General features: G+C 41.7%; 6 protein-coding genes across 14 annotated transcripts in view; 3 read left to right on the top strand and 3 right to left on the bottom strand.

Moving 5' to 3' along the window:
- Positions 1-16613: 16613 nt before the first annotated feature.
- On the bottom strand, positions 16614-27098 carry LOC130867038 (protein-lysine methyltransferase METTL21E). 3 transcript variants are annotated; one of them, XM_057758769.1, is made up of 5 exons: positions 27015-27077; positions 26195-26266; positions 21760-21926; positions 20584-20701; positions 16614-17752 (listed from the first exon to the last, which is right to left on the bottom strand). In XM_057758769.1, exons 3-5 carry the CDS (start codon positions 21880-21882, stop codon positions 17349-17351), a joined length of 645 nt encoding a protein of 214 aa, XP_057614752.1. In that variant the 5' UTR covers positions 21883-21926; positions 26195-26266; positions 27015-27077; the 3' UTR covers positions 16614-17348. The 3 variants fall into 3 exon arrangements, with proteins under 3 accessions (XP_057614752.1, XP_057614750.1, XP_057614753.1); XM_057758767.1 differs by lacking the exon at positions 26195-26266 and having other exon boundaries at positions 27015-27098; XM_057758770.1 differs by lacking the exons at positions 26195-26266; positions 27015-27077 and having other exon boundaries at positions 21717-21875.
- A 2427-nt stretch (positions 27099-29525) lies between these two features.
- On the bottom strand, positions 29526-57250 carry Ercc5 (ERCC excision repair 5, endonuclease). Of its 2 annotated transcripts, XM_057758386.1 has the most exons (16): positions 56974-57074; positions 56610-56831; positions 54244-54419; positions 52753-52868; positions 52161-52244; positions 49937-49997; positions 48520-48663; positions 46114-46321; positions 41916-43058; positions 38586-38830; positions 37916-38035; positions 37571-37784; positions 36188-36332; positions 32979-33181; positions 32162-32244; positions 29526-30126 (listed from the first exon to the last, which is right to left on the bottom strand). In XM_057758386.1, the coding sequence occupies exons 2-16, from the start codon at positions 56623-56625 to the stop codon at positions 29575-29577; spliced, it is 3510 nt and encodes a 1169-aa protein (XP_057614369.1). In that variant the 5' UTR covers positions 56626-56831; positions 56974-57074; the 3' UTR covers positions 29526-29574. The 2 variants fall into 2 exon arrangements, with proteins under 2 accessions (XP_057614369.1, XP_057614368.1); XM_057758385.1 differs by lacking the exon at positions 56610-56831 and having other exon boundaries at positions 56961-57250.
- Positions 57251-60694: 3444 nt separating this feature from the next.
- Positions 60695-86477, bottom strand: Bivm (basic, immunoglobulin-like variable motif containing). 6 transcript variants are annotated; one of them, XM_057758391.1, is made up of 10 exons: positions 86340-86477; positions 79912-80506; positions 75823-75949; positions 74142-74237; positions 73655-73759; positions 73367-73461; positions 67765-67897; positions 66068-66154; positions 64010-64106; positions 60695-62565 (listed from the first exon to the last, which is right to left on the bottom strand). In XM_057758391.1, the coding sequence occupies exons 2-10, from the start codon at positions 80381-80383 to the stop codon at positions 62272-62274; spliced, it is 1506 nt and encodes a 501-aa protein (XP_057614374.1). In that variant the 5' UTR covers positions 80384-80506; positions 86340-86477; the 3' UTR covers positions 60695-62271. The 6 variants fall into 6 exon arrangements, with proteins under 6 accessions (XP_057614374.1, XP_057614373.1, XP_057614372.1 ...); XM_057758390.1 differs by having other exon boundaries at positions 86279-86477; XM_057758389.1 differs by lacking the exon at positions 86340-86477 and adding an exon at positions 85800-86089.
- Positions 86249-99136, top strand: Poglut2 (protein O-glucosyltransferase 2). The gene is made up of 10 exons (XM_057758387.1): positions 86249-87191; positions 88479-88684; positions 91517-91722; positions 91899-91976; positions 93785-93957; positions 94079-94316; positions 94654-94863; positions 95452-95541; positions 97493-97600; positions 98277-99136. The coding sequence occupies exons 1-10, from the start codon at positions 87010-87012 to the stop codon at positions 98292-98294; spliced, it is 1509 nt and encodes a 502-aa protein (XP_057614370.1). The 5' UTR covers positions 86249-87009; the 3' UTR covers positions 98295-99136.
- A 3647-nt stretch (positions 99137-102783) lies between these two features.
- Tex30 (testis expressed 30) lies at positions 102784-112815 on the top strand. Its single transcript, XM_057758587.1, has 6 exons — positions 102784-102890; positions 107022-107095; positions 107499-107729; positions 110745-110796; positions 111406-111611; positions 112384-112815. The coding sequence occupies exons 2-6, from the start codon at positions 107081-107083 to the stop codon at positions 112555-112557; spliced, it is 678 nt and encodes a 225-aa protein (XP_057614570.1). The 5' UTR covers positions 102784-102890; positions 107022-107080; the 3' UTR covers positions 112558-112815.
- A 7997-nt stretch (positions 112816-120812) lies between these two features.
- Ccdc168 (coiled-coil domain containing 168) overlaps positions 120813-143150 on the top strand; it is a 23256-nt gene continuing 918 nt past the window's right edge. The window contains exons 1-5 of the mRNA XM_057758301.1: positions 120813-121043; positions 121346-121382; positions 121866-121908; positions 126611-143028; positions 143146-143150. The exon at positions 143146-143150 is cut by the window's right edge and continues 918 nt beyond it. Of these exons, the coding sequence (XP_057614284.1) occupies positions 120813-121043; positions 121346-121382; positions 121866-121908; positions 126611-143028; positions 143146-143150 (16734 nt within the window). The remainder of the gene's footprint in view (positions 121044-121345; positions 121383-121865; positions 121909-126610; positions 143029-143145) is intronic.

Below are 143150 nucleotides of genomic sequence, written 5' to 3' on the forward strand. Positions count from 1 at the left end.
CCCCAATCATCAGATTATCCTGTCCATTATCCCTGACAACACTTTTCTCAGTCTGAAGCCTTAAAGATGCTATTTCCTCAATACCCCCCAGAAACTCGTTTCCAAGATCTTCTTGTCCTCACTTGGACAGACCCTGATACTCACTAATCCTGACAACTGATCCAGACTGTCTTTCCCCAGGGATTCAGAAACAACCCCCATTGTTTTGGCCAGGCACTCGCTATAGACCTGGCCTTCCTTCCCCCATGTTCACCCCTGCCATAGCAAATATGGCACTGGGCACTGTCTCACTCCTCGGTTTCCTTGTGTCTTAGATAGGGTTTTCATTGCTGTGAAGAGACACCATGACCATAGCAACTCTTATAGAGTAAACATTTCATTGCAATGGCTTACTTACAGTTTCAGAGGTTCAGTCCATTATGATCATGAAGGGGAGCGTGGCAGCGTGCAGACAGATATGGTGCTGGGTCTGAGAGTCCTTACATCTTAACTCAGAGGCAACAGGAAGTCAACTGACTATCACACCAGAAAAGCCTGAGAAATAGAAACCTCAAAGCCCACCCCCACAGTGACACGCTTCCTTCAATAAGACCACACCTACTCCAGCAAGGCCACACCTCCAACAAAAGCCACTCCCTTTGGGGAATATTTTCTTTCAAACCACCACACCTTGACTCCAGGGTTTACCGGATCTCAACTTCCAAAGGTCAACTCTGCTCACCCCTAAATCACCTATCTTGTATTCTCTCACACCCCAGTCCGTAAACATTGCACTTTAGAACACCTTGCTTATCTCCATTCCTTATCTCCAAACAAAATCTGAACTGCTTTCCTTTTGGGGATGGCCAATTTCCTCCACTCCTGGGTCCCTACTACTGTAGTAACCACCTATGTTAAGGTGCTTCTAGATGTCCCCATGAGCTTGTTCCTCCTAGTGACAAACAATTCTTTAAATAAACAAGAATTAAAAAAAAAAAAACTTTCATTTTAGCGCTGGCCCTCTGACTCCCAGATCTACGCAGACCTTTCTGTCTTTACATTTCCAAAAGATAAGGTTGTGTCCTTGGGGTCCTGGAACACTTTCTAGAACTGACCTTTGACCCTGTTACTTACCTCTCCAAACTCTGGACAACATTATCCACTGCTGGCCTCCCTGTCAATATACTCTTGTAGCAGCCTTTCTGAGCATCTCTAAATCTAACAAATTAACTCTAGGATCCCCTCGCTCAATATCAATCCATCCCCACGACTATCTCTCTCAACTCCTAACTTAAAGAAGACTCCAATCCCTTCTACCATCTTGGATTCTATCCTCCAAACTTCTCTTATCAAAAAATTCATCACTCACATTTCCTACCTGGCTTCCTTACCCAAACACTACCAATCAACAGGCAGAATTAATAGCCCTCTCCAGAGTATGCCAAGTCACCAAAGATACTTCATTAATTATGTATACAGGGTCCAAATACGCTTCCCATATCTTCCTAACACTCTCAGCCATCGGGAAAGAACAAGGCTATCTAAACACAAAAGGCAACTCAGTTACTTCATATATCCACAACCTCCTCCAAGCCTCCCTTTTATCCTTTCAAAGCAACTTGGTTCATTGTAAGACACATCAGACTGACCCCTCCACTGTCAGTAAAGACAATAATTGCACCAAGCTACTTTTTCAGCCCTGACGACTCATCCCACTTCCTTCTAGGCTACCCTACTACATAACCAAAATAACAACATAATTCAGCCTCCTTCAATACAGGGCATTATTTGTGACTTACATCAAATATTTCACTCTAACACTAAATCCCTTCTAGTCTTTCTCCAAATGCACCTGACTCTCATTTGCTCAGATAAGACCTATCTACAGAACCTAACTCAAACCTACAATGTATGCCAGTGATCTAACTCCACGTCCACTGTAAGATCCCCTACCTTTTCCACTCACCAAGTTATAAAGGTCTGAGATTGTAAGCATCTAAGAAAATGTTTTAAGGTATTTAAATGCAAGTTGTAAGGTATATAAATTCAAGTTATTAAGGTCTAAGGAAGTAAAAGGTCTGAGAAAACAAATGCAATTTTTAAAGTAGTTTAAGGTCTGAGGATATGAAAGTTTAAGTAAGTTGTGAGAGTTCAAGAAGGTGATTTATAGGTCACCTTCTTAAAGAAGTGATTTATGATCTATAAAAAGTTATTTCAGATTTCTTCCCTCTCTCTATGCTCTTGCTTGGATTCCCAAACTTTTATTATGGCTCAAAGACATAAATCTACTGCCCCTTTCACAATACGGATTTCAGTACAGATTACAAACAATGGTATTGCTAATATATCTAGTACAATTTTTATCTCTTTTAATGAACTTTTAAAAAATCTTATAAGCTTCAGAAAACTTACTTAAATTCAAATGGACTTCAGATAAGTACTCCTGTCAACCAAGAGCGTATGTTTCCCCACCTGTCTGTTCCTGAGGTTGGGATCTCTGCCTCTTTCCTTGGTCCTCTCCCCCTTTCCTTGGTCCTTGGTCTACCCTCCCACAACTACCAAGACCATAGACCTACAAGTTTCAAACATACATTGTGAACTATTTGTTTAACTATATAAGGATATGTTGTGCGTGTTTAATTATCTAAAGATGGACTGTTGTTTTGCCTTGCCTGCCTAAGGCACCTGATAGGTCCAATCAAAAGATGAACAGCCAATAACAAGGGAGGAGGTACAGGTGAGACTTCTGAGCAGGAAAGTGGGTATAAGGAGGAATTTAGGCTTGGAAAAGGGGAAAAAGATGCCTGGGAGACACTGAAGAGCAGACAGATAGACATGAAGAAAGCAGGAAAGTAGGAGATACGAAATTCAAGGTAAAACACCACAAGGCAAAATATAGATGACTAGAAACAGGTTAAATTAAGTTAAAAAGAAATAGTGGGACAAGCCTAAGATAAGGCCAAGCATACATAATTAATAATAAGTCTCTGCGTGTTTATTTGGGAGATAGTTGGGAGCACAGGCAAAGAAAACTCCAACTACGGTTCAGTTCACATCCTATAGAAACGAGGTGAACCTGTCAGACAAATCATCTGCGCTCTGCATTCACTGAATCCTTCATCATTATAACCTGTAGATGAAAATGACTGGAGTGGCCATCGGCTAGTGAAGGGCTAAATGAAATACCATATGTCTCTACATGCACAATGGAATACTATTTGACTATTGCAAAAAAAAATGGAATCCTGTTATTTACAATAGATGAATGAAAATAAAGATCATTATGTTAAGAGGAACAAACCAGGCTCAGAATGCATGTAGCTCATGATTTCATTCATATGTTGACATATATGACAGTTACTCTCATAGAAGTTGAGAGTAGAATGGAGATTAGAATGGAGATTTCCACCGGCTAGAGACAGTAGGAAGGAGGTAGGAGGGACAGAGACAGTGGATCAAAAGGTACTATCAAAAAAAAAAAAAAGGTTCTATCAAGTTAGACAGGAGCAAGAAGTACTGGGCTCTGCCACAGGAGTGCCTAGAATGTTGACGATGCCCTGAACATTGCAGAAAGCTAAGGAAGAAAGGATTTGGAATACGTTCACCACAGATAAATCAATGATGCTTGAGAGTGTAGGCATGTCTAACATGATGTCTCATCTGAGCATGATACAATGTTTACATGTATTTAACCTACCACAGTATCCTCTTCGTATGTATAATGCTTATGATTTTATATACCAATATAAAATATTAACTTAAATTTTGAAATTCATTATAAGAGCAAGAAGACGAATCATTATATAAAGTCCTTGAACCTGAGTTTCCATTTCCAGCACCCAAGAAACCCGGGAGAGTCGGTGCATGCCCCTAACTGCAGTGCTGAGAAGGCAGAGACTGGTGAGTCCTGGTGCTCACTAGCTGGCCAGTCTAGTAGTGATATCAGGTGCTAGGTTTAGTGAGAGACGCCTTTCCAAAATATCAGGTGGAAGACATTCAGAAAAATACTCAAAATCAACCTCTAGCCTCCACGTATATGCACAGACAAGCACACACCACACACACACACACATACACACACACAAGGCACAGTGTAGAAGAGAGGGAGGGCAATATCACACTAACTGATAAATATTTGAGCGATACAGCAAGAAGAAAATGAAATTTGGGCAAGCCTGAAAACTATTTGCTGAACTTCCCACATCTCTGCTACCACCAGCACAGCTGCCGCTTTACACACAAGGTTCTGGTCTCTTGGTGCCATCTTGTGGCAATAGTCAGAACTGCAGCTCAACCTCAGTTCCTAATCATATTCTTTCAGGGTTTCTCTGTGGTTTTGGAGCCTGTCCTGAACTAGCTCTTGTAGACCAGGCTGGTCTCGAACTCACAGAGATCCGCCTGCCTCTGCCTCCCAAGTGCTGGGATTAAAGGCGTGCGCCACCTCCACCCGGCTCAAGCCTATTTTTAAAGTATATTTAACTGAATTCAATTATTTTCTATTTGTTTTATAAATAATAAAATTGTTCCTTGTTTTATTATAACTTAAAATAGACTGGCTGAACCAGGTCATAATCCTATGAGTGAAATTTCTTCTTAGTCATACTAGATTTACAGAAAAGATGTTTGGGTGGAAGCCTCACCCCAGCCCCGGTACCCATATATCTAAGGAATCTGGAATGCTCAGGTGGAAATTCCATCCCCAAATCCCTCCTCTGGGAGTTGCCTTTGTCCAGACTTTGACCCCTCCCCAGAGATGCTCAAGACCTTTCCCACAGGGTATTTAAAATGCCCCCCAGTGAACAAACGCATGGTTTTCTGGTCTTCCTTTCCTGTCTCCTCTCTGCGGAACTGGAAAGTCATCCGGGGAGCGTTGGGAACCATTAAACCTGAACTGAGGTCAAGGTAAGAGCCAGTGGCTGGCTGTTTTGCTTTTTGGATCTTCAGATTGAACCCCACTTTCTGACCCTGAGTTTTTATTAATCGTGCTTCAAAAATCCTTTTCTCTGCTCTAAGTAGCCAGTACATGACTTGGTATCACTCAGGAGACAGCAGAAGACAAAGGAATGCTGGTCTTCTGCCCCCTTCTAGACCTCTTTTTTTCGTTGAATCTGACATTAGCGCTTCTGGGCAGACTGAAAACAGAGGACTCAGAAAGGGAGTGGGTATTTGATTAACAAACTCTTAAGTGAGATGACGTCACAACAGCAGCCAGAATCTTTCTGTCTACCTGAGAAGCCTGAAACTAAAGAAAGGCTATTCATGGTCATTGTTGCACCGTTTAGGAACCACCCTTGATCTGTGCTTTGTAGCATTCCTTTGGGAGAAGAGAAGCTAAAAATAATTCAGCCTTGTGAATTGGCATAAAAGAAGTAAGTCGGGGAGGAGGGTAGTCACTTGGTCAGAATGTCTGGAAAGACTGTTTATATATTCTCAATAGCAAATGGATTAAAGACATCAACATGAAGCCAGCCATACTGAGCCTCATAGAGAAGAAAGCGGGAAGTACACTTGAACACAATGGCACAGGAGACCACTTTCTAAATAGAACCCCAGTAGCACAGACACTGTGCGTGTGCAGAGCTTCCACCCAGCTCTGCACATGACCTGTTTACATGCACTCAGGCCCAGCAGTTATGAGTGAATGTCAGCCCAGGAACCTAGCTCTATTGCTGTTGTTTGTAAGATCGATTGCATAAACCTTCATGAAGCCGATTTGGGATCTGTCATTGCCACCAGTTTGGTTACCAAGCTATAAGAGAATTAGGTTTATTATGTGCCTGAGTTCAATTCATCTAAGTGTGAGGGGTGGGGGCTGGGGGAGGAGAGGAAGCTCTTTAGGTGAGACTCCTATCCATAGTGACCACTAGACAATCGCCTCTTCTTGGACAGTCCTCACCATCTGGACAATCTCGGAAAAAAGCTGTCCCTCTCTCTTGATAAGTTTAGTATTCTGGTTCAGCACAAGATATTTCTGGCATGAGGACCAGCCTTCAGCAGCTCAGGGATTGAGGAGGATCCACAGAGTCAGTGAACTCAACACTCGGCTTTTAATCTGAGGGAGTAAAACTTTATTCTCTGTGGACAATGCAGGGGGAAAACCTTAACTCTCTGGGGCTAGCAAAAAAATGAAAACACAGACATATGCAGACAACACAGATACACACACCTCCAACGTGTCAGGATCTTACCTAGGTGCTAATGAATGCCAAGCCTTCAGCTGGTCAGAGAAAATGAAGATACAGAACAGGTGAACCACTGGACAGACAAACAGACACACAAGGACTTTTCTGAGGGCCAGAGCTTAGTTCTTCATTTTATTATTCATTTTGTTGCTTTTTCTACTCTGTTCTTTTTCTGTACTGTGCTTTTACCCTGATGTTCCCCTTTTGTCTCTCTTGATGACTTTCTTCTTTTTCCCCTACAACTTATATACCCAGCAAAATCTTTCAAGGGGCTGGAGAGATGGCTCAGTGGTTAAGAGCATTGCCTGCTCTTCCAAAGGTCCTGAGTTCAGTTCCCAGCAACCACATGGTGGCTCACAACCATCTGTAATGAGGTCTGGTGCCCTCTTCTGGCCTGCAGACATACACACAGACAGAATATTGTATACATAATAAAAAAATAAATATTTAAAAAAAAAAATTACAATGTGGTTGTTTTCTGTTTTTAAGTGAATTATTACAAGGAATACAATAAAAGACAACATATTTGCCATATCTTTTACATGATTAAACATTTTACATATTACAGGTGAAAAATAAGTTGCAAGGCTTTGAGTAATTTCAGCAGTTATAAAAGTGAAGCATTGGGGCCGGGCGGTGGTGGCGCACGCCTTTAATCCCAGCACTTGGGAGGCAGAGGCAGGCGGATCTCTGTGAGTTCGAGGCCAGCCTGGTCTACAAAAGCTAGTTCCAGGACAGGCTCCAAAACCACAGAGAAACCCTGTCTCGAAAAACCAAAAAAAAAAAAAAAAAAAAAAAAAAGTGAAGCATTGGATGCTGAGCTTGCCACACAAAAAAAGTGAGTTTAGAGAGCACAAGAATTCCATGGAAACCCCACTGGTTGTAACTTCTGTGATGGGAGCCATATACATTTTTATGACCTAATATCCAATTCCAAGTGACGAATAGCAGTCAGAATTGTAGAAAGAGTGGCCCATGATTGCTTTAGTGCTGATAAACTCCCTTATTCTGGTACATTTGAAGAGGGCAGTGGTGTGAGTCATTGGGCAGAGGATACAGTTTGTGTTTAACACATTACATTCTAATTTCTATTGATTAGACTGATTAATATTTCAATGCTGGGGAAAGTAAATGTTTGTTTTCCTTCCTCCAAAAACAATTTCTTAGTATTGACTGAGCTTCAAGGACCTTGCATCCGACAATGTGGCTAAGGTTGGTTTCAATCCCGTTGAAATCTTTCATGTGGAAAATTATCTACTTAGCAATTACATACGAAGAGAAAACATGGAATTCATAAGTGGATCAGTAAATCACCAGCCAAGTAGAGTGCAGCAAAAACAAGAGGAAGATCTGTGCATGAATAATTATGTACGCCAAGGCAGTATTTTCTTGAAAATGGTCAATTAGGAGAATCTTATGGGGAGCTTAAAAAACAAAAACAAGCATAAATGAGTAAAAGTAGAAACAAAAACAATTTTCTACTAAAATGTACCTATTTTAATAACCCCTTTGTTTCAAGTTCCATAGGACAGCCCAGATACAGGACTGTTTCTTCTGTGTTGGACATGAACATTATCATCTTGAAGAACAGCTGTGAGGAACTTTGTGAGACCTTAACAAGATCAGGACTGCTAACATTGTCTGGGAAGAGGTGAAACAGAAGCAGTAGACTCATGATTAGACCCTCATGAGATCCTTATGAAAGCCCTCCCCTCCCCGAGTTTATATAAGAGGTGAACAATTGCCTGGGATGGGATTCCTCAGTTCTAGAGTTTACTGTGGGTGGGATTTTGCCATGGTATCACTGCCTGTAGGACTTCCTGCTGGTAGAGAGATTTAAAATGTTCTAGGAACTTAGAACTTTTCGTGACAATAAGACTCATCTCTTCCTGGCAGCACCAATCTACTTCAAGAGGATGATGGGCATCAAAGAGGCTCCTTCTGGAGTTTGTTACCCATTTGGGAGAGAGAAAAAAAAAACTGCTCTTGCCTGAACTACTTGATGGTATGCTGTATAAGCTGAACGTGCAGGACCCACAAAAAGAGAACTGCTAATGTTGCCTAAAGAAGGGGAGACAATCTTTAAGGGCTCCTACTTCATAAAAGTCTACCAGACATTCTGTAGTACACACACAAAAAAGTGACTGACAAACTGCCAATATAGCTGGAACTGTCTTTAAATTTTCCTGCTTCATAAAAAAGTCTTCTTGGTACTATGGACCTGTAGGCTAAAAATGGATGCCCCAATATTACAGAAGAACTTTGGGTGACTGTCCAAGCAGCAAGATGCCTCTGCCAACTCTAGAGTTTTAAAAGTTGCTTACAATGCACTTTCTATTTACTTAGGTAATATTATATTCTTCTGGAGTCTTTTATGGAGTTAAAAATAAATAGTTATAGTTTCCCTTAATTACAATAAAAAATAAAATAGATATAAATATTAAAACTGTAATTCTTGCTTAATGCCTTTTTAAAATATAATTTTACTATGTTAAAGTTAAAACCTTCCCTTTTATTCGGACAGAAAAGGGGAAATAGTGTGAAAAGGCTTTCTGTATATACGATGCTTTTATTGGTTAATGAATTAAGCTCCTTTGGTCTACAGCAGGGCAAAATAGAAAAAGGCGGGAATTCCAAGCAGATAGAGGACAGAAGGCAGAGTCAGGGAGATGCCATGTACCCACTGAAGGTGAAAGACACCCGCCTTCCAGAACCTTTCCAGCAAACCACAAGCCTCGTGGTAAAATACAAAATAATAAAAATGGGTTAATTTAAGATGTACGAGCTAGCTAAGAATACGCTTAAGCTGTTGGCCAAACAATATGCAATTAATATAGTTTCTATGTAATTATTTCAGGTCTGGGCAGCCAGAAAACAAATGAACAGCCTCCGCCAACAAGAGACTATTAAGTACAAGGACAAAAAGGTCAGCCTATGTGATGCGCAACTTGGAAAAGGTGGAATCTCAGGCATTAATTACTCAGGGGTGCAGGAAGGCCTTCGGGTAACAGTATTCATTCTCCTCTGAAATCACTCAGTCCGTGCATCCTGGGGAGAAGGTTCAGCTTCAGAGGGAGCCGACTTGTGAGTACAGGACTGAGCAGAGTGGCGACTTGGAAGCACATCCACATCTATCTCTTTACCAAAATACCAGTCTCTAGTGCTTCCTGCTTCCCGTTAATGTGAGATGTGCGAGGACAGTCGGGCTCAGAGTAAGCTCCGGGGCTGGCAGAATCAGCTGCGCCTATGAACTTAGCGCATGCGCACACACACAGACACAGATTCATGCAGCCAAATACCTGTGTGTGGTTCAAAGAACTGGATCCCAGCCTTTATTTTCTCTTTTCTTAAAGCATCTATTTCATAGTATATGCATGGCCATATGAAGAGGAGTAGAATTTAAACAATCCCTAATTAAAGATTACACTATTATCAGACAGTATAGTCATCAAAGGTATCAACAGTAAAAGTATCAAATTATACTGTTAGGTTTTAACTCTTTATTGGAATGTATCTACATAACAGTTTTCATAATTTAACTCATTTAAATAATGGCTTTTTTTCATTGGTTTATTTGGAAGAAAAGTTTATTCTGAAGCTCACTGGGGTCCTCACCATGGCAAGTGTATGCAATTCTAACTCAGTTTATCTTCAGTGCTATCTTTGGGGGCATAGTATCCAAATTCTTTTTTTTTTTTAGATTTATTTATTTATTATGTATTCAGTGTTCAGCCTGCATGTATCTCTGCCGGCCAGAAGAGGGCACCAAGTCTCATTACAGATGGTTGTGAGCCACCACGTGGTTGCTGGGAATTGAACTCAGGACCTTTGGAAGAGCAGGCAAAGCTCTTAACCACTGAGCCATTTCTCCAGCCCCCTCCAAATTCTTTATTTTCAAATAATCAAAAGAAGCCAAAAAAAAAGTAAATAAAAACAAGAATGCTCTAAAGATATGCATTATCCACATCCAAGCTGAAAGCTCTCCAGATATTGGCTTTAACCTCTTACATTTTTCAAACTCCATAAGCAGTTCTTGCTTAGTAGAAACAATAGTCCATTGGCTTCAAGTTCTGCTGGTCAACTTAAAAACCGATCAGTAGCAGGCACAATAAGAATATTGTCAGAAATATTAGGTTCCCCCTACCTTATCTTGATGTCCAGGGCAGTCATTAGTAGTTTTGAAAAAAAAAAAAATCACCTTTAATCAATTCTAGAACATTCTGTAGCTATGTGGCCTGGCTACTGCTCTGCAGACATTGGCACCATCCCCTGAACCTGCATCTCACAGGACAGCTTCTCTGATATCATGGAAGTCCACTGCTGCGTCAGTGGGTAGCTGTCACCTGTCAGAGGGTTTCATGCAGCAAGGGAGGCTGACTGAGCAATGTCACCTTCCAGAAGCAAGGTGGCTGATAGCGGGGGGGGGGGGGGGGACCATTTCATTGCAACAGGTTCCTGTCAGCTCTGCAGAGTGTCTCTGTCCTTGTCCTTGACTGCCTAAATGGCAGGAAACACTTACTGGAAGGTGGATTCCAAGAGTTGCTGTCCTCACCTCACCCCCCACAGCTCTCTTCTGCTTTGTTGATACAGTAAGTGTCCCTGCCTCGTAACCAGGCAACAAACCCCAGCGTCATGCACTGAGCCTGGTCACTAACATATCAGATGATGTTTTAAAGTTCAGCCCTGCCCCACTGGCCTTCTCTGATGAAAAGCCACCTGAGGTCACAGTACACTTCGTCCTCATCACTTTTCCCCAGCCATCTCCCAACTTCAGCTCATTCTCAGAGTGTTCTTTTCTTTCTTTGAATGGCTTCATTAAGATGATCGTATGTCTTTGAACTGATTATTCCAACGTCTGCCTAGTATGCCTTGCAAACAGAAATGTATTCTCTTCTTAGACCCTTTGTTAAGTCTATATACCTATGTCATATGCATGCTGTTATAAATGGAGGTTCATCTTCCCAGGTATGTCTCAAGGGTACCCCATTTATGCTCAGTTTTTCTCAGGAGACAAACACAATACTCTTCATTTAACTGGTAGTCCACTAATACGAAGACAATTCAAATTCAGATTTCTTTGCCGAGCTCAAGAAAGGAGCATAGGCTATAGGACTGTAGAAGTCAGAATTGCCATCCCAGTGTCCACATCTGTGTCACCCTGGGCAAGATACCCAGGTCCAGTGGGTCTCAATGTCTTTCCTTGTAGACCAGATACATGCCTTGATGGGTCTTGGGAAAGACACTATGTGAGTTGTCTCTACCCAGACCCTAAATCAGTGAGTATTCCATTGATGAGTTATCTCTCAGTACAAGTTAGCAGAAGTGGCAATTCTCCCAGCGTGTAATTCAAGCAGGTCTCTCCCCTCTGCTTCAACAACACAGCACAAGGGCTGGAGAGATGGCTCAACGGTTAAGAGCATTGTCTGCTCTTCCAGAGGTCCTGAGTTCAATTCCCAGCAGCCACATGGTGGCTCACAACCATCTGTAATGAGGTCTGGTGCCCTCTTCTGGCCTGAAGACATAAACACAGACAGAATATTGTATATTAAATAAATAAATAAATATTTAAAAAAAAAAAAAACCAGCACATACTGCTCCTGTGCCGGGATCTGTCCTTTCTCCCTTATGCCCTCGTCCTCCAGCTCTGGCTGCTGGGTCACCTTCCCTGTTTCCTAGCCATGGATGTCATTCCATTTTGCTGCTACCAGGGCATTGCCCACCCCTTTGCTTTTACTTCTCCCTCTCCCCTGCCACTAACATCTCTGCCTCAGCCCACTGGCACCAATCTAAGAGTCTCCAGGGAACCAGCCCTGTCCGCTTTAATACCTGCTGTGTCTGCAGCCTCAGATTGGCATATGGTGAGTTTTTATTAAGCAGTGATTTAGTAGTAAAGAGATGAGTGGACGAATGAGCAGCAACCATGAGACAGCTAGTTTCTAAGGACTAAAAACCAATCCACAAGAAAATGGGGCTTAGTTACATTTATTATTTGGCATTCTTGTAATCACCTTTAAGTCTCCTTAAATTGCTTATTTTAAATAATGAAGCCAGTTTCTAGAAGTTCTTAGCCTTGGCTTTTTTATCCCAAAGATATTGTCTGGAATTTTTCCTCAACTCTTCTCTCCAAAGTATAGCTTTAAATCATGTCTGACACCCGGCTTAACCTTAAATCAACTGGCTATTAGTCGCTTAGATACTAAGGGGGTCTTTGGTTGAAAAAATGCTAATAATTTACTGGTAGTAAAGTATACTTTTACCCTAAACAGAAGGTGGGTAGAAGTATTACTCAGGGATTTTAACCTAAGAATTTCTTGCATTTGTATAGCTTGTCCTTTGAGGCATTGATGACGGTTTGTGAAAAAGAAACAACTTTTACCATTATAATTTATACTCTATCAACAAAGGAAACACAGACATAAGAAACACAAAATAAACACAGCCCTCGGTAAGAAACCAAATTAAATCACAACACGCTAAAAAAATAAAATAAAAAAGCATGAAGGTAAGAAGCTGACTTGTAATTTAAACGAAAGGGGGAAAAAAGAAAGAAAAATTCAAGGTCTGAACCACAAGGTCTAAGAGCGGACAACGGCATGACTTTCAAGAAGCATTCATCTTGTGCTTGTGATAGAGCATCTGGCTATAAAGTTTTAATTGCGCATTTTAATCTTCGTCTGCTTATATTGTTTTGAGTATCCAAGCAATATTTTAGTACTTATTGGAGGGTATTCAGTGTCTAATATGTTTCTAATTTTGCTCTCATCATATTCACCCTGGACATCTGTTTCCATTCTCAATGAACCTTTAAAATTCCTTGATGAACAGTGTAATTGTGAAGCTTGATTGGATTTCTTAGGAAGACAGCTGCCTTAGAAACAAAGCAATTGAGAAGATTGAGGCGGGGGTGAGGTGGGAATCCTTACCTTTGAGTGTACCCAATAAAAACAGTGCTTGTGACAGAGGCCACAGGTGAGTTTAATAGGATAAGCAATCGATGGCAGGTGGCGGTGATCTGAACACTACACAGCCACACACCATCTAAGTAAATAGTAAAATGCAGTCCAGGGACCCTTAAAGATGAAGTTCATACCATCCCAGAATTAATCAATCTTCAGGCCATCAAATACACCCTTGTCCACCAGTGCTACCGTACAATTGTACAGAACACGCTTTGCTTTTGTGTAGGACTTGAAAATAGAGTAAATGTCGTCACCAGGCTGCAGGTAGTATGGAAGACTTAATTCAGAGTACAAACTTAGATGCCAAACCTGGGAATGGAGCTCACATGTGAACAACTTCCAAGCTTTGCAAAGAATGTGTGTAAAACTGAGGTCACACATGTGTATACACCTTTCATGTTTATCAATGTGTCATTTTAAGCTGTAGAAGAACATTACTTGCAGATCAGTCTGTCATCTCGGAAGCAATAATTATTCTGCAATTATTTAAATTAAAATATTGACAGCACTCTATTCGATTAGAAATTCAATGAGTTACTCAAAAAAAATTATATCATTAAAAACATAGTCTCAGGAGATGACTCAGCAGTTAAGAGCACGGCTGTTCTTCCAGAGGTCCTAAGTTCAATTCCCAGCAACCACATGGTGGCTCACAACCATCTTTTTTTTTTTTTTTTTTTTTTTTTTGGTTTTTCGAGACAGGGTTTCTCTGTAGTTTTGGAGCCTGTCCTGGACCTAGCTCTTGTAGACCAGGCTGGTCTCGAACTCACAGAGATCCACCTGCCTCTGCCTCCCAAGGGCTGGGATTAAAGGCATGCGCCACCACCGCCCGGCTCACAACCATCTTTAAATGAGATCTGGTGCCCTCTTCTGGCCAGCAGGCATACATAAAAGCAGAACACTGCACACATAATAAATAAACAAATCTTAATAAAAAAAAAACATAATCTCAGTGGTCTCAAATGTCACAACGTGAGTTGTTCAGACTTAAGTTGACAAATGAATCCCTACACATTTTTAAAAGGATAATTGTGAGATAGAAAAGGTCTCAGCAAATTGCATATTTTGAAAATGAATTACTGTAAAACTGAACCTAGAAAAGCATAGAGAAGCTGCAAGGAAACAAAAACAGAAAGAAAAGCAGGATGGCCAGGCAAACACAGAGTGAAGGAGCAGGGCAGAAGGTGAAGCAGGACAGAGGCAGCACATGAGAGGTTGGGGCTAGAATTCTCAAGTGAAGGCTGTAAAATTAATGGAGCAAGACAATGGGTATGGCTACATTTTAAAAAGAGTAACTTGAAGGAACTAAATGTTTGGTTTGGTCCCAACAGTCTTTGATAGGATACTTTATCTTCCCTATTTCAAAATTACTTCCCAACGATATTCAGACACTTTTGTTAACAAGAGTGAAGGTGGGTTATTTTTCCCCCAACTTACCACCGCAAGATTTTTGCTGCCAGACCTGTGATAGTCACACCTTTAGTTTCCTCTGAGACAACTTTTAGAAATTAGCAAGTCCATATCTTCTAATAGAAGACTGTGCCATTAAACTCCTATTTTTCAGGGTCCACTTATACGGCTACAACTGAGGAAGGGGGCATAGGCTCCAAAAAATTCTGAAAATGTCTGTCTGCCCCCTAATATGGGTGAACCCCAGGGCTCAGCCCTTTATCCCCTCTTGCTCCGCGAAGGAGTGTCATAAGCCTTCTCTGAACCGAAAACTACGTCCATATACCACACCTCACAGGGGTATTTCAGAGTCAGCCCTGGCTTTCTTGCTTACATTCCACATCCCACCTGGTAGAACACTCTGCTGCCTCTGGCTTCAGAGTACAGCTAGAACAGCTGATCTCGCCTCCCCCGTGTAGATTTCTTGCTGTCCTCTGCCTGGATGGCTGCCACAGCTCCCAGCTGGTCTCTTGACTTTGAGATCCTACTCTCAGAACAGCAGGACAAGAATACAGACCATAATATTATTCTGCTCCTTTACTTAGTATAATCCAAGGGCTCTCTATTTCAGCAGAAAAAAAAAAACCAGAATTCTCTGAGGAGCCTGAAATGATGTAGCAAACACAGTAACGAACTTCTCAGATAAGTTCAGAATGACTTTATCACCATGCAGCTATAAATCCTGCAAGTAGATAGATCACAACCATCACTATCCTTAAAAGTCTTCCAGGATGGATACAGGAACGTATAAAGACCCAAGTGCCTTACTCCCATCAGAAATACCCTGACACAGGCTACTCCACGTCTAGCATTGAGTGGGTCAATTCTCCATCACAACCATACAGCTTAATCACTGACCATATAGACTAACCAGTGGCTGCACAGCCTAACTAATAACTACCCATCACGTTCTCTCTCAGAGCCTGTATCTGGAGATCCTAGCCCATTGCACAGGACCTCCATAACCTACTTCCTGCCTTGTCTCCAACTTCAGACCTCACCAGTCTCTCTGTCTGTCCCTCTACACACCACTTTGATGGTTCTTCAAGTACATAGGCAGGCCTCTGCCTGGAGGACCTACGTGACTGTTCCTCCTGCCTCGGGTACCCTTCCAGGAATGTACAGTTGTATGTACCTTCCGCCACAGCCTTCTGTGATGTCTCCTCCCATGGGTAGAAAGTCTAGAGACAGTGTTAGGTTTCATTTTAAAATATATTTGCTATTCTTTGAGAATCTATTCCTTTTGAAGAACTGACCTTGGTTGTTTGACAGTTACTTTTTTACTGGAATTATCAACGCAGATTCTGTGCTCAGACAGACCTGGGTTTGACTGTTTCTATTATTTCACTCCACAGCTGTGTAACCTGGGTCTCTGCTCTTATCTGTGAAGTGAGAATAATGACATCGCTGCCCAGTGTAGGCTGAACACTAAACAAATAGGGAAAGGACGAATGGAAGACTGTTGAGATGTGGTCCTAAGAAACCCATGCACCCTTGTACCTGCATCCTCACTTACAATGCAGGCCCAGGAGACAATCGTAGAGATATCTGACCATGCCAGTGTCCAGCCAAGAAGAAAGCGCTGATTCTGGAGAAGCACACGACAGTCTAGCTGAGGATACTGCAGTGTGTTACCAGCAACACAGTCCAGACAGTCACATGGCAAAAAGGCCTAATTCTTTACTCCTTCCACACTGACTTTAAGGGGTTTCTCTGCAGATGTGGTGCCTGTCCTGAAACTCGCTGTTGTAGACCAGGCTGGCCTCGAACTCACAAAAGTCCACCTGCCTCTGCCTCCCGAGTGCTGGGATTAAAGGCGTGCGCCACCACCGCCCGACCTGACTTTACTTTAAACCTTATTCTAATCTCTAAGGCCCACGTGAAAACCTCTTGAGAAGATTTCAAATATCTATGTAAATCTGTTTAAACCGTGACTACTTATTTGAGATTAGGAGCCTAAATCTTTTGATGTACTTCCAACCCAAAGTTCTTATAATTATTTCCATTTCTGTGAAAAGAAAATGAATTTTACTTAGCTTACAAAAACAAACAATAATCTCAGACATTCTTATGTTCTTCCAGTCATATTTTTTATCTGTTAGAGGGAAATGTTACACATGCTTGGTTGATTCAATAGTTACATTAGAGGTCCAAACATCCAAGGGACATGACAGTCCCCCTCTAAACTGGCACTGGTGGGAAGCACAGACATCTAGCACTGACCGCTCTTTTATCATACATATATCATATATATCATATATATATATATATCATATATCTGCTCTTTTAAATTTACATGCACATCGCACTATGTCAGTTTCTTGATGTCTAAAAATATAATCATTTACGCCTATATTTAAAAGGATTAACGTCATGGATGGGTATGGGGTACATACCTGGAATGCTAGCTCTCAGGAGGCTGCAAGTTCAAGGCCAATCTAAGATACATTTCAAAAAGAAATAAAGTCATCACATTCAGTTAGAGACATCATTATTGAAAATCGCTGTTTTGCAATGAGGACACTTTTACTGAAAGTTTGTTACCATGTAATTAGAGTACTGAGGAGATAGACTTGGGAACAAATTGTCTTAGTCCTATAGATACACCTACTGTGTGTGTGTGTGTGTGTGTATAAAATTCCTTGCCTATAATAAGGCAAGTTTAGACTTAACTTGTATTCTTATAGTGGTGTGTGTGCGCGTGTGTGTTTTCTTTAAAGCAAGGATCTACTAGAAACCACCTTGGCATACCCATGCCCTAATTCACAGACCGTACGCACTATGCACTCCTCCGATTCTTCTTCATAGCTTTGTACAACTTAATATTCAGGCTAGGGAAACTGGAGAGTTCCTCGAGGTCGAACAGTTCCTTAAATCTATCTACAAATCTATTTTCCTTCTCCAGCCTGAATCTCATGGCCCAGAGGATGATGGTGCTTTCTCTGCAGAGATGATCAAAGGTCAGGAGAAGCTCCTCCAGGAAAGGATGGGCGTAGACAACATCTGCTGCCAGGATGTAGTCAAAGTTAGTGGCAGACCTGGGGAAGTCCCTGTCTAATGCCACTCCCCAGGACAGCTCCTTAACCTGGGGCGAATGCTTGCATTTCATTTTGGTGTTTCTGGAGATATTATATTGCAGGTTTCCAAGTAATTCGGGTAAGTCTGTAGCAGTCACTCGAGCGCCTATGAAGAAAGGAAGGTAGGAAAAGTGAGCCTCCTGGAATAAGACCAGTCAGGTTTCAACCAGCATGCACTGAGATTCTTCACAACAGCCAGACTCAAAGAAAAGAAGGGGCAGCACATAAGGGCTTTTCAGAATAGACGCTAATACACTTCTCTGCCCCTCTTTTTAAAAAAAGAACAAAACAGAATCTTGTGGGATTTCTATATCTTGCTGACCCCCTGGGTTTTTTGTTTAGCGCATCATTGTTGTTCTCCGTTTGGGAGAAAAATGGCAACAAGAAAAGAGTGCGTCATTGCAATGATCCAAGGTCAGTGACAAAGGCTAAACAGGGACTGGAGAGATGACTCAGAGGTTAAGAGCACTGGCTGCTCTTCCAGAGGTCCTGAGTTCAATTCCCAGCAACCACCGGTGGCTCTCAACCATCTGTAATGAGATCTGGCGCCCTCTTCTGGTGTGTGGGAAGCAGAATGTTGTACACATAATAAATAAAAAAAACAAAAAACGTTTTAAAAAAATAAATAAAATAAAATAAATAAAAAGAGCCCACAAGCCTCTGCATGCTTTAAAGGAATAAAATTATTATTTTTAATAATGAATTAAATTGGTGAATAACATAGATTAGCAACAAACTTAAAACCATGTTAACTAGTTTGTTATCAACTTGACACAGATGATTCCATCAAACTACCCTGCCAAGTCTGTGGGAACATTTTCTTGATTAATGATTGATGTAGGAGAGTCCAGTTCCCTGCAGATTGAGCAAGGTGGCACTTAGTTGTATAAGAAAGCAGGTGGAGCAAGCCACGATAACCAAGCCAATAGGCAGTACTCCTTCGTGGTCTCTGCATCATATCCTGATCCAGTTTCCTGCCTGGAGTTCCTGCCTTTACTTCCCTCAGTGATAAAATGTGACCTGAGAGTTGAAGATGAAATAAACCCTTTCTTCCCCACCTTGTTTCTGGTCCTGGTGTTTATCATTGTAACAGAAACCTAACTAGTACAAGAACCACAAAGAAGCTCCTAGTATTCATCAGTGTGATCTGGATAAGCAAATCTAGGTGGAGAAATGACCCAGGACTTACAGGCAGATCACCCACTAATAAACATCATTGAAATATGATACTGGATGGCATATAAAGAACTATAGTTACTATAGAAGTCAATGCATGAAGAGAGGTGTACATGAACAAAGTGGAATATTCCAATATCCTTTGTCTCTAGATACAATGGTATTCTACTGATGTGGGATTCTCCTTTGTATGCTGTCAACACCATTGGTTAATTAATAAAGAAACTGCTTTGGACCTATAGTAGGACAGAACTTAGCTAGGTGGAAAAACTAAACTGAATGCTGGGAGAAGAGGCAGAATCAGAGAGAAGCCATGTAGCCCCGCTGGAGGCAGACGCCAGAACTGTAGCTGGTAAGCCACAGCTGTTGTAATATGAGCGGCGGGGCTGCGTCTCCGGCACCCGGCCGCCCGCATGGCTAGCTTATGCCCCAAAATAATTACATGGAAACTGTATTCTTTTAAACCCTGCCTGGCCCATTAGTTCCAGCCTCTTATTGGCTAGCTCTTACATATTGATCTAACCCATTTCTAATATTCTGTGCAGTATCACGAGCTGGCTTACCAGGAAAGATCTTAACCTGCATCTGTCTGGAGTGGGAGAATCATGGCGACTCCTTGACTCGGCTTCTTTCTCCCAGCATTCTGTCTGTTTACTCCACCCACCTAAGGGCTGGCCTATAAATGGGCCAAGGCAGTTTCTTTATTAAATGAAAGTAACTCCTCCATCACACAGCCACATGACAATAAACAGATTAATAGAAATGGGTTAAATTAATATGTAAGAGTTAGCCAATAAGAAGTTAGAGCTAATGCGCCAAGCAGTGATTTAATTAATACAGTTTCTGTGTGATTACTTTGGGGCTAAGCAGTCGGGAACCAACAAGCGGCCCTCCCTCTAACAACATTCTATTAGCCATCCTTCCATCAAGGGTTGGCTGAAGCACAGGATCTATCCTGTGCAGAAAGTAGAAGAATGTACTGTCACCTCTTTAAATGTGTAAGACACCTGAAGGGAGGGGCCTGCATCATGGTATTAAGAAATGACCTGATTCTTCCAACCCTAAAAAAAAAGTTGATTTGAATTTTCATTTTTCTCCAACCCTCTAATAAACATAATCATTAAGGGTCAAAAAGAAAAATTCTGAGTGTTTTATGTAGGACCAAATGAGAATGGAAATGAAAAAAAAACAACAACAACAACAAATCTAAGGACAAACCCCTAAAAATCAAAGCTGAGGTGTGAGTTTCAGGTGCATGTCCAAAAAAGAATAGGGCTCCCAAACCCCTGAAAGGAATCTAGCAGGATGACTAATTCCACCTCTTACCTAGGCTTGTAAGCCCTCATTCCACATGAAGATTTAAAACTACTTACAAGGAAAATTCTGGAAAGAAACCAGCAAAAGGATGGTAAAGTAGTAGATTTTCTTGCTGAAGTCTGTTTCAAACAATTAAGGAGGGGCTGGAGAAATGGCTCAGAAGTTAAGAACACTGGCTACTCCTCCAGAGGATCTGAGTTGAATTCCCAACAACCATATGGAGGTTCACAACCATAAATAGTGGTATCTGATGCCCTCTTCTGGCATAAAGTCAAAATGCAGATAGAGCACGCATATCCATAAAATAAATAAATGAATCTTTAAAAAATATAATTAAGGAGTTTCACATAAGCCCAGATCATAATACACTAGAAAGCAAAAATAACTAGTATTTGGTCATTAATTTTCTGACCAACTCCAGTCAATAAAGAAATATCTACTTACCAAGTAAACTTGCCACAATGGAGACAAGACCTGTCCCAGCTCCAATTTCAATCACATTTTTATCAACCATGTTATATTGCTTGGCATGTGTTTCCAGGAAATAGCAGAGAACAAGGGCCTATGTAAATTGAGAGGAAAGGATGTTTGAAGTAGTTTTAGTAAAATTAAACTCTATTAGGTAAATGTGCCACAGATATTATGATCTGCTCATGTGTACATCTGGGTATGAATAAATTTGTGGATGTTAACATACACCATTCCAGAAAATTTTTATCCTCCAATAAGTCCAACATTTTGGCCAGCTAGAAAAAGTCCTTGTTGAAAATAAAAATGGAAATGAGTGAAAACAAGTGTGGTTGTTTAAATTTGACCTTCTTCGAACTTCTTTTTCTTTTTTCTAGACAGGGTTTCTCTGTGTACCAGCCCTAGCTGTCCTGGAACTCACTCTGTAGATCAGGCTGGCCTCAAACTCACAGAGATCCACCTGCCTCTGCCTCTGCCTCCTAAGTGCTGGGATTAAAGGCGTGCGCCACTGTCGCCCAACTGTCTTCTAAGTTCTAACAACACCAGATGATTCCAATTAATGTGTGAAGGTGGGGAGGGGAGTAGCAGTGATTGGCTGCCCTTCATGAGATGACTGGTAAAGGAGAGGGGGCCTATGAGAGTGCCTCGTTGTGAGTCTCAAATAGACATCCTTTAATCTTGCTTTACTGAAAACAGAGGCAATAAATAAGAAATGAAAGCATTTGCTCTTTTCATCTCTCATGGCATAAAAGCTAAAGGCATCCACATCTTTTTTTTTTTTTTTTTTTGGTTTTTCGAGACAGGGTTTCTCTGTGGCTTTGGAGCCTGTCCTGGAACTAGCTCTGTAGACCAGGCTGGTCTCGAACTCACAGAGATCCACCTCCCTCTGCCTCCCGAGTGCTGGGATTAAAGGCGTGCGCCACCACCGCCCGGCTAAGGCATCCACATCTTTATTGAGCCTACAAATGTCAAGAAAGTCAGAAACAAATTTAACTGTGGAAGCAATTTCCCATTACATGATGTCTAAATTTTGGTGTTGTGTGAGATCACAAAATAGAATCTTGCAACCTGTTTCCTTCTAACAAGTAAAATAAAATAATGGATAGAACCTGGAAAGCAACTGGGGTGCAGCAAACTCTTAAGAAATGATACCGAGGGCCAGACAACAGCACCGTAACAATCTTTGGCTTCCGTAATCCGAATCTCATGACCAGCGAAGTGAAAGCCTTCCCAAGAAACAGTCGTTATCTGAGTTGGAATAAAACTCCTTGCCATGATCTCTGCAACCACCTGCCTGTCATCTTCACCTTCTCTGATCTCTGAAAGGAAAGAACAAAACCAAACCAAAAAAAGGGCAGTGTTTTTAATCTTGCTAAATGAAATAAGCCAGACCCACAAGTAAATATCACATGCTTTTCTTCACACAAGAATCTAGATTTAAGATTTAATCAAGATTTTCCTAGATTTTTCAATATGAATGCAAAAGGGGGACTGTATATAAGGAGGACAGAATAATGGAAGAGGAAAAGAAGAATGGAAGGCAAATATTTTGTTGTATTATATATGTGGAGCCTAGATTTTAAAGTATAGATGGGAGACTACTTGGGGACATGAAAGGAAAGATGTGCAGAGCAGGGAGCCAAGGAAAGGTGGGGTGGGTGGGGATGAGTAGAACACTGTGCAGGCATGAGAACATCATAAAGGAAGCCATTATTTTGCATGTTTACAGAAAATAATAGAGTATTTTTAAGTGCTGCAAAAAGAAAACTCTGATGGAAATACAGCTCTTCTCAGTTCAAGGTATTGTTGAATATTCACTGACTTTAGATGCAATAAACTAGCAAACTATTTAAAAAAAATACTCCATGGGGACAAGAAGGCTCAATGTGTAAAGGACTTGCTGCCAAATTGAGGACCCGAGTTCAGTCTCTAGAACCCATGAGGTAGAAGGAAAGAGCTGGCTCCGTGTTGTCCTCTGACCTTTACACGTTCACACTTAGACTGTGGCATACCCTTAACACTCCTACCCTCAACTTAAGAAATATAAGAACAAAAATATTTCATAATTTAACATAATTCCTCATATGCCAGGCTCTCACAATCTCTTTGATGTTTACTGAAGTTGATACCACCACCATCTATTTCTGCAACACTAAATAAAGCACAAAATAATTGGTGATAGCCGGGCGATGGTGGCGCACGCCTTTAATCCCAGCACTCGGGAGGCAGAGGCAGGCGGATCTCTGTGAGTTCGAGACCAGCCTGGTCTACAGAGCTAGTTCCAGGACAGGCTCCAAAGCCACAGAGAAACCCTGTCTCGAAAAACCAAAAACCAAAAAAAAAAAAAAAATTGGTGATAGTTTTCAAAAACACATGTTAAACTGGATTAAGATAAACATTGGTGAAAATATACGATCTTGAGTCTATAGCAATTTCCCAGGTGACAGCAAATGTAACTCTGACTTTTCACCTTTTCTTTCTGAATAAACAGAGATCATTTCTTTTTGAAAGTGGCAACTTTACTTCCATAAGGAAATGAAATTTCAACAACACATATGAATCTTCTATTATAAACACTTCAAAGAGAGTTTATAACAAACAACTATAATAACTACTGATTTCTTAAAGACCCTAAAAGAACACAGTTCTATCCATCACACAAGGCAAATTAAAATACAGGTAGGGGAGATACAAGAGTGGAGAAAGTGCCACTACAAAAGCCATGGAAGCTCAGGCATGGTGGCCCACCTGCAACCTCAGTGTTCAAGAATCAGGAACAGTCAGCTCAGGCCACACTGGCTAACTGGAGTAGCAAAGTCATTTAAAAAGTAAGGAAGAAAGTGTTTTGCAATTACTTTGTTATCCTGTGATTATCTATTTTAAAGCTCTTTCATATAAAATAGTCATTGGTGCCATTTTGCAGCTATTAATATTTGCTGACAGGGATTTAAAATATACCAGTTGCTCTTGTTCTCCTGAGAACAAAAGGGATTTCAAGTGTGAGGTGAAAGCCAAGTTTTGCCACATTCCAATGGGGCTTTTCTTGAGAAGAATTCAGCAGTGAATCATCTCTGTTGCTAGACTGCCGCCTTCAGAAGAAAGGGTCATCTAAACAACGACTGTCACTTCCCAACTGCTCAGACCCGAATAATCACACAGAAACTATATTAATTACAACACTGCTTGGCCAAAAGCTTAGGTGTATTCCTGACCAACTCTTATATCTTAACCCATTTCTATTATTTTGTATTGTCACAAGTCTGTGGCCTAGGAGTAAGGTTGTGGGGCATCTGTGTCCTTTGGCAGCTACACAGCATCTCTTTGACTCCGCCTACTCTCTCTAAATATATATCCCTTCCAGCCTGGCTATATTATGCCCTGCCATAGGCCAAAGCAGCTTTATTCATTAACAAATAAAAGCAACACATATACAGAAGAATATACCACATCAGGGGCAGAGAACAGAAACAGAAGAGAGAGAGAGAGAGAGAGAGAGAGAGAGAGAGAGAGAGAGAGAGAGAGAGAGAGAGAGAGAGAGAGAAACTGACTTTAATAGCTATGACAAGTGAATTAATGCTTCCATTTGAGGGCTGTCATGAGCACCTGTCAGCAAAATGTAAAGTACAAACCACCTCACTAAGTGAAGGAAAATGTCATTCAACTCAATCTCTATTCAAAGAAGAATGCCACGTGTTAAAGGTATTTTGAGATTAGTAAATTGTCACACACTAGCATAAAAGATATAATTCTGCTGCTTTGACAGCTCAAAATCTTAGAGGTTATTTTTGCCGTTATTGTTGTTTTCTGAAACTGACTTCTGAGAATATTTCACAAATATTCCCATCCAGTCTGTTGGTCTGCATAGTTTCAATCAAATAGTCCAAATGATACTATATTTTGTATTTTTACAGAAGAAAAAAAATCTTTTCTTATTGAGATTGGTCAAAGTACAAGCGAAAAACAAAGAGTGGAAATTGCACTGAGAAATTGATACTTGGATCAAAAAGGGAAAGGTATTAAATAAACACCAATGAAATTTGATAATTATTACAAAAGAGGCATCTCTGAAGTGTACTGATGTACCCCGGTGGGTTGGCTGAATCAAGAGAAGCAACCTAAAGGAAGTGACATTTGCAATCAGAGAATTCTTGCACAAGATTGGCCTGAGGACTAAGGTTGAGATCAGGCTTGGGTGCAGGGCTGCAGTCTAGGGCAATATATTTGCTATACAGCTTCGGAGTTAAACAAATGCAATATATCTTTGCATCATTAAACAAATATTCCACAGCATAAACCAATATAACACATCTTTAATATTCTCCAATACCCTTGTGTCAAATAAAAAGCGCGTAAAATTTACCAATACAATCTACCTCAGATGTCTCCAAAACTTGGTTTTGGATGTCTCTATTCAATGCCAATTACTGTCCCCAAGGGGTGACAAACACCACCTCAAAAGTGCAGGCTCCTTAGTTGGGTTCTCTACTATGACTGCTGCCTTCATCCCGACTCTTACTGCCATCTCTAACAGTCAACTTTGCTCGTGGAATCCTGGATCAGCCCACTTGAGGCTTTCTTTGATCTATAACGTAGTTGACGTAGTTGACAGATCTTCCTACCCTCTCTCCATCTCCCTCTAATCTCAGAAAGCTTTCCCTATTTCTGTTCCTTCCCTCATCCCCCACCACAACCATTTATCTCCAATAAATACAAATCAACAGGTCTGGGAATCATGTGCACTGGGATCATGAAGCATTCACTGGGCAGCGATGTGTAGTCTGCTCCACAGCTGAAGATTCTCAGGAGCTGCCATCTTACAAAATTCTGCTGCATGAAGTAGTAGCTCTGGGGACTGTGGCATGGGGCAGGCAACATGATGTATTTAGAATAATTAGGGTAAATGAAGCTTTAGAGTTAATTACAGTGTAGCCCTAGACATATACAGGAATGAACTTTTAGCTCTCATACTAGTTCTAGTTTCAATCTGTGTATAAATAAGTGATATCTTATAATTCTCAGATCTTCCTGCAAGTACTGAAAGATGAGCACTTAACTATGGTCTTAGTCCATCTTCTCCAAGCCCGCGGTACTAAGTATAAAAGAACAGGACAGATAAACATCCTTCAGTACTTGAGAACCCAATGTTCCTCTACCTGGTGGAAACTTTGCCAACAAAACGTCTTCTTCTTGGCTACAGCAGCACACAGTTCTTCTTAGTATTCTAAATCCAAATAGACTTTTCCATTTTTGTTTAGCTACACAGATGAATACAGGGTATGTCTGCTCCTAGTGTAAAATATTTTAGCACCCTGCCTCAAACTCATGTTGAACTACTTCCGCCTCAGTTGTAATTTGCCAAACCATCATGTGCAGTTTTAAAATAAAGAATTGTTACTAATGGCTATGAAAATGACAAAATTCTATTCATAAAACAGAGAAATTACCTCTGCATTCAAATTGTATAAAGGGATGGATTCTCTATGAGATTACAACCTGCACCTTTAGGTTTGAGAAGCATTGGCATTTAAGCTAGGGAGGCTGCCAGCTCTACTTGCACTCAGCTCTGTCTGCCTGCAGCTATGCTTACCTACGTAGAAGTCAACTGTTAAACCTGGCGTGTCCCAAAGAAAGAAGCAGGTCTATGGTTGTTTGAAAACATCTACAGTGTGTATAGATAAAAGATAAAAAATATAGACAGAAAGAAAATGGAAAACAATTTGATCTGGGTTAAAACTACTTTACAAAAACATGGCAATTTTTCTAGTCTATATAAGAATTAGAACTTTATCCCAATGAAAGATCATTATATTTAGGAACCTAAACAAAGTCATACATCATATGCAAGACTGTAAAAATGGTAGACCAGTTTCAAATATTCAAATTTAAATTCTTACGTCTAGAAGCCAAATTACATTATGTACTTTTGCCTATGATCAATAGTCAAAAAGATGATAAATACATGTTGGAGATACTTTGTAGCCTTAAATTCAACTTTCATGCAAACATCACTAAAATTTTACTTTTTATATAGAACTATTTTGCTCTCTCTCAAACTTTTTAAAAATAACCACAGCAACGTGTTTGGTGACTAGCATCTGATTTTAAATGCCAGTTTTTACAGATCAAAGAAAAACTATAAAATCTCTTTTTGTCTTATACAGATTAAATTATTATTGCCAGTCAAAATTATGCCTACTATATCAGGAGCACTAGTGCTTAGCAGTATTTATCGAACCTTATTGGGGGTACTTTAGGTTAGTAAACACAAGCCAAGATATAATATACAATTAATAAACCCTAGTTCCTGTTACGGTATTAATGAAGACTGAAAAAGTAAGGTTATAGATTCTATTAATGGTTTTTCAACACAGAATTGGTCAAATTAAAAGAAGAAACAAAATATTTACCTTTTTCAGTTTCTGGCTCCATCAGCTGCTAAATTAATGAATAGTGATATGTTGATGTTTTCTTGATCATTTGTTGAACAATAAGCACATAATTCACTAAAATATCAAATTCATGATCAATTCAAAATGGATTCAACATGTGTAGTAAGTGTACATATCTCAGTTTAACTCCTGATGTAGCTGAGAAAATTATAGTAAAATATCATATATTAAAGCATGATTTAAGGAAAGTCATGAATTATAATAGTAAAATTTCATTATTACAGCATGCTTTAAGGAGGTCATGAATTATAGTAAAATATCATATATTACAGCATGATTTTTAGTAAAATATCATATTACAGCATGACTTAAGGAAGGTCATAGATACTACATAGTACTCATCAGAATCATGGTCAAAAACTAAAACCTATTTGAGAGCCTGGTGGTGGTGGTGCACACCTTTAATCCCAGCACTCAGGAGGCAGAGGCAGGTGGATCTCGGTGAGTATGAAGCTAGCGTGAACCACCAGGTGGTGTTTATGTGTCCACATCACCCCAGCAAAGGCTTACAACAAGCTCAAGCATGATATGCTATTCACTTAGAGCAGGTAACTGTAATAGGCTTAAATGAACTGTTAGTCTCTGAAAACAATTAGCTGAGTCTACTTCTCAATTTAATTAATGTCTCATGACAAATAATCCCAGTATTTCCATCCTTCTTCCAAAGTTCCCATGTACTTTTCGCAGTGACCATCTTTTTCTTTGTTGCATGCCCCTGCAAGTTAGAAGCCAAATTACTTCCCTACTGTTAATAGACAATAAACATGAATGTTAAATAAAATCAAGATCACACAGCTAAAAGAATAGCAAGACTTCCCACCTCCACCAAGTTTTCCATTTCTCTCATTAAAGGAAACAGTCTTTATTATACCTGTCTGCCTAGAGTGAGTACTTAGTCAATGTTAAGGCTGGACATACCTAAGTGTCAGCCGAGTTTACAGAAGGTGAAATAGAACCATCCACAACTTGTGATTTGCAGCTGAAGCCTCTGAAAATGTCCCAGGCTGTCCCCAGAGCTCGTGGTTCGCTACTGTATACCCTGGCAACAAGACCGAGCTGAAGGGATTAGGGCCCAACAGCTGCAGCTTCTGTGCCTCTGGTTGCACAACAGTGACGTTGCAAAGCCCAGAAAGCAAAGGCTGAAGGACACCTGGGAATACAGCAAGAGATCGTGAATACACACATCTTCAGTGATGATGTAGGCTACGCAAGCAGAAGCAAACTAAGCTTTCAATTCAGCTGCCAAGAGTTATTCTAAGACTCTGTGGCTGCGATGTCCTATAAAACAGAGACCATGCAGTTTTTAAGTCACCTATCTGAGTGTGAACACAGATTTTAGAATCCAACAACAGCATCAGCATGGGTGTAGCATTGTTCTGTACCCAAGAATCAGGAGACCAGCATTCTTTCTCACCGAGGCTGAATAAGCAGGCTGGGATATGGTTCTCTGAGCATCTCTACGTCAGCACAGAGGCTTATACCTCGGGGCTCATATAAATTTCCATTCACTTTCTTCTTGCAGGAGGAATCAAAGCCAAGCAAGACTGCACACTCAGAAATGTGAGTACAACTTCTAAGAAATACTTTTAGACTGTGATGTACACAGAGCCGAACTCAGGTCAGTATACGGGATAGGTCTAGGCATCCCAAAGCCCAGTTTTCATTATTCATGTTAATAACCACTAATGACTTGGGGCCATTTACTTCTTACAGGCGGATCTCTGTGAGTTCGAGACCAGCCTGGTCTACAAGAGCTAGTTCCAGGACAGGCTCCAAAACCACAGAGAAACCCTGTCTCGAAAAACCAAAAAAAAAAAAAATAATAATAATAATAATAATAAAACAAGCATGAATAATGACTTAATAAATAAGAATTATTTACCTCTTTCTGAGAGTTATTTGAAAGATCATGAAGTCCCCAGTGCTAAGATTCACAAGATCCAAAATCCACAATCAATTATATTAACCAACATGACAATAATCATTGATTACACTGAAGAGTACGTGGAGACTGATGCCTTCAGCTATGTCTTTATGTCTTTCTGTAAAGAATCTGTCTCTAATAGGAAAGCATGTGTTAAACCCATGCCCAGGCACACACACACGGGATGTACACACGGTATACACAACCACACACGGATGCTCGTGTTTGAACATTTGGCCCACAGCTGTTTGAGGAAGCTGTGAAACATTTAAGAGATGGGTCTCCATTGGAAGAAGTAAGGTCTAGTCACAGGTACAGTAACATGTCGATCCCTATAGCGGTGAACCAGATGAACTGGTCTGGCCACCACTATAACTGTACGCTACAGATTGACCAAAACATACCATGTTTCCATGTTGTTTGTGGATACTAATGTAGACACTAACACAGACATTTTCATGTAAAATTTTTCTGTTCTTTAGTTTTTTAAATAAACTTTAGAAACCAAACTATAAAATAAAAACCACACATTCAAAATGGAGATTGTACAAATAGATTTAATCGTATGCTCTCAACACATAATCATTGCGAACATCATCCTTCCAAACTGCTGGCTTTTTTTAAATTAGACTTTCCTTTCCTTCTCCTTAGCTTCCTTTTTTTCTTCCCAAATACAGGTCTAGCAGTCACCAGGACTGCCTTGACTTCGTCCCCATCGTCCTCACTGGAGCTGCTGGTAGACACAGCAGACACATCCCTTCCGTGAGCATCTCTCGAGTGGCGGACTTTTGGTGACTCCGCTGTTGTTCTTTGCTGGACGCACATCTCCGATGAACTTTCTGCATCCTCACCTGAATCCCCAGGGGACTCTGAGAGGTAGGGGTCCCCCAGAAACCCACCACTTCCTGAAGACCTCCTTCTTTTGGGGTCTGATGTTTCTCTTGGGCTCGTCAGGCTTCTTTTGGGGGTTTTTCCTTTTGCCTTATCCAGGGTGTCAATCTCTTTCTCCAGCTCGCCAGCTGCCTCTTCCCTTCCTTTCCTCAACATACATGTCACAGCTCTGTTTAGCCTCTGGCTTTTTATGTGTTTGGCATCTTGCTTTTCCTGTTGAGCTAATCTAAAAAAGGAATCAATTCGTAGCTGGGTCTAAAATAAAATAAAATGATAAAGCAGATTAGTGAGTAGTTTCTAGACCAAAGCAATAAATCCAACTCTGATCACTCAGATGGGATTACTAGTTCTAAGAATTCGATTCATGGCCTGCCAGTCTACCTCTGTGGGGTTTTGGGGGTTTTGTTTTGCTTTGTTTTATAACAACTGTATCCTCTTCTCTGGCAGCAACAGAATTCAGAGTCAATATCTAACTTATTCAATGCTTTTCTCTTAAGAACATTAGCATCATATAGTACCTTCAAGGGACAAATTAGGTACCATCAAAAGCCACAGGAAACAAAAATCCACTGTTAAGAAGGTATTCTTTTTCTCTTTTTTTTTGTTTTTTGTTTTTTGTTTTTTTGTTTTTCTGAGACAGGGCTTCTCCAGCTCTGGCTGTCCTGGAACTCGCTTTGTAGATAAAAGCTGGCCTCAAACTCACAGAGATCCACCTGCTTCTGCCTAGTGCTGGGATTAAAGGCGTGCACCACCACACCAGGCTGAAAAGATACTCTTAAATCTAGTGTGTGTGTGTATAACAGCATTATTCATAATTATCCAAAAAACTAAAATTCCCCCAAAAAAACAGCCAATATGAACTCCTTCGTGGAAAATACGCTGATCTCCCAAAACTGTAAAAAGCAATGCAATCCACAGAAGATGGTGTATGCTGATGAGACAGGAGGAAGGAGAGACCCATTCTATCCAGAGGCATTATGTGGAAGAGCAGATTAACATGAGAAACAAGCGAAAAATAAACCCATGTCAACAACTATTAGGAGAGAGGTAGCAGTTTTAACTTACTATTTTACTTTCTAATTTTAGGGAGAAAAAAAATGAATAATGGAAAGGGAAAATATATTACAATGGCATGTGTCTGAAATTACGGAATAACCAGTCAATAGCAAATATTCTCATTCTTTTTTTTTGTTTTGTTTTGTTTTTGTTTTTGTTTTTGTTTTTTTTGGTTTTTCAAGACAGGGTTTCTCTGTGGTTTTGGAGCCTGTCCTGGAACTAGCTCTGTAGACCAGGCTGGTCTCGAACTCACAGAGATCCGCCTGCCTCTGCCTCCCGAGTGCTGGGATTAAAGGTGTGCGCCACCACCACCTGGCAAATATTCTCATTCTTAATGAGCTTCTATCTCTGGTAGGTAAAAGCCATCAGGTGAACAAGAGGGAACCCCTGGGAATATTCTTAAGATCAGTTGTATTGGATGTTTTTTCCCTAAATTACCCAAACTTAATGGGAATTGATTTTGCTATCCTAAAAACTGTAATTTCATTCCTAGTTACATGTATGTTTTCTGAGTGGCTTCTGAGATGAAGGAAGGCTTACCCGATGTGAGCAAGACACACAGGTAAGAAAGTCATAGACACCCATTTTGAAGAACTGAAGGCCACCGAAAAGGGTATTTTTCCTCCTACAAAACCTCTCTTGCAGAAATGCTAATAGAAAGACCAGACCCTAAGTTGTAACTTGAAATGTTAGTGTTTGAAGAAAATTGAATGATTAGAATTGTTTTGGAGTGACTACTTTCTGGGCTTTTAAAAACTGAACACAGGGGCTGGAGAGATGGCTCAGAGCTTAAGAGCATTGCCTGCTCTTCCAGAGGTCCTGAGTTCAATTCCCAGCAACTGCATGGTGGCTTACAACCATCTGTAATGAGGTCTGGTGCCCTCTTCTGGCCTTCAGGCATACATGCAGACAGAATATTGTATAAATAAATATTTTTAAAAAAAAAAACACTGAACACAGCTCCAGACAAGTAATATATTTCATTTCAAGCATCTTAATATGAAACCATTTATTAGACTATAATTTTTTCAAAGTCAGCATAAATAGGACAGTGCAGCGCTAACAGTGATATTAAAAAATGGATCCAGGGCCCAATTTTCTTTCTGTTTCAGTCTACTCTTTAAGGCGTCACCATTCCAAAACTTGCCCTGAAATAAGAGTTAACTGGACATTAACAGCAACCACCCTACTAACTGCAGTCCTCACTCAGGACGTAAAGAAAATCCACAGTTACCTGCTGGACATTCAGTTGCTTGAGTACTGGAAAAAGGGATTCATCGGTCTTCGTCCTGTTCCAGCCAAAATATCTCTGACAAAATGTGCTGGTAGTTAAGATTTATAGATGTTTTTTTCTTTTTAATAAGACTTAGCAGATAATAAACAAAAAGATCCAAGAGTCAACCATTGATGCCATTCTCTGTATCCCCGGGGACAACCATATTTATAAAGATTGAAGTGGTCAGATAAGAGGGCTGGCAAAATAAGCCACTCTGACAAGATCATCTTGCAGCATGTTCTGGTCAATCTCCTATGGCAGAAGACACTTGAAGATTTAACTAGGACATCACAGACTCCTCACTACAGAGCATGGCTAACCTAGAATAAATGCAAGGAGAATAATAAATCTTACATATTTGTTTAAGAAAGGAAGTTGTACCGGGGTTAAATCTATCATCAGTGTTGAAACCACCATCTAAATTATTATTTAAATGTACAGAATTGCAAAGCCAGTAATCTTCCATATTTTTTCGGAATACTTAATTGTAAACATGTGGTCATGTCGTGCAAGCTGTAGCTACTTGTTTCAAATTAAGATTCTTACTGAAGGGCAATTGCCTCATATGCAAGAAGCCCTGAGCTCATTCCCCAGAATCGAAAAAAAAAAAACAAAAAAACACAAAAAACATCTGGGTAAAACTCAAGAGGGAAAGAACGAATAGGGCCTCAGATAAATGGAACACTGGAGAAAAAACAAAGCTAGGTTCCTGTCCCTTACACTTAAAACCCAGCAAACCTTTGGCTTAATATTCCCATAACTGTTAAGAAAGGATATTCTCTAATCTTGTCCACGTCAGGCTTGCCCCACAGAAACGACCCCCTGGAGTCATCCACCACAGGCTTGAGGTAAGCATCGGCGACTGCAGGGTTGGGGAAGCCAGGTGTCAGCTGCAACTTCCGCAACTTCTTCTTCACTTTCGTGTCGTGGGGATTGGCTGCAACCTTCTTGCTGTTCTGAGCTTCATGCCACCACTCTCTGTACGAGAACGGAAGCAATTACTTACGAGGCAGGGAGCCAGAACAGTTGCCACGCTGGAGAGAAAGAGCTAAATGTAAAGTTCTGAAATATAATTCCAAGTGCTAACTCTAGCACAAGTGTATGTGGTATAGAAAAGAATACTAAGTTACATGCTACATAGCTCAGACCACGTTAAGTATTTCACGTGTCATGTCCGTCCCTGACCTCTCTGAAGAGGAAATGACTCACACAGAAGCATCTTGCCTCAAGACTTCGCGACTGGGGCTGATCTGTCAGATGACAAACTCCCAGAGCTCCACTCCAACCACAGTAGCACAAGGCTACAGATCTCCACGCCTCTCGCCAGTGAAACGGGTGGTCTAGTGGATCCAAGACAGTCAAGAACGCAATGGCTGTTTTAGCGCAGATACCAACCCACACAGAGTAGGATAAGACAGACAGGGGGTTTATGTGCAGAAAGAGGGTAGGTTTTATAAATAGTAGCAAGAACTATTGTTCTCCGGTGTACTGGGCAATGCTCTAAGCAAAAATAGCCTGTTTGTTTAGATTTTTTAGATTAAGTGTATTTTAAAATTTTTCCATCTTAATGTTAATTTACTATGACAAGTTAAAGGAGAGTCACTTTTTGGGGTTTGGGTTTTTTTTTTTTTTGTTTTTTGTTTTGTTTTGTTTTAACACTCCTATCAAGAAGTGAGGTTAGTCCCACGGCTATGACTTTAGATAATGATCAGGAAGTGATAGCCACGGAGCCTGAGACAAGCCTGTCCACTTCCTATCTCTACAGCCAGCACACCTTGAGGAGCCTGTACTCAGGCAGAGGTCCAGATGGAGAGGATCAAAGGCATGTCAGCATTCTGTCTGTCTCTCACTGCCTGGAATGTGAAACATTCAGCCGGTCCTTGAGCTGCTCCAAGACAGGGAGGGAACAGGAACAAAAGACCCTGAGCAAGCTTCAGAGTCAGGAACAAAGCCTCCGCGCTGCTGGTAGAGGCTTCCGAGGTCTGAGGTAGGTAACTACAGTGTGCCAACAGAGAACTGGTAGAAAACACTATGGAAGTTAAAACAAGCTCTTCGCCTACCCAATCATTCAGTTACACTTCTTCCGTATTATTAGTACCAGGAACTGGGTTCTAGCCTGCAGTGGCTCAGTGAGCGACTTGGGGTGCCATCTAGAGTTCAGGAGCCCTAACAGCAGTCTCCATCAATAACAAAATGCTTTCTTTTATTCTGAAGACTTTTTTTTTTGAGTACACATAGTCAACAAAGAGCAGATATCAGCACCTAGAATTACAACCTTCCGAAACCCAGATGCTTAGACTGTTCATTGATATCTCTCAACATCAATGTTCTAAATTCCCCCAAGAACAAGACAAAGACTAGCAGGACAGATGCAAGAGCAGGGTCCAGTTATCTGCTGCATCCAAGAAACACCCCTTAACATCAAGGATAGACACAGCGTAAAGGAATGGAAAAAGATATTCCAAGCAAATGGGCCTATAGAGGAAGCTACTGTAGCCATTTTATCTGACAAAATGGCCTTTAAGTTCAAACTAACAAGTAAAAGTACAATCACAGCCAGGACAATATGTTTCCAATAGAGCCTAGCAACTCTTCCACAGCAGGCCTTGAGTCCTGCAAAACGGCTGAAGTGGATCAAAATTCTTAACATCTGTAACCTAAACACAAGGGCCCCCTTTGTAAAAGAAACACTACTATAGTTTAAATCACACATAGACCCTCACACACTGATAGTTGGAGATTTCCATACCCAACTCTCACTAAAGGACAAGTCATCTGGACATAAACTAAACAGAGAAATGCTGGTGATAACTGACTTATAAACCAAATGGATCTAACAAATATTTACCGAATATTTTACCCAAACATAAAAGAATACTTCTTCCAGCAGCTCATGGAACTTTCTCCAAAGTTGACCACATACTAGGACACAAAGCAAGTTTCAACAAATATAAACAACAACAGCAACAAATAATACCCTGCATCCTATCTGATCATCAAGGATTAAAAGTAGATTATCAATAACAGAAACAACACAAAGCTTACTAACTCCGGGAAACTGAATAATTCACTGATAAATGAGGAACAGGTCAAAACAGTAATAAAGAAAGAAATTAAAGACTTTCCAGTTGAATGAAAATGAATACACTATAGACCCAAACTTATGGGGTAAAATTAAGGCAGTTCTAAGAGACAAGTTCACAGGACTAAGTGCCTACGTAAAAAAGACTGATATACCTTTATTCAAACTTAAAAAAAAAAAAAAAGACAGAACGATCTAAAAGTAACAAAACTAGACATGAAAAGGGGAACATAACAAGAGACACTAAGGAAATCCAAATATACTTTTAAAAGATTGGAAAATCTAAAAGAAATGGATAGTTTTCTTGATACATACAACTCTCAACCAAAACAATGGCCCAAGGCCAGCTGGTTTTAGTACAGAATTCTACCTGACTTTCAAAGACAATTTGACACCTCAAATTAAATCCACACAATAGACACAGGAAGGAACATCAACTCATTTTGTGAGGCCACAGTTACCACGATCCCCAAATCACATAAAAACTCAACAAAGAACATGAATTACAAAACAATTTTCTTTGTGAAGACAGACACAAAAATTCTCAACAAAATATTTGCCAACCAAATCCAAGAACACATCAAAAAGATCATCCACCATGATCAGGTACACTTCATCCCAGAGATGCAGGGATGATTCAACATACTAAAACTCAATAAATGTAATCCACCATATAAACAAATGAAAGGAAAAAATATGATCATTTTATCAGAAGCAGAAAAAAAAAACTTTGACAAAATTCAACACCCCTTCACGATAAAAGCCCTGGAGGATACAAGGGACATACCTAAACATAATGAAGGACACAAGGGACATACCTAAACAGTTTTAAAAAATCCATTTGTTAATCTGAGTATTTATATAAATAACCTTAATTAAAGACATGAAAAAAAAAACCTTACGAGAATTTTAAGAGCGGGTCCAGGCCGCGTCCAGGGAATTCATTGAGAATCTCCATGGCTGTTACACAGCCAACAGTCGGGATCCCTTCGGTATAATCGCTGCCCAGTAGATAAGCCAAGTTAATTAATTTGCTCCGGTCCAGTCCTGTGTGAATAGCAACAAACAGATTTAATAACTTCATAAAAGGTATATAACATAAATATTTTATTATATAAACTGTATATGATAAACCAATATCCAAAGACACAATTTTATTTAAAAAGAGTTCCCGTCGTTAAATATCATTATATTGAGATTTTCAAGTTTCAACCATTCTCGTTTTAAGTTCTCTATGTATGCTCACCTCTACGTTAGCTGTCTGACCTGCTCCCTCCGACCGCAGGCACACGCATTCCACTAACAACTGCCTCTAGTGAGCCTCTCGGAATGAACCATCCCCACCTCTGACCACAGGCACACGCACTCCACTAACAACTGCCTCTAGTGAGCCTCTCGGAATGAACTTATCCCAACTCCACTCTCTTCGCCTGCTCATTCTACCACCAGCCCAGAAACGGGAAACTAGAAGCCCTCTTCCCATATCCCTCATCCAAGACACAAACACTGTTTTCTCTGCTACACCAGACACTACGAGGCTTCAGTCTCTTCTCACTGATGTAACTATTAATATCACCCTCTTCCCCCATTCCCACTGGCCTCCTTACTTCCCTAGAATGGGTATATAAGCAATTTTCTACCTCAGAGCCTTGAAAATCTTTGAGTCCCTCTGACATGATCTTTGTTGACTATTTTCTCAAGGAGCCTGCTCTAGGCTGTCATAGACAAAGCCTTTCCTGAGGACACTTCTGTGGGAACATCATGCACTCTTCTCCTACAGCTGTTCCTCGTTCTTCTTCTGTTTTGACCCTATGTGCACACCAAACATCACATTGTGATTTGTAAACATGGCCAGCATCTTTACCTTCCACTAGATTGTTTCATTCGCTGCTGTTTTCCCTACAGTCAAGGATGACTGGCATATGAGAGTCAGTGTGCATTTCCCAGCTGAACGGATGGATGGATGGATGGATGGATGGATGGATGGATGGATGGATGGATGGATGGATGGATGGATTGATGGTGTGCTCAACATCAGAAGCAGCAGCCGTTCCATTCCCTACCCTATGAGAGCATCTCTGGTTCCCTGTAAGGGAACTCAACTAACCTTGTAGGCGACTTAACTACAAGAAAGACACTAGAATTTTAGCTTCTTAAATCCAAGTTTTGAAATCCTATAATTTCACATTTCCATTCATGCATCAAATTAGTTCCTTCAGAAGAAAAAAACCATGTGAAGCAAATCAGGATGGTGAACTGTGGGAGGTTACCACATTGAATCTTACCTAACTGGTTGTGAAAGTCCACGTACTGGTAGTACTCTACAAACTTGTTTTTGTTAAAGAAATTCTTATAGACATGCCGGGCCCCAAACAGCCAGATATCACTATCATCAGTGATGGTCCCAGAAGTCTGATCAGTGAGGTCAAGAATGGCACACTGCGCCTCTGCCTCCATGGGAGCCTGGATGTAGGGGATGCCAAACAGGCGCAGGAGTTCCTGTAGTAAGAGAAACCACCCATAGGGAAATGCACTGGTGACCTTGAGCACAAGGGGTGTGAGGCTATCACACAGCCCTTCCCACAGAAGGACAAGTCACAGAAGCCCAACCTGGAGTCACACTCACTCACCTGACTTTCCAGAAACATCTGGCCCGTTACCGAGGCAGCGATCCGTTCTTGCTGCTGTTTTTGAGCATTCAGTGAATTCTGCTCTGCCAAGAGGTTGCTCTCCAGGATGTCCAGTTCCTCCTATAAAAAAATGCTCCCATTCACAGATCATTCCAGTTACGATACAGCTATGTTCATTTGTTGCAAGAAACCAAAAAGCCTGCATTTCCTCTAGCGGAAATGACCAGTAACCTGCTGCTCCTTACAGTGTTTCCTTCTTGGGATTTCAAGGAAAGACTGTCCCTTTCAGTCACCTCACTACATCATATGAGAAACCTATCCACCCCAGGTGCAACTAACATTTCTTTTTATTTCTTCTTTTTTTCTTTTCTTTTCTTTTTTGTTTGTTTGTTTTTTCAAGACAGGGTTTCTCTGTAGCTTTGGAGCCTGTCCTGGAACTAGCTCTTGTAGACCAGGCTGGCCTCGAACTCACAGAGATCGCCAGTGCTGGGATTAAAGGCGTTACGCCACCAACGCCTGGCTCGCAGCTAACATTTCAAAAGGGAACTATGAGTAACAAGAAGATGAATTAAGAACAGCTAGTAAATATTTATCCAGCAACTCTTAAAATTTCAAAAGCCACAGGCTTGGCTTCCTCGGCACTAGTTAAAACATGGTATTACATGATTACCAAATTAATATCTTGCCATTCATTAGGCGAGCTCTCGGCATCTCTGTCAGCGTTTTTGTGCTCTTCTTTGGAAACGTCCTCGCTGTCGGAACTGTCCTGTTGGAGTTCTGTGTCCCTGGAGGTTCCTTCCTGTGGAGTTCCTCTTGGTTCCTCTTCATCTTGTTCAGAGTCAGATTTAGAAGTCTCCGGTGACTCTGTTTGGAGTTCACCATCACTGACCACACTCTGTACCTCAATGAAACTTCCTGTCCAAAATAGAATGATGTCACTTCATCTACAATGAGAACGTTTGGGTCACTCTTACGTCATCAGAACCTTCTAAACAGTTGTGGAAAATATGAGACCCCAAAGGAAAGGATTTAAGTATAACCTCAAACATGCAACTAACTTGTTATTCTTAAACACACTGCATTACAGACGCCCGCCTAGCACTTCCAAACAAGCATTTTCAATCAGACAAATTGATCTACTAGGCTTTTGGTCACTGAAAGTAGGAATCAAATTCTCAAAAACTTATATATCAGCTATGTTCTGTAAACTAATCCTGTTTTTAAAACACAGAAAGGAAGCCTGGGAAGCAGATAGGCTGACAGCAAATCTTCACATCTGGATCTGCAGGAAGCAGGAAGCGAGAATGACAGAGGACCTGGCATGAGCTTCTGAAACCTCAAACCCACCCTCAGAGATATACTTCCCCCAGCAAGACCACACCTATTCCAAAAAAACCCACACCTCCTAAAAGTGCCATTTATGAGCCTATGGGGGCCATTTTTATTCGAATCACTACAATCATTCAGACAAAAAATAAACAGAGGAATGCTGGCTCTAATAGATGCTATAAACCAAATGGACCTCACAGATATTTATAGAACGCTTAACCCAATAATATATGTTCTTCTCAGCACCTCATGGAACTTTTCCCCAAATTGGGCCACATATTCAGACACTAAGGGAGTCTCAAGATACAAGAAAACTGAAATAACTCCCTACATCCAATCAGACTACCATGGATTAAAGCAGGATATAAACAACAAAGATAACATAAAATTTACAAACTCAAGAAAACCAAGCAACTCTCTACCGGATGAAACATGGGTCAAGGCAGAAATAAAGAAAGATATTAAAGACTTTATAGAATTCAATGATTTTCGTTTTGAACACACAGCACACCCAAACTTAGGAGACACAGTGGAGCTGGTGCTAAGAGGAAAGTTCATAGCACTAAGTGCCTACATAAAAACCTGGAGATAAACTGGGCGGTGGTGGCACACACCTTTAATCCCAGCACTCAGGAGGCAGAGGCAGGCGGATCTCTGTGAGTTCGAGACCAGCCTGGTCTACAAGAGCTAGCTCCAGGACAGGCTCCACAGAGAAACCCAGTCTCGAAACAAACAAACAAACAAAAAAAAAAAAAAAAACAAAAACAAAAACCCTGGAGATAATCTCATCCTAGCAACCTAACAGCACACCCAAAGATCTAGAACAAAAATAAGTGAGCATACCCAAAAGAAGTAGATGGCAAGAAGTAATGAAACTGAGGGCAACAAAAAACAACAACAACAACAAAAAAAAAAACAATACAGAGCATCAATGAAACAAAGAGTGGAGTCTTGGAGAAAAGCAACAAGATAAACATAGAACCAGAAATAAAGCCGGGCGGTGGTGGCGCACGCCTTTAATCCCAGCACTCGGGAGGCAGAGGCAGGCGGATCTCTGTGAGTTCGAGACCACCCTGGTCTACAAGAGCTAGTTCCAGGACAGGCTCCAAAACCACAGAGAAACCCTGTCTCGAAAAACCAAAAAAAAAAAAAAAAAAAAAGAACCAGAAATAAAAGGGGGGATATAACAACAGACCCCAAGGAAATCCAGAGAATCATAAAAACCTGTACCAACCAAATTGGAAAATATAAAAGAAATGGATAAATGTCCACAGGTACCACTTACTAAAGTTAAGTTAAGATTGGATAAGCAATTTAAACCTGAGAAATTCAGGGAACTCACCCAGAAGCCAGTGCTGACTGATAAGCTTTACCAAGAGTCAAGGGCTCCCTGAAGAAATGCTAGAGCAGGGTTATAGCAGAGTCAGTACAAGAAAGACCTCGGCATCCTGGCCAGAAGTATAGAAATGATCAAAATACAATTAGGAATTGGCAAAAGTCGCAAGAGCTTGCTTGAGGGACACCACTCCCCCAGCCAAAGTGAGGACGATTTGAGCAAATGTGCTGTAGTATTGGACTGTAACTGAATACAGAAATCCACACGACAACAAAGACAACCAACAGGGGAGAAGGGAAAGGGTCTTCCCTATAGCAGACTACCACTAATCAATGCCTAAGGAAGGATGGGGTTGGTCACCACCACTTGGCAACTATCACAGTGCACAGTAGGCCTCTGCTCACACGGAGGTCAGTCGAGGATGCAGAAACACATGGCAGGAAGTTTGCTTGGGTGCAGCATATTCTCATAGGCCCCAAATTCCTTTCCGCTAACTGACAAACAAAGAAACTAAAACGTAGAAATCGAGCCAGGCATGGTAATTCAGACCTGTGCTCCCAGCAAATGCCCATAAAGAAACACCAACATGCTTTTGACTCTGGAGTCAAATTTTAGCAAGTAAGCGACTACCCAAATAAATAAGCTATAGATAATGAAGATCACTGGCATATGTGTACACAAAAATACAGAGACAGAGAGATGTACATGGATAAAGAGTGCATGGAAGAGACAGAGAGAGGGAGATATGGAGATGAGGGAGAAGAGGCAGAAGGAGCAAAGATAAAGAGAGGCAGGGAACATACAAACAAATGGGGCAAAATACTGGCCTCTAAGGTTAGGTGTGAATCAGTCAGTAGTCTGTGACAGTTTTTCACTCTTAAGTTTTGCAAGTTTGTCAGAGTAGAAAGTTAACAAAAGTTAAAGGAAATTCAGCTTTCTTTCCCCCCAAGCATGGCACTCCTTTCCTTTAACGATACCAAGGACAGAGGCTGTCAAGACGTTCATCAGTTGACAACATTTGCTGCTCTCATGGAGATCCTGCATTAAGCTCCCAGTGACCTAAGCAGCTCAAAACCAATCTGGTGCCCTCTTCTGGCGTTCAAGGGCACTGCATACAGATGTGAAATATCCATACATGTAAAATAAAATAAAATCTTAAAGATACAAAGGCCAGCCCAGCAAAGCAGGACATCCCCATCCTGGCTGTGTGACCCTGTGATGCTCATTTCTCCTTTTTCCCTGGTTCCTCTGCTGTAAACAGGGCTGGACTACGGGGTCTCCTGGTCTCTACAGACAGGAAGCCCTCCCACTCCCTTCCCTTAAAGGAGTACCTACCATCAGACTCGCTCTCTCCAGACTCCATCTCCACTGGTCCCGTGGGCTCCGGGACTGAAATCAACTCCCTGGCAGCAGGTTCAGGCATCTCCCCTTGCTCGATGGTTTTCAGGGAATCTCCACATTCATCAGAAGACAATGCCTTTTCTAAGTCACCCGTTGCCTCTGAAGGGATGTGAACTGTACGGCATGGTTTAGAAGCAGGGGTTTGTGCACTCTGTGTTTCAGCATCACTTGAAAAACTAGAGGAAACGCATTTCATCTCGGGCGGGTTGAGACCCTCCTGCAGCTCGGGCCCTTCAAGGCATGTGTCCAGCCTCTGATCAGAATATGTTCTCACTGGAGTTACCAGGGTCGGTTTCCTTTCACTGAGGCGCCCAGAGGCATCACGGCCTGGAAGTTCCGTGCACGCTGACGGGAGGGGAGCTTGCTTACCCTCAACCTCATCCTCACTGCTTCTCTCGGACTCTGCCTTCACCACAGGAGTAAGTGACATTTGTTCTCCTGAAGCATAGCATTCACCAGCTTGAAGACAAGCGGCACTCAATGAATGAGCAGAGGCGGTCTGTTCTTTCTCACGACCGCAGCTGGCCGCACACTCCTCTACCACAGTCACGGCGGGTACAGGAGGAACTGTGGCAAATGGCGTGCCACCACCGCTTTCGACAGCTCCATCACTGTGCCCCTGGTCTGGCCCGTTTCCAGGCAGTGTTCGCACCGCCGGCTCATCACTCCTGGCGCACACCTTCCCATCTTTATCATCACCTAACACTCTCATCACCGTCCTTCCTGTGGGCTCATCGCCCCCATCACACACTTTCCCGTCTTCGTCATCATCCAGGGCTTTCTGAATGGCCGCAAGGGTACGTGGCGATACGGAGCCTGCACCTGCCGTGGCCCACAAGTTCCTCTCCCTAGGCTGCCTTCCCTCTCCACTCTCTGGCTCCTCTTCTGAGCTACTTCCCAGCATGGCTGCCTGCATAGCCAGTAAAGTCCTCGGAGAAGGAGGTGTGGCCTCTGGCTCTTTCTCCTGCTTCACTTTCTCCTGGGGTGAGGATTTCAGGTCCAAGGCCACGCTGTGCATTCTGCTGGAGGAAGGGGAAGCCTCTGAAACCGCATCCGTGACTTTCTTAGCTTGAATACCTGAGAGAAATTAAAACATTTCTCACCATGCAATTCACAGTGTGGCAATGTATTTCCGGGACGATGAACAAGAGAATCCTGGATCATAAATATAGTGATACATTTTTATTAAATATGTTCACTAATTCTAAAGTGGCTGGCTCTGTAGTAACTAATCCATTAGTGATAAATATAATTGCTACTATCTAATCAAGATTCCCCTGGCTTTATCATGGATGTCTTTTCCCAGACCTCAGAGCAAAAAAGTACCCAAGGTTTGCAATTTAAAATTTTATTTTGTCACAACACACAGTCAAAAGTAAATCAAAAACTTTTATCTATTTTGTAAAACAAATCCCATTTTTGAGTATTTCTTAGTTGTTTCTATAGAAAAAAATTAAATCCTGGTGTTAGTGCTCATACATATGAATTAAAATTGTAAAATGATCTTTCTCCCTATTACTTTAAAACTAGCAAATTCAAATATGCTTTTGAAACTAAGTTCTTTGTCATAAAATCTGAAATGAAAAAAAAAAATCCAGCCGGGCGATGGTGGCGCACACCTTTAATTCCAGTACTCGGGAGGCAGAGGCAGGCGGATCTCTGTGAGTTCGAGACCAGCCTGGTCTACAGAGCTAGTTCCAGGACAGGCTCCAAAGCCACAGAGAAACCCTGTCTCGAAAAACCAAAAAGAAAAAAGAAAAAAAAATCCAATACCCCTAAGGAAAAGCAACAATAGAAAAACCAATATACATGACAGAGTCGCTGAAAGTATTGGCAGTGTGGGGTAAGGAGGCAGTGGGGGACAGCCTTCAGAGTCAAGCATGGCTTTAGAAACTGTGACTCACTTATTTCTTTATTTAATTTATGCGTATGCGTGTGTGTTTGTGTAAATGAATGCCCTATGTGTGGGTGCTTGGGGAAATCAGAAGAGAATACTGGACCCTTTGGAGGTGAAGTTATAGTACCTGTGAGTCACTTGTGTGGTTGACCTGGAACCTGGTTCCTCTGGAAGAGCAGAGGAGAGCTTAACTGCTGGGTCATTCTAAAGCTCCTTGTTATATATTTCTAATGCTAACTTCATAGTTTAAAAATTACTTTGAGGTAATGTATTTCTTCTCACATCTTTTTTTTTTTTTTTTTTTTTTTTGGTTTTTCGAGACAGGGTTTCTCTGTGGCTTTGGAGCCTGTCCTGGAACTAGCTCTTGTAGACCAGGCTGGTCTCGAACTCACAGAGATCCACCTGCCTCTGCCTCCCGAGTGCTGGGATTAAAGGCGTGCGCCACCATCGCCCAGCCTTCTCACATCTTTTTAAAATAAAGTACACAGAGTCGGGTGGTGGTAGCACCCGCCTTTAACCCAGCCTTTAATCAGGAAGCAGAGGCAGGTGGATCTCTGTGAGTTCGAAGCCAGTCTGGTCTATAGAACGAGGTTTAGGACAGGCTCCAAACTTATACAGAAAAACAAAAACAAAAAACAAAAAAGTAGATTTTACATTTGTACCCATCACAACAAAAATATGGTCTGAGGAAACATTAGAGACATTCTACTGTCAATGGGCCCAAAACTCTACCTTACATAGTTAATGTGTATAATAAATTTATAAAGAACAGACGCCAGCACATACGGGACACTTTACAGACAGGACCTGACACAACCCACAAACACTGTATCAGAGATACAAAATGCCTGGCATGAAAGCAAAGACTCACAGAGCTTAGGACACTTGCTTAAGTCAAGAGTCAGAACTGGACATCAAGGCATGCCTGCTTTAAAGCCCATGATTTAGACTTTTGCTTTCCCTATCACAGCAAGATTGAAGCTCATTATGTTACTTCATTTTCTCTCATTTTTGAAAAGTAGTGTTTCTCCGTATGATATGAAAAGGAGGTATATTGGGGACAGAAAGGTTTAATTAGGGAAGGAGTTGGAAGATTAGAAGAAAGGTGAAGATTATAGGGGGGGAAGGGTCAACCAAAACCAAAGATAGATGCAAACACCACGTGGAAATGCACCATTGTATAAATGAAAAAGCACAATTTAAAAAAAAGTTTGAATGGAAGAATCCTGTGTGAGCTGACAAGATTGCTCCTAGACGCCATGGGAACTGATCGAAAATCCCAGTGCCAAATGCAAGTTACGCCCCATGGGTCTCTGATCAGACAGCCCAGAGAAGCTCCCAGAAGAATATAGGCCATTGCTACTGCTCTATCCAATTGCAAATGACACTACACACCCTGGGCACGGGGTGCAGAAGTTGGAAATGAGCTGGAAGCCTCCTCCCTGGTACCCAGCTACCACAGAACTGAAAGGTACTAGGCAGGAGGCTGCTGGGAGCGAGGAGTTTTCAAGTCTTTGCTGGTGGTGAACACTGTATGCTACAGTTCTGACCTGACAGACCAGATGTGCCCATTAGCGCAACAGTGTCAAGAATACTCTGGGGTCAATCAACATACGACTCAACTGGATTTGTGGCCCACTCTATAGGAGGGAAGACATGTCTGAGACTGTATGACCCAGTCAAAACTCATGGCTAGAGAGGTCACTGCCCTGGGAAAAACTGTAGGGCTGCTATTTTGCTAATTGAACATGTAGTCCAACTGCTTCCCAAACCCCTACATTTGCACCTCAAAACCAGTGTTGCGGCCAGCCTGGACCAGAGAAGCTCCTCCTTGAAGAGGGTGACACTCAGTGCAGAATTCTGGAACAAGCAACTGCTGAGTGCTCTGCCATAAATATTTCATACGACGCACACAGCACATCCCCAAAATGGGGAGGGTGGGGATAAAAAGAATGTAGGCGCCGGAGGATGGAAAGGAACACTACAAGATGCTATGTTCTGGATATGGGACGGCCATCAGAACCATAAGACACAGCAGCTATAGCTACCTGCAGAAGCCCTACCAAGAGTCTGGAGAGCACAGTGCTCCTGATCGAAGTCCTCAGATGCTCTGCGTCTGCTCTGACTGGCATAGGATGCAGCCTGTCATCACGACAGGGACGGCAAGACAGCAAGAGCAAACTGCATCCCTATCCTATGGTTTTAAGCTGTCAAGCCAATGATGGTGCCTGGTACCTTTTATCAAGATGTAGTGGGCGGTGTCTTCAGAGACCACTCTCCTGGACTCCACCTCCTTTAGAAAGCCCCCCTCATCTTCGTACTGCCTCTGGATTTGCCCCGAGTGCCGCTGATTCATTTCCTTCTGGACATTTTCTATGTGCTGGTTTAGGTAGTTCTTCTTAAGCAGGCCTTTCAGCTGGTACTGTGAAAAGTCATTAGACTCCTAGGGGTAAAATAAACAAGATTGCTGCTTTCCACTCACACAAATAACACCACCACGCACCAACCCATCCCCACAAGGTACAACCTCTTAGCAGAAAAATAAAACTTGAAAACCAAGGTGGGGTTCCAGGGGTAACTTCCTTTGCTCTTTGTTTTCCTTTGTTGTTTGTTTTTGAGACAGTCCCTCAATAAATAGCCCAAGCTAGCCTGGAGCTTACTATGTAGACCAAGCTGGCTTTGAAATTGTAGCAATACTCCTGTCTCTGCCTCCCAAGTACTGTGATTAGCCCACATGGAATTATAACAGCCATCAAAAAAAAAAATATCCAGGTGGTGGTGACGCACGCCTTTAATCCCAGCACTCAGGGAGGCAGAGGAAGGTAGATCTCTGTGAGTTTGAGGTCAGCCTGTCTACAGAGTGAGTTCCAGGACAGCCAGAGATACACAGAGAAACACTGCCTCAAAAAACAAAAAGAAAGAAAGAAAGAAAGAAAGAAAGAAAGAAAGAAAGAAAGAAAGAAAGAAAAAAAGATTCCTTGAAACAAAAAGAATTAAGCAAAAGAAATTATGAAGGATCTTTTTATTACTTAATCATTCATTCAAAAACCATTTGCTGAGCTAGACTTCATGGCTGTGGTATGACGTGTGATGATGGTGGCTCACCAAAACACAATCTTTAGATACAAATGAAGTGCCTAGCACTAGCCCTGTCCCTGGTCCCCAAGCTACAAAGAATAAAGCAACCGGAGGTTTTAATCATCATAATTAACAAGTATAAAGCTTTTTCCAATAAGGACATTCTAAGCACTTTTATACAAACTACCTTGATTTATTCTCCCAGACATCCAATGAGACATTTTTCTATTTCCAGTCTGTAAGTGGACGGACTTGAGACTTCAACGCCAGACTCACATGGAGACCTCAGCCAGATGGCTTACACAACTGAGTACATTATTAGTCATTATCCCTGCAACCAGGACATGGATCTTCTCTTGTGAATACCACAAGGGCATAATCGGTAAGTCACCCCAAGGTTCATCTGGACTACTTGAAATTTGTCTTCTCATGAAGCCACCCTAGCCTTCCAGCATGGCTTAGCATGATCTAGCAACAGCGTGGCTTCAAAGAGAAAAAGAGAAAACCATGAGGGGCTGTCTTTCTCCTTTCCTTCTCATTCCACTCAAATCTTATTTCTGAGTCACACTCAGAGATTCCTCACAACCCCTCAAAGCACATGCCTGAAAGATAGAGTCTGGATTGCTTTCCCCTTGGAATAAAAACTTCCTTGTACCAAAATCCTAATAATACAATTTCTATGCACCTTATTATTTTCTTATTGCACAAACTGCATAGAAAATCAGAAATAAGAGATAAATCTTTTTTTTTCAACTTTTTAGTACCAAAGTAACAAGCAGTCTATAAAGTTCTAAAGTCAACAGCAAGTTAAAAAAAAACAAACAAATAAAAACACGACATCAACGCTGAGAACTTTCAGTCCACCTCAGTGTTTGAGAACTACTGCAAACAGCAGGGGGCGCCAAAAGGAAGGAAAACGGAACTCTCACATCCGAAACTACAGAGAGCAGGTGCCCAGTGGGTGCATAAACTTAGTAATCACCAGCGTATTGTCAGGACCCAACACACAACTAGGCACACCACACCTGCCTCGGCTTCCTGCGACTGTGAAGTCACCACGCTCAGGCCTCCTAGGAGAACACACGATCCTGTACCTGGAATGTCACATCCGAAGTATTTTCCGTCTTATGGTTACTTTTTGTCGGCAATGTATGTTATGGTTTAAAGTAACTTCTAGGAACTGGCCCATGAACCACAGCAGGCTGGGCACTTACTATGTCAGACACGGAAGTACCTGCTGAGAGTGTAGCCATGATCAGGACAGGCGTGTTCTGTGCTGAGACTAGAACACCATGTTACAAGGTGCTGAGAACACACAGGAGAGAAGGCCTAGTCTTGAACACAAAGTGCAGAAGACCTCTTTGAATACCTATGAGCTGTAGTGGATAAGTAAACTATGCCTTATGGGATGTGAGATATTCCAATTCTGTGTCCACGCAACTGGACTACTGTCTAAAGTGGAGACTTTGACTCTAAGTACCATCCCCATTTTCCTTTCTCAGAGTCTTGCTGAAGTTCCGTTCTACGCATTGGTGTGCTACTGTTTACTGCTGCGTGTTTTACCTCTGGCATTGCTTCAAACAGTGTCCGCCTTCGCTTGGTAAACTCTTTCATGTCAGTTAAGATCTCATGCTTCACTTCAGGGGGCAGGCTGCTGAAATCCTCAGACTCGATATCGATGGCCTGAGGATTATGAAAGAATTCTTCCTGTGGGAAGTAAAATGTTAACATCATTAAGTTTATATTTACCCATTCAGGCCTAGTCATTGCTACGAACACTGTGTTTATATCATAAAACACAGCTCTCCATAATCTACACAGAAGCATGCATTCATTTTGCAGCAGGCATCACAGTGCACAAACAGGTAAGCCCCTTCAATTATTCACTCACTCCAAAGCAAACCACTTATCAGGCGCTCAGACCCTACCCAGGCCCCACTCAAAGAGTCTGGACACTGTGGTGGCTGTGTGTATACAAACCCTAATCTTACGAGTAGAGCAAGGCACGTAAACAAGAAAATAGATAAGCAAGATAACTGTTAGAACATCCAATAAGTTGAGCTGCTAAGAGTAATCAGGGAAAGAAAAAGAGAAAAAAAGATCTTACATGATAGATGGAGAAAACCCTATCAGAGAGATGTCTGGGGCAGGGAATTTTCTAATACCAAGAACCTGGTGGGAGTGGGAAGCCTAGATTGAAGAAGAACAAGCAGAAGGATTCTGAAATGACAACAGGACTTGTGGATGAGAGCCATTTTTATAGTCACATTAGCTTTTTGTTTGTTGTCTTGTTTTTTTTTTTTTAAGAAAATAGCATCTTAAAGAAATTAATTTGAAGCTGGGCGATGGTGGCGCACGCCTTTAATCCCAGCACTCGGGAGGCAGAGACAGGCGGATCTCTGTGAGTTCGAGACCAGCCTGGTCTACAAGAGCTAGTTCCAGGACAGGCTCCAAAACCACAGAGAAACCCTGTCTCGAAAAACCAAAAAAAAAAAAAAGAAATTAATTTGGGGGCTGGAGAGATGTTTCAGTGGTTAAAAGCACTGGTTGCTCTTCCAGAGGGCCTGGGTTCGATTCCCAGTACCCACATGGCAGCTCACAGCTGTCTGTAACTTTTTTAATCCTAGCACTCGGGAGGCAGAGGCAGGCATGATTCTGTGAGTCCAATACCAGCATGGTCTACATAGTCAGGTCCAGGGCAGCCAGGACAACATAGAGAAAGCCTGTCTCAAAACCTCCCCAGGAAGAAAGACATACATACATAATGCCAAATCCAATATACAAATGCATGGGTAAGTGTGGATTTTACATAAACATACATATATATAAACATATACATATATGTACACATACATGCAATAAGAAACACGCACAGTTAAAGGGACAGCTATGTTTACTCCTTATTGAGAACGTTCATAAACCCATCCTGTTCATCATTTCAAATAAGGAAACACGTTCTGAATCCCCGTTACGTGAGTACCTGCAAAGCTTGCTTTTGATCCATTCTTTCTCGCCACTGCTTTTCATCTTCCTCTTCTGAACTGCAGTCAAGAAAACACTTTTAACATCCGTGATTTTTTAACAAACACTTAAAAGCATGCTTCTTGAGTTCAAGGTCTGTAACAGCGAATGGGATGGGTAGACTGTGACACAGGATCTCACTGTCTAATGGGGAACACACGCAAGTAAGCAACTGCAATATGAAGTCCTAACTCCCTCCGTAAGGAGCAGAAAGATGATAGAGCTAAGTTAAGGAGTAAATCGCCTAAAAAAAACCTCGGGGAGCTGGAGTGATGGCTCAGCGGTTAAGAGCATTGCCTGCTCTTCCAAAGGTCCTGAGTTCAATTCCCAGCAACCACATGGTGGCTCACAACCATCTGTAATGGGGTCTGGTGCCCTCTTCTGGCCTTCAGGCATACACGCAGAAAGAATATTGTATACATAATAAATAAATATTTAAAAAAAAAATAAAAAAAAAAATAAAAAAACCGCGGGCAGTGTGGTGGTTTGAATAAGAATAACCCTCACAAGCTCATACGCCTGAACACTTGGTACCTAGTTGACGGAAGTACTTGGGAAAGAGGTGTGGCCTTGTGGGAGGAGGCGTGTCACGAGGGTCAGGCTTTGAGGCCTCAAATCCTCCCACCATGTCCAGTATAGGCTATGCTGTCCAAATAGGGTTCCAGATGTGAGTTACCAGCTGTTTCTGCTGCCATGCCTTCACTCCGCCATAGCAGACTCTAACCCTCTCAAACCACATGCCCAATTAAACAGTTTCTTTTAGCCGGGCAGTGGTGGCGCACGCCTTTAATCCCAGCACTCGGGAGGCAGAGGCAGGTGGATCTCTGTGAGTTCGAGACCAGCCTGGTCTACAAGAGCTAGTTCCAGGACAGGTTCCACACTGTGTCAAATAAAATAAATAAACAAAAAACACAGTTTCTTTCACCATTTGTCTTGATCATGATGTTTTATCACAGCAATAGAAAAGCAGATAGTACAGACAGTCATGAATTTTTTTTTTTTTTTTTTGGTTTTTCGAGACAGGGTTTCTCTGTGGCTTTGGAGCCTGTCCTGGAACTAGCTCTTGTAGACCAGGCTGGTCTCGAACTCACAGAGATCCGCCTGCCTCTGCCTCCCGAGTGCTGGGATTAAAGGCGTGCGCCACCACCGCCCGGCCATGAAGTTTTCCAGAACCTCCTGCAATCACATTGGTGGATGTGCTATGAATAAACAAAGGACTCAAATGCAGGGTATAAAGGAAGCACATGCGAGAAAATATTCTAGGTATATGAACTGAGTTCTGCAGTCATCTGGAAAAAAGGCAAGAAAATTCTGCCTATGACAGAGAAGAGACCAGGGGACGAGGCTGAAGAAAAGTGATTAAAAGGCTGAAAGTTTATCTTGAAATGACAAGGTAGGCTAGGCATGGTAATAAGCCTGTGACCCCAGCGCTAAGATTACAGCAGGAAGGTTGTAAATTCAAGGTCAATCTAAACTACTGAGCAAATTCCGGTCAGACTCGGATACATGCTGAGAATTTGTCATTTAGGGAAAAAAAAAAAAAGCAGAAAAATATATTATGAAGTTTTATAAAAAAAATAAAAAAGAAAAGAAAATGACAATATCAATATCAGAATTTGGCTTTAAATAAATTGTAGAAGACACAGCAGACTGTGCTGGGAGTAGGGAGTTGAGGCAAAAGTATGAGATCAAAGACGAGACAGAAAAAAGTTTGGGTGCCAATGAGATGTCAGAGAGTGATGCCAACAATGTAGAGAAAGAAATGATATACAGAGAGAAAGCTAAAGGTTTAGGCATGTATAGAGGAAGAGCATGGGGAGAGATCAGGACAGGCATGGGATAACCAAAAGTATACACAAAAAATTCAGATGAAAACCCAGTAGTTTGTAAGTCAGTTTAAATATGTAATCTTGAAAAAGGGAATTTGAACAGATATTCTGCATGGACATGCACTGATCCTAGAATGTGTTACAATAATTTATAACTCCCTATAAATTATTGGTCAGGAAAACCAGGAGGTTTCCCCGACGCTGAGATTCCAGGCATTCGCTACCAGTATGCCCAGGTTTTTACGTGGGTGTGATGGATAAAATGGGACCTCACACTTGAGGGGCAAGCCCCTTGACTAACTGAGCCACCTCCCCAGCCCCTAAAGTGATTCTCCTTAGTAGATAAACATTTACCTATGTTTTTCTTCCTCCTGTAAAGGTGGCAAAGCATAGATGTCCTCTCTTTGAACCCGAGTAAGACTGGGTAGGGCTTCATTTCTGAAAAGCACATGTAGTTAGTTTTCAACAAAAATCATATGGAATACATTCTCAGTCAACCATCTCCCCTCCTGCCGGCTGCACAAACCCTGATCAAGGACAGTGGTTGCCCTCCTTCATCTGGATGTCTTCTCCTGGCCTGCGTCTCCCCAAAGCCATTATTGTCATAACTAAGAACCATGTGGAGGAAAAGGGGAACTGGCTAGGGCTCCTCAGAGCCTTTGCCACAGCCTCAGCTCCAGTCTGCAAGGGGCCTAACACAGTAAAGTCAGGTTGCGGGGGGACTCCGTGAGGCCCTGTGTTCCAATCCCTGCCACTCTTTAAAAAAAATACAAATCTAATTAATTAATTAAAGGAGGAAGCAATACAACAGCTTTTCTCTCTCATTAGCCACAATCCCCCAGGTCTGAAGCTCTCCACTCGTTGCTCTCCTGACTCTTCATGTTGTGAAGAGACAAGGAGGGAGGACAGTAGATGCCAGGGAAGGTCCACAGCACAGTCCGCTTGCCTCTTCCTTCTGAAGGCAGTTTGCAGAGCCTGTCTCTTCAGAAACGTCTTCAGGAGCTTCTCTGTGGTCCTTCGCGAGTCGGTGGATGCGGAATCCTTCCTCTGCCTTCTCTTGGCCTGTAAACAAATGAAAGCATGTGGGATTTCACTTCAGATGTGGGGCCACTAAAAACCTTTCAGGATCTGAATGTAGGACAACGGCTGTACTAAGGCTTCCTCCTCACTTCTGTCAATGAGCATCTTCAGGTTCTCTGCCGGACAGGATACACAGAGCACTTGTCTAAAGATCACCTGTGTAGCACATCTGCGAAGTTACTAGCTTATTGTCAGTTCTTATAAATAAATTTCAATACCACCAAGAATCTAAACCTTTATAAAAAATTATCACAAAATCAATTTGATACTGTTTTAAGAAATGATTTGTACATACCTCTGCCCCCCGCCCCACAAATGCAGGACTATATTAGAAGAACTTCTTAGCATATATAAAATCATTCTAATAAATATTGAGCTAAGTGGACAATTTCACTGGGAAGGCATTTGAGGATTACCCAGAGCAGAGCAGTTTTACTGTTGTTGTTCTGAAAATAGTTTTTTTTTTTGCTTGTTTGCTTTGTTCTCCTGTCACCAAGGACACTTAATCACACTCCAAAGGAGACGTCTCTTAAGGAGGGGTCCACAGTGAGCAATAGTAGCCCAGCCAGACAAAATGTGGACCACCTAAAGAGATATCCTAAAGAAACTACTTAAGAATTCGAGTAGTTTCAGTTAATAGGTAAATTTGATCCTAACATATATAATAAACTCTCATAAATATTGTAAAGACAGACTGTTATAAGCCTGGCACAGGATTGCATGCCTTTAATCCAGCACTTAGGACAATGGCAGAACTATGCAAGTTCAAGGCAGGCTTGATTATATATACGGAGTTCCAGGTCTACTGAGGCTACATAGAGAGAGCCTGTCTCAAAAAATAAAAGAGAAAAAGAAAAAAAGAAAAACAAACTAAATTACAAAACAATTAAGCATAAATTTTTAAAAGCAAGAGAAATTACATTGATTACAAGTCAAAACTGCTCACTGAAAACATACAGTGGTGGTGCACACTTTTAATCCCTAGCACTCAGAAGGCAGAAGCAAGTGGATCTCTGGGTTCAAGGACAGCCTGGTCTATAGAATGAGTTCCGGAACAGCCAGGGCAACACAGAGAAACCCTGTCTCAAAAAGCAAAAATAAAACAAACAAACAAACAAATAAGGAATACATGTAGGCAGCCTTATAAGGACGGAACAAGTTGTTACAGTTAGGAATATATATGCATATACATACAAACATGCAATAATAATTAGGGGAAAAATGAATTTGAAGATTGGGGAGGAATACATAAGAGGGTTTGGAAGGCAGAAAGGGAAGGGAGAAATGCTGTAATTGAATTTAATATAAAAAATTGCTAATGGTGTCTAAAGAGAAAATAAAATGAGATGATATTTACCAAGGTCTGTTTCTTGAGCAGCGGCGCATCTCCATCAAATACAAAAATAGGGCGAATACGAAAAAATAACAGCTTGCAGAGCCGATTGAACAATGTGAGGAGATGAGCGTTTTCTATTGCATTCCCATGGCGATCTCGGGCTCCTTTAAGTGCTTGGTTTAGCCAAATGCTAATATCTGGGAGAACCGGTAAAGGAAAACAGTATGGGATTTCCAGCTTCATCCTCAAACTTTCAACATCACAGACATGATACCAACAAACAGAGAACATTAAACATATATCACCATTTATGGAAGTTGGATGATACCTGGCCATGACAGAATCTACCCAAAGTCAGCTAGCTTTTCTTTGGTTCCTTATTACTTTCCACACTCTGAATCTTAAAGTCATAGGCAGATCCACACCCTTACTCCTGAAATGCTAAATCTCACGGAAGTGATCCCTTTCCACATGTAAACTAGCTGTGGCTTTCCATTTCTCGGGGACGGCTGAAAGTCCCCACATAAAATTCTCGGTGAAAAACAATCACATAAAATCAGACAGGCTGAGAGTATTTTCACAATTTGATTCATTAAACTTCAACACACATGGAACAAATTTACATTCCCCAAGGGCAAGTGCTTTAACTTAAGTCAGAAGCAAAGCCAAAACTCGCTTTAGAGTTGAAACTCAAAGACCCAATGACATTTGAGAACTTTGTTCTTTTGGGAATTCTCTTTAGTCCTAAAGTTAGGTGACTGAAGACTAAGTTAATCCAGATCGGTATGTGTTCAGAGGGGGTATTATCTCCCCAGTACAAGCAATGCATTAATAGATGGTACGGTCTGTAATGGGAAAAACTAAACAGTTGTTTCTTCATTTTTAACCCAGACATAAACTGTTTAAATAAGACACTCAGCTATCCACGTGGTCTAAAACCCAATTTATTTGGAAGAGTACATAAATTACAAACCTAAGATAATCATGGATGAGTTCTTTATTACCAAACCAATCACACCTAAATTTCAGGTATTAGAATTCTCATGGTAAAATATAAAAAATTACAAAAGTAATCATATTATGAACATACACATATGTGATTGTATGCAGAATCTTTCTCAATTTTCTTTAAATGACCCGTTCTTTCAGAAAACCTTAATAACCTCACAATAATGACTTCACATCCTGAACGGGACTCAGCTATTTTACAGGTAATTTACCCAGTTTACTTTTCCTCTGACATCCCTGAATGTTAGGATGCTGAACTTCCTAATCCTTTACAGGGGCTGGAACAGAAAATAACCTAAATCCGTGATGGCGTGACCAGTAGTACTTTTTCTCAATAACGGGCATGGAAGAAAGCACTCTACCACTATAAGGTGAAACCCTCGATGAGAATTTAAGAATTCCCCCTCACTACAAATTGCCCTTTCATTCACTAATAATTCAAAAATCCTTAAACTGGCCGGGCAGTGGTGGCGCACGCCTTTAATCCCAGCACTCGGGAGGCAGAGGCAAGCGGATCTCTGTGAGTTCGAGGCCAGCCTGGTCTACAAGAGCTAGTTCCAGGACAGGAAACAAAAGCTACGGAGAAACCCTGTCTCGAAAATTCAAAAAAAAAGAAAAAAAAAAATCCTTAAACTGCAGTGATAAAGAGAAGCCACTAGGGTGCGACACAGCACAAGTGCTTACAAAGTTCTTCAAGTTACCCAACTTCCTGTCCCCTGGGTAAAAATTTGTAAGACTGGGCTGGAGAGATGGCTCAGTGGTTTAGAGCATTGCCTGCTCTTCCAAAGGTCCTGAGTTCAATTCCCAGCAACCACATGGTGGCTCACAACCATCTGTAAAGAGGTCTGGCGCCCTCTTCTGGCCTTCAGGCATACACACAGACAGAATATTGTATACATAATAAATAAATAAATAAATAAATAAATATTTAAAAAAAATTTGTAAGACTGTTTTATTAAATTTTGTCACTGGTGTATTTGACATAAAACGTTATCCTTCCAATATTACATGTTCTCCGTTAATTATAAGCTGGGCACACAGTAAAGAACTGGCTCATCAGATAATGGCTTCTTTGCTGCACTTTACAGAATGACTTGACATGCCTCACCTACACACACACACACGCACGCACGCACGCGCGTCCAGCAATTTGTTTACAAGTCTTTCTAGTTCTCATTAAGAAAATAGCGTAAAGGTACCTCCAGCTTCTGAGATAAAAGAGGCACTGTCATAGAGGTAGTGGAAAAGGCAAACGAAAACTTCAAAATTCGTATCACATTTTCAAAGTGGGAAAGAAGAACAAGACGACAGCGATACAAAACCAGCTAAACATACACAGAAACACGACAGGGGCTGAAGGAAACTAATTCACTACGCACCACACCAATTTCTCATTCCAAAAGATGAGTTAACTATGCAAAAGAACGGGAGATCGGAATTCTCTCCACGCTGACCTCCCGCCGCGCACAAAATCACTTCTAAACTTTACAGCGCTGCGGAGCCGGACGCTCTTCCAACTTCATCCTTTAAATCTCCCGATTCTCCAAGGCAACGTGTACCTACTCTGCAAGGAGCACCGAAGCACAGGAGGCACAGACACCCTAAAATGATGAGAGCAGGGCTGCAAACTGGACAGGCAGACACCGGAGCAACGCCCGGCTCGGGTGCCCCCAGGAGCCCAGCCCTCCTGCAGTGGCCCGGCCCGCGCCATCGCTCCGCCTGAAGGATACCCACGGCTAGCACCTTGCCCTCCAGCGCCTCCGGGCTGACCCGGCGACCGGAGCACTCCAGCAGCTTCCACAGCCCCTGGACTCCCATGGCGCAGGACCTTTGCTTCAACTTAGAGATGGGCGCGCCAAGCGCTGGCACAGGGCGCCCCGCTCCGCTCCAGCCGAGCCCATCTCCCTGCAGCCGGAACTCGCGGCGATGCGGGTGCGCTGGGACACTTCCGGGGAGGACCTGGCCTCCGAGAAGAAAGGCACGGCTTCACCATGGCACGTGGATGCAGTGGGAGGAGCGGGGACTCTTCAGCCCAAATGGTGGCGCGGCTAACAGAAGTGGGGAACGGCGCGGGCGACGCAAGCCGCCAAACGTCCCTCCCGATGATGCACCCCCTCCACACACACACACACACACACACACACACCCCGAGGACATGCAAAAACCCACGCGAACTGAAGCCTCTAGGCTTCCGTCTAAGGGAACGCGAAGGTTGGGAGTCCCGTGTTGACTCGTGACGTATAAATCCTGAGCCAGAGCGCTAGGGATGTCAGTGCAGAGCTGGAACCAATTCACTGCTTCTGTTCGGCCGTCTGTTAGGCGTAAAAGACAATTGCACGTGCGTTGGCTTTTTCAGTGGAGTCCCTTTGTGCGTCTTCAATTTCAGTGCCTCCATGGGTCCATCTAGCTTTGCAGACTTGATGCTAAGGATTGGTTTAGACTAGAAAAGAACAGAAGGATGTTTCCTTGATGTTTTTAAAGGTAAATATTTGCACAACATGCAGTAACTAGGTGTCATCGAATTACCTGCAGCATCTGAAACTTCGAGTTCCCACAGCTTGTGGTCAGAAATGACTTTGGGCAGAGTAAGTTCCACGAAGGACCCGCCACGCTTGTGCTAACTCAAATTCAGTCTTGTGCCTTAAAGTGATCAATTAGCTCTGCAGAGATCACGTTTCTTCTGTCATCTGTAAGCAGGATTTTATGGATCAAAGGTCATGTGTGCAAGGTACTTGGCATTTCGCATACAGTTCAAATCTGATGTACAGTATTGAAATTACATTCATTCCCAGTAATCTTAATATGAAAGGACACACGGCCAGGTATAGTGTCATAAACATCTAGGAGACAGGCAGAGATAGGATAAATTCAAAACCTACAAAGGGGGCTGGAGAGATGGCTCAGAGGTTAAGAGCATTGCCTATTCTTCCAAAGGTCCTGAGTTCAATTCCCAGCAACCATCTGTAATGAGGTCTGGTACCCTCTTCTGACCTGTGGGCATACACACAGACAGAATATTGTATACATGATAAATAAATAAATATTTTTTAAAAAGAACCTACAAGAAAAAAAGGGCGGGGGTGACGGATAGAAGCTGATAATTTCTTACAAGACCCATTTGCAGAAGTCTTATTAGGAATCAGGTTTCATCAAAACATATCTATGTCCAAAGAGATAGTGTATTATAGCCATATTTACTTGTCTTAGTCTCAGCTTATTTTCCACTGGGCTTTTAGCGTTTCCTCAATGTGTAAAATTATGAATTTTTGTATTTTAGTATAGTTGTATTATACTGAGGGCAATATAATTGCCTGTTTAGTTTTAACTGCCTCCAACAGGAGACTATAAATTTGTTGAAATAAGTATCAATCTTGATAGCTTTTACACCTGGTACTTGGAGCACATCGCAGAGTTCATAAGTGTTGCCTAAAGAACCTCTCCAGTCTCCTGTCTTCAGGGCATTTTGCATCCTGTGGTATTTGGATTAGAGGTCAGGCAGATGTTAGTTCAGATCTTATCTGGACCATAGAATTACCATGTATTCAGGACAAAATTCACATGTTGGATACATAGTTCCAAGTACTTTAACAAGTGCTTTTATCCAGAGTGATTTCTAGAAGGTGATTTTCTTTTTTAAAAAAAAATATATTTATTTATTTATTTATTTATTATATGTATACAATATTCTGTCTGTGTGTATGCCTGCAGGCCAGAAGAGGGCACCAGACCCCATTACAGATGGCTGTGAGCCACCATGTGGTTGCTGGGAATTGAACTCAGGACCTTTGGAAGAGGAGGCAATGCTCTTAACCTCTGAGCCATCTCTCCAACCCTAGAAGGTGATTTTCTTAAACAATGAGGCCATTAGGGGCCTAAGAGTACAGGAACCAGAACTTAGAAATCATTTCTTTGTCTAACATAGCCATGATAAATGATAGATCACAAACATGCAGACATATTTGAGCCAATGGATCTGATTCTTGTTTACATATACACACACACAATCAGTATCATCTAGTCCAGTATGACTGCTATCCTTATAAGAGGGAGTTGGAACACAAAAGGGTGAACACCCACAAGTCTAAGAGACAAGAAACGAACTCGCCAAGACCCTGTCTTGATCTACAAAACTGTGAGGAAAGAAATCTATTTTTAAGAAACTCAGTTTCTGGTATTTTATTTTAAAACACAAAGTCATTAAGATGGCATTAAGATTAGGGGTATTATTATTATAACTGGAAGGTTAGCAGAGTAGAAATGTAAAGAGTGAAACCGAGTTAAATAATATCATAGATCTTGGAGCAGTTGCCTGAGCTCATTCCATGTGTGGAACAAAGCAACTTGGGAACATTAGAGCTGCTACACCGGCTGAATATGATAGGATGTAGCACTGTAACTCGTGTGGTCGTGGATAGAGGAATAGTTCCTGGCTTTTTTTTTTTAAGTTTCGAGAACTCTTTGTTTTCACAAAGAGCCAGTGTGCCCATTTGCGTATTAGGCATGCTTTTAAAGCCAAAGCAATGTTTTAAATAGGAAATGCTTTTGAAATAATAGCAACCAAGGAGGATATATTTGACATAAAAGGTATTTGCTCTTTTCAAGGTTCAATGGGTTCTATAAACTACTCAATCAATTAAAGCATATTTCAAAATAATTATAACAAACACTTAAATAGCTTTCCTGTCTTCCTACCACTATTCTAAATACCATACACAGTAGCATATTTGTTCCTAAAAACCATTTTCAAGGAGGACATAATCTCACAGGCGAGACAACAGCAATTTCAGAGCCAGTTGGTATCCTTCATTACAAGATCTATAAAGATTCCTAAGGGTTGAATAAGAAATCACATAGGGCAAGAATATTACTAATTTGCAAGGAGAATCATGAAGAACTCTTACCTACAAAACCTGAAAAAACTCCCACAATGAACCCCAACGTTACTGTGCTCTAAGTCACTTTAAAATTTGTGAGCTGAAGTTATAAGTGGTCATGTGTCCGTCAGAGTTTTTATAAAGCATATGATCAGTATGTAATAAATAAGTGCTTCCTGGCTTTCCAGATTTCCCTTTGTTCTTAAGGTTTCTATTTTATTTTGCATTTGTATCCTTTCCTCTTGGTTCTTCAAACCCATTTCTTTGAAATACTCAACTGAACTATTAAAAAGCGGCTTATATAAAAAAGACACTTGATCCGCAAAAATTGCAACCTCATCTTGTTCAAACTAATATAAGAAATTTTCTATTCCCTGCTATGAAGCATCAGAGAAACAGTGCCCAGGTGCCTGAGAAATAAGAAGTATGGAGTAGAAGTCATTACCTTCCACATTGTGTCACTGATTCTAAAAATTACAAGACGTTTCTTATAACACTAATTACACGGAGTTGACAAATTATCATATGCTTCATACAGATACAAGGATATGTCCGAAGACACCGAGTCATTAACACGTGCATGATTAAAAGTAGAAAACAAAACTTTATTTGATGACAACATTTTAAAAGTTCCAGTATGAGCTTCTCAACAAAGTTGAAACAAAACCAACAACCTACAAATCTTTCGGTTCTTTGCATTTCAAGCTAAATAATCTCTTCAGAAATATGACCATTTTGTAATATATATCACTCTCTGTAGGCTAGACATGTACGAGTGGATAAATGGATATAAAATTCAAGAGAAAAAAAGAAAAATTTTTAAAAATAAAAATCTGAAACCTCCCCTTGAGGCCTTGAGGTGTATTGCAATATGGTTCCAACATCCTCACCACCTTGTACTCACGGAGATACTGAGTTGAGTCCTGGAATGAGGATATTACATGAAAGAACAAGACCCTAGACGTCTATGAGTCGCACACTGGCAGCAAAAGAAACACAACAGCAGCTAAAGAGGAGCTCAAGTATTGAATTCACAGTTCTGAAATATTTAATACACACTTCCAACAATTAATTGGATGTTTCACGAAAGGAAACAGCTCAGCGTTGAGAATACAGAGTGTTGTCCTCAGGGTGAGCTGGACATTGCCAATGTGTCTTCAGTGCCGTTGCTAGCACACGACTCCATTAAGAGACCAAATATCAGAACTCACTGCACTTATTACATGGATATAGATTCCAAATGCCCCTTAACTATATCCCTAAAACAAGTTTGTTCTAGATCTGAAGACATCGCTCAAGACCTACGCTTCTTGTAACTATTTCACAGACATGTGCCAGACCAAGAGTACCAGAATCAATGCCGTAAGTCACCCATCTGCACCTGTAGAAAGGTCAGTTTCTTGAGTATTTTCTGTTTCTGTGTTGAGAATCCTGAGACAGTTATTCAAGAAAGCTAAGAGGTGCAGTGGATACTGCTAGCATCGAAAGAACAACTGGCCAGATAGTTCCAAATGAGCTTTAACATGAGCAAAAGCTAGAGCCTAACAGCCCCCATTCTCTTTTTTTTTTTTTTTTTTGGTTTTTCGAGACAGGGTTTCTCTGTAGCTTTGGAGCCTGGCCTGGAACCAGCTCTTGTAGACCAGGCTGGCCTCGAACTCCCAGAGATCCGCCTGCCTCTGCCTCCCGAGTGCTGGGATTAAAGGCGTGCGCCACCACCGCCCGGCAACAGCCCCCATTCTCAAGGGCAGACAGTGCCTTGCAAATTGGTCTTAGGAATCAAAGTATCTGTAATACATGACTACAGATCAAGTTTCAAGAAATCGCTTCATGCTTTTAGTAGTTCAAGTCTTGATGCCGTTAAATGCATTTGTGTTTTTGTTCTGAAGCAGTTGTGATTTTATTGGATTTTTGTGAAACCCTTTGTCCAGATGGCTTATCTACTTTCAAAGGGCAGTAATCTGTGCTTACCTGCCTATATATTTGAAGCCAACCGTCGTAACACTATGTAAGCTTATTTTACTGGAGAACTACAGGTTATGCTTTGTATCACAAGATCTGGTCCTATCGATGGACTTAATAAAATCATCTTCTGCCTTAATGCAGTCCTGCACACAGCAGCAGTGTACGAAACTGAACCACTGAGCCAGTGGTTCGGTTCCCAGCGTGGTCAGTCATTGCCATTGTAATCACTGTAGCTGTGGTAGCCACTGTTCCTTCTCTCGCGGATACTAGACATCTTCTTCCATGCCGAGTCCTGGTGGAAACTAGCACTGAAGGATCTTCCCAGACGCCCATGCGGCTTCTTGGAGATATTGTCTTCACTCTCCGATTTGGCAAGTCCTTGGGCGTGTGTAGGAGGCTGTGGTTCTTGTCTAATGGTCCCAAATGGAAAGTTCCAAAAGCCAAATCTTTGCCAACTGAGTCTCTGGAATGCTATGAGGCAATGCAAATTTCCTCCCACCTGAGAAGGACAAAAACAGATGAAGAAAGAGACATTACTGATAAGTTTGTGGGGTCCTTATTGACTCCCTTGGGGGGGGGGGTGTTATTCTTTCCCATGTCTGAATACACTTTTCTATTCTGTACTCATCAGAGCACGCTAATACCCTCACCTTTCTTGTGGAATATTATTTTAAGGCGTTACATTTATTTATGCTCTAGAACATTTGGTTAACAACGGAAAGATGTGTTGCTTTTGTTTATGCCGCATTTGTTTAACTCAGTGCAGCTGTGATTCTTTGCCTGCCTAAACAGCCAATAGCAGGGCAGGAGAATGGATAGCTGGGGCTGGCAGGCAGACAGAATAAATAAGAGGGGAAATCTGGAAAAAGGAGCAAGAGAACAGGGAGAGGAGGATGTCAGGGGCCAGCCACTTAGCCACTCACAAAGTAAGAGCGAAAAGTAAGGATTTACACAAGTAAGAAAAGGGAAAAAAAAAACCTAGAGGCAAATTGTAGATGGGATCATTTAAGTTAAGAAAATCTGGCTAGAAATAAGCCAAGCTAAGGCCAGGCGTTGATCAGTAAGAATAAGTCTCTCCGTGTTGATTTATCTGAGAGCTGGGCGGCGAGCCTGCCAAAAGAGTAAAACAACCAACAACAGACTTTTCTTGCCAGCTGCCTTTCCAATTAACAATGTCCCGAGGGGCCAGAGTACTCCTCTCCACAGCCTTGACTCAGTGTAGTTATGGTCTCAATATACCTCACTCACACACTAAGGCGTGCCTTATCCTTCTCTCTGTGTGTGCTCGCTCTCCTCTCCGAAAAACTCATTCTACTCCCGTGTGTGTGTGTGTGTGTGTATAGACAAAGATTTTTGAGACACAATCTCTATAACTCAGATCAGACTGGCATGGAAATCACCGCCCTGCTATCTAAGAACTGAGATTCCAAGCATGTGCGACCAAACCCAGCTTCATTTATTCTTTTATCAACAGGTTTATGACAATCTATACTACATCTGTTTCGGAGAGCTTCCTGCAGTCATGTTTGTTCATATGGCTCTGCCTCGTGACCACCATCTACCCAAGCTGCACCAAGACCATTGAACTCAACCAAGGCAGATAAGGTTCAAGCTAGACCTGAAAATAAGTCATAAATTGAAAGTTAATCTACAAGAAAGGCATATTTAAATAAAATACTGTGGGCACAGCAAAGCCTACATAAGAATGACTAATATCGTGAGCCACTTGGCTTCTACCATTACTGCAGTATTGGCTGACATTTCCTTATGACTGTCCTTCTTGACCTAGAGTTTAAAGCTCACCTGTATCCTTAAAATAAGTCTTACTCTTCTGACTAAGGTAGTCGGAAGTTGGTTTCTGTTATTTACCACTAGAAGAGTATTAACAAAATACCACATTGTGGTCATTTGGGACGCGGTTTCCAATGTAGTGGTGTTCTTACCTTCTTTGTTTTCCGGAACTGCAGCCCTCTCTCCAGATGGCGGATATCTAAGAATTCTGGATTTTGAGTATTTAGATCAGTGACAATATCTGCCCATCTAGAGTAAGAAAAGAAACAATTTGCATTAGGCCCAAAGCACCATTGTCATAAAGCTTTTTCCAAGAGCAAGTTGCCACAATATATCACAGCAGTAACTGGTGATTATTCTCTTAGGTCAGGCTCCATCTACTAGCCTTTAAAGGCTTCTTTTTTCTGACAGTTGTGACTATCCAATTCCTGACAATGTTCTCAGTTAACAACTGGTTTTTATTCTTTTTTTTAAAAGATTTATTTATTAGTTATGTATACAGTTTTCCGTGCATGTATGCTGCATGCCAGAAGAGGGCGCCAGATCTCATTACAGATGGTTGTGAACCACCATATGTTGCTGGGAATTGAACTCAGGACCTCTAGAACAGTCAGCGCTCTTAACCTCTGAGCCATCTCTCCAGCCCCTGGTTTTTATTCTTTTTTTTTTTTTTTTTTTTTTTTTTTGGTTTTTCGAGACAGGGTTTCTCTGTGGTTGTGGAGCCTGTCCTGGAACTAGCTCTTTTTTTTTTTTTTTTTTTTTTTTTTTTTTGGTTTTTCGAGACAGGTGGAACTAGCTCTTGTAGACCAGGCTGGTCTCGAACTCACAGAGATCCGCCTGCCTCTGCCTCCCGAGTGCTGGGATTAAAGGCGTGCGCCACCACTGCCCGGCCCTGGTTTTTATTCTTACATGTCAACATACTCAATACCATCTTGTAGGCTCACGCAGTGGCATGCCACACTTTCAATTATAATCAAGTCAATTTATTTTCTTAAAATAAATCCCATGGGGTGGGATTTTATGTTGTACAAGCTGGCCTTGAACCCCTTGGTTCACATGATTCTGTTGCATCATTACCAATGTGCCACTAAGTGTCTACCCATATTTCTGAAAGAATTAAAAAAAAACAAAAACAAAAACAAAAACCATGCCTCTACTAATATACAAAATGGTTGCGGAGAAAAATCTCAAAGAAATACACATAAGTGAATCTGGTAAAGGTGTGAATATCAAGGTCTAAATAGGAAAATCAGGGATTTTCTATATGACCAGCAATACCATGAAAATTAAATTTCTTAATCAATTCAAAATAGGAAGAACTATTTAAAGGACATGCGTGAGTTTATATTGAAAAATTAAAACCACTGCTAAAAGAAATTAAAGTTCTGGTTATGTGGTGATACAGTCCTTGATGTTAGTTTGTAAGAATCCATGTCATTATGATGACCATTCTCCGTAAACCGTGAATTCTAGAGATTCTATCAGTCTGTGTGTAGGTACAGGTGATAGAGAGGGCATGGAGGGAGAGGAAAAGAAAAGATAGGGAAGGAGAGGGGCAAGGGAGGCGCAGGCCAGTGTGGATGCATGGAGTTTGGAAGATGACTATGCATCTTCTCTCCTTCTACCCTGTGGATTCCAGGGATCAAACTCAGATCAGCAGGCCTGCATGCAAGCACCTCTACCTGCCAAGCCATCTCACCAGTCCTAAAGACTTTATTTTCGTCAAATACGCATCTTTAGTAGAAATGATCCAGTTCTAAATTTTTTTAGAGAATCATTTTGTTGTTATTCAAGCCAGGGTTTCTCTGGATAGCGCTGACTGTCCTGGAATTTGCTCTGCAGACCAGGCTGGCCTTGAACTCACAGAGCTGTAACTGCCTCTGCTGGGATTAAAGGTGTGTGCCATCATGTCCAGCTGAAGAGGGGATTCTTAATTTGTTACTTAAATAGAAAAGCAAGACAAAAAGGGATAGAATTTCAAAACAGAAAAAGTACATCTGTGGCCATGGGAAGCAGAACTGGTCGGCTGTGGGGCTAGAGAGAAATAAAACACAGCACAGTTTTCTTGGGACATGGCCACACTGTGACTGGCTGATGACCACACAGGTGTTCCCATTTATCCAGGTGCATCTAGTTACACGATTTTGATCTGTGCTTTCAGTGAAGGAAATATTACACCAGTTAAAGAAAGAAAAGCTGCTAAAACAAACCTTTTACAGTGAATGGCAGGATGTTTTCTACTTGACTCTCCAATTAAAATCCAATACTCTACTTCCTGTAGTGAGAGAGGGCCCCTGCTAAACAGAAAATACATTCACAGCTTGATAAGCATATTTCACTCCATGAAGTACGCTGTTCCAAATATGTCTTGATAAAAAAACAAAACCCCCAAAAATGAAAACTCAAAAGATGGCTTTTGTTAATGTAGCATCAATACCAGCATTTTGGTTTGGGCCATTCAAGAAATCCATGAGTTAGATGTAAGCCTTAGTTATTTCAGGAGTTGAGAGAAAGAATGGTGTCATGCTTACTCCTCACATACAAGCAGTATTCCTGGGTCCGCCAGCTTCCACTCATCCTGCTCAGGTTGTCTGATGCACCACATCCAAGGACCTTTGAGTGGGACTTCTGGAACCCCTGGCCTCCAGAACAGAAAACCCCTCTATCCTAAAGGCCAAGTCATGTTCTGCAGCCAGACTCTGGGCCCTCACTGAATAGATAACGTTCAATGTCCACCACATCTCTTCCTTCTCCTCAGTCACCAAGCCCACAAAGCCAAGAATGACTTAACCAGAAAATTAGTAAGGTGAAAGAGTCACACTTTGGGTTCCATTTTCACCTGTTCTTCACCATAATCTCTGCTGTCAGTTCCCTCATGAAGGAACTTGCTAAAGAGAAAGAGTAACATTCAAACTCGGCACCCTTATTTAGAATATATCTCCTTCAAAGAGACAGGAGTTCCTGTGTGTATGTGCGTGTGCGTGCTTTTGTGTGTGTGTGTGTGTGTGTGTGTGTGTGAAAACCTGTTGTTCATGAGACAGAAACCAGATTAACAACAGGGAGAGGCAAATATAACCATGAAGTTTAGATAATGAAACTGGTCCCGAGTTTCCTTGTGATGAAAGAAAAACCTGACAATCCCATGTTCTTCACTATGAATACAGAAGGTGCTTTGTATGTAGTCAGTTATACATTCTTGGAACACAGCACGTAAGATACTGGCGAGGACACTGGGGATTGTTATTTTTAACAAAATCTCAGTCATCCAATTTTTTTTTCAATAGACTCAGATGCTGGGGTCAAAGCCTGCTAGCTCAGAGAGGCAGAGCAAGCACCCAGATGACCTTCCTCCTCAGCCATTGCTCCAGAAGCCTCTCCTCTCTCCTACTGTCTTCCACAAATGTCCTCCAACTCAATGTTCCTCCTCTCTACTTCCTGTGTCTACTGTTCTCTTGACCCCCTTTGACTCTCTATGTTTACTTCCCGTCAAATGATTGCTTACTCTGCCCCTTGACCTATGGAATGCTTTTATTTAATCCTGTTTACAATAAACCAAAAGTTCTTGGATTAAAGGTGTGCACTAAGGCTGGGCTACCCCACAACTATGAACAAGGTTTTTCCAGTACACTGCAATCTTGGGGTTCACAGTGTAATCAAACATCCTGGAACAGAGGCTAACACATGAATGGCCCTGCACCTTTAGTACTTCAGTGTGTACTTTCTCTTACAATCACTGAGCAACAGCTTCTAAGGGCATTCAATCCTGCAAAACGTATGCACGCTCGGTGTGAACAAAACACACTAAGGCCCCAATTTCTAAGAGACTAGAATCTGTTTAATTCCTGCAAACACTTTGTACAACCCATTTTCCTAGTTAAGTGCCCTTATCAAGGATGGAAATGCTTACCTGAATGCCTTATTAGCTTTGACAGGGGTTGCTTCGAAGCCAATTGGACAGAAATAATGATTTTGGCAGTGATAGATATAAGCCAGTGACTCATCTTTCAATCCTCGGGTCAACTTTGACAAGGCCCCTGGAGCTACAAAGATAAAACCAGGCAAACTGAGGGCCATAAAACAATGTCTGTATTTTACACAGAGGACTAATTAAGACATAATTTGGAACACACTCACATTTTGAGTTTCAGTAAGGGGATAAGAAGCTACCAATGTGGGTAAAAATATAAATGAATTTACTTTTAGTTTTAGATAAACCCAGTAGGAAAACACGTGAAGGATGCCCTTGCTTGCCAGAACTTTCTAAGAATTCTTACCAAGTTGTCTAAGAAATTCAATGAGTGTGTAAAACCCAGTAACTGTGCCCAATCATGGTCTCAACTTTTCGGGTTGTGGACACCTGCCACCACAAGCTTCTGAATCAGCATGCCTAAGCAAAAGCACATCCGTCTAGAAACTCTACACACACAAACTAAGTCTACAAAAGATTTACAAGAGAAACTTGAAGTTAAATTGTAGACATCTTAATGTCTAGATGCAGTACATACATCCCAACTTTTTTTTTTTTTTTTTTTTTTTTTTGGGTTTTTCGAGACAGGGTTTCTCTGTGGCTTTGGAGCCTGTCCTGGAACTAGCTCTGTAGACCAGGCTGGTCTCGAACTCACAGAGATCCGCTTTCCTCTGCCTCCCGAGTGCTGATATTAAAGGCGTGCGCCACCATCGCCCGGCCCATACATCCCAACTTAAAACTTACTAATACATATGAATAAATACAAACTCTAAGTAAAAACAAGCTACAATAACGGTGTATGTGCACGCACACATGTGTACACATGCACGCGTGCGCTCACACACACACACATGCCACATAGTAACTCTCACACACACCTGTCACATTATCCTTGTGTCAGCTTGACAGAGCTATAGTCAACTGAGTGGAGGGAACTTTGATTTACAAATTGACTCCACAAAATGTTGGCTGTAGGCAAACCAGTAGAACATATATTTTAAATTAGTGATTGATGTGGAAGGGGCCAGCCCATTGTGGGTGGTGCTACCCCTGGACTGGCCATACTGGGTCCTATTAAAAAGCAGTCTGAGCAAGCCATTAGGAGCAAGCCAGTAAGCAGCATTCCCCTACGGCCTCTATTCAGCTCCTGCCTCCAGGTTCCTGCCCTTTTTGAGTTCCTGCCTTGGCTTCCCCCAATGGACTGTGATTCAGGATATACCAGTCAAATACCTCTCTGGTCACGGTTTTCATCACAGCAATAGAAACCCTAGCTAAGACAATTGTCGTTCTGTAAATATCACACAGATCAAAGGCATCAGCTTTGCAGTCAGGCTGAAGTTCCATGACAGCTGCTTCTCCTCATCTGTTGCCCATCATTGTAACAGCTGTCAAGTGGTTTCAAAAGTATTAGCAGAGCTGGAGAGATGGCTCAGGGGTTAAGAGCACAGACTGCTCTTCCAGAAGTCCTGAGTTCACTTCCCAGCAATCACATGCTGGCTCACAACCATCTGTAAGGAGATGTGGTGCCCTCTTCTGGCCTGTAGGCATACATGCAGGCAGAATACTATACATAATAAATAAATCTTAATTTAAAAAAAAAGTATTAGCATGAGAAACAAGTTTTTATCAGTACTCAAAGCCATTAACTGAGGTTTCATTAGCTTGCATTCCTGGAAGAAATTAAATTATTCATTATCAAATAGCCCATTAAAGCTGGGAACCCGAAAAAGAGAAAGCTGAAAGCCTGCATAGTGTGTTGACAGGGATGGGCTTTCTGGCCACTGAAATAGCTGCTGACCCCAAGAACTGCCAGTCAGTATCTGCAGCAGCTCCCTGGCTGCCCCACATGGTCAAGAAGCGGGAGCTCTGCCTCTGTACGTGTTGATGTTTCTAGTTTCTACTCCGAAGTTCCTCCAAGGCAGTCCGCATAAACTTTCACTTCCCGGCAGGTCAGCACAGACAGGGATTCCTCTCTGCCAAAATTCCTACCTCACCGGCCGGGCAGTGGTGGCGCACGCCTTTAATCCCAGCACTTGGGAGGCAGAGGAGGCGAATCTCTGTGAGTTTGAGACCAGCCTGGTCTACAAGAGCTAGTTCCAGGACAGGCTCCAAAACCACAGAGAAACCCTGTCTTGAAAAACCAAAAAAAAAAAAAAAAAACCTACCTCACCAAGACTAATAGCGATCAGTCATTCCATAGGCTTGAGTTGTATCCACTCATACAGTAAAAAAACTGACCCCATAGGCAGTTTAGATGAAGAACTTTTAAAAATAAATTCAGTACAGTCTTTATTGCATTTCCATAAGCAAACATGATTGTACAGAGCTTCCAGATGGTGAATTAAAATAAAACCAATAACTCCTCTTTGTATACTCAAACATTGAAAGAGATGTCTATACTCACCATTGCTTTAGAAAAGCTCCTGAAATACTTTTAAATTGTAAAAGTTTGCAATGAGAAGCTTTCTCAGATAACTGAAACTGTTGTTTTGCAATTAGACTTGAACTCGAAGCCTTTAGACCTGATAGGCAGGCTCTTTACCACTGAGGACAGTGTAGGCTCTGGAAACTTCTGTGTTTCCTGAGACAGAGTCTCATTCGGTGTCCCAAGTCCTAACGAGGCCAGACCATGCTTAACTGAGAGCACACAAGAGTGGGTTCATCCAGGGAGGTATGGCCACAGACCAGGTCCTGCTTTGTAGTTCATACTAGCCTGAACCACAATATGAATCCCCAGGCTGGCTTTGTATGCAGAACAATCCTGCTGCCTCAGAGCCCCCCGAGTGCTGGGACTACAGGCATTGAGTCAATATGCCTGACAGCCCAGACATAGTCAATAAAAGAGTTTGTCATGCCTTCAATCGCAGCACTCAGGACGCTGAGGTAGCTTAAGTTTCTGTGAGTTTGAGGCCAGCCTGGTCTATAAAGCAAGTTCCAGGACAGTCGGAGCTACACAGAAAAACCCTGTCTCAAACAAAACAAAATAAGAGAGAGAGAGAGAGAGAGAGAGAGAGAGAGAGAGAGAGAGAGAGAGAAAAGAACTTTCATTATAAATGTAATACAAAACTTCATGAGTGTTGTAACCAATGCTCCAGGTTACATTCAGGATTCCACGGCGGCAGGGGAGATGGGTAAGAAAGTCTGCTCTCCTTGGCACTCACATCATCTTGTCTGCTGCAAACACTCTTTTACCAGTTTTTCAGAAGCCACTAGGTGGGTTTCCTTCTATGGAATAATGTTTCTAGGGTTATTAAATATGATACATAGCATCGTATAGATAGCTATATATGCTATTATATGTATAATATGACTTCTAACGATAGGATGTTTTTATTTCCCCAAGGTATATAACATTCTTTTGATAATTTCAAGATCAGCAAACATACTCTTTTTGTTTTGTTTAACACAATGGCACAGGAGACTGCTTCCTGGATGTACACTAGTTGCACAGACCCTGAGATCGACAATAACAAATGGAACCTCCTGAAAGTAAGAAACTAAGAAAGTAAGGCAAAGGACACAGTCAACAAGACAAAATGGCAACCTACAAAACGGGAAACATTCTTCACCAACCCCACATTGGACAGAGGGCTGGTCTCCAAAATACACAAAGAACTCAAGAAACTAGTTATCAAAATATCAAATACCCCAATTGAAAAATGGGGTACAGATCTAAATAGAGAATTCTCAACAGAGGAATCTCAAATGGCCAAAAGGCACTTAAGGAACTGCTCAAGATCCTTAGACAGCAGAGAAATGCAAATCAAAATGACTCTGCAATACCATCTTACACCTGTCAGAATGGCTAAGATCAAAAACACTGATAATGCCTTATACTGGAGAAGATGCAGAGTAAGGGGAACACTCCTCCACTGCTTATGGGAGTGCAAACTTGTACAATCACTTTGGAAATCAGTCTGACAGTTTCACAGAAAATTGGGAATCAATCTACTTCAAGACCAAGCAATACCACTCTTGGGCATATACCCAAAGGATGCAAACCCATACCACAAGGACATTTGTTCAACTATGTTCATAGCAGAATTATTTGTAATAGCCAAAACCTGGAAACAACCTAAATACCCCTCAAACAAAGAATAGATAAAGAAAATGTGGTATATTTACACAATGGAGTACTACTCAGTGGTAAAAACCAATGACATCTTGAAATTTGCAGGCAAATGGGTAGAACTAGAAAAAAACATACTGAGTGAGATAACCCTGAAACAGGAAGACAAACACAGTATGTACTCATTCATAAGTAGATAACAGATATAAAGCAAAGGATAACCATGTTACAGTCCATAACCCCATAGAAAACAGGAAACAAGGAGAACCCTAAGAGAGACATACATAGATCCTCCCCCGCGAGGGGGAGTAGACAAGATCTCTTTAGTAACTTGGCAACATGGGAAGACAGGAGAGGGTAGTAGGGGAGTGGGAAGGGGAGAAGGGGAGCAGGGAGAAGAACATGAGGGATGGGGAAGATTGAGTTAGGTGAAGGACAGAAAGGGAAAGCAAGGAAAGAAACACCTTGAAAGGGGGAGCCATTATGGAGAAAAGCAAGCCGGGCGGTGGTGGCGCACGCCTTTAATCCCAGCACTCTGGAGGCAGAGGCAGGCGGATCTCTGTGAGTTCGAGACCAGCCTGGTCTACAAGAGCTAGTTCCAGGACAGGCTCCAAAACCACAGAGAAACCCTGTCTCGAAAAACCAAAAAAAAAAAAGAAAAAAGAAAAGTCGAAATCATTGGACAATAGAAATAATTCAACTGCTATCTATATAATAAATAATCCTTAAGATGAACTTCATTAACACATCTGTTGAAACCAAGACTGTTTTACAATAGTGCTGTGACTTCACAGTTTGTTACCCTATAGTTTCATGTTATCATCTGATGCCAGTCCAGCATCCAATGTCCTCAGATGCTTTCGCTCTCTTTTAAAATGAGCTGCAAAGTCCGTGCTTTATCCTAGAAGTTTTACAATCAAACACACACACACACACACACACACACAACAATGTCCTAAACAATATAAACAATGCGTCAATACCAATGTTTATAATACGCCTTAAAGTTCTGAATAATAAATTACTCTCATGATTTTCCTTACATAAAGAAGTGTGAAAACATTAGACTAGGGCTGGAGAGATGGCTCAGAGGTTAAGAACACTGACTGTTCTTCCAGAGGTTCTGAGTTCAATTCCCAGCAATCACATGATGGGTCACAACCATCTATAATAAGCTCTGGTGCCCTCTCTTGGCCTGTAGGGACACATACAAGCAGAATGATGTATACATAATTAATAAATAAATCTTCTTAGAAAGAGAGAGAGAGAGAGAGAGAGAGAGAGAGAGAGAGAGAGAGAGAGAGAGAGAAAGAAAACATCAGACTATTGAGAGTTTATTTGATGCCCTAGGAATCAATATAGCCAATTTCTAAGATCTACTCAACCTGAAAACTTGGACTTGGGGATGTGGGTAGTATAGGGTGTGTGTGTGTGTGTGTGTGTGTGTGTGTAGGTGTGTTCATTTTCACCTACCAGTTTCTCCGGCTGTTTTGTTCTTCCCGTGGGGCTTATACAGAACATACGAACACCCTTTCACATGGAAGTGGTCATTAATTTGTCTAAACCATCTGAAAATAAGAAGATTTATTCATAGCAATAGCTTCGTAACAAGGAAGGACCACTGTTCTAGTTGTACAGAAACCCAAGCACAGCCCACACGTGGCATCTCTAAGGGAGCCTGGGACCCCACATCAACGTCTATCTTTTCCATCACTTCATAGAAGTAGAAACAAGTTGTTGTCCCTAAGGGCAGCTCCGTACCTCATGAGTGTTGTGTTTCCAGTGAAAGGGCCAAACCTAATATCTTCAAATGGGGGTTGGAAGCCCAAAATATGCAATGCATCTTCTTGGGTAATAGGTGGGAGACTACAAGAGAAATATTTCCTTTCATTCACAGTCCAGTCCTCCACAAATACAATCTGTGCAAACAGTCTTAGGGATACTTTTCATTTTTATTTGATTGAAAAGAATGCATGCAAATAAACAAAAAAAGATGCCTTCACAATTTTTTTTTTTTTTTTTTTTTTTACTTCTTGCTTCTTGAGACAGAGTCTCTATGTAGCCCTGGCTGTTCTGTAACTCTCACTGTGTAGTATGTAGACCAGCCTGAGCTCAATCTCACAGAGATCCGCCTGTCTCTGACTGACTCCCAAGTGCTGGAATTGAAGGCATGTGACACTACACCTGGTTTCCTTCAAACTACTTTCAGATCTGGGGTTTGGTGATAGCAGTAGCCTGGCATACTTACTTCCCAGCTCCCATTGTGCTGTAGAGGAAATTCCAACAAGAAATCAGGGAGGAGATACCACAGGAAGTCTTGTATTGTGGCCGACTTATACAGTACCTGAGAAATCAAACAGCTTCTTGACTTGAATGAACGCAAAAGATGCAGAACAAAAGTATACGTCTTATGGGGGATTTCAAATGTAATCATAAGGAAACTTTAGTGCAGTGCAAAATCATTATTCATTAAAAATATTTCCTACTGGGCTGGGGAGATGGCTCAGAGGTTAAGAGCACTGGTTGCTCTTCCAGAGGTCCTGAGTTCAATTCCCGACAACCACATGGTGGCTCACAACCATCTGTAATGAGATCTGGTGCCCTCTTCTGGCCTGCAGGCATACATGCAGGCAGAACACTGCATAATAAATATTTTTTAAAAAAATATTTCCTACTTATTAAACACAAAGAATACATGACAGTAAAAAATCATCTATTTTATTAAGAAGGACTACATTATGGCTAGCAACATACTAAAGCACATCTTATTCAAACCAAAAAAAAAAATTCTGGTCTATAAATTCTAATATGATTCTACTGAAATTTCTATGTAAACGCCCAGTTGAGTGGGTTCAAGATCATTTGTAACTTCTGAAATACTAGGAAAAGAAAGAAAATCACTGTCCCATGATGTCAAGACCCATGATGTCAAGAGGTTCAGAGATTCTTCTACTTAGACCAAAGAATATCCCCTTATTACCCACCATGTCTACATGAACCCTTGGGCAGGAAGCCCTAGAGCGGAACTTGTCACAGGATTTATTTATTTATTTATTTATTTATTTTTTTGGTTTTTCAAGACAGGGTTTCTCTGTGGTTTTGGAGCCTGTCCTGGAACTAGCTCTGTAGACCAGACTCACAGAGATCCGCCTGTCTCTGCCTCCCGAGTGCTGGGATTAAAGGCGTGCGCCACCACAGCCCGGCTCTGTCACAGGATTTAAAAGAGAAACACAAAATCCCCCAGACAGAGACAGAGACAAAAAGAGAAAGGCAGAGATTCTAAATTGACACCAATGAGCCATGACAAGCAAGCACGTTCAACGTTTAGAACATTCTAGAAAATGTTAAGCTAGTCTGGAAGCTATATGCAAAAGAAATATTGCTAATTTTATCAGGTGTGGCAGTACTTACTCTAAGCTAAAAAGCCATTTTCAGAAATGCATACGTAAATAAACTGACAACGAAGAACTACCAGGCAAACAACTACATCGAAATTTAAGTATCATCCAAAGCAGCCTACCCTCAGGAGGATACACAAAATGAGACTGATGGCCAAGTAAGTGGAAGGAACACTGGCCCAGCTCAGTCAGTCTAATTCCAAAATCTGAGATAAACCTGAAGTATTTAGACAATCTTAGAACTAAAGGAGACCATAATAAATACAATTTTATTAACTTATAGCCAGCAAAATTAATGTCACATTATATGTTTTTAAGACCAGGAAGTAAAAACTTTTTTTTTTTTTTTTTTTGGTTTTTCGAGACAGGGTTTCTCTGTGGTTTTGGAGCCTGTCCTGGAACTAGCTCTTGTAGACCAGGCTGGTCTCGAACTCACAGAGATCCGCCTGCCTCTGCCTCCCGAGTGCTGGGATTAAAGGCGTGCGCCACCACCGCCCGGCTCAGGAAGTAAAAACTAGCATGACCACGTACCACCGTCTGAGGTCTAAGACTTTCCGCTGTCTCACATCCTCAAGAGGAGAGTGCTGGGGACATTCCCTCTGATGCCTCCCTTTCTTCTCTGAAGTTTTTTTCTTGGAAATTTGTTTCTTCGCATTGCCTGCAGGACAAAAGGATAAAGCAGGAGAATGTTCCGATGAAGAAAACCACCGCACCAGAAGGCACAACAGAATTAGGGAGGAACTGCTAAGCACTCTGAAAACGGTATTTGCAAACATCTCGAAGTAGTGCCTGTGCCTTCTAGAATAGTGCTCTTCCCTAGAAAGAAAGCAAGAAGAGAATTAAAAAGAATTTGAACCGCCAGAAACGGCACTGGCTATGAAGAACGTATCCAAGATCAGAGCTAGTCTCTTGGAGCTGATAAAATAACCAGGCCAAAAATCTTAAGCCACATCTACAACTTAAAGTTACCAACAAAAAAAGAATTAAACTAGCCGGGCGGTGGTGGCGCACACCTTTAATCCCAGCACTTGGGAGGCAGAGGCAGGCGGATCTCTGTGAGTTCGAGGCCAGCCTGGTCTACAAGAGCTAGTTCCAGGACAGGCTCCAAAACCACAGAGAAACCCTGTCTCGAAAAACCAAAAAAAAAAAAAAGAAAGAAAGAAAGAAAAGAATTAAACTAGACGGCTTTCCTGAAAATGAATCCTTTCTGTAAGACAAGTAACCCCACATAAACATAATTCTATTAAGGCATTGGATCTGGCGTGATGACATTCTGTCCAATAATAACTCCAGGCCCTAGGGACTTCAAAATGAATTCAGAGTGAAGCATATGTTAGATTATTAAAACAAAGCACTGCACTAGGAACCAGAGTGCAAAACACAGCGTCCTCTGTGTGCCCCCCACACACACACAAATTCTTCCCAAAGACATGGAATGACTGCCTGCTGGGGATGAAGAGATATGGAACATGGACGAGAGGCAAAAGTAAGAGGGAGAGTTTACCTTGTTTAATTTTGATTTTTTTTTTTTTTTTTTTTTTTTTTTTTTTTTTTTTTTTTTAGTTTTTCGAGACAGGGTTTCTCTGTGGTTTTGGAGCCTGTCCTGGAACTAGCTCTTGTAGACCAGGCTGGTCTCGAACTCACAGAGATCCGCCTACCTCTGCCTCCCAAGTGCTGGGATTAAAGGCGTGCGCCACCACCGCCCAGCTTAATTTTGATATTTATTTATTTATTTAACTCTGAAACATGTTGATATTTTATCCACTCAGAATAGGATACATATTAAAATATTAATAACACCCAAGGCTAATTTTGTTAAAATAATAACGTTCCTTTCACCTATACTCAGATATATTAATATCTTCCTGATATCATCTATTTTAAATGAAATAATCAAATCTCATATGAAAATTAAGGCTAAGATTTTATTTTTGTGCTATCAAACACATATTATGTAGACATACCAAACGCTTACAGACTCATAACCATGTAACTCCTATAACCAGCTGGGACTCAGGAAATTCTCCTACACAAGGGACATCTGTAAAGTATTATGCAATGAACACTCTACAATCCAGACACAATTTCCCCGCCTGTTTAATTATTCTGTCTGTGTCTTCACAGACACAGCATACACAAAACGTGTTTTGGAGCTTAGCAGCCACTTGCAGACGTGAACTAAATCTCCTTAGGCCATTATTGGTAAAAATGATTCCCGAGGACAGAAAACAGAAAAGTGACTCTCCCTGGGACTCTCCCCTCTGCCTCTGGATGACTTAGTTCCCTGGGTAATTTTTACCAGGCACTCCAAGTTGTGAGACCAATGACACGCCAAGTCTGCGACCTCAGTGCGCCGAGACGGCTCTGTCACTCGGTCATCCTTTCCTTACTGGGTTCTGCGAGTCTGACCCTGGGCTGCTTTTGGTGTGTGTGTTGCTGTGATTCTCCCAGGAGTAAATACGCACACACACTGCGGCAAGAGATCGCCATACTGCCAAGGAGACGTGGTTCTACAGCCAACGTTTCACTGAACTTGCGGGAAGAGAACAATGTCAAAGAAGAAGCGAGAGTATAGCATACAAAATGACCTTTGTCCACTGCTCTGTACCCTGTCCGTTCTTCCCAACCCTAACCAGAAAATAAATACTCAGAGCAGAGTCCTCTCCCGCTAGACACATACACTAACTGCCCTGGAATTTAGAGAAAAGCATGAGGAAGGAAAAGAAATCAAAGCCCAGAGCAGTATGTAGTGGCGTGCACCTGTAATCCCAGTACTCAAAAACACTGAAGCAGGAAGATTAAGAATTATAGGCCAGCCGGGCGGTGGTGGCGCACGCCTTTAATCCCAGCACTCGGGAGGCAGAGGCAGGCGGATCTCTGTGAGTTCGAGACCAGCCTGATCTACAAGAGCTATTTCCAGGATAGGCTCCAAAACCACAGAGAAACCCTGTCTCGAAAAAACAAAAAAAAAAAAAAAGAATTATAGGCCAGCCGGGCGGTGGTGGCGCACACCTTTAATCCCAGCACTCGGGAGGCAGAGGCAGGCAGATCTCTGTGAGTTCGAGACCAGCCTGGTCTACAAGAGCTAGTTCCAGGACAGGCTCCAAAACCACAGAGAAACCCTGTCTAGAAAAACCAAAACGAAAAAAAAAAAAAAAAAAAAAAGAATTATAGGCCAGAGGGCTGGAAAGCCGGTTCAGCACTGGCTGCTCTTGCAGAAGACCTGGGTTCACTGTCACATGGCGGTTAACAACCATCTACAACTCCAGCTCCTGGATCCGTCTTGTTCTTCTGGCCTCTGAGAACATTAGACACACGCAAAGAGCACAGACATCATGCCGACAAACACCTACACATATCGAGTAAAAACAAAATAAATAACCTTAAATGAAAAGAATTAGAGGCCAGGCTGGAGTACAGAGCCAGACCTCTGTCTCCAGAAAACAGAGAAGGGAGGGGGGGAGCAAAGGAAGGAACATCAGCCACTGTTTTTCCTTAAGGAAGCACAAGACAAGAGTTCTGGGCAATCACCACCAAAAGAGGTGGGCAGGAACCTGAAAACAGGAAAGTTACCAAAGAGAGAGGCCCAAATTCTGTGTATGAATGTGGCCCAAAGCTTGTTCTAAGACCTGGACCACACATGCATAGAGTAGACCCCAAGCAAGACAGTCAGGACTAATGGCCCAACACAAGAACAGAACTGTGTTTAAAAGACAAAGCTTGCAGTTTCGGTTCAGTCAGAGAGGGAGAGAGAAAGGTAGAGAGACAGAAAGACGAAAGAGAGACAGAGAGAGAGACAGACAAACGGGAAGGCAGACAGAGATACACATAAAGAAAGGGATAGAAGGGAGGGAAGGAGGTGGGAAGAGAAGAAAGAGAGACTGCTTGCTTGCTTGCTTGCTTGCTTGCATTCACACTTGTGAGAAATAAAATAGACTTTAAAATATAGCAGCTGCAAAAAAAAATCAACTTTGATCACAACAGATGTTCTTTTTACATCCAAAAATTTTTAAAACAAAAATGTCTTAATATCTCCTACATTAGGAAATATGACCATGCCCTGCAAAACTACAAAATAACAGTATTAATCAAAATAGCTGTGTCAGTAGCTTTTTTAAATTATCTTTAATGCTTATATTTTATTCTTTTTTTTTTTTTATTTTCAAAGCTCCCAAAATGCACACATAAGGTCAGAAGATTCCATGGATAGCATGTTCAGGGGCTAACTAAGACCAGGGTTACTTTATTTTTTTTTTTTGTTGTTGTTGTTGTTTTAAAGATTTATTTATTTAGAATATAACATTCTGCCTGCATGTATGCCTGCAGGCCAGAAGAGGGCACCAGACCCCATTACAGATGGTTGTGAGCCACCATGTGGTTGCTGAGAATTGAACTCAGGACCTTTGGAAGAGCAGCCAGTGCTCATAACCACTGAGCCATCTCTCCAGCCCGACCAGGGTTACTTTAAAGAAAAAAAAAACAAAAAAAATTGTAATGACAGACATGATGGTTAGCGATGTTCCTTGTTCAGCAACAGAAAATACGCCACGGCAAGACTTATCAATACTTGGCATGGTTTTCTGGTTGTTTCCACTTGTGAACTTCACAGCATCGTCTTACCTGATTTGTGTTTCAAATTTGTGGTTACCCCATCAAATTCCGACTTATCAATTTCCCACGCGAGAGGTAGCTTGCCCAGACTGGTGGATAAGTTTTCCAAACTGTTTTCTTCATTATAGATTATGTCTGATGTACCAGGTGGGACACCAATGTATCTTGAACTGTTTTCTGCAGAAAGCGAGGTATTGTTATCAGCGAGGCAACGGGCTGGGTTGGGAGTTTTGTAGATGGAGGTTGCCTGGTTGAGGAAGGCATAATCGGAACAGATGGCATAGATTTTCTCCCGAGTATGAGTCACTGGACAGCTTGAAGGATAATGACCATCTCCTCTGGGGCCCACGGGTGCTCCTGAGGCACTTGTGCAGAAAGATTGTACAGCACCTTGTAGATCCTCTTCCGGGGACTTGTTCTCGGCTTTGGGCTCACCATGTCCAGAATCAGTGGCTCGTCCAGCTTCTGCAACGTGAGGCATCGAAGGGAACGGCAGACGTCTCTGTTCCTAGGAATAAGCCGCAACCCTCTCTCTCTTTCGAAAATCAACTTTGGCAAATTCTCATCGCATTCTATAGAAGCTTGAGATTTGACCAATGGAATCCTAAGAAAAGACACAGGAGAAAGACTGATTGTCTATCCAGCAGGACTGTATATGAATGGCAATAAACTATAATGAGTATGTTTCATACATCTGCAGTCAATGCATGTTGATTTTATGACCATACATCCTGAGTTATGATGACCAACTATCTACCTTATATTAACACTTATCTTAGGGGATGGGGAATACAGCTGAGTTGGTTAAGTGCTTGCTATGCAAATATGAGGACCTGAGCTGGATTTCAAGCATCCACACTAAAAAAGAAAAAGCTGGGTGTGCCATAAGGTCAGCTCTGCATAAGAAGAAGCAGGAGCATCCCTAGGGCTGGCTGGCTAACATTCTAGCTAAATCAGTGAGGTTCTGGTACAGTGAGAGACGCTGGTTTTTTTTGTTGTTGTTGTTGGTTTTTTTTTTTTTTTTTTTTTTTTTTTTGGTTTTTCAAGACAGGGTTTCTCTGTGGTTTTTTGGAGCCTGTCCTGGAACAAGCTCTTGTAGACCAGGCTGGTCTCGAACTCACAGAGATCCGCCTGCCTCTGCCTCCCGAGTGCTGGGATTAAAGGCGTGCGCCACCACCACCCGGCTGAGACCCTGTTTTAAAAAAATAAGATTGAGTAATGTGGAACACACCCAATGTTGACCTTTGACCTCCACACACATGTACACACATGCATGTGCACCTACACACATACACACACAAAAATGAAATTAAAACAAAATACAAGAATAAAATACAAATAATCAAGTTAAAAAGGGGAAAGTCTGTGGGTAGTGGTTGTGCATGCCTTCAATCCCAGCACTCGGGAGGCAGAGGCAGGTGGATCTCTGTGAGTTCGAGGCCAGCCTGGTCTACAAGAGCTAGTTCCAGGACAGGCTCCAAAGCTACAGAGGAGCCCTGTCTCGAATCCCCACCCCCTCAAAAGGGAGGGAGGTCATGTCTTTGTAAAGACATTATAGAGATGAACAATGAGTTCATGAAAAGAATCTCATTTTCATTAGTTGCTATGGAAACACAAATCAAAGCCACAATGGTTTTATCCACTCATACCCACCAAAATGATTGTAATAAAAAGACACAAGCAACAGTGAATGTTGGGGAGTGTGTGGAAAATCAGGTCCTTCATGTTAGAGATATAAAATGGTCTGGTGGGCTTACCAAACAGTTTTTCATACTTTTAAATACTGACTATGTAGTCTGGAAATTTGCCTTCTAGATACATAGAGGAACCATTAAGCCACGCCCCCGAGGAGTAGCATTACTCATAATGGCAAAAAGTGAAAGAAACCCAAAGCCTCGTATCTGACTAATGGATGGAGGTGCCATGTCCATCCATGAAACACTACTTTGCAATAGGAACTACTGATCCTGATACAAAATGAATGGAGTTTGGAAACTTTTTAATATAAAAACCCAGTCACAAAGGAACTGATCCCTTAAGAGTCCAATTTTGCACAAAACCTCCAGGAAAGGCAAGTCTACAAAGCAAAGTACACCTTGGGATGAAGTTGCCTTGGGATGAAGGAGGATTCAGCATGATGAGCCTTTTCTTCCATCCATAACTAACACAGTAAAACATAATAACAGTACAATTTAGGGAATATTCTAAAATGCCACTCACGTATACATTGCAATGGTGAATTCTATGACGTGTGAATTAAGTCTAAACAAACCTGCCTAAAGTAGTACACTGGTCAGATGATAAAAAAAAAATGTATATAGGGAGAACACATACGCAATGATAATGGTCATATTCAACAAATAAAACATAATTTAAAGTTACTGTCACTAACTTCTGATCATTCTCAGAGAAAACTGGGCTTCACGTCTAACCTGATTCCTCGGAGGAAGAAAATAGAAAAGTTCAAATAGTCACTGAGGGCATCCAAAGAAGCTGCAAGGCCTTACAGAGGAACAAGTCCCTCGTGAGGCGCAGGTGCCAGACGGAGCAAGACAGGTCTTTGCAGGCTCCAGTGACCAAGCAGAGGATGAAAGATTAAACCCACCCATTGGGGTCACTTTGACTTTTTTTTCACTATTGATCTATCTTCTCATTTGCTTACTTTGAACACTAGAAATGAAAGTCACAGATTATGATTTACTTAATAGCCATCGCACAAGTATTAAATGGTACAACCTGGCTGACTGACTAAGAAACAGATATGATGATGAACAGGGGATCCTCCAGCATCTCCGAAATGAACGAGCTAAAGGCCACATACTCCATCAATGGGATTTACGGAAATACACTCCCAGGAAGGAGACTCCATCTGTGCCAAGCAAGCTTCCCCTTTTATAAGACATGCCTTTGCCTTACAGCCTCAGGTAGGCTTTTTCCTCACCTGCAGCTAAGAGTGGCTCTCAGGATAGAGGTACAACATCGTCAAAGGGGGGACCTGCAGTGGTTTCCCTTAGAAGAGAAAGTCTTAGTGTGTCTACAGATAGTGTCTGAACTTTCTCCTTTTTCCTCCGTCAGTGGTGTGACGGTGACAGTGGAGAAAGACGCATGAGGTTTGCGGACCACACGAGTCTTCTCTGAGGACCGGATTTCTATAATTCTTAATTTCCTGCTTCCTATCTGTGATCCTCATGGCCGTCTTTAAAAGATGCGTGGCGGAGGGGCACGAGTGTGTCTGTGGTCGGGTGAGGAAGACTAACAGACAACAGATGGTCAGCTGGGGTAGTGGACAAAGGCTCCTGAGTCGGTGCATCACACACACCCCAGGTTCTGCCCGTCACAGATCACAACCTGACACTTAACTCTATCTTGTCATCACTAGCTTCCTCAACTTGAATAAAATTTTGACTATGGGACCAGCAATACATGTCAGTTTGCTGGTTTTATGTTTATTTGGAACATACAGAAAGAAAAAAAGAATTGTGATCAAAACTGAATTAGTAGCCCATTTCTATAACCCCAGGACTCAAGAGGCAGACCAGGCTGAGTCTAGACTAAAATGCACCGCTAGTTCCAAGTCAGACAGCCGTCCATACTGGGCAAGACCCCAGCTCAAATAACCAAGGCTAAATAAATCAAATGGGCAAGGGAAACGGCTTCACTTATCAAGGAAAGATATGGCTGACCTTCCTTGAAGATGAAGGTGACTAAGTGTACAGCACTTGATCAATAAAACATGTCGCCATCTGGTTTTGGTTTGTTTGCTTTAAGCAATGGCCCACCGGACAAGAGCATTCTCTTTGGTCTCATTTTATCTTTAAAAAAAAAACATAAAGAACTGCCATCTACCTGAAGATATATTTTTACAGAGATTGTCTCTGAAAATGACAGGTATCAATATTTCCTCATTTGAGCCACTGTTTTTATTTATTTCCGAAAATATGTATATTTATAGTTTTGATGACACAAGTAAAATATATTGCAGAAAAAATAGGAAGTATCAGAAGATAGTTCATGGAAAAGGAAAACAAATGACCCAGAACCCACGCCATGCCTGATCCACATCTACGTCCCTCTGCAGTTGAACTCCGAAGGGCTTCTGCCATGGCATCCTCAGGACTTCGCTAAGAGTCTGCTTTCTTAAAACGAAGAAGGCACAATGACTGGAAACCAAACCATTACAGACGTAGATTATTCTAGTAAGCGGCTAAAACTGAGGCGTGAAGGGCTGATTGATTGCCCACCACTTGGCGTGCAGCTGTCTGGAAATTGTATCCCCTTCCATCTCTGTGTATGAATCCCTGCCACCCACCCTTTGAGCTATCCTCTCTAGTCTGACCCCTGCGTAGACCGCAGATAGTAAAGCCTGCTACGCATAGGTGCTCACAGAACTTCCCCGCCTACCTCTCGGAGCAAAAGGCTAACTCCTTGATCAGTCTGAAATCTATCTCTTTAGAGCCACCTCACCCCGTATCTCCTCCTCTGTCCTTCCACAGAACTTTTCGGTTCTCCGAATGCTGTCTTCCAGCCCCCCGACCCCCCTTACTAATTCATTCTCATCCATCTTTTAAAAGTAGACTCAAATATCACTTTCTGGAGAAGCTTTCTTTAATGGTCTAATTAGGCCAGGTTCCCTGTCCATAGTGTGGAACCTTTCTTTCCAGAATTATGCTTTTACTTTCGTGTGTGTGTGTGTGTGTGTGTGTGTGTGTACAAATGGCTACCTTCTTTAAGTCTGGTTGTCCGGACAATTGTATCCCTGTGTGTGTGTGTGTGTGTGTGTGTACAAATGGCTACCTTCTTTAAGTCTGGTTGTCCGGACAATTGTATCCCTGGCCTAGCCTTTGGAGAAGCTAGGCTCAACAAATACTTTGTAGGTGCCTATATTGCACCAGGCATTATTGTAACTGTTCTCTGCTCGCTTTGATTAACATTTTAAGACTTGGTAATGAGAACGACTGCACGAACACAGCTCAGTTTCACAATTTACTCACAGTATCTCCCGAGCAGTATGGACCCCACTAGAGAAATGACTTGTGAAAGTCATTGGCATGAACAGTTCTGCCAAATAAACATACCGATTGGAGAGCCAATATTCACCGTCTGAGTTATGTTCTTTTCAAGTCATGTGCTTTTCGTGTCTAACATGCCTAAATACCACGTTCAGTAGAGAACTAGACATCTTATAAAATCTCAATAAAGCTTTCAACATTTCACAAATAGTATAATCAATATTCTGTATAGGAAACAACTGAGACGCAGAACAGAAAAGTATTTTGCGAAGGATCGTTGAGAAACGCTAAGACACCAGCCTGGTCCCCCTTCTCCATCAGCATTTTGAGCACAATTTCCTGTTCCCTAGCCTAGGCCATCAGACCATCTCCGGGCGGCCTACCTGCGGGTAACGGATTCCTGCAGCTCACGGTGCCCTCTTATAGAGCCCAGGCTCTGGGAAGCCGAGAGACCTCCCACCGTCCCCTCTTTGAGGCTCCGAGGCCACCTGAAGGTGACCGCGGTGCCGGTGCCGGCGGAGCAGACCCGGAGCGCAACTGCAGCAGCGGGGCTGTGCGGGGTTCCCACTCCCAGTCCACGGTAGCCAAGCCAGAGTCCGGTGTCCCCCAGTCCCCACCGGCGGAGGATTGCAAAAGCCTCCTGAGCTCCTTCGGGCCTGCTCCCCCACTCTCTGCCGGAAGACAAGGTTCGCCAGGAGGGGGAGCGCGAGCAGGCCCGTGGGGGGTGCCGCTTCCAACCTGAGGGGGACTGGAGGGGGCGGGTAGCAAACCGGCAGTGACAACCCAGGAGCCGGGAGGGGAGGCCGCGATGGAGGAGCTGATATTACCAATAACAACAATGGCGGGAGGAAAAAAAAAAAAAAAAACAATCCCCACGCCTTAGCTCACCGAGCCACCGGGGGTCTGGGTTTTCCACGCCCCTTGCCCGGTGGAGTGAGGGACCCAGCCTGCGACTTCTCTAGACCTCCCTGGCCCAGATGCGCGTGTGCACGGAAAGAGGATGGCCACTGCAGGCCGGGTGCCCGAGACCCGTTAGTGCAGCGTGGAAACCCGCTCCTGCCGAGGGTAAACAGGTACCCACGGATGCACCCGAAAGCCGAGCTTTGTTTCAGTGATTTCTATCCCTTGAACCTCTCCCTCCTTAAGAGACACAGCTCGGCCCAGATCCTTCCTCGGAGGGGCGGCAACGAGGCAATGGCGGCGCTGCGGAGAGGCGGAGCGCACCGCTGACCAGTCCCAGGGCCCGGCCCACCACTGGGGAATGCCTCTGTTGGCTCGAGGAACTCCGGTGTTGGAAGGCAACAACAGATCTGTATTGTCGCGCCTCCCACCCTAGGCCCGGAGTCTTTCGTCCCATTCCAACGTACAGGGACAGCGCCAGGACCTTGGAGCCGGGTGGTTGGATATCTTTCCTCATTTAATAAATACCTGCCATTTGCAGGTGCGGTGGGTACGGTGGGCAAAATTTCTGTTGGGAAATCTTAGCTGAGTCCAGACGTGCCAGTCCCCTTTTGCGCAACTGTAGTATTTAAGAGTTCCCGGAAAGCGGTGATGCGAAATTTTAAAAGGAGGTGGGAAAAGCAGTATGAGGGGAGGGGGGGTGGACCCCCTGGCAGGATTTCCGCTAGTCCTATGGTGGACTACATATCCCAGGGAGCCGAGGGCCCGGGACGCGTGTCCACTTTGACCCACTCATCCACTAGCAGAAGACCTTACTAAGCCGGGCCGCCGCGCAGGCCAATCCTTCGCGTCCCACCTTGGCTGGACCCTGCGACGGATTCGTCCCCAAAATGATGCTCTAGTGGCAGGGGTAACACAAGTTTGTCATTGTCCAGAGAAAGAGGATTCTGCGGTTCTTACCCGGTTCAGCAGAACGAGTGGAGTTTTTCTCCTGGGCATGCCAGCGCTTGGGGTGTGACATTCTCTGGCACAGTGGAGACCCGCGCTCCGACCCCGCACATCAAGCAACACTTCAGGGACCTGCTGCTTCTTTGGCTGCAGCTAGGACTGGCCACCGTGCCCCTACCTACCCAGGCTAGCTCCGTCCACTTAGCACGTTGGCGTTTATCCGTGGATCTTCTGACAGTCGGTCTTGTAAATGTTCAGCATTTCGCTGCTTTCCTGCCTTTTTCTGGGGACTGCGCCAGCACTTGCCCAGACCGGCGGAGAGAGGAGACTGAGCCCAGAGAAGAGCGAAATATGGGGGCCCGGGCTAAAAGCAGCCGTGGTCCTTCCAGCCCGCTATTTCTACATTCGGGCAGTGGATACCTCAGGAGAACAGTAAGTGGAGAATTTAGTATTTGGTACTAAATGGCTCCTCAACTATTTGAGATCGCAGTTTCAAATTACAGGGTTCTTGTTGCTCTTTGTTTTGGTTTTTGCCCCTCATTTTTATCTGCCTCAATTTTTCTCCAGACAGTTTACATTCCAGAATATTTTAGTACTGTGTACGTCTGGTTGTAACAGGCTTTCCTTTCCAAATTATTTTTCTCTGTAACTTTGAAAATAATTCCGAAATATGTATTCAATAAAGTATAAAAATATTGCTATAATAACAGTTTTTTTTTCCTTAGCTGTTTAGATGGGACTCAAGGCTAAACAAAACTCCTTTATTTATTTATTTATTTATTTATTTATTTATTTATTTATTTTGGTTTTTTGAGACAGGGTTTCTCTGTGGTTTTGGAGCCTGCCCTGGAACTAGCTCTTGTAGACCAGGCTGGTCTCGAACTCACAGAGATCAGAGATCCGCCTGCCTCTGCCTCCCGAGTGCTGGGATTAAAGGCGTGCGCCACCACCGCCCGGCCACTCCTTTATTTTTTTAAGTGTTTTCCCACAAGCTGTTTTAAGAAAGATAGTACAACTGGGAAAACTAAATACTAAAAGCTAAATACATCCCAAATACAGGAACTGTGTTGCTAATATGATAGACCAGTTACTTTGATTTTTCCCATAACTAAACGTAATTGAGGTACTAATATATTTATTAGACGTTCATTAATGCTAGTATTTTAATTACGTGAATGTGAGTTGGGGTATATACCCACACATGAGGCCAGGAACTGGAGAAAGCCGGAGAGGGCATGTATCTCCTTGAGCTGGACCTGCTTGTAGTTGTGAGCCTTGGGACGTGCACTAAGTCCTTTATATGACGCTAAGTGCTCTTACCCAGCCCCAAGAATACTGCTTTTTGTTTTTTGAGGCATTAAGAGCAGTTCTTCAAAATAAGGCTTCATCCTTGAAGTAGCCATTTAAGGAAAGATAAATTACCAGACGTGATGGATGAGCAGGCTGATATAAATAAATATTTTTTTATTTATTTGCTAAGTAGATTGATAGTCTTAATGTATCCCCTGGCAACTGTCTAGTTGAAGTATTTTCTGTTGTTATTATTATCTTCTTTTCTCGTGTTTGATCATACTGGTTCTGGTACTAAAAGCCTAAGAGAGAAGCAAGCGACGGTATCTTAGAATAACGGAATGCACATCCTTTATAACTTGAAGAGAATAAATAGCGTGTATTTGCTCTTAAAATAGCCCTCCCGTCTCATCTCTCTTCCCATCACAGGTTCACATCTTCTCCAGGTGAAAAGGTGTTCCAGGTTAAAATCTCAGCACCTGATGAGCAATTTACGAGAGTTGGCGTCCAAGTTTTAGATCGAAAAGATGGGTCCTTCATAGTGAGATACAGAATGTATGCAAGCTACAGAAGCCTGAAGATAGAGGTTAAGCACCACGGTCAACATGTGGCCAAGTCTCCTTATGTTTTAAGAGGTATTTTGAAATGAAATTTTATGATAGGATTTTGAACACAGAAATACATGTTGTGCCATCAAGAAGAATTCCTTCAAAAAAATTTAGCATACTTTTTTCACTCCAAGAAAACACTAGCTGTTTCTTTAATTGAAAGCTAAATTAGGAGACCTGCCAAAAGAGAGACACTGAGTATAATTCACTGAAGATCAGGAAACATTCCTAGAGAAGTTACTCCCTAAAGACACATCAGTGAGCATAATCAAGTTAGAAGACTGGAGGGCTGGCTCAACGGTGGGGATCACATGCTGCTCTTGCCAAGGAGCAGAGTTTGGGTCCCGGCAGCCATGTAGGTGGCTTACAGCCAGCTGGAACTCTAGCTTCAGGGAAGAGGGTATCTGTCCAAAGGCACCTGCCTCCATATTTATAATAAGTGTTTTACAATTAGAGATGTTTTTCATGCATAAGGTACAACAAGATTGTATAAATCTTTTGGAACACAACTTATAATAAGAGATATAACATACATATATGTGTGTGTGTGTGTGTGTGTGTATATATATATATATATATAAAACCAATGTGTATATGAATATATGAAATTGAAACAAAGTCTCAGAAAACCATACTTACCATTGAAACCATTCTCTCTTCTAGGCTGTACTACTTCAGACTTTATTTCTTTTTTTTTTGTTTTGTTTTTTGTTGTTTTTTTTTTTAAATATTTATTTATTGTGTATACAGTATTCATTCAGCCTGCATGTATGCCCTCAGGCCAGAAAAGGCGCCAGATCTCATTACAGATGGTTGTGAGCCACCATGTGGTTGCTGGGAATTGAACTCAGGACCTCTGGAAAAGCAGCCAGTGCTCTTAACCACTGAGCCATCTCCCAGACTTTATTTCATGTGCATGTATGGGCAAATCTTAGCTATAAAAAAGAATCACCAGGGCTGAAAAGATAGCCCAGTGGTTAAGAAAACGCTGACTGCTTTTGCAAAGGACCTGGGATTGGTTCCCAGCCCACATAATGGCAGCTCATGCCTGTAACTCCAGGCCCAGGGGTCTGATACCCTCTTCTCGCCTCCAAAGGCACTACAGGATATACATGCAAAGAAAACACCTATACGTATAATAAAAATGGAAAAAATAAGTAAATAAAAAAATCAAGTTAGATATTTGTCATAGATAATTCTTGAATGAATGAATGAATGAAAAGTAACTGATAATCATCACTAAAATTGCCAGGTGTAGTGGCACCCACCTTTGATACCAGGTCCTTGAGGAACGCAGAGGCAAGTACCTCTGTGAGTTTGAAGCCAGTGAGGTGGCTTGAAGCAGAAAAAGGGATTGATCTTTGGTTTGGTTGTCATTGCCAGCCCACTGTTATAGAGAAATTCTCTGCTGTTTTCTCTTATAAGACCAGAAGAGAACTTTCTCATTTTCCCTTTCAAGGAAGATGAAACCACAAGAAAATTGAGGATTCTTTTTTTTAAGTGTCTGAATTGTTCTCTTATATTCTAATGCACTCCATGGGTACAGTCCAATCTGTGAAGCGTTAAACTGTATATAAATTCCATTGTCACTGATTGACTAGATCAGGATGGAATTTGAGGATTTCAGAAAGAAATAGTACAGTGCCAGTTCAGATTTTATGTTACCATTTCTTTATACATTTATTTTTATAAATATATAATTAATCATTGTGATGTTTATAGGATTATCTTCACCTCTTTATATTTCTTTTTCTCTGAAAAAAAAAAGAGGGGGTAGGAGTCCTTTGTTTACTTCCGCTGTTACTAGCAATGGTTTGCCCCTTGAGAAAAGTACTGTTGACACCCTAAAAACTTATTTGTATAATAAACCAGTAAAATAGTAATTTATTTCAGTTTTATTCTTCAGAACACAGATTCCTCATTCTTTTGCCACTATTTGGTTATTATTAAAATAACAATTTTATATGTATGTGTGTCTATAATGGGGGTATGTTGGTATCCCAGAGACCAGAGAGGTATCGGATCCCCTAGGCCTGAAGTTAGGGGTGGTTGTGGTTTCTAGGAACCTCACATAGGTCCTCTGCCAGGGCAGCAAGCACTCTTTAACTGCTAAGTCATTTTTTCCAGCCCCACGATTATTCTTAGGTGTAGGAATTATAGAGTAAGGAATTATATCTACATAGAGCATGAATTATTACCCATTGTCTTGATTTGCACTGTGCAAAGCAGGCCAGAGTAGAAAAATATAGGAAGGAGAGCTGCGAGAAGCTGATAGGATAGAAGACAGACAGAAGTTCATGGAGTGTGTTGTTATGGTAAAAGTAAAATGCTGCAGATCCCCTAGTCTGCAGGCAGTGAGCTGCGGATCCAAGAGCAGCAGTCCCAGGCAGGGAGGGTGCAGTTCCCCAAGTGGCTACAGTGGGCCACAAAGGGCATCAAGTCCCAGGCAGGGAGCCGCCGTGGTGGGTAAGAGACCTCAATGGGGCAGCCAGTCCCACAAGGAGAGGCAGATGGATGGGCATGCCAGACCATAGCGCAGGTCCCCCTGGGAGGCAAGAGACAGATGGATAGGCACACCATGCAGAGCGAGGGTGGATATTTATTTGGTGGGTTATAGAGGGGAAAGGGGAGCCCTGGAGAAGAGCAGAGGGGGTAAGGGGAAGGGAAAGACAGAAGCTGCCTCTACTCTAGAGAGACAGGAAAAGCTGCAAGCAGGAATGAAGATCTGACTGGCTCAGTGGATGGGGGCGTGGGCGGGGCGTGTCTCTTAAAGGGACAGGACAGATCATTACATATGTGTTTCCTATGATTCAGTTGCTGAGTGAAATGTTCACCACTGTGTTGTTTATGCATGAATAGGACCAGTTTATCATGAGAACTGTGACTGCCCTTTGGAAGACAGCGCAGCCTGGCTACGGGAGATGAACTGTCCAGAAAACATCACCCAGATTCAAAAAGATCTGGCACATTTCCCTACTGTTGATCCCGAAAAGATTGCAGCAGAAATCCCAAAACGATTTGGACAGAGGCAGAGCCTGTGTCACTATACTTTAAAGGACAATAAGGTACAGTATGCTCGAAGTGTGCTTGTTTTTCTGGACTCTATATGTTTTGAGCATCTGATTACACATGGCTACTTTTGTTAAACATCATCCTATGTGCATCTTTTCACAAGTCTTTTCTTCAGCGACATCTGCTAGGGCTTTTGCACGCACATAGTAAATGTCCAATTCTCTTCTAGGTTTATATCAAGACTCACGGTGAGCATGTCGGCTTTAGGATTTTCATGGATGCCATACTGCTTTCATTGACTAGAAAGGTTAGTAGGTCTTCTCTGCATTATGATGGACAGTGTCAATCTATATTTTACAGTTTAATTTTTCAGACATCATTAACATCAACATTAGGAGTGTTCTATTCTGGTGCCTTCTATTTTGCTATCCTAAAGTCCTGTTTTTGTTTTTGTTTTGTTTTTGTTTTTGCTTTTCCTGGAACATGTGTTAGTTATTAAGGGCTGCTATAGTAGCTTAAAACAGCAGAGAATAATTTCTGAGGCCACCAGTCTGAAATCAAAGTGCTGAAGGGTCATACTCTTAAGATTCTGGCTCCTCCCAGCTTCCGGTGATCCTCTATTCTTGGCCTTCCCTTCTCTGCCTCTTGTCACATGGCCTTCTGCCCTCAAGAATCTGAGTCTCTGCATCTCCTCCCATCCCTCTTCCTTCTTCTCTCCCAAAGATGCCAATCACATTGGTTTAACAGTCTGTTAGGGGCCAGCCTCGACAAAAACACCTTTCTCCAGAGTGGAGGAATTGGGAATTTAGAAATATAGTAAAGAATATGAAGACGTGAATGAAAATAATAAAACGCAGAAACATATAAGATAGTATCAGGAGGGAATTTCTCAATGAGTACTGAAAATTCACCCATCTTTAGTTTCCAACTGGCTAATATACCCCTGACCCCAAAAGGTAGGAGTAAAGCAAAAGACTGCATTAACATACAAATTGAAAGTCACAGGCTACATTCACACCCTAGACCAAACACTCTGTAGGCAAACCACTCCCTTGGTGGAATCCCAAGTGATTTCCATTAAGGGAACTGTTGGATCCTTAGACTTTTGTTTTAGGTAGGAACCGACTACTTTCCTACTTCAGGAACAGGAGGTCTGGCAAGTAGCCACACCTGTTGACAACAGCCTTGAGATAGCAGAAGTCTCTGTTTTACCACTAGGTGAGACTTTTGTTTCAGTTAGAAGCACAGTAACCTTGAATGAACTTGAAACAAGTTCCTAACTCTCTGACTTTTGGCCTCTTTGGGCCTCTACAACAGCCACACACACACACACACACATTCTTGTGTAGCCTCATGTAAACTAATTAAATCAACAATGTCTGATTTCCAAATAAGGTCACTCTAAGGCATTGGGGTTTAGGACTTAAGCATGTCTTGTGGGGGTAAGACAATCTATAGCAATGCCACATGGAAAGAAAATGTCTCAGCCTTAAGTGTTGTGTTTCCCAGCAAATTTCCCTCCCTCCCTCCACTCTCCTCTCTCTCATTCCCCTCTCTCTCCCTCTCTCTTTCTCTTTCTGATCTCATTAGAGTCTCTTGGCAATATTGGAACAATAGAAAAATTAACTTTGCCAGATTCTTGATTCTATACTAAGTCTACTGGCCAACTTGGACACCACAGAAAGCAAACTGAAGCTATTTATCCACGTGACCATATTCTGAACAGTTTCTGTTCATTTAATCTGAAGTCATTGTCCTTGTCTACAGTTGGAAAGATTGGCCTGTTAGCCGTACAGTGACTAATTTTGTTAAATCAACATACCGAATGATGGGTTTCATTATGACATTTTCATATATGTACATCATGTGCTTATATGTACGCACAGTAAATGCCTCTGTACTTCCCTTTCTCCATTTTTGGAGGTAGTGTGTAACCCAGACTGGCCTCACATTAACTATATAGCACACTGGCCTCCAGTTCATGTTCCTCCGGCCGCCTCTGTCTCCCAACTGTGAGGATTACAGAGAAGCACCATCTAGTGTTGTTAACCGATGAGTGTGTGATCGTGTGCCGTTCAAATACTGTCAATAAGCTCTTGTCCTCCCCACCCCCAGGTGAGAATGCCAGATGTGGAGTTTTTTGTCAACCTGGGGGACTGGCCTTTGGAAAAAAAGAAATCAAATCCCAACATCCAGCCGATCTTTTCTTGGTGTGGCTCCACAGACTCCAGGGATATCGTGATGCCTACCTACGACCTGACTGACTCTGTCCTCGAAACCATGGGCCGGTGAGACATGGTCAGGGTGGACCCCGGGCCTTGGTTTGCTCGCTTTAGGGAGTCCTTTTCTGTCGGATCGTATGAATTGACAGTTTGGGAGGAAGACAGTGTTCCGCTTCCTGTCTTTTAGAGTCAGTCTGGACATGATGTCGGTACAAGCTAACACAGGGCCTCCCTGGGAAAGGAAGAACGCCACAGCTGTCTGGAGGGGCCGTGACAGCCGCAAAGAGAGACTAGAGCTGGTCAAACTTAGCAGGAAACACCCAGAGCTCATCGACGCTGCTTTCACCAACTTCTTCTTCTTTAAGCATGATGAGAGCCTGTATGGGCCCATTGTGAAACACATTTCATTTTTTGATTTCTTCAAGGTATGACATCATCTGCGGGATCCCTTTCTGCTTTCCAATTTATGTATAAATAACACTTTGGGAAAGGGAACTAAAGTCTACAAGTTCCAGGGGATGAGGAACTGTCACAAAACACAATGAGTAAGCCGGGCGGTGGTGGCACACGCCTTTAATCCCAGCACTCGGGAGGCAGAGACAGGCGGATCTCTGGGAGTTCGAGGCCAGCCTGGTCTAGAAGAGCTAGTTCCAGCACAGGCTCTAAAGCTACAGAGAAACCCTGTCTCGAAAAAAACAACAACAACAAAAAAAAAAAGTAGAAACGAGAGAGTGAAGTCTCCTGTACTCTCTTGCTTTACAGCACAAGTATCAAATAAATATCGACGGTACCGTGGCCGCGTACCGCTTGCCCTACCTCCTGGTCGGCGACAGCGTGGTTCTAAAGCAGGACTCTATCTACTATGAACATTTTTACAGCGAGCTGCAGCCCTGGAAGCACTACATCCCGGTCAAAAGCAACCTGAGCGACCTGCTGGAGAAGCTGAAGTGGGCAAAAGATCATGACGCGGAGGTAAGGCCATTCCCTTAGCAGGCTTGCTCCTCCTTGCAGAACCGCCGCACGGGAGGGTTGGAAACAAGCCTGAACTCTCGTGCTTAGATACAGCTTCTACCTATACGTGGGGTGCTGCCTGACCAAGGGTCGTCCGCAGTTCCCCTCAAGGGGAACGTAACCACAGCACTTTAGATTAGCTGACCATTCTGCTGAACTCTGGTGTTGATAGTATGGGGGCATAAGCAGCGCGCGTCTGGCAATAGATGTCAGTAACCACTAAGCTTGAGGCTTGGTGTCTGCTGAAAATGGAAGGGAGAGAGAACGCGCAACTCTGTCCTTGATTATTGTTACTTTGCTGGCGTCTAGCGCCTCTTACCAAGGCAGGCTTATCTCTAAGGCTTCCCACATGGCAACTTGGACTTCAAATCTTGCAAACCTCTCTGGGTTGAACAAAACGTACACTGTGAAATGCACCTTTGCCACTTAAGGCTACTCCCAAAGATAAGTTTTCTGTCTCATCTTCCTGTGTGGTCTGAAGGTCTGTTTGCATGTGTCTGCAAGAGAAGGAGTCAGCTCCATTAAAGGGTGTTCTTTTAATTCCCATAGGCAAAGAAGATAGCAAAAGCAGGACAAGAATTTGCGAGAAATAATCTAATGGGTGATGATATATTCTGTTATTACTTCAAACTTCTCCAGGTTAGTGTTTTCACTCAGACACCACACACACACACCTTTCATATTGCTTGTGACTAGATATGTTAGATATGTTATAGTCAAGCAATAGTTCATGTAAAATTGTCTAAAAGTGTATTAATATAAAGGCATATGTGTGCCACTTTAGTAAGAATTAGATACAAATACTAAGCAATAAGTGTCTGAGGCTTGGAGTGTAGCTTAACTCTGCAGCACACATCTATTATGTGTGAGGCATTGGGTTGAGTTCTGGGTACTGTAAGGGAAAATAAAAAAAAAAAAAAAAACAATGTTGAATACTAACAATGAGAAGCTTTGATATTAGGCCTGAGGGCCTAGGCTCGGGGGGTGGGGCTTGAGCAGGAAAAGGCCTATGGCCTGACAGGTTGAGAGTTCAAGGAATCTATGACTGTACTCCCTCAAACAATCCCAGGCTCATCTAATTTGGGGGTTAGGCAGGGTCAAACCTCTTTAGTATTTGCGTGGGGGAACTGCTTGGCAATACTGGGTACTGTAGGTAATCAAACAGTAAAACTATGAAAAGGTCTTCATTCAGCAAAGTACAAAGTGTAATCTTGGCTGCAAATAACATACCTTTTCTTGAAAATTATTTTCATGGACCAAGAATTTATAAATTGGTATCACAACAAACCTGATGATTTAAAAGACTTATCTTAAAAAAGAATGCGGAAGTAAACAGTAACAGTGGAGCTGAATTAAGATTCTTATCTTAGAAGTACAAATATCAAACACCATATCTTAGGCTCTGCTACAGAGGAAAGTTGGACTGTCTCTGGTTTGTACTGGTCTATCTTATAACCTTTCCTAGAGGATAGTCAAGGGATTCAGAGAGAGTAAAACCAGTGAGCTAGACTAGGGGCTACAGACTGAACATCTACAGATTCATTGGGTTGTGACATTTATTTGGCTAATGTGTGGCATCCACACCTTGCACAGTGCCCGTTGCAGAATAGGACTATAATCAAGAAAGGTGATGACTCAGACTCGTGCAGCCTTGGTGGGGAAGGAAGAAGTGGACTGTGTTCTAGGGAGGCTTCTGTGCAACATTAGCTTCACTTAAAGCAGAAGGTAGTTACAAAGAAATATTTAGTCATACAAATTGGCAATTTCGGGCTGGAGAGATGGCTCAGCAGTTAAGAGCACATACTGTTCTTGCTGAGAACCCATCACCCATGTCGGACAGCTCATAACAGCCTGTAACTCTCAGCTTCAGGACACCTGACCCCTTGGCCTCTGTTGGCATCGATACTCATGCACATACTCACACTCAGACGCATAATTAAAAACAAAGCAATGGTTTTTTTATATGTGAATATGCTAGGTGTAGTGGCTCACACCTGTAATCCTAGCACTCAGGACATGAAGACAGAGGATTGCTGCAATTGATACCGGTGTCATCTACATATCAGTAGGCCAACCATAGTGATATCCTGTCTCCAAAACTACAAAACGAGATAGGACTGAATGATAGGTCCCAGCAGCCCTGTGAGGATGTATTTGTGGCAGAACTTATCTGTAATCCCAGCATTGCGAAACAGAGATAAGTAGAGGCTCATGGCTAGCCAATCTAGTCCATCAGTGAGCTCCAGGTTCAGTGACCCTCCCTGCCTCTAAAAATAATGTGGAGAGAGACTAAGAGAGACATTTGATGTTCTCCTTTGGCATCCACATTACACACATACATACACACACACATACACACACACGCTCACAGAGTTGTCTAATAAGGGGTTTATTTGAAATGGGTAGCCAGTGTTCACTGTACAATCAGGAGTGTATTGGGCATTTAGGATAGTTTTGGAGGACACTGTAGGTAACAGTTAAGTACATATACATTAAAGGAATGCTTTACTTGTAAGCTCCTGTGTGTCTCATTCGGTGAATATACTTGAAGAGCTGCTTACGAAATGCTTTTCTCATTGCTGTTGAACAGGGCTATGCCAATCTACAAGTGAACAAGCCCCAAATCCGAGAGGGTATGAAGAGGGTAGAGCCACAGTCTGAGGATGACCTCTTCCCTTGCACGTGCCATAGGAGAAAGGTAACAAGACTAATTTTCTGTCTCCAGTGGCGTGAAAGAACCAGTCTGTGTGATAGCTCACCGCCTGTGAAAAATGCAGAAGTTCCGAATGCTCGTTAAACTTTGGGTAGCTTATTGTCGGCCTGGTGGCACTCTGTACACCGTGGCCGTCTAGGAGGAGAAATTCTGGTTCTTTGCAGTTTTGTGTGTCTATTTTGAGAAATGATTCGCCACTAACTCACTGGTACATCATCTATGCTAATTCCTGTCTGTGCTGTGTGAGTCACTAGAGCCGATAATGAAACAGTTTCTTTTGGCTCTGCATGAGATGAGGCAATTTCATTTCCTTTCTATTTCTTATGTGATTTAGATAGATTGGTACCAGATCATCATCTTCCCCCAACTATTGGACGTTTGAATCTGTCTAGGCCATCTCTTCACACGCAGTATCTGTAACACAGGTGTGGTGGTGACACAGACCCCTGGGTATTTAAGATCCCCATCACTCACTCCCATGAAGCTGAGTGTGATTTTATACCTGGTGGGTGATTCTGGTCGTCAAGAAATAGTCCTGAGTCCTTAAGACACCTAAAAGAAAACTTGGGTTTTTTTTGTTTGTTTATTTCAATTGTTTTGTAAGAGTATTCTTGATTCTAAGATTTCTTAGTGGATCTTAACTTTTTCTTCTTAATTACAGACCAAAGATGAACTCTGATGAGCAAAATATCTTCTATTCAAATGATGGTGCTCCAAAGACACTTCTTAACTGTAAAGAAGGTTATTTTTAAGTATTAATCCAAAAACAGTGTAAAATCTATCAGTGACTGCGTTCTCAAAGTGTTTCTTCTTAATGCAGTGTTCCCATGACTGTCTTTTACAAAACATTTTTAAATTTTGATAATAAAACCACCCTTATTTTAAGGGCCTATTTTGTACCAATTATTAACTATGAGTAGAAGAAGGAAAGTCTGGGTCCTTGATTCCGGCCTGCTGACTGCTGGCTCTGAATCAGACAGACCTCCAAAAAACAGAACAAAACCCACCTAATTGTGGTGGTTCATGCCTGTAATTCCAACACTCCCGAGACTGAGGCAAGAGGACCGCCGTGAGTTCAAGACCAGTTTGAGCTGCATGTCAAGCTGGCCTGGAAGACGTGTGATTCTCTCTTAAAATACCGACAACTCTGTCTCTTGTGAGCTGCTTCATCTTGGAATGACTATTCATTCAGTCACAGCCAAACCTCACTGTAATAAAACATGGTAGAACTGCCTTTATCTGGCCTCTGCCTCAGCTGTAGTCAGGTCTGTTAACGACCAACCAACATGAACCCTCTCACCGTCCACCCTGCCCTGGTATTTGCATTTCCCTTGGTGTGGAAGCAGGATCCGTTCTTCTTTGTCCAGCTTACTTCAGAAATGTCAGGTCCCTGTCACCATCCTTTGCCATGGTCGCCTATAAACTCTCCCTTCCACCCCAGATTTAAGCATCTTGAGTACAGAGACCATTCTTTTTAGGGTCTGACAGACTTCCCTGGACCTGGAAGGGGCAACAGATTTAAATGGGTAAAGGAATAATTACTTTAAAATGCAATTAAAGTAGCAGCTGGCCGGGCAGTGGTGGCGCACGCCTTTAATCCCAGCACTCGGGAGGCAGAGGCAGGCGGATCTCTGTGAGTTCGAGACCAGCCTGGTCTACAAGAGCTAGTTCCAGGCTCCAAAGCCACAGAGAAACCCTGTCTCGAAAAAACAAAAAAAACAAAAAAAAATTGCAGCTGGAGGCCAGGCATGCTGGTACATGCCTTTAGTCCCACCACGCATGTTTCTCCTCCAATTAGACAAGTCCCACCCACATCATTACAGTCAATCTCCAAGTCTACTCATTTAAATGTTGATCTCAATGAAAACTGCCCTGATAGAATATCCAGAATGCTTGACCTTACACCAGGGAATGGCCCGACCAAGTTAACCATCACTAATGGGGATTCTCACAATGCATGTTTATTGAGCACCTACTATGTCTTCAGATAGTATATAAGTTCCAAAGATAGATCAGGGAATAGAAGAATGGAAAGTTAAAATCAATAAACTAATTAAGTATGGGTTGTGGCTAAAAGTGGTATCACGGGAATGCCTAGTAGAGTCTGCTTAGCACTAATCTAAATATGTTAATTGGAGATTGACTGTTGCTGTAAATTATGATAAGCCACTGCTAAAAAATTAAAAATTTACTAATTAAAGTTTATCAACTTTAAATAGCAATTGTTTTTTCAGGCATCTATTGAAACTGTTCATATTGTATTTTTCTGGTTTTGTTGCATTCATTTTTCATGAACTACAACAATAATAGCATTTTAATTTTGAAGCAGTGTAAAAAGCCATGATCATTATTTCTTTGGTCATGCTGAATTAATTGGTACCATAATTGATTTAGACATTCAATTTTTTTTCTCATTTTTTACTTCTTGAGACTTTTATACCGTGTGGTTATTTAATTTGCTTTAAGTTCTTTTCTTTTTTTAAGACATGGTCTTAGTAGGTAATCATGGTTGGCTTGGAACTCACTGTGTATAGCAAAATGACTTCAAACTCATAGAGATCTACCTGTCTCTGCCCGCTGAGTGCTGGGATTAAAGGAGTGGGCCACCATGCCCGGCTTTGATTTAGAACATTTTAAACTACCCACAGAGCAAATCTGGCCTACTACCCATGTTTGTAAAGCTTCTAAGATAAGAATAATTTCAAGAAAATATATATTCCAGTACATGCAGAACTCAAATTTTGGTCCATAAGTAAGGTTTTATATTAGTTTCCTATTCTGTGAAGAGAAAAAAAAAACTATTACATACTTCGTCATCTAAAACAACGTACACGTGTTGTTACAGTTCTGGAAGTCGCAGTCTGAGATCAGTTTCCCTGGGCTAATGGTTAAGGGGTGGGACACATGGCCTTTTTTTTTCTAATGCTGCCTTCCTAACATTTCTTGCCTTGGGAACCCTCCCTCCAGCTTCGTAGCCTGCAGCCTGATGTCTTAAAGTCTTGTTCTGCTTCTCTCAACACAGCTCTGCAGCCTCTGAACACTGCAGTAATATGGTTCACAATACCCCACATGTCCCTGGACTGGTAAATCGATCCATACAGCTGTTGCATGGGATTCAGTGATAAGTTGGTAGGAAGAAGCAGAGTACCCTTGCACATGGTACATGCAAGATGACAGATCAAAGAACCCATTCCATGACTCCATTTACATGAACTTTACATCCAGAAAAGGTAAGTCTAAACACACAAATCATGTTAGGGGTTCTCTGGTGTTCAAGGTAGGAAAGGGACGTGGCAAGCTTCTTCTAGAAAAGACGATGTGTGCTTAGAACTTGATGGACGGCTGCAAATGACTGTATAGTTACCGGAAATCACCAAATTGTGTACTTGAATTGAAACTCAGCGCAGACACATAAAGCCAATAAAGCATATCTAGAATAGCAGATATGAACTAGCAGTGTAGCTTAGTGGTGGCATGTCTGCATGGACAAAGCCTGGGGTTCAATCCCCCACAATCCAAAGAAGTGAGGAGAGAGGCTGGGGAGGGGGAGGAATGGATGGAGGGAAGGAAGGGAGATTAGCAGACAACAAGGAAGTGTTAATTGAAAGTATTAAGACTAACTTGAGAAAGCCCTTGTGATAAGCAATTTCAGGCAATTGCTTCTTAGTATGTACTGTGCCAGGAAAGAGGGTCAGTGAGGAACCTGTCTGACTCCATTTTAAAGGCAGGAGCCATTATGCTGTATTTTGTTTGTTTGTTTGTTTGTTTGTTTTTCGAGACAGGGTTTCTCTGTGGTTTTGGAGCCTGTCCTGGAACTAGCTCTTGTAGACCAGGCTGGTCTCGAACTCACAGAGATCCGCCTGCCTCTGCCTCCCGAGTGCTGGGATTAAAGGCGTGCGCCACCACCGCCCGGCTATGCTGTATTTTTTAAAAATAACTTTCTTTTTACTGTGAGAGTTGAATAGCTCTGTTCCTGGAACCTGACCTTCTCCACCCCATGACCTTGATATGTTTTTGAGCGTGCCTGGTCCCTGACCCTCCCTGACCCTAATCACTAATCACTTGGTGATCACATGATATTTTTAAAGGGTGTTTTTTTTTTCCATTTTGTTTCTTGTTTTTTTAATTTCCATATTGCCCCATTGTCTCCCCTCTGTAAAACTACTCACTGGCCAGCTCTTGGGTGCACCCTAATAAAAATCAAGCTTGCCTCAAATTAGGCTCAAATTGTGGTAGTGGTCTTATTTATTCTCGAAGTTGGGATTAACCTAGGTACTAAAATCACTGTGCCTGAGGGGGATTCATTCAGGAAACATTTGCCTGGCATTATCTTATACCAGGAGTTTCAGTCAAATCACACACACACACACACACACACACACACACACACTATCTTTTCATTAAGGAAGTTTAAACTGAAAAATAAAAAAAGAAAGACAGAAAAAGACGTGAGCGAAGACCTAAGTAAAAGGTGCAATCTGATGGGCTGGAACAGGTGAGGGTGAGGAGTCTCTGAAGAAGGAAGTGCGGAGGTACTGGGTGGTTGGTCCTAAAGCCTCAGGATCATCCAGCTGCTGTGAGGGCACAAAGTTGGTAGCGACACAGCCTTCGGACCAGAAGTTTAGGCAGTCAGTGTTAGTGGGGGAGCCTTAGCCTAGCCTGGCACAGGTGAGGAGCATCCAATCTTTCGACACTGTTTTGACTTTCCCATCTACAAAGCTTACATTGAACCACGCAGTAAAGCTGCAAAAAGGAAAGCAAGTCGCAGTAATAACACCAATAATAAATGAATTAGGAAATATGTTTTAAGCGCACGATTTTGTCTGGGGTCGCATGCATAGCTGTCCTGTGCGCATGCGGCAGCGGGGTGGACGCGCCTGAAAGCCAAGCGGATAAGGAACCCACGGCGGGGCGAGGGGAAAGGGCTAGTCCGGGCTGACACCACGTCTAACCAAAGGATGAACGGACCGGAAGAAGCCGAGGCGGCGACCCGAGCGGCATTCCCGCGCTGCTCGGCTGCACCAGCGCCCTGACTCCCGCTCCCAGCTCCCCGCCTACAGGAGGCGGGGCCGAGCTCCGGCGAAGAGAAAACTCTCCTTCCCGGCGTGCCGCGCGCGCGTCCCACGAGCCGGGGAGGGCGGAGCCTGCGTGCGCGTGCGCAGGAGGGGGCCGCGCTGACTGGGGGGGGGGCGAGGCGGTCGCTTCGAGCGTGTTAGTTCGCTCCCCGAAGAGAGTGAGGGCGGTTGGCGTCCGGCGGTGTCTCGTGCGTTCGCTGGTAAGCGCGGCGGCGGCGGCGGGAAGCGGGGGCAGCGGGGCCGCGCCGGGCGGGCCGCTCCTCGGGGGCTGTCCGTCGGGGGCCGCCCGAGGCGTCGGAGGAAGCCGGCCGCCGTCGGGCAGCAGCCCCGGGAGGGCGGACACGGGGTGGGTACGGCGGCGGCGGGCAGGAGGGGGGCCGGGCCGCGGAGACTCGTGCGTCCGTGGGCTGCCGCGGATGACCGGAGCCGAGCCTCCCGCCAGACGTGAGGGGCTCCCGCGGGAGGGCGCCTGCCCGGCCTGGAGCTTCACGTCCGTTGAGCGAATCCAGACCCCTGACCTCGGGTTTGGATTATTATTATTTTTTTTTTTCTTTCTCGTTTGGTGAGTCGACCCCCGGTAAGACTCCCAGTTTTGTTCGACCGGTGACAGCCGACGTGTTTGCTGCAGACGTAACAGACAATACTTATTTTTTTTTTTTTTTTTTTTGAAACTGGAAGTCAGGTGGCCCGGGTGTTTTGACGGCTGAGTGGAAGGTAGGACCCCCCAAAAAAAAAAAAACAAAAACTGCCTCGGAGTATAAGGAGCCCCTCCCCCCTACTCTCCCCCCCCCCCCCCCGCTGATCAACGACATTTGGAACCGGTACCTCGTCAACCGCATTTAAGGGTCAGCATTCGGTTGTCACCTTGCATCTACCGGGTTGGTAGCTGTTTTCTCCATCTGCTGGCTGTGGACGTTGAGGCGGAGCCAGGCTTCGGTCCTCCCTTATCCTTCCAGAAAAAAAAAAAAAATTGCCAGAGATAAAATCGACACTTATCACTTGCTTTGAGCTGTTACCCTCGGGACGTTTTCAGGGTTACTGAAGCAGGATGGAACAAACGTGTGCAACAGTCGTGAAGAACAAGTTCATCGTGAACTCCGGAGAGCAGAGTTTGTCCTTAAAAACAAAACCCCAGGTTAATCTGGAAGAGCCTTCTAGGTTGATAATAAATGGAAAACCTGCTTCTAATTTTACTGCTTTCTGAAATGTCATCGAAATTACAAGGAAGGATGTTTGGTGGTTTTTTTGTTGTTGTTTTGTGTTTGGTTTTGTTGAGACAGGGTCTTGCTCAGCTTGGTCTCAAATTTGCAGTGATTGTTTTTTTTTTTCACGTGCTGAGATTATAGGCATACCCACCCAACCTGGCTCCCCCTCTTTTCTTGAGACGGGGGGGGGGGGGGGGGCACTGGGATAGAAACCTTGGGAAATAGAGAAGTTGAATAATGAACTCTTAAGAAGCAGCCGGGCGGTGGTGGTGCACGACTTTAATCCCAGCACTTGGGAGGCAGAGGCAGGCGGATCTCTGTGAGTTCGAGACCAGCCTGGTCTACAAGAGCTAGTTCCAGGACAGGCTCCAAAACCACAGAGAAACCCTGTCTCGAAAAAAAAAAAAAAAACTAAACCAGCAGTGAGGGACGCAATAAAACTCATCAACTGGTGTGAATAAATCATACCGTTCAGAACACACAGAAACTGGCAGCACCAGATAGAGTTGGAAGTGCATTGATGTGGGCAGAGCTGGAAGACTTAGGAAGTGTTAGGCTAAATCTTTTTAAGGAGCATGCATATATTTAGATTCCTTTTCCCCTTTCACACTCTTGAATGCTTATGTCCCCCATGATTAGAAGACAGGAAGGAGGCTTATTTTGACAAAAATAATGGTGTGGGGGTGGGGGTGGTGGAGGCCTTTAATCCCAGCACTTGGGAAGCAGAGGCAGATGGATCTCTGTGAGTTTGAGACCAGTGTAGCCTACCAAGCTAGTTCCAGGACAGCCAGAACTGTTTACACAGAAAAACCCTGTCTCAAAAAACAAACAAAAAAAGACTTTTTTAAACTAGAGAATCCAAGACAGGTATATATTTAAGATATATTTATGAAAATGAGGGCCTTTATGAAAATGAGGGCCAAAGCCATAATTTCTCCATCTACTTTTCTTTCAACTTTCAAAACTTTTTAGTATCCATATTAATAACTTCCAGACCCAAGACAGTAGGGCTGGGATGAACAAGACAATGAGGAAGCGCGCGCATGCGCGCACACACACAAACACACACACACCAGTTAATGGTTGCTCCTGGCAAATAGTAGGGAATTTAATAGTAAATTAAATGCAAAGAGACCTCACTATTTACATTTTTATTTTTATTTATTTATTTATTTTTTATTTTTTTTCCGAGACAGGGTTTCTCTGTAGCTTTGGTGCCTGTCCTGGAACTAGCTCTTGTAGACCAGGCTGGCCTCGAACTCACAGAGATCCGCCTGCCTTTGCCTCCCGAGTGCTGGGATTAAAGGCGTGCGCCAACATTTTTATTTTTTTAAATTTTATACTGGGACCTCAGGAGATGATCCAACTGATAAAATACCAGTTGTAAAAGCTGGGAATATTGTTTGATCCCCAGCATCCATTTAGAAACCAGGCCTAAACTGGGTGAACCCAGAGTAACTAAAGCTTATTGGGTAGCCAACCAGCTTACCCAAATTGATGAGCTCCAAATTCAAATAAGAGTAGTAGAGGAAGACACCTGATGTTAGCTTCTGGCTGACACATGCAGGCACACATATATGTGCGCTTGCACATAAATACATGCAACACAAAATAATTGATAAATGTATGTGCTGCCTATTATTAAAATGAAAAGTAATTTTTTTAAATTATGAACATATTTGATGTAGCATTTCCTCTCCTATGAAATTTTCTTACAAATATACCTATAAGGGGCTGGAGAGATGGCTCAGAGGTTAAGAGCATTGCTTGCTCTTCCAAAGGTCCTGAGTTCAATTCCCAGCAACCACATGGTGGCTCACAACCATCTGTAAGGAGGTCTGGTGCCCTCTTCTGGCCTGCAGGCATACACACAGACAGAATATTGTATACATAATAAATAAATAAATATTTAAAAAAAAATATATATACCTATAAGTAGATATACCTGTAAGTATAATATCACCTAGAAAGAGTCACAAGAAGCAAGTAATACCGGTTTCCTTGAGAGGAGTTCTGAGTGCAAGGCAAAAGTGGAATGAGTCAATATATTCTTGGTGTCTTGTGAGCTTTGAGCCGTATTACTGTGTACCTAGTTAATAAACAAATGCCAGTGAAGGCCTATGGCTGACAATAGAAACTGTGGTGCAAAGTGATATGCTGAAAAGCGAAAGCTCTCCTAAAATGCAAAGGAATGGGTACTGAAGAGCAGTCACAAGAGCCACCGTGGCTTGATGGTTCTTCATCACTTGTGGTTTAGACTGATTTCCAGGCTTTAATTTGACTTTAGAATTGCTCAAACTGTCATTATGGAATTTTTGCTGAAAATGAAAAACTTCCTGGGATAGTTTTTCTCTATGGTTCAGGGTAAAATTCAGTGCTAAATTTGTAGGAATTTGCCATAGCTCAACTCAGAAGTGGCACTTTGAAATGTTCCAGTAGCCAAACCCAGAGCCAGTAGGATCACATGACAAAGACTGTGGTTACATACTTCTGTTGAAAAGGGGGAATGGAATGATGAAAATGATTTCATAGCTGCAGGGAAATTAAATTAAAAATGGTCGAGATTATAAGGAAATAGGAATGATGAAGAAAATTATTTAGTAGATATATAGAAATTAAGTTGGAGTAAGAATGAATATTCTTTTTGGTTTTTTGAGACAGGGTTTCTCTGTGTAGTCCTGGCTGTCCTGGAACTAGCTCTTGTAGACCAGGCTGGCCTTGAACTCAGAGATCCACCTGCCTCTGCCTCCCTAGTGCTGGGATTAAAGGTGTGCGTCACCACCGCCCAGCAAGAATGAAGATTCTTATAAATATATATTCTTATAAATATATTTCAAAATTATTTTTGTAAAGGTACAGCATCCTATTTGGAATGAACTATTCTAAGACCTCTGCATCAAAGTATCCCATTTGCTTTATCTTATGTCTGCCAGCTCCTGTAATTAGTTTTGAGTACCCATAAAAATCTTGAAAGTGATACAAGAGTAAGTAATAAATATAGATACCAGTTTGTAGAAAACTAGTTTCTGGTTGTGTTTATTTCAGCTTTTGAATGTGCTCATTCATAGTTTTGGGGTCATTCCCATGTCTGACAACTCACCTTTCACAGCAGAATCTTCTTTTCAGGGAGATGTCATTTGCTTCTTGGATGTAATGCACTTTGTGTTTATTACTCAACAGTGAAAATGAGTCACACGGAGGTAAGATAGCATCATGTGTTCTGTATCTTCAGATTAAACTTTTGGGGAGATGGGGAAATGGGTTAATCATCAGTTCTGTGTAATCTTATTTTCAGTTTGCATGGTGAGAGGCAGTACAGAATTAGAGTTGGGGAGTAAAAACTATGTAACCTTGAGCAAGTTACTTAATCTGCTGTGCCTTATCTGGGAAGTAGCAATAGCACTTTCCTTGTAGAATTATAAGGAATGCTTACAAGAGTTGATGCATAACACTTAAAGCACCTGACGGTAAACAGTTCTTAAATACTATAAATATCATGACTTGTTTGGAGGCCATGAGTCTTACAAAACAAATACATGTATTTATTCAGTTGTCTAAATAGTCAAGGAAATAATTTGATCCTTTTATTCTCTTGAATTTTAGGTTAAATTAAAAATACCTTTTGGAAATAAATTACTGGATGCCGTTTGTTTGGTACCTAACAAGAACATAGCATATGGAATAATTCTTACACATGGAGCATCAGGAGATATGAATCTTCCTCATTTGATGTCACTGGCATCCCATCTTGCATCTCATGGGTTTTTTTGCCTAAGATTTACTTGCAAAGGCCTTAATATTGTACATAGAATTAAGGCATATAAAGCAGTTTTGGTAAGAAAAATATATTTACTTGTAACAAGGTTCTGCTTAAAATTCTTCATAAATTTAAGGTATTTTGCTATCTAATTTTTAGATAAAAATAATTTCTAATTTCCTTAGAAACGTGGCAGTGCTCATAGGCTATTTAGTGTTTATGTTTCTCTTTTTTGTCATCAGTTTGTTTTCATGGAGATGAAGGCTCACATCGTCAGTGTTCTTTCATGCTGCTGCCAAAGAAGCTATGTAGAATTTTCTCACATGGGATAATGTGACCTTAGAATATAGTTATGCCAATCTAGGTTATTAAACCTACTGCACTATTATGCATATACAAATATACCACCATTCTATGCTAGTATTTTCATCAAATTTGAAACTTCTACTAGCTTTTAAAATACAATTCTTTATCAAGTTTACTGTTTACCACTCTAGTTGGAGACACACACTTGGGAGAGGGGGACCTAAAACTGAGGTGGACTAAAGTCTCATGCAGTTGCTAACTTAGAGTTTCAGACAGTTTATACTCTGAGAGTTAATCGCATGAGTAAGGTGTTCGGTTACAAGGACAAGCCACATATGGAAAAAATACATTTTTTTTATATAGCGGCATAGAAATAACAGCTGAAGTAAACTCCCTCCTAGCCAGTACACCTGGGAGGAGCATAAAAACCCATTCCAGGAACAATTTTTTGTTTTGAAGAAACTGACGTTACAAGAATCTAATCTTACTTTCTTGGCATTTTCTCACAAGCACACAGAATTCTCATTGGACTCCATTCTTGGACTATGTTTCAAATCTCCCCATTTTTATTTTTTAATAGGATATCCAGAGTGGTTTTGATTTGAGATGTTTTAGGTAAATCTAATTGTCATTGTGATTCATAAGTGTATAAATTGTTAAACATCCCGTAAACAAACGAATTATAATAGAATGGTGGGAACATTGGAATTTTCTGCCACCAACAACAGAGATTCAAACTGGCCAGTACTGTTAGTTACAGAATAGCTTGGAAAGAGGCCCATATGATTAATTGTTTACATTGGGTCCTGCCTTTATTTACTAATTGAACTGGAAAAATAAGGTAAGCAATATTTTATGGCCCTTATGGTGCAAATAATCCAAAGGATTATCCTCTTGTGCTGTAATAGCTGTAGGAGACAGTTTAGTGGGGAAAATAAGTTCGAAGGCATTGAAAGAATCCACTTGATACATAAATGCTCTTTTGGTCTGGATTCAAATAGCTGTAGGTTCTTCCTTTGCCTCTGGAAATAATGGGTGAGGACTGTCCAATGCAGTCTTTCCTTCCAGAGTCTTAAATAGATTAGTTAGTGTGTAATCGGGTAAGAATTTTGATTTTGCTGAAACTGGCACAGGAAGTACCAAGCGACAGCTCGTGAGGCAGGGAGACGACTAGAGGAATTGCTCTTCCCACCCGGGCTCCAGCTTGCCTGGATTGTAAAGTTCGCTTTTACATAGGACTCCTAAATTCTCACAGAAAGTAGAGACAATTCAAGATTAAGTCAATTATCATATTCCTCACCCCATACTTGAAGGTCATTTTTCATACAATGGAGATAAGTATTTAAAGGAGGGGGCTGAGGCAACAATTCCTGAAATAGGTGTCACCATTTCTATTTTTTATTTTATTATTTTTACTGCACAGGGAAAACTTCCTTCTTTGCCTCTATCAATTTTAAGGTCTAATTACTCAGTTTATATTCATTCAAGGAATTATTTATTTCTTTATCATGATTAATAAGTATTTTAATAACAGTTGAAATCAATGCCTATGTGACCCCAAATTAAACAAGGATCTTTTACTCCTTGCTAAATGCCTTTATAACATTATTTTAGACTATCCCATACTACTTCATGTAAAGTTTCAGGATTATAATCATAATCAACTTGCAAGCAATCTAGTAGTTGTGATTTTAATACTTGCGGTCAGCCGGGCGGTCAGTGGCGCACGCCTTTAATCCCAGCACTTGGGAGGCAAAGGCAGGCGGATCTCTGTGAGTTCGAGACCAGCCTGGTCTACAAGAGCTAGTTCCAGGACAGGCTCCAAAACCACAGAGAAACCCTGTCTCAAAAAACCAAAAAAAAAAAAAAAAATACTTGCGGTCATATTTCTTTAAGAAATTATGCACAGGTGCTGGAGAGATGGCTCAGAGATTAAGAGCACTGGTTGCTCTTCCAAAGGTCCTGAGTTCAGTTCCCAGCAACCACATGGTGGTTCATAACCATCTGTAATGTGATCTGGTGGCCTCCTCTCACCCGCAGATATACACACCATACACATAACAAATAAATAAATAAAAAAAAAAAAAAAAAAAAAAAGAAATTATGCACAATTTGGCGTACAGCAAAGTCTTCCCTTGTTTCTGCCCTGTTTGGCTCTCATGGCTGACTTCAGGTCCTTCCCTTTTCGGGTGCCACTTGTTTACCACTGTGGAGGTGGTGAGACCTGGGAGAAAGGAGCCAATAAATTTAGACAGACGAAAGCCTCATGCAATAACCAATTTTGTTTAGAGCATCAAATGATTTATATTCTGTGTGTTAATAAAAGTCGAATCACATAAGATATTCAAGAACAAGACACGTTGCAAAAACATGTATTTCCATAGAGACATGCGAATAACTACAGCTGAAGTAAATTCACTCCTGTCTGCTGAGCCTGCGAGACCCATGAGAACACAGGCCAAGAACAATTGTGATTTGAAGAAGCTGAGGTCACAGAACTCGTTTTCTTCGAGTACTCACAAGTACTCAGAATTCTCACGATTCCATTCTTGGACTGTGTCCCAACAGTTTACTGCTTGAATATTTTTATGAAGGCAAATTGATTTTCCCTGACATATTAGCTGACATAAGGATTAATAGTGAACACATGACAAGAAGAGGAAAGAACTGTATCTTCGGTAAATTATGTCTTTGCATACATTTTTGTATATATCAGTAATGACAAGAATATCCAGTGGAGTATGACATGAACTGATTTTTTTTTTTTTTTTTTTTGATTTATCTAGAATTACCTAAAGACCTCAGGAGAATACAAACTTGCTGGTGTTTTTCTTGGAGGTAAGCTTTAGTAATAACTTCATTATAAATATTAAGACTGATAGCAGGAGGTTAATTTAAGAATTAATTTGTTTTAGCTGGGTAATAGCGCATACCTTCAATCCCCACACTTGAGGCAGAGACAAGCGAATCTCTGTGATTTGGGGGCCAGGCTAATTGATCTACAGAGTGAGTTTCAAGACAGATAGGGCTGTTAAACAGAGAAACCCTGTCTTCAAAACAAATTATTTTGTTTTCATACATAACCTTGATACTTTATTAAGCTTTATATGCTTAAGGCATTTATGTGTTTAAATATAAAATAAGATTCTCTTAATCATTACATTTTATTACTCTTGCAAATGATTCATTGAGAGTTTCTTCACCCTTTTAAGTATTGAGAAAATAATTGTTTCTTTTTAAAATTTGGGGTAAGCTAGATCAATTTTTAGCTTTTCATAAAGCTGTAAGATTCCATTAAAAGCATTAGAATTTGTTGCTTGCTGCTCTTTTGAGTTGTGATTTTTTTTCCCTCTGTAAGTATGAAGAACAGCAAAGCTAATTTTACCATACCATTGCTACTATTGTATGTAAATATTTATATTTCTAATTGAACTTAATTGGTTTTAGGTCGTTCGATGGGCTCAAGAGCAGCTGCTTCTGTAATGTGTCACACTGAGCTAGATGACACTGATGATTTTGTTCGAGGTCTCATTTGTATTTCTTACCCACTGCACCATCCAAAGCAGCAGCAGAAACTCAGGGACGAAGATCTCTTTCGTATAAAGGATCCTGTACTGTTTGTGTCAGGTTCAGCAGATGAAATGTGTGAAAAGGTGAATTGGAACTCTGTATTTGTATGAGTAAACTATATTAGAGGCAAGATTATTGCCTGCCATATTCAGCTTCTGGACCTGGTGACCCACACCATTAATCCCAAACTCAGGAGACAGAGGCTGGTGGGTCTCTGTTAGTTCAAGACCAGCCTTGAATATAGGGAGTTCCAGGTCAGCTGGGGCTACATCCACCCTGTCAGAAACAAGACAAAAAATGCTTATGTCTAATTTAGTTGTGTGTCTTTGTTACCCTGTAGCTTTGTAGCACATAAAAATAAAAGCATACTAATAAAATGGATCTCCCTAGAAAGGGATTTGGTAAATAGATTTCATCCTTATTTGAAGAATTAATAATATCTGATTGTTATGATTTGGGAGATACCAGGGTATACATTTGGTTTATCATTTCAGCTTTGTGGCATATTGTTATTGTCTCTCAAGTAAGCGTTAGCAGAATTCATATATTACTGAATATTAGCTAAGTATTATGAACTACTGTTTTCCAGAACACACAGTTTTCTTGGGAGAAAGATTTTTGGGAAAACAATTTGAATAACTCTAACCTGCCTAAAAGTTTTCCTTGTCAACAAATGCTCGGTGTATTCTGTTATAGGATGTTTGAGAGAAGCGGACTGACACCGCTGTAGATACTCGTTATGTACCGCACTGTCTCTAAAGTTGCATGTAGAGCAGGTATTTAGTGAGTCCTCTGGAGGGAGTGCCCGTCCAGTACAGATGAAGGAAAGGTAATCTTTTTCTCTTTCCTCTTTAGAACTTGTTGGAGAAGGTGGCACAGAAGATGCGCGCTCCCAGTAAAATCCACTGGATTGAGAAGGCAAATCATTCCATGGCAGTGAAAGGACGGTCGACAAATGATGTCTTCAGAGAAATAAATACACAGATCTTGTTTTGGATCCAAGAAATAACTGAAATGGACAAGAAATAATTGTCATTAAAAGCCATGTTATTTTGAATAAAAGTATGGTTAATTTGATAAAGAACAGTATACCTCTCAGCATTGTGAGATATATTTCAGACTAATGTTCTTTAATGTTGCCCTATTTTTGAAACATGGTATTGTGGAAATATCCTTTACAAGATGTCTTTTGAAAGCACTGTTATAGTTATATGAAGATAATGTACAAATATTGAAGGTTGTCTATAATTTATTTTCATTAGTATAGTTAAGTTTTGAAAAATTAAACATTTGCATTTTGTTAAAATGGTGCTTTGTCTTACTCTGAAATACTAAGAAAATGCTTCTCAAAAGAGAAAAAAGTGCTGGTGATATGGCTCAGTCCTAAAGGGCTTGTTATACAAGCATGAGTACTTAAGTTTTTTAAAAGTTTTCATTTACTTACCTGGGGAAGGGGTGCAGGGGTCAAAGGTCAACTTGGGGCAGTTCTTTCCTTTCAAGCTTGGTGGCCAGTGCCCCTCCACTTAGCCATTTTGCCAGTCCCTGAATACAATTCCTTTTACCAATGTAAAGAAGTGGGCACAACAGCATGCCCCTGTATACCTAGCTCTGGGATTAGATGGCCAGCCTCTCTGACCAAACCAGCATATTCCAGGGTCAGAGGCAGTGTCTTTAAGGTGGATGTGTTGGAATACTTGTTGACCAGAGGACTTGAAACCCTGGGCTCAACATAGTCAAAAGAAGCGGAGGGAAGGATCGTGGAGGTGCATTTCAAACAACCCGACTGACCTTAGAGTGAAGTAGCAACTTTGATAAAAAGTGCTAAAGGTAAAGTTTTAGTAGTTCGCTGGTAAAAAATGAGTAAAATACTTGAGTTTCCAACATAGTTTATGAAATCAATAGATGATTCCTTAAAGAGAAAAAAGGAAAATAGCTAAGTAGTTTGACTAATGTATGCTATATCCAGGCAGAATTAGGGGTTCTTAGAAGGTACGTAAAATGAGACTAATGCGCCGGGTGGTGGTAGCGCATGCCTTTAATCCCAGCACTCGGGAGGCAGAGGCAGGCGGATCTCTGTGAGTTCGAGACCAGCCTGGTCTACAAGAGCTAGTTCCAGGACAGGAACCAAAAAGCTACGGAGAAACCCTGTCTCGAAAATAAAAAAAAAAAAAAAAAAAAAAAAAAAAAAAAAAAAAAAAAAAAAAAAAAAAAAATGAGACTAATGCTAAATTTGTAAATAATTTTAAAATAAATGATTCTATGCTAAATTCTCTTAATAGCTTGCCCACTGCTCTTTCTAGGCACCAAACCTCAGATTGCCCATGTCTGTCATTCCTCCTACCCTGGTAGAGTAGATCAGTTTTATTAATTTTCCCACCTTAGCTATGGCATTAAAAAAATGATAACCTAAATAACTTAGGTCATTCATATTATAGTAGAAAATCATATATAACAATTTCAAATTTTGGTTATCAGTATATATAATATTTGTTGATTAACTCACTTCCTGAACAAGATTTAAAGTTTTTTTGTTTTTTTTTTTTTTTTTGCTTTTTTCTAGACAGGTTTTCTCTGTGTAACAGCCCTAGGTATCTTGAAACTAACTTGTAGACCAGACTGACCTCGAACTCAGATCTGTCTGCTTCTGTCTCCCAAGTGCTGGGCATTTAAGGTGTGCCCCACCACTTTGCCCAGCAAGATTTAAGTTTTTTAAATTGGTAAACAGAATGAATATTTAAAATTTTAAAATACTACAGGTGTGAAAACATTGTAAGCCCAAAACCAAGCTATCAGAATATAACTTGGTCCATTAGCAGCTAACTAAAGTTCACTGACAAATAATACAAATTATAATTTAATTAGAAAGAACTAGTGATGTAGCTCAGTGGTAGAGCTCTTGCCTAGCATGGATGAGGCCCTCGATTCAATCTGCACAGAAAAATTATAATAGGGAAAGAACGGACAGTACTAAAGGAAACTTACAAACCATCAGAATATAGAAGTGTAATGATAAGGTGGGTTTGAAAGGTTAGTAATGAGGCTATGAAACTTTTTAAACTATAGGTAGAATGTAGGCAACTGTACTTGACACACAAGCTAACCGGGAAGGAAGGAAGCTATTGGGAAGATGCCTCCAGAAGATCCAGCTGTACGGCATTTTCTTAATTAGTGATCATGGAGGAGGGCCCAGCATATTGTGGGTTTTACCATCACTATGCTGATGGTGCCGGGATATGGGATATATATGAAATGAAGAAGGAAGAAAGAAAAGTATACTGAGCAAGTCATAGGGATCATGCCAGTAAGCATCACCCCTCTGTGTCCTCTGCATCAGTTCCTGCCCTGACTTCCCTCAGGGATGGACTATTACCCTGAAGTGTAAACTGAAATAAACCCTTTCCTCCCCAACCTTATTTTGGTTATGGTGTTTCATCACAGCAGTAGTAATCCTAAGACAGTAATCAAAGATACTACTTTAAACAGGAATAAAAAATCATTCAAAAATTAACTCCTAAATTGTGTATAAGAAACAACTATGCTGCTTTATGTAATTACTTGCCATTTGAAAGCCATGAATCTAATTATGATTGATAAAAATTTATAACTTAGCAATGAGCCATAGGTCTAAGGCTGAAATGAATATTGAAGGAAAGCTCCTGATGCTTTGCAGCCTTTAGTGGGAAAGTATACAGTCCCTTGTAGTTTGAACATTTTTTTATTGAGCTATATATTTTTCTCTGCTCTCCTCCCATCCTTTCCCCTCCCCTTCTATCTCTCTCATGGTCCCCATGCTCCCAGTTTACTCAGGAGATCTTGGTTTTTTTTCTATTTCCCATGTAGATTAGACCCATGTATGTCTTTCTTAGGGTCCTCATTGTTGCCTAGGTTCTCTGGGATTGTGATTTGTGGACTGATTTTCTTTTGTTATGTTTGTCTTTCTGGGTCTGGGTTACCTCACTCAATATGATGTTTTCTAGCTCTATCCATTTGCCTGCAAATTTCAAGGTGTCATTTTTTTTTCTGTTGTGCAGTACTCCATTGTGTAAATGTACCACATTTTTCTTATCTATTCTTCAGTCAAGGGGCATTGTTTCCAGTTTCTGGCTATGACAAACAAGGCTGCTATGAACATAGTTGAGCACATATCCTTGTGGTACGATTGAGCATCCTTTGGGTATATACCCAAAAGTGGTATTGCTGGATCTTGAGGTAGGTTGTTTCCTAATTTTCTGAGAAATTGCCATACTGATATCCAAAGTAGCTGTACCAGTTTGCACTCGCATCAGCAATGGAGGAGTGTTCCCTTTACCCCACATCCTCTCCAGCATAAACTGTCATTGGTGTTTTTGATCTTGGCCATTCTTACAGGTGCAAGATAGAATCTCAGAGTTGTTTTGATTTGCATTTCTCTGCTGACTAAGGATGTTGATCATTTCCTAATTGTCTTTGAGCCTTTTTAGATTCCTCTGTTGAGAGTTCTCTGTTTAGGTCTCTCCTCCTCTCTCTGCCTTTTGATTAGTTTGGATAAACATTTGTCTATTTTGTCGATTTCCTCGAAGAACCAACTCTTTGCCTTATTGATTCTTTGTATTGTTTTCTTTGTTCTTATTTTGTTTTTCCAGGTTCTTTATGTAGGCATTTAGTGCTAGGAACTTTCCTCTTAACACTGGTTTTGTTCTGTCCCATAAACTTGGGTATGTTGTGTGGTCATTTTCATTGAATTTTAGGAACTATTTAATTTCTCCCTTTATTTCTTCCTCGACCCATTGATGCTTCAGGTGAGCATTGTTTAATTTCCATGTGTTTGTGGGCTTTCTGGAATTAGTGTTGCTGTTGAATTCTAATTTTAAGCCATGGTGATCTGACAAGATACATGGGGTTAATCCACTTTTTTTTTTTTTGTATCTGTTGAGGTTTGCTTTGTTACCTAGTATGTGGTCAGTTTTTGAGAAGGTTCCATGAGGTGCTGAGAAGAAGGTATATTTTTTTATGTTTGGATGGAATGTTCTATAGATGTCTGTTAAGTCCATTTCAGTCATAACACCTGTAAGTTCCTTTATTTCTTGTTAAATTCTGTCTGACAGACCTGTCCATTGGTGAGAGTGGGGGTGTTGAAGTCTCCCACTGTTAGTGTGTGGGGTTTAATGTGTGTTTAAGCCTTAGAAGTGTTTCTTTTACAAATATGGGTGCCCTTGTATTGGGGGCATACCTGTTGAGTATTGAGGTTTCAACTTGTTGGATTTTACTATGACTAATATGAAATGTCCTTTTTTGTCTCTTTTGACTGATTTTAGTTTGAAGTCTATTTTGTTAGATATTAGGATAGCCACACCAGCTTGTTTCCTAGGTCCACTAGATTACTCTGAGGCAATATCTGTCTCTGAGGTTGAGGTGTGTTTCTTGTATGCAGCAGAGGGTGGATTCTGTTTTTGTATCCAATCTGTTAGCCTGTATCTTTTTATAGATAGTTGAGTCTATATTAAGGGATATTAATTACCAGTGATTGCTATCACCTGTGTTAATTTAGTTTTTGTTGTTGGTAGTGTATTGTGTCTCTTTTTCTCTTCTTTGGTATTTGCTGCTGTGAGATCATCTATTTTCTGCGTTTTGAGGATGTAGCCAACTTCACTGGGTTGCAGCTTCCCTTCTAGTACTTTCTGTAGGGCTGGGTTTGTGGCTAGGTATTGGTTAAATCTGGTTCTGTCGTGGAATATCCTGTTTTGTCCTTCTATGGTGATTGAAAGTTTTGGTGGTATAGTAGTCTGGGCTGCATCTGTGGTCTCTTAATGTCTGCATTATGCTCTACTAGGACCTTCTGGCTTTCATTGTTTGCACTGAGAAGTAAGGTGTAATTCTGATAGGTCTACCTTTACATGTTACTTGACCTTTTTCTTTTGCAGCTCTTAATATTCTTTTTTTTTTATGCTTTATGTTTAGTGTTTTATTATGTGGCAAGGGGGCTTTTTTTTTAATCCAGTCTATCTGGTGTTCTCTAAGTTTCTTGTATCTTCATACGCACATCTTTTTTTAGGTGCGCAAGTTTTCTTCTATGACTTTATTGAATATATTTTCTGTGTTTTTGAGTTGGACTTCTCCTTTTTTTTAGGTTTGGTCTTTTCATGGTGTTCCATATTTCCTGGATATTTTCTGTTAAGCGTTTGCTAGATTTAATGTTTCTTTGACCTGTTTCCTCTATTGTATCTTCAGCACTTGAGATTCTCTCTTGCATCTCTTGTATACTGCTGTTTATGCTTGCATTTGTGGTTCCTGATCTTTTCCTCATAATTTCAATTTCTATAATTCCCTCAGTTTGTGTTTTCTTTATTGTCTCTATTTCTGTTTTCAAGTCTTGAACAGTTTTTTCACTGTTTGATTGCTTTTTTTTTTAATTTTCCTTAAGGGATTTGTTGATTTTTTTGTTGTTGTTGTTTGTCCTTTCCTCCATTTCTTTGAGGAAATTTTTCATTTCCTCTTTAACAGCCTCAAACATTCTCCTAAAGTTATTTTTTAGGTCATTTTCTTCTGCTTCATCTATATTTGGTTGCTCAAGTCTTACTGTTTTAAGACCACTGGTTTTTAATTGGTGTTCGGTTGCTCTGCAATCCCGGGGTTTTGGGGCCTACTCTCAGGGAGGTTGATTGCTTGGGCCTGCTCCAGCAGAGGTTACTGACTCAGGACTGCTCTGAAGGAGGTTGCTGGCTAGGGCCTGGTGGTGCAGAAATTTCTGTCTTGAGCCTGCTCTCTCAGTGGTGGCTCCCTTGTACATGCTTCAGTGGAGGTCACTGGCTCATGCCCATTGCTGTGGAGGTTGCTGCCTCAGGCCTGTTCCCACTGAAGTCACTGGCTCAAGGCTTGTTCCAGTGGAGGTCGCTCAATTCAGACAATCTTAAGGATGAACTAGAAAGTTATATCCCACCAAACTGAAAAATCGCAGTGATTTTTCCTCCTTCCTTGGATCAATGTTAGCTTCTTTGGTTTACTCATTGGGGCTGTAGCTCTTCCAGGTGTACACTCTTTTTTTTTTTTTATGTGAGTGTTATTCTGAAACTAGGCATTCCAGGAAGAAACAATTCTGTTTTGGATACTGTTAACAAAACCCAAATGTCTTCTTTGTCTATTTTAATGGTATTTTTCCAATCCTTTCTTCAGGTTCACCCTGGGATCCCACATTCATCCTGAGCTGTGCTCTCTACGATGTCATCTGCCCCACTGTTTTCCAGAATTATTTTGACTATAAAATCAGGATTTTCTTAACTCGACCTCAGTCTGAAATGGTGATCCTGCCTCCAGGAATCTCAAAATAGTCTCTTCCAGTAAACAATTACTTAGGGAGTGAACCAAAAAAAACCCTAGAAGCTGTTCCAACCCTGTTTGGTTTGTGTATAAGTGTTTGTCAGTGAAGTACATGCTAGGGATTCAGTCCTGTAAAACTTCTAGGCCTACCTGCTTAGATTAGGTCCTAATCAGTCTACATCTGCCTCTGACCACCCTTAATTTTGATCTTAGGACAGCAAAAGGAAACTCACCCACAGGTCATTCAAAAGTCAGACTTTGGTTTTGAATGTATGAATAGATTGTGAACAGGAAACTTGAAAACAGACTCCTGTAGCAAAAAGAAATGTTCCAAGAAGCCGGATCAACAGAAACAGTTTATCATATGTTCTACACGTTGGTAACAGTACATTTTTTTTTTGTTTTTTGTTTTTCAAGACAGGGTTTCTCTGTGGCTTTGGAGCCTGTCCTGGAACTAGCTCTGTAGACCAGGCTGGTCTCGAACTCACAGAGATCCACCTGCCTCTGCCTCCCGAGTGCTGGGATTAAAGGCGTGCGCCACCATCGCCTGGCAACAGTACATTCTTGAACTAAAAAGCTGTGTGGAATATGTCAAACTCAGGATAACTAGGGAAAATAGTTTTTTTTTTATTGTTTCTGTTTTTGATACAAGATCTTACTATTAGCTCTTGGGGTCCTGGAACTTGCTATGTACTCAGGACAGTCCTTGAACTAACAGAGATCTGCCTGCCTCTGCCTCTTGAGTACTGGAATTAAAGGCATATGCCATCATACCTCGCTACAACATCCAGTGTTTTTACTTGTTACACCTGTCAGTTAGCAATTACTCTAAGACAGGGCTATATTTTCTTGACTGCAAGGAAGCATAAAATACACTACTGTTGAGAAGAAGAGAAATTATTAAATGGATTTCTAACTTCAATTCTATTTTACATATTTTTCATTAGGGTAGCCATTCAATTGTGTCAAGAGGTTGTGTCAAGAGTTTTGATTAAGCCCGGCGGTGGTGGCGCACGCCTTTAATCCCAGCACTCGGGAGGCAGAGGCAGGCAGATCTCTGTGAGTTCAAGACCAGCCTGGTCTACAAGAGCTAGTTCCAGGACAGGCTCCAAAACCACAGAGAAACCCTGTCTCGAAAAAAAAAAAAGAGTTTTGATTAGGGGCTGGAGAGATGGCTCAGAGGTTAAGAGCATTGACTGCTCTTCCAAAGGTCCTGAGTTCAATTCCCAGCAACCACATGGTGGCTCACAACCATCTGTAATGGGGTCTGGTGCCCTCTTCTGGCCTGCAGGCATATACACAGACAGAATATTGTATACATAATAAATAAATGTTTTTTTTAAAAAAAGAGTTTAGATTAAATTGATAGAACATTATTTGTTGAATTTAAAAATATATAAACTGAGTATGGTAGTTCAAGCCTGTAATCCCAGTACTTGGAAGGCTCAGGCAAGGGATTTCAATGAGTTCCTAGGCAGCTTGGGCTGTATAAAGAGTTCAAGGCTTCGCTGTGTTATAGAAGATCCTATCTCAAGAAAAATAAAAGATTAACTACATAACGATGCCAACAGAGGTAGCACACACCTATGCTGGAACTGGAGGATCTCTAGTTCAAAGACAGTCTGGACTGCATAGGAGTCATTGGAGTTCTAGGCCTGCACAGGCTATGTAGTACAAGGCTTTGCCTATATGTGTGTGTGTGTGTGTGTGTGTGTGTAGCCTACATACTTCCAACACTAGTACCATACTTGGACTGTACATGTTTCACCCATGACCTTTTGTCACCGTAGGAGTGGCTGTGAGCTCAGTAAACACCCATTGTGACACGTACCTTCCTTTACTCAGCCCCCAGGGCAAGCACTGCGCCATTGGGCACAGGCACTGCAATAGAGCTTTGCAAGTATGCACTTAAGAGCTAGATGGACAGAGCAGCATTTTGTATCTGAGGGGCTTCTGAAATCAAGGCCGGGTAAATGAGATAACAGGCCATTATGTCAAAAATATACCATTTCTTTAAACACATATCGAAGCCTATCTTAGATGAGAATATATTTTGCAAAACATGGGACTTTCTAAACTACTGGATTTTTTACAATGTTTGGATAGTAACCCTGATTATAATTTTTCTGGGAGTTACTTTTGAGATAGTCCTCATAAAAACTTTTGAATTTTTTAAGAAGAAACTTGAGCTATGGGAAAATGGTAGTTCATGTTCTCAGAAGGTAAGAAATGATTGACCATTCTCTCCTATTTTTCAAAAGCACACATAATAATTTATAAAAAGAAACATTTAACTTTGATGGTTGGAGCCGGGCGGTGGTGGCGCACACCTTTAATCCCAGCACTCGGGAGGCAGAGGCAGGCGGATCTCTGTGAGTTTGAGACCAGCCTGGTCTACAAGAGCTAGTTCCAGGACAGGCTCCAAAGTTACAGAGAAACCCTGTCTCGAAAAACCAAAAAAAAAAAAAAAAACAACTTTGATGGTTGGATGATTTCTCTAACATTTTGATATTCTCCCTTGAAGCAGAATGAAGATATTTTCCACAAAGGAATGACATATGGTAAGTATCACACAATTTCTATGTGTGTCTGTCTGTCCGTCTGTGTGTCTCTCTCTGTGTCTGTCTCTGTGTGTTTTGTTTGTTTGTTTGTTCTTTGAGATGGTTTCTCTATGTAGTCTTGGTCTTGGCTGTCCTGGAACTAGCTCTGGAGATCGGGCTAGTTCCAAACTCATAGAGATTTGCCGGCTTCTGCCTATCAAGTGCTGGAATTAAAGGCATGAGCCAGGACTGTCCAGTTTACATTTTCATCTTTTTTTTTGGGGGGGGGGGTTTCGAGACAGGGTTTCTCTGTGGTTTTGGAGCCTATCCTGGAACTAGCTCTTGTAGACCAGGCTGGTCTCGAACTCACAGAGATCCGCCTGCCTCTGCCTCCCGAGTGCTGGGATTAAAGGTGAGCACCACCACCGCCCGGCACATTTTCATCTTTTGATATTAAACTTATTTAGCCACATACTGATACTGTAATTTTTTGTCCCCGTGTAGCTACGGAGAGCTGGTCGATTTCCCACACAACTTCCATGGAAAGGTGAGAAGATGAAACAATATAACTGTTTACGTCCTATTCATACTTCCTTTTAGGAAGGCACAGTAAACGACAATTTGCTCCAATGTAGTTTTTAAGTGGTTGCCTTGTTCCAAGCTGTGAGAAGGGCTTTTCATATATTGGCAAAATTATCCTTGAAAGTAGATAAAGCAGCCGGGCGGTGGTGGCGCACGCCTTTAATCCCAGCACTTGGGAGGCAGAGGCAGGCGGATCTCTGTGAGTTCGAGGCCAGCCTGGTCTACAAGAGCTAGTTCCAGGACAGGCACCAAAGCTACAGAGAAACCCTGTCTCGAAAAACCAAAAAAAAAAAAAAAAAAAAGAAAAGAAAAAGAAAGTAGATAAAGCATATAAAGGTTAGCTCAGGTGCTTATGATAAAATCCCCCCACTGCTCACAAAGAAATAGTAACCACCATTTCTTATAATTCACTTGGTACAAAAAAAAAAATACCATCTTCTGTGGATGGAGCCAACAGTGAAGTGGGCCCTGTAAATCTGAGAGGTTCTCTGAAAGTCTGAATGTAATTCAGGATCTGTCAGCTCACAAGTACTTCTGTGATTTAGACACCAACATCATCATTGCTGTTTGTTGCTATCTTAGTTATTTCAACTAGAACTCATGCAGTGATGTTTAAACATCTATGCAGAAGGTGCTGTTGGATGCTAGCATACAAACGCTTGAGCTAGCGTCTGATCTCCGACATGTAGCTAAAGGGTAGTTGCCGTCCAGTTTGCAAACATTCAGGAGATGTCTAAACCTGAGAATGGTTTCATGAAGGGTACAGGGGAGCTGGAATTTCGATGTTTAAAATTACATTTATGGATTGATTTGTTTGTTTACAAGATTGATGGTGGCGTGGCAGATAGGGGACACATGGGGAGGTCAGAGGACTTCTTTCAGGAGCGAGTTTTCTGCTCTTACAGCATTGGTCTTGGGGATTGAACTCGGGTCATCAGACCTGGCAGCAAGCAGTTTTGCAAGCTGAACCATTCATCGACCCTGGAGTTGGATTTTTTTAAAAATATTTATTTATTATGTATACAATATTCTGTCTGTGTGTGTTTATGCCTGAAGGCCAGAAGAGGGCACCAGATCTCATTACAGATGGTTGTGAGCCACCATGTGGTTGCTGGGAATTGAACTCAGGACCTTTGGAAGAGCAGGCAATGCTCTTAACCGCTGAGCCATCTCTCCAGCTCCCCCTGGAGTTGGATTTTAAAGAACAGATAAAAATTACCCTGAAAATAGTTTAGAAGATAAAGGTACTCCAAGACCTATACAAAGATAAGGAAACAAGAAACAGCAAGCTGTGTGAAAGGAATAGCAATGATTTCAGAGTTGCTGAAAAGTTATCAGGAGGTGGACATGAAGAAGTGGCACTGAGGGCTGGAGAGATCCAGCACCCACACACATACTAATCTAGTGTGATACCTACCTGTAGTCCTAAGCCCTCAAGAGGTTAAGACACCCAATAGCTAGAAATGGCTGACTAGGTTACACTCAAGACACCCTACTTCCAGACAGAAGACAGAGAGTGAACGAGAAAGAACACCTGACCTCATATGGCCTTCATATGCGTGTATGCAAATGTGCCTGTGCATCTGCATACACATGTGACCACACACAGTGAACATGCATGTGCATATATATACAGACATGCACACCAAACACAAGCACCGAGAGGGCTGTTTTATTTTTCTTTGAGATCACTTATTTCTTTCTGCAGAATGAACCTGGAAATAGATAGTCTAATTTGTCCATATTTCAAATGTATTAAAATTTAAAGTCTAGTTGCTCTGTTAGGACCATTCCCTTGGTCCTCAGAACTTTAGTCCTAAGGTAGGTGTCTCAAGAAGCAGAAAAAGTGTGTGGGGGTATACCTGTAATATGCTTTGTATCATAATAGGCAAAAAAAAAAAAACCTGTCTCATTTTCTAGAGACATATGCTGGAGCATTTTCTGTCTTTATTTGTACAGGTATACCCTTGATGGCTATAACTTCAAGCCAATGTGTGATTACCGAATCAGCCTTTTCCAAACTCAAAGCAGTTGCCCACTGAAAACCTGAATAGATATCAATGGTGTGGTGTACATATTTAGTTTTCCAAATTCTACAAAATAGAATACATTCATTTGCCAGATTCCATTCCTTTGAGTACCCTTTGGGTAACTTTCTACAAGTACTGGTGTTTGGTTGTATAAAGAACAAGTAGGACATCTCCTTATAATTTCATTGGATTATTACACTGCGATGGAAACGTCTTTTTTTTTTTTTTTTTTTTTTTTTTTTTTTTTTTTGGTTTTTCGAGACAGGGTTTCTCTGTGGTTTTTGGAGCCTGTCCTGGAACTAGTTCTTTTTGTTGTTGTTGTTTTGTTTGTTTGTTTGTTTTGGTTTCTCGAGACAGGATTTCTCTGTGGTTTTGGAGCCTGTCCTGGAACAAGCTCTTGTAGACCAGGCTGGTCTCGAACTCACAGAGATCCGCCTGCCTCTGCCTCCCAAGTGCTGGGATTAAAGGCGTGCGCCACCACCGCCCGGCCCTGTCAATAATTTCTTTTAAGGTGATCTTGTTTTCCACAATTATAACATTCGACATTTTGATTTTTCCTTGCATCTCTAGAAATAACTTCTCCTATCCAGGCAGCATTATGTTCATCATGCTTATGATAACTGTGTCTCTGATCCATCCTTCCAAAGGTGTGACCATGCCTTTAACAGGCTAATTATCCTTTTGAATAGGAAATTGGCATTTTCAAAAGCCAGAGATTCAATTATTATTTTTCTAACTTCTGAATTCTATTCAGAATCATTCTATTTACTACTGAAGTCAGTCTTTGTAATAAATCTGTAAAGGCCTCCTTTGAGCTCTGTATATCTTTAAAATGACTCAACTTTCCTATTTCTCCAATTCTGTTCCAAGTATTCAAGGCTGCTGTGCATCATAAAACCAGAGTGTGGTCATCATAAACAGCCTGCCTTACTGTCGTGGCCTTGTCCGCTTCTCCAATAACTTGATATTGGGAGTTTCCATACCTCTAGCTTTACTTTGTTGATCAATAATCTTAGCCTCTTACCTGACCCAGTCACTCCATTGTAATTGAGGCTCTAAAACACCATTAGTCAACTCTATCCAGTCTTTAGGAATAATTCTATTACAAACTGACCATGAGTTTGACATTTGCTTCACAAAAGGTGAATGCATGTCATATGAGATGATCGCTTCCTTGAATCTCTTTAAATATAACATTGCCACAGGATTCCAGTTAGCTGTAACAGAATCTCTGCCATTTGTAAATTGTTGTAAGGTTATTAGATAGATATATTAAGGTTGGTTGTGTGAAAACCTTAGGCTATTCCTCTCTTTTCTTATAATGCAATGCTGAAATTGGTTCTCCACTAAATTTCTCTGTCTGGATTTGAATATCTCTGGGATCTGTTTTATTAACTTTTTCTAAGGCCTGTATCTTAGCACTCTTATTAATCAACTTTTTAGTGATAAGACAAAAATGGCAAAGCTGATAATGTTTACATCTGACATTACATAAATTCCACCTAGATACCCTCTCATTTAACTATTTCATCTTCAAACTGTGCAGCATATTATCATCCGGAGATCCAAATCCTTCCACTGTAATGGTATTTCCCATTTGTAATATTGGAAAAAAACTCTCTCTTTTAACTAATTCCTCCCTTTAAGTATTGCTAATTGTCTTACCAAATCTCCTGACAATGTTGTTTGAAGATATGAAGCTGATTCTTGCTGCACAGAACAGCGAAAGCCTGACTGGGTTTCAAGGCAGCTGCCTAGTTTGACAGCGGCCTGAGAAGGGGCATCAGGGAGAGCCTGCTACCCATGGTGGAGGGAGAGGGAGGGAGGAAGAGAAGGGAGCCCAGGGTGGCCTTGAACTCCCAGAGATCCATCTGCCTCTTGGGCTTCAGGGTGTATGACACCACTGCCTGGTCTCTAGTTGCTTACTTGTACCCTCTGATCGTCAGGTAAGCTTTATTTATCAAAACATAAAATATCACTGTAGTACTTGCCCCAAATGTAGCTTTTTTTCTTCCTCACAAATAGCTAGCAAGACTGACTATAGAAGACTCCACTTAATATTATAGGATATTCCTCTGTTTATACCTATGAAATTTTCATAAGGCTGTCTATCTAAAAAATTATCTAAAGAGTAGAAATATATTCTTCATAAAAGTATATAATCTTTATTCATTGGGTCATTGCTGCTAAAAAACAATTTTAGAGAGATTGAGGGAGAAATTATCTTAAATAAATGTTTTTCTTCACTTTATCAACTGATTGGTCTACTACAGGAAATGATGAGGTGGTGGCTTCCTTGGCAATGTGGATGGTACCTTCACCTTTATCTTTGTGTTTGTAAATAGACCTGGTTTCATCTATGACAGATTTTTCTTTTTTTTTCTTTTTTTTTTTTTTTTTTGGTTTTTCGAGACAGGGTTTCTCTGTGGCTTTGGAGCCTGTCCTGGAACTAGCTCTTGTAGACCAGGCTGGTCTTGAACTCACAGAGATCCGCCTGCCTCTGCCTCCCAAGTGCTGGGATTAAAGGCATGCACCACCACCGCCCGGCCCTGACAGATTTTTCTTAAGTCTAGAGTAAGACCCTTTAACATGCTTATTTTAAATTGCAACTCACAAGTACTGTTTTCTTATCTCCAGAGTTGAAACCTTTTCAAGAAGCATGCCAAGCAATCCTCCATCTGAGAAGATTAGATATACCACCATAGAAAGGACGATTTCATCTAATGAATGTGAACATCAAAGAAGCCATTTTTGTGAAAGTCACGCATCTTCAGGTGGGACCAATACACCTTTGTCAATGTTTCACTCAAAAGTTAAGGACATTTTCATGAATTCCTTTCCCAGAAAAGATCCACCAAGTGAATATCAAACAGTATCCTCTGATAATTTATATTCAACAATGAAAACCAGCGGCACAAAAACTTCCCTTCCTGATGCTCTTAATTTGCAACGTGCTTTGAAATTTACAAGAGCTAAGGCTCTCCACGTGGCACCATCCCCTCCTGTTCATTTCTTTCTTTCTAGTGAGCAAATTAGACGCGTGGAAAAAAATATAAGAAGGAAAATCTCTGTGAACGCCAAAGCTAGATCATGGAGGGAAGCTGAATGTCTGCACCCCAGAGCTCAGGAGCCTTCAGTTCATTCTCATTATTCACATAATGAAGGGGTTATTCCCGGTGAAGCACGAACTACTTTCCCAGACCAAAGTGCTATGCGGAATCAATTGATTCATGAAGCACAGTGTACTAGCCAAACCCAACAATTCATTCATGACCAGGATTCAGACAGCAGCCAGAGTGGTTTCTCTGAGCCTGAATACTTTCCGACACCGCCGTTTTCTAGCAGTGCACAAAACTCTGTCCAGGCTCAACAAATAGACCGTGAAAATAAGGGCCAACATTTCAATCACACCCTATGTATTGTTGAAACAGAATATTCAACCAAGGGCATAGAGTCTGCTGAACATTTCAGCAAGACTCAAAATTTTGTTCATTTTAATGACCAAAACAAGAGGAACCATTTAGGTAAAGGGCAAAATAGTGTTTTCCAGAATGCTGAATATTTGTCTTTAAATTCAAATTTATTGGCTGAAGCTGTGGCACAACACAAGACAGCACCAGGCCAACAACCACTGGCTTCACTGGAATCAAACCAGTATGATGCATACGGTTCAGTGCCTCTCTCACCTACCATCAAAAGGCAGAGAAACGGGAGAAAGACACCAGGCAACGAAAGAAAACTCAGTCTTAGAGCTCTGCCTCCCAAAGCAAAGCAAACTTCCCCTTCACGGTTGTTTCCAATCGTAGCGTGTCGTACTTCAGAAAACAAGACAGCGTTGAGATGCGAGAAGAAGAAAAGAACACATCAGAGGAAAACAATGTCAGCTATAGCTTCCCATCTCATTTCTGTCTCGAAGCTTATCACTCCGCATGATAAAAAGTATTTCTCAAAATGTCTGGTGGCCGTTATTCCAGACCTCATAAAATGTGAACATTTTCTGAAGAAGTCACTAGATACAGAAAAAGTCAATTATACAAATTCTAATGATACAGTAAGGTTGGGCACTACTGAAAACACAGAACACTCTTTCATGGTCAACACTCCTGAACTGGCAACTCCTTGTTTATTTGACCTGAACATTCCAAAGCATGAGGGGCTTTCAGGAGTGCTATCAGAATCTGCACAGAAAGATGCTTTATTTCGCCAAATAGAATCAAACAGAGAAATGAAAGTACAGAAGGACATCGAAAATACAGAGAATGGAGAGAAATCAGCAGTCGGTACACCAGACATACAAAAGTACTTTTCAAATGATAGTGTACAGAATGCCAAATATTCAGGGGAAATCATTCTGAACTTTCCAGGTATCAGTTTACTTATTTCACTGGGATCCCAAAAGCATGAGGAAAATGAATTCAAAGATATAAATGTCCAAGTGATGACGGGAAGCAGAAATCTGAAGGAAGAGAAACCATTGACGGCTAATATTATAGACTATGGTAACCCAAGTGAGAGCGAGAAGCCGGAATGTGACACCAGAAGCAATAAAACAAATAGACATCAGGATGAAGGGATGTCAGATACCTATCATAATACCAGGCAGACTACCATTTCTCAACCCTTTGATATGGAAATGTGTAACAAATTAAAAACCAACGCAGGCACAGTGACAATTAATTGTCATACTGCACTAAAGCAAGAGGAACTACTAGATGGAAGGAAAATACAGGAAGTAAAGCATATTGATAAGCACTCCAGACTTAGAAAACCCCAAGAGTGGGGCAGTGAGGAAGAGGAAAAGAGAGAAACAGTTGGACCACTGGCAGAAGCCTTCAGAGTCAGCATCTGTCTGAAGCAAAAGGACGAATGTGCCCAGTTGGAAATGGGACCAATCCAATCAGGAAAAAGAAGAATGCAAAGTCCAAAGAAAGAAGTGCGGTCACAGACGGTTTCTACAGAGTGGGAGACTGGCCCATGTCCCTTGACAAATCCACTACAAGTTGAGCAAGTGAAGCAAAGGACAGACAAACCTCCAGACAGAGACAAGGCTGCAAGTCCCGGGCACCCCGCTTTAATGCCAGAAAACTCACCTGCTGCTGAGTGTTTAATTGAAACTACCAGACACAAGATCCCATTCTGCGGAAAGCCCACACAAACACCAGATGGTCGTATTACAGAAGACGGAGAAAACTTGAAAAAGGACTTACGTGCAGTTGCCATAGGACCGTTCAAAGTCCGAAAAAAATCATCAGGGCCGAAAAATGGACTCGGTGTCAAGCACAGAATTATTAAAGTGAAAAAACCTGCATTTTCCTCGAGGCATTCTCTCACTGCACGTGACACTCTGAACCGTAAGAGAAAAGTGGGAGACAGCTTTGAAAGACTCATTAAACAAACACTACGTGATGTAACACTGGCACCTGTGCCTCTGAATGTTCACCCTCCGGGGTCTAGTATTCACAGTAATGAAACAAGTATCAAGATAACACCCCCAAAAACACAAGTTGAAAAGAAAGAAAAGAATCTGGATTCCCTTCATAAAGAAAGCAAAACTGTAGACACTCTCGAAGTTCAGTTGTGTCATGGTGTGAAATTGGTGGAGCAAGTACTGCCGGAGGCAGTGGCTCACGTTAAGAGGAACCACAGATGTGATGCGCATCCAGTGAAGGAGATTAAGATGGAGACGGAATTGTTTCAAGGAGCGTCTTCCACTGAAGCAATTAGGGAATCGGGTGACTCACTGAGAATGGGCTCTGCAAATACAAACACTGGCACATCTATACAGGCCGAGCTCCAGTATAGTGCAGAATTAGAGTGGGGTCCTCCAACATCGGGAGAATTACTGATGGGAGACCCTCTGATCCAATCAAGAGAGAGGAATATTCCAAGTAGGAAGAATGATACAAGGGAAATCAGTTGTGGTTTTACCCAAAAAGCTTTCTCATGCTCTTTAAATTACCGCATGTCTGTGTTGACTCATTCTAACAAGAAGAAAAACCCAACAAGATTCACAAATAAGAGCGCCGTGAGGCTCACGTATATGAATAAGGTGAAACCACCAGCCTCCAAAACACTCAGTACCACAGGCAATAAAAAGAATCTAAAATTGGACCTTAAGACCAAATTAAAAAGGATAAACCACGCTAAATCAGTTTTACTTGAAAGCCAAAACACTCTTTGCTTATTCATCGATAGAAGATTGCGAGGAGGGTTCTATCATGCGCAGCTAAAGCAAGGAGAACTAGCAAGCAAAATAGGTGTTGATAGTGTTGCTGAGAGTAGAACATTCGACAACAGAGAGAAAAAACGTCAAGAGAAACAAGAACCTTTTGTACAGGCAGCTCCGCAGCATGACCAACACCGGTGGGCTGCTGCCGATCAAAGGAAGGACACTCTTCCAGATGAGCCATCGTCGATCTCTTTAAGTCAAGAGCAACCTGCTAACCGTCAGGGTGTAAAGAGCCAAAAAGATTCCCTGCAGAGTGCTTCGGAGGACAGCCTACAGATGACTCCCATCCAAGCTGAAGGATTTCAGCAAACTACCAGAAGAGAATATGGTGGAAACTTCCCTGTGGTTCCTAAAACTTTATCTCCTGAGGCAGGGAATTCTTCATCTGGTGAACTGACAGACATTGCAGACGATGATTTAGAATCTGATGAAAAGTCTGAACATGAACTAGATTTGTATCCTGTGGGGAAAGAGGCAGAGTCATCCAGAAGTCTGCAGGTGACGTTCCTACAGTCTTCTGATTCTGATACTAGATCCTTTGCTTCTAGACGGAAAGAGAAGAAACACGCACTAAGAAGATCAAGGAAGCAGACAACAGTGAGTCGTAAATACAGAAATAGGGAAATAAAGACCTCAGATTCACAGACAGTTAACTTCAGATACAGCAACAAACTAAACCACATGGGGTTGAACGATCCACAGCAGAAGGGTAGCATAGCAGGTGTTTGCTTGGAAATCATTCACTCTAAGGTATACATTTTGTTCAACCAAAAAAGGAGAAAGTCAAAATCACGAGCAGGTAAACAGAAAATAAGAAGACTTGGTTGTATGCAGCAAACAAGAGAGAAATCCCCAGATGGAGGAAACGCACAGTTTCTGGCTTCTGCTGATTTAAGCAATTTCCCTAGCATGAAGAGCGATGAAGAGAAAGGGGAAGAGGAACCAGAACGTTTCCTGGTCACACAGAAGAGCCTTCCCCTTATACTTGATGTGCATCAAGAAAAAGACCATGACCTTGTTAAGTCAGATACCCAACTGAACCAAGTAAGAAGAACAATTACTCAGGTACAACCACAGACACCTACAGAAGTTACTTCCTGTTCTACCCTATGCCCCATCCCAGCTGAATTTAAATTAGGGAAACTAGAGGACAGTGCATTATCTGAAAGAGACAGGGATCTGTCTGGTGACAGACGACACAAGGGACATGCTGCTGACGGCGAGAAGGAGGCACAGGAGCCACCTGCCTCACACACGAATCCAAAGCAGAGTGGGGAAAAGAAATGTGACACCGCCAAAATGAACGGCAGGCATCGAGAGAAAACACTTGCAGCCGAAACATCCTCCTTGACAAATGTCGCACTGGATATTAATACGAGCAGCAAGATAGGCTCAGAAAAAGGCACACCAAATGAAAAGACACCCTGTTCGATACAATGGAATCTAGAGATACTGCTTCAAAAAAGAAAGGTTCCTTTAGATGACATCAAAAAAATTGATCTTCAAGATGAAGAAGAAAAGGAAAATGATGATGACGCATTATTAAAGCCATTCTCACAGTATAGTCGACATTTTGTATTGTGTCCACATCAAAGCAGGGATCCTAACTCTCAGAAATTAAGAGAACAAAGAGAGAGGAACATTCTGTTCGTTGTAGAACAGGACATTCCGCAGCAAAGTCAGCCAGCAGATCTAACACGAAGAGAGTGTGCTGTGTGTACATCAAGTCCAAAGGTTCCTCCCATACAACCAGAGGAATCACGAATAGATGAAGTTAGCCCCGATAGAGCAAAATATGACATCCCTGTTAATGGAACTCATGCTCAGAAACGGTACAGTTGGGAAAGATTGGAAAGAGAAGGGCTTAAAAATGATCTACAAGCAACCATCACAGAGTCTTCGAATCTCTTAGCCCCTGAGGTACTAAGATCCAAAAGGAAAAGCAAGGTATCTCCACGCAAAGCCTTACAAGGTAAAATGTGTTCAACTGGTGTAAGTATGAAAAGAAGGAAAGCATTTGTCTCAAAGACATTGACTATTCCACAGTGTGGTCATAGAAACAGTCTTCTTCCAAAAACCTGGAAATCATCGATTTCTGAATTACTAATACAGTCTGCTCTCTTGCCTGATACTCTTAATATAATAATATCGAAAAATCCAACATCAGAGAAAAATAAAAGATCATTAGCTCAGGAACTGGCAGTAACAATGCCAGGGTCTTTGAGCTTTTCCATACCTATATCAAAAGAGAGAGAGAATTTAGAAACCTTGGACAAGGGAAATGAAATGATTAACAGCTCTCTAACTGTGAGTACCCCACAAAGCAACACGGTGAGTGTAATGCCTCCACTTCTAAATACAGAGGGATCTGAGATTGGCTCCATACCCTGTGATGCCACCTGTGACGAAGGGCCCAGGAGAAAATGGGACTACGCTATTTCTGAACAAAAAGCATGGGCTGAAAAGGACTTAACATCTTTGGAACCTTTACAGGAGCCCAGCCCTGTGTCATCTGAATCCAAATGCGAGGACAGCACATTAGAGTTTTCAGGCAAAAAATATATAAGTCCCAAGGCAAGGCAAGCTTCAAGGCTGCTTCATATTGCAAGGCATCATATGAGAGTCCATAGAAAGAATAGGCACCATAAGGGGAAACACCAATTGAAAAGGGATAAATGTATGGAGGAGGCACTGCTTTATGCTGTTGAAGATGCGGAGAGTTGTCCACTCAAACTCCCAACTGATGAACTTTCACTTGATACAGCAGCAAGAGCTGCTTTTTCTAGTAGAATACCTCAAAGATCTAACGCAGAGGAAAAGGCAGAGTTACAAGCAAGCTTATCCACAACTTTCTTGAGACCTTTCAAGTTTTTCATACCTGTTTTATCCGACTGTAAAAGCCAGGTGGACACAGGAAAATTATCAGAAAATAATATTACGTTGAATAGGAGATTTTCAGCCACGAAGAAAAAGAAGATATCAGTTTCGAAGATAATTAAAAAAGATGGACACTTTATCACAAACCATAAGAAAGTTAAATTAAGAGCAAAAATGAAAGCAATATGGCTTAGTGAAAATACAACTGGTGTATTTCAAAACACCATCCACTTTCTATTAACTAACTCTAATGTGGAAAATCCATTCAAAACAGAGATAGGTTCGGGAGTATCAAAGTCTACCCATACACGGCCAACACATGGGGCATCACCAGTTGAAGGCATAGCAGAGTGTGATGATTCTGTTGACAAAGTTGATTCCAACTTTTTAAAGGAAGCTAAAGTGCATGTTGGGCAACGCTGGGGAGAGAAGCAAAATGTGCTAACAGAACCTGCTCCATTTTATACGAAAAACTTAACAGCAAGTGCCCATCTCACGAAGAAACCCAGTCTTGAGGAGTCAAAGGGAATACTTTTCAGAGAATATTTGCCACAAACAAGTCAAACTTATGAGGCCAATTCAGAAATTAATGTAAAAATAGAGATCAATAGCATGCAAGTAAGCTTCAAAGAAGCACTCTCATATACGGAGAAACCTCACAATTGTTCAAAAGTCAGTGAATCAGCCAGTACCACTACCAAACATGGAGTAAGGAACACTCACCAGTCTTCTTTAAAAGAAAAGTCTTCATTTTATTTGACAGGAATTGTCACTTCTATTGCCAGGCATTTAATTGCTTCCAAAGAATTTAAAAGGCATATGGGTAGCATCAGAGCACCCCACCTGGCAATGTATAAAGGTATACCTTCACAGATGAAGTCAATGGAGTCACAGTCACCTCCTGGACACCACGTTGCTGTAAACATAAAGAAGACACAGGATTCTAGAACCTTAGAGATAAAAGTAGATGATGGTGAGGTAAATACAGATATGAAATCCACCTACATGTGTATGCCAATTCAACAAGTAAATATGGAGTCATCACAGAACGTATGGGATACGTATGAGAAATCTTCAGAAGGAAACGGCCTGGACAAAGCACAGACAAAGAGGAAACAAGAGTTTGCACAGCTACCATTTGGAGCAGATCAAAAGAGACAACCTGGTCCTTTCAAGTCAGACGTGCGTTCTGCTAACACAGCGCACTGCAAGGATACGCTTCAGAAAACAGCTATTTATTTAATAGATCAAGAAGGAAATGCAAAAGTCGGAGAAGAGCTTAACCAAGAGGTTGTTCTTTCCTCTAATACACACACTCTTCACATTGAAAAGCAGAACAGTGAGTTTAAAACAGATAGGAAAACAAAGTCCAAGTCTTTTGCCCTGCCAAGAAAACAGGAAAAGCTTAATGTCTTAGGACCTACGTGCAGTGCTTATGCCAGGGATACTACCTATCCTGAAACTATAAGACAGAAAGGTAAGGCAAAAATATCAAAAGTGAAAATTACTGTGTTTGCCAAACAAACAAAGCTGAAGGCAAAGAAAATATCGGTTCGTCTACTTCTTAGACATGGGGACCGTGGCAATAAAAAAGAACTGGGGCGTAGCATGCAGCGCCAGCACCGGAATGCATTTGAACTGAGGAGAAATGTACAAAACCTGGTTCTAAAAGCTAGTTTGAGCTTGGGATGCTTTGTATCCCCAGTTACAAAGCTTACCAGTGTAAAACTGGAGAAAGGCAAGTTGGGAGGAAGAAAAAACATTCTTCCACAGAAAATTGTGGAGAAACCATCCAACCAAAGGCAAAAGTCAGGGTCAGGATGTGTCGAAGTACCTAGGAAACTAGAAGATATGAAAGACGTGCATGAGGACCACACTTTCAAGGACATTCACCGGCAATTTACGCAACAATTTTGGGTTAAGTCAGAAGAAACTAAAGAGCATCACTCTTGCAAATTAGACAATTTACAAAGAAAGACAAACTCTGAGTTAACTTTCCAGAGAGATGAAACTGATAACATTGAGCTAGCTGCCTCCAGAAGCAGAGGAGGAACAAAAGTCTACACTGGCCCACAAGACAGTCTACAACAGGACTATCCACTGAAGCAAGGGGTGATTCTTCAGACGATGAAGGAATTTTCTCGTTTTGGAATGACAAACAAGTTCATAAAAAAACAAGACATCAAAACATCAAGTCCACAGATGATAGGAGAAATGGAAGTAATGCAAAACCCACTAGATCCAAACGAATCATTGCTTATTCCGAGACTTATGGTACAGCAACAAAATATGTTTACAGACCCTCTTCCGCGATCCATTCCCGCCCAGGTACCATGCCAACCTCATACTGAAGAGCCAAAGGAAAACATGAAAATAAGCGACAAACTACTAAAGAATTCGACTCCGCAGCTGAAGAAAGTCTCAAATGCAGAATGTATTTCCGATATGGATCACGTTTCAAGAAGTATTGAAAAACTACTCTTGCTTATTAAACAACAGGGAAAGAGGAGAAAAAGAAGTAGAGGGGGTAACAATTTTGAAATGGCAAAAGACATAAAAGCAACAATGATGAATCCCACTCCATTTCCAAATAATTCACCACCCAGAACACAGTTTATCAACACAATGAACAGTGGTATGTTCGGGCAAAGAGATGGGACAGAACCAAGCAGGGGTGTGGCCACATTGTGGACTCAGCAAAGGTTGTGTGTACAAGGGACAAGCCTAGACTACACGCAGAAGCTGATGTCTAAAGTTATATGTCATAAGAAAAAAAGCGAAGCTTTCATGGAAGGCGTCCTGTGTCACAAAACGATCAAAATGAAGTTGAGGAAGACAACCTATAGAAAGTTCCTTGGCGTTACCAGATATGGAGCCCACAGCGACAGAAAGGAGCGTAGACACAACATTAAGACAGAGAAGGAGCTCCCCCAGGAGAAAACTGTGGCAGACTTACCGTGGAAGGATTTTTGTGCTTCTGGCTACACTGTGTGTCAAATTAAAAAGCTTAGAGAAGTAAAAGAGGGGAAAGGCAAACCCCGAAGGCCACTGAACGGAACTAATATGTTATCTATGCAGCCCACTGATAACAATTCAACATCGAGCACCATCAGAAAATCAGTAGCGTATACTATGAAGCAAAAAGAACACCAAGTGCTTTTACTAGATATTACCCCACGGAATAAAGATCAGTTAATGCCTGGCCAACAAATGGAGAAGCCTAGATATATCAACTGGAGTGTCCATTTAGAAAAAGAAGCATACCGTGTCGTGTTTCCAGAGACGGAAGAAACTGATTCCAGTAGGCTTGTGGCTCAAAGACCCAGAGCAGATACAGAATGTGAATTCTCGACTGCACAAAGAGTAGAGCAAGGAGTTAGGAAAGACTCCATCCAACACGCACTTTCAGTTCCACCCAGAAGAGGAGGACCCGAGAAGATGAACATTTCAAGTTCCAAAGAACATGATGTATTTCTCGTGGAACTGGATGCTTTCCAGAAAGAGACATGCAAGCTGCAAGAATTGTTTAAACAAGGAGAGTCTTGGCCAGCAGGCTTGGAGAATGTCCCCTGCCCCTTTAGGGAGCCCTTTCACTTGGAAAGCACAAAGGTAGCTAAGGAAGTGGGTACGGATCATAACATTAACAATATTTCCCATCTATTTGGATTAAGAGGAACTGACCCAGAACTAGGTTCCAAAGCACAGGCGTTTCTCTGCACAGATCTAGAGAATCTATACCAAACAGGTACAGTTCTGAGAGGCCATGCAAAGTCAGGTCACAGGCCTCGAATCTTTCTGAATTCTGTACCTTGCCACAAGAGGGCTCCTCGTCATTCAAAACCAAGCTCTAGTACAACAAGGAAGGACAGTGGTGCCAGTGCCATAGGTGCCAAAATGAATCTCAAGGGCAAAGGAAAAGCCGAACCAACTGCCAGTCCGCTAAAATTAAACAGACAGAAAGTGGAGATTTCAAAAAAAATCAGGGCAAAACAACTGACTATTTTTGCCCAGAACAAAGAACAAATTATGGAATTTTTTTTATCTTGCGTATTATACAAACTTCAGATTGAAAACGCACAGAAAGAAATCTCAGCAGAAGCAGCACTAGATTCAAAGATTTTTAACCCGGTGCTAGGAAAAGCAGCAAGTGAAGGTAAGATTCTAGGAGGTCACTTTCCAAGTTCAGAAGGAGTTAACCTGCGTGCTAAGGGTGGAGCTGAGCATCCAGAGGATGCGTGCGAGCCTATTCCAGCATCTGGCACTCACAGCTTGAGGGATACACATCAAATTACATCACCACAGGTAGAGAAAGAATTAAAAACAGTAGACAGTCTGGACTATCACGCTTTAAATACAGAAAAGGAAGAACATAACAACAGGACAAAGGAACAAAACCGTTACCACCTGTCATTTTCCCTCAAGAGTTTGGATGAACATCTATCATGTTCCCAAAATGATTCCTATGTCCAGCCACATTCAGAACCTCACACAAAGGAAGCATTGTTAAAAGTAGGCAATGTGTCAAGCAAGGTAAAGGGACCAGATTTGTCATCTAAAGCTCAACTAAGTACCGGGTGTAAATGTCAACCAGCGTGGATTTTGCCCTCAGTTATTCTAGAGCAAACAAAAGAACAAGATCCAGAGCTGCCTTTGGAGTCAGGCAGTAAAACTATAAACTGTCCAAGCCTTTTGCCATCAAAAAAATTATCTGCTGGGATACAGATAAGTAAGTTAGTGTCAAATGATAGCTCATCCATGCCAACAGTCAGCGAAATGGAACTGTTACTTAGAGCAAGTCCAAAGAAGCAAGAGATGTGTCTGTCTAAGATGTTCTTACACTGCTTTTCACTATGCTTGAAGTTTTTGCATGAAAAACAGAAGGGTAACATAGAATACAGAGTTATGAATGACACAATACACCCTGAAAGAAAAACCCTAAACTCGAAGAAATTAGTACGTCCCAATGATTATACCCCAAGCAATAACTCAGAGCTACATTGTTACAAGAAAGAGAAAATGATATGGATAAAACATAGAAAGGATAAACCAGGTTCAGTTGTAATAAAAGCACGTGATTCCATCCCTTTACCTCACTTAAAATTGAATAAAGAGGAAAGTGATGTGCTTATCTCAAGTGATATAAGACAAGAAAAACATAACTCACAGGAAGAGAAGAATGGCATAAAAGGAAGGGACATGAAGAGAATAATGGTCTCTAACATTACCTTCAAGACAGAGGAATTATCACTGTCTTATCCTTTCAGTGGAAAGAAGTTAACTTTGCTGTTTGACAGTATAGAACGACAGGGGAAGGTACGACAAGGGTTGAGTAAATCAGACACAAAACTGAAGAACTCTTGTATTTCATTACCACCTCTGTTGCATCGTAATTTGAATTCAAGAATAAAAGTCGAAAAACATAAGTCAGAACAACTAGAGTGCTGCCTCCCACCTCTAAAGCCCTTGCTGTCACTGAACTGCACAAAAGTGCCATTTTCAAAGGCATTTAGTAGAGATAAGTTATGCAAGTTAACAGAATTAAAGTATGCTCCACAGAGGAAAGAATATAGAAATAATATTGTACATTTGAAAGATAGACTAAGCCTCATAGGTATTGCTCAAAAGGGAAAGACATCACCTTTTAAATACTTACCACATGGAAAGGCAAAATGGTGGAACAATAAAGAACCAACACAGGAAGAAGAAGAAAATACAGTCAGAAAAGATGTGAGAGACAAAAAGATCCCCAAATTAGTGGATCAAAACGTAAAGAAATTAGCACGATCACATGCACTCAGTATCAAGGAGTTGCAGAGAGAAACCCAGGAAGAAAAACTTGTCGATCAGATAAACACAGCTGTAGCATTTTCTGTCTCACACTTGCAACTCAATAAATTTTCAGATACACAGATAGTTGATAGAGAAGTTTACAATGAGATAAACTCATTGAAGGAACATGCGGCACAGGAAGAAAAGGTTGGGACTGTAAACAGCATAGTGCGTGCCGAGGAAATATATTCAAAGGCGAAGAAATCACCTACTTTACCTATGCAGAATTTGAGTGACCTTCAGGGGAAAACTAGGGAGCAAGGGGGAGAGGCGAAAGAAGATGGAAGTAAGCCAGGTGTAACATTAACTCAGAAGTCGTCTAAGACTTCTGTTGCTACGTCTCCCCAACCTACCCTTACTGTGAGTGCCAGAATCAAGAAAGATTGTACAACAGTGTTAACAAGATCCTCTGTCTCTTTGGGATACGTCCAGAACCCATTTGGTTCGGAAAGAGGCACTTACAAACAGCAAATTGCTGGAGATACTTCAATTGGTCTACAAAATGAAAAACAGCCCACGTCAGAGGAAAAGGCAGAAGCCGGAATGCAAACAGCAAAGATCGTAACAACTCACACGTATCAAGAAACAATGGTGCAGGAACTGAAAGACGAGCACGTCTTAGATCTGACTAAATCCTCTCCTTTGTTGCCAGATCAGTCTCATCCCAAACTGTCTGAGAAATTAGAATTCAGTGACACAAAACTAAGACTTAGAAATTCGGCTCTGCAGAGGTCCTCAACTAAAGGAGAAACAGTACCTAGAGAGGCCATTGTTGTTGACACCATGAAAGATGTAAAAAAACAGCATTTATCTCAGAGAGAACAGACGTATCAAAAAGAAATAATAGACAGGCGAGGAGTCAAGGTAACTTTGAAATTACACAAATTACTTCTGTCTCAGAAGCTCTTCAGAACAGAACTCCATATACATATCAATGTGCCAAAACCAAAAGAACAAGACAGTAAAAGTGAACCCCGAGTTTTAAGAAAAATGCAGACTTCTCAACCTTCTCCAACCAATATTCCCTTATGTAAAGGTGTGCAAGTGGGTGAAGAAAGGCTAAGAAGTACACTATCTTCCCCAGATGCAGAGAAAATAGTTGACAAAGAAGCCGTGTGTAGTCCTGTCAGAAAAGGAAAACAATATAAAAAACAGATAAAAATCACAGTAGGCTTCACAGCTGGGGTGCATTGCAAAAGGACAAAGGTCTCACCAATTCCACATCTCCTCAACACCATGGAAGTTGTCCTGAATATGAAGTTTCTGGAGAAAAAAGTACACAACGGTAAAAGTGAACTGGTTGTGGTTGCAACACGATCTTTCCTGTCCTTGCCATCACACCCTTCTGAGTATTCACAGGACAAAACACAGAGAGGTACAGCCAGTGGTACAGGACACTCTTACCCACAGGGAAATTTCCAAGAAGCAGCAGATGCCCAGGAACCAGCAACCAAAGAGTCAGCTGTGGTTGAGAGTGACTGTATTGTTAAGACAACAGAATATAATGTGCTACAGAAGTCAAAGTCCTTGACCAGGGTCCATCAAACAAGTGATCATCCACAAGTTGAAATGGAATATGAATCAGACCCCCAAGATCATAAAATTTATCTCACGAGATTAGGTACCATTAAAAAGGAAAAAATGCTGCACATGTCCTTCGAAGGGCAAAACGGTCAGCCAGAAAAATGTGAAAAGGAAACTCCAACTAAAATTGGGCATTGGGAAAAGGAAAATGAATTCAAAGGTAATTTAAGTAACAAAACAAGTCCTAAGTTTTCAGTTTATCCAACTGAAATATCACTCAAGGAAGCCCTGGTCACAACTGATACCCTCGTGTGCTCAAAACGATCGGTGGCAGAGAGAAAACAGGAAACTGGTTCAGGTAGCTTCATGACATCAGAGAAAGACAGACAGAGTAATGCTTCACTAAGCAAAATGTTAACTCCAGCAAAGATGTCTCAAAATAAGGAAGAACAAAATGTTAACATGGAAGAACAAGCCATGCCTCAGTCCACGTGTGGACAGATGATAAAGTCAAAGTCCTCCCCTCCTAATGGTCCAGTTCACAGCAAAAATCGGAGGATACCTTTACAAACAGATGTGGACAAGAAAACCTCAGTGAGTATCCACCCGCAAACGCAGTTAGGGGTACACATGAGTACTACAGAGTTTAATGCCACAAGAAGGACAGAAGATTCACCCTCAAGTGTTCCGGAAGAACAACACTGTGATGGAGCATTGCCTCCGAAGTCCCATGAGTCTCCGCTGAAATCTGAACACCTGGAAGAAACAAACACAGCCTCCGATGAAAATCTGAAGCAGACAAAACCAGAAATGGACAGCAACTATTCTGCAAGTCAGAAAGAAGGGGCGTTAAAAGCGGGTGGGAGCCAAGGGGTAGCCCTAGAAGAGGACAGAAGAGAAATGCAGCAGAGCTGTGTGGTCCAGCTGGAGAATAAAGCCAGGGAGCGCACCAGCAGCCCTACAAGCCTTGTTTTTCCTCCAGCAACAGAGGAACCTGAGATGGAGACTCAGGTAGGCACTTGCAGAGAGAATGGCTACCCACCCCAAGAAAAGCTTAAAAGGGAATTAGAGCTATCTACTGCAAAGCAAAACATCCAAGAACAAAAACTGCTTCAAACCCACACACCCAGTTCATTGTATGTTTGTATTCCTGATTGTCCTGAAAGCCAGCAAAGCAGATTCTCAGAAACAAATCTGAAACCCAAATATTTAACCATGATAATCCCAAAGCACCCAATTTCAAAGACACTTGGTATCATAGGATGTGGTAGTTCAAGCAGGAAGAGGAAATTAGAATATGCCTTCAAGAAACCAAAAACCATGGTTCCAAGTAGTCAACGTGTGGCAGGGATCACCATCAGCAATCTTTGCGTTTCCATGATAAGTCCACCTCACAATGAAGGACCAGTAGAATTGGAAACAAACCCAAGAAGGGAAAAGAGAGTCTGTCATTCTGAATTCCAGAAGAAATTATCAGATGCTAGAGACACGAAGGACATCTTGACATGTGTAAAAGAACTAAGTAAGCTAAGTATGCATTTAGATTCTAAAGCAACTGAGATAAAACTGAGTCAGATACCAGAGCTCGTGACCATATCTTGCCAGAAGTGTAACTCTCAGCCCCAAAGGACTACTTCAGAAGAGTCCAGTTGCAGGCTTTACCTAAAACATATAAAAATAAATTTTGCATCTCCAAAAGCTGGCACTATACACGATAACTTAGAAAACAATTACCAAAGAGATTTTCCTCCTGTTGGCTGTGTAAAGACAATGTATGTTTCAAATAGCAGCGAGGTCACGACAGGAGCAAAGGGCATCAAAAAGCAAGAAAGTGTAACATCACCAGAAACTCGGAGTCACATTCTGCAGAAGTTCTCAGAGAAAGGAAGGGACAACCTCCTTTTGCACTTTGAAACAAAAGCCCTGGAGATAAAAACAAGCAACCTTCCCAGAATGGCAGCCCAATCTTATGCAATGGCCAGTGCCCAAGATAAATCAAAACCCCTATTTACGTGTATCCATTCTGCCACCAAAGAACAGAAACAAACAAACAGAGTTATAGTACTTTTTGATGAAAAATCTTTTTGCAAAATCGACCATGATCTGCAATGCAAATACCTCCGCTCAGTCCCTAGGCCTTCTGTCCCTGTGGTCTCTAAAGCAAATGTACTTCCCAAACACACGAACAAGTTAGATGTGGGTTCAGGCTCAGAATGTAAAGCAGTCCAAGACAGAGAAGAAAGTAGTAGTCTTTTGTTGGACACGGACCTTTTACAACATGTTCCTTTCCAAAAGAAAAACCCACAAGGAAGTTCATTCTTCACCAGAAAATTCCAGGAGCCACCTCATGCGTTTGCTGTTCCCGCTGGTCTACAAGGCACAGAACAGAATGATACGATGATTCCTTCAGAGTTAAAATTACAGATGACGCCAGAAAAGGATAAACAATGTCATTTATGCTTTCAAGAGACCAGTTTATACAAGCATTATAATATATCAGGAACTCAGCAAAACACTGCTCATTTAGCCAGTTCACATTCATCTTGGATTTCTGATGACTGGACCAATGATGGTCGCCTAAATACTGAGACTTCAAGTGAGCTGATGGAAAGTCCAGCTTCTGACCTGGCGGAAAGTCCAGCTTCTGACCTGGCGGAATGTCCGGCTACTGACCTGGAGGAATGTCCGGCTACTAACTTGGCGGAATGTCCAGCTACT

Source organism: Chionomys nivalis, chromosome 26, assembly GCF_950005125.1.
Source record: "Chionomys nivalis chromosome 26, mChiNiv1.1, whole genome shotgun sequence".
Lineage (NCBI taxonomy): Eukaryota > Metazoa > Chordata > Mammalia > Rodentia > Cricetidae > Chionomys > Chionomys nivalis.

Excerpts from the sequence above, each read along its gene's own strand:
- LOC130867038 (XM_057758767.1), bottom strand. The coding sequence starts at position 27,036 with ATGGAGCCAGAAACTGAAAAAG. Across the intron at positions 21,927-27,014 it reads GGAGCCAGAAACTGAAAAAG|AGATCAGAGAAGGTGAAGAT; the intron begins GTAAATATTTTG and ends CTTTCCTTTCAG. Across the intron at positions 17,753-20,583 it reads CATTGTGGCAAGTTTACTTG|GCGCTCGAGTGACTGCTACA; the intron begins GTAAGTAGATAT and ends CTTTCTTCATAG.
- Ercc5 (XM_057758385.1), bottom strand. The coding sequence starts at position 57,048 with ATGGGAGTCCAGGGGCTGTGGAAGCTGCTGGAGTGCTCCGGTCGCCGG. Across the intron at positions 52,869-54,243 it reads TGCTCAAGAAACAGACCTTG|GCCAAGAGAAGGCAGAGGAA; the intron begins GTAAATATCATC and ends ATTTGTTTACAG. Across the intron at positions 32,245-32,978 it reads CGTGGACAAGATTAGAGAAT|TTTGTCAGAGATATTTTGGC; the intron begins ATCCTTTCTTAA and ends CTACCAGCACAT.
- Bivm (XM_057758391.1), bottom strand. The coding sequence starts at position 80,383 with ATGCCTCACGTTGCAGAAGCTGGACGAGCCACTGATTCTGGACATGGT. Across the intron at positions 73,462-73,654 it reads GGAAACACAACACTCATGAG|ATGGTTTAGACAAATTAATG; the intron begins GTACGGAGCTGC and ends TCTTATTTTCAG. Across the intron at positions 64,107-66,067 it reads CCTGCCATTCACTGTAAAAG|ATGGGCAGATATTGTCACTG; the intron begins GTTTGTTTTAGC and ends TTCTTACTCTAG.
- Poglut2 (XM_057758387.1), top strand. The coding sequence starts at position 87,010 with ATGTTCAGCATTTCGCTGCTTTCCTGCCTTTTTCTGGGGACTGCGCCA. Across the intron at positions 87,192-88,478 it reads GTGGATACCTCAGGAGAACA|GTTCACATCTTCTCCAGGTG; the intron begins GTAAGTGGAGAA and ends TTCCCATCACAG. Across the intron at positions 94,317-94,653 it reads CATTTTTTGATTTCTTCAAG|CACAAGTATCAAATAAATAT; the intron begins GTATGACATCAT and ends CTTGCTTTACAG.
- Tex30 (XM_057758587.1), top strand. Across the intron at positions 110,797-111,405 it reads TGCTGGTGTTTTTCTTGGAG|GTCGTTCGATGGGCTCAAGA; the intron begins GTAAGCTTTAGT and ends AATTGGTTTTAG. Across the intron at positions 111,612-112,383 it reads CAGATGAAATGTGTGAAAAG|AACTTGTTGGAGAAGGTGGC; the intron begins GTGAATTGGAAC and ends TTTCCTCTTTAG.